Genomic DNA, 144,179 nt, shown 5'->3' on the forward strand with positions numbered 1-144,179 from the left:
GTTAGTTAATAGTGTTATCCTATGTGTCCATACTACATTAAGCTATTAGCATAGCGTTTTTTGAGCTTCAGCGTCCAGGAGCAGAAAAAAAAAATGTTTACGTAAAGTTTTTTGAAGCGTTTTTCCAGCAGAAAATAACGCTGAATGCTCCTAAACGCATTCCATTGACACCCGAGTGTATTCGTTTACTGGCATTTTGCAGGTGTTTTTTTTAAAGCTTTTTACAAGCTTTTTTAAAACATTTTAGAAGCGTATTACAAGCATTTTACAGCTTCAGGCGTATTTGTTTAGCCAATAGAAAGCACTAGGGGGAGGAGATGGAGAGGAAATTAGGGGTGGAAAGCTGCTTTTTGAGCAGAAAACGCTTGTAAAACGCTCAGGTCAGGCATTTCAAATGTTTGGCGCTGAGACTTGCTGTTCTGGTTCTATTACAGATATCGCTTGCCTGACACCTGCTCCATGTAGAAAAAATCTCCCATTATTTTTAGTGAACACAAGGCATTCTATAAATGGAAGAAATGTGGATAAGTGGAAGGCTGACTGCAGGTCAACCTGTGTTTGTAGGAAGAGTAAGGCTGCATAAAGCCTGCCCTCCGTTCCTCCTCCCCCGTCGATGTTGCTCTCGTGGACGATCGATAGGCGTCATTTCCAGGCGACTTTCTGATGCCACTTCCAGGTTTCGGATCAACAGGGAGGTGCGGAGGCTTCGCTACTCCCCGCTCTCTCGTTCGTGGGTTACGGCATCCTCGTTGCCTTGCGACGGTATCACGGGAGGTCTCGTGCGTTACGAGCGCAGGTAAGGGGGAGACGCTTCTTCCCACTGACCCTCGAGGTGCACTTTGCTCAGGACAGGTATTTCGGGGGTAAGCTTGGGGGTTCAGTGTTGGGGCTTGTGTTCAGGGTCTGAAGGAGGTTGGGGGGGGTTGTTTGAATTGCTCCACGGTGGAGTTTTGTTTGTGGGGGGAGTGTGTTATGTGGGGACTGTGGGGGGGGGGGTGTCGGCAGCATGTGACGTGATTTCATCACGTCACAACATTTCACTACTCACATCATTGGCTGGACACGGTTCAGGCACCATAGGCCTGAGTTCACATCTTGGGTCATTTTCCGTTATCATCACATACATGATTGAGGATCACATCTTTATGATTTGGGTCATGGCATCACAACACTGCAGTGTTACCTATCACGTTTATGGGTACTAATGGGTTGAGATGGTCGTTTCTAATTGGCTTGTGCAGTGGCAAGTCTCCTCATCCGTTTCTTATACGGCTTACTTCACCATCTTCTTACGTTATGACATTTCACTACATCAGTGGCTTTACACGTCTTCAGGTTTTATATGCCTGAGTTTACGTTTTTAATTTGCCTGATACGCCTCAGGTAACTCGGCCTTGTAAATTCAAGAGACTGACACGTTATCATCGGGATGTGTTAGGGCGCTTTTAATACTCTCCTGATTCTGCCGTCACTCTGGCAGTTGCATGGGGTTAAGTGGAAGGTTTTTTTTTATTTTGCCACCAAACTTACCTTTGGCTCTAAAAGCAGCCCTTGGCTGTTTGATTCTTTCGCGCAGGCACTCGTCTGGATCCTCGACGCATAGAGAATATTGTCATACACTATTTAGACGATTTTCTTCTCTTTGAGAGTTCCAAACAGGCCCCCGCCAATCTACAGAAACTGACGTCAGTTTTCCTCAGCACTTAACATCCCACTGGCAGTTAAAAAGATGGAAGGCCCAGTTACTGCACTTACGTTCCAGGGAGTCACGCTTACCCAGTCCATGCAGGCCAGTCTACCTACAGACAAGTTAGTAAGGATCAGAAACCGTATACATGCGTTTACGATCTGCCAAGTCTGTACCAAGGTAGAACTACAGTCACTGCTGGGTATGCTGAATTTTGCTATGAGGATCATTCCCCAGGGGAAGTCTTTCATTTCTAGGTTGTTGGCTTTGTTACCCTCAGTTCCCGACTCTGATTCTCGTGTTAAACTAGATTCTTCAGCTCTATCTGATCTACACATGTGAGACAAGTTCCTCCAAAGGTATCACCATGTTTATCCTTGCAGTGTCTGTTTTTTCCCTCAAGTCTCAGCAGATGCAGCAGCCACAAAAGGCTATGCGGCAAAATTTGGCACTGGTGGGGCCTTGGCCAGACGAGGTTTTGGCTATTCCAGGGTTTACGGAGACATCAGCTTTGTTTGAGATCTACCCCAAAGTATCAGCAGCACAGGTGTGGGGTAATTTTTGGACAGGTAAAACCGTGGTCTTTTCCACTGACAATCAGGCCACATCAGAAATTGTCAACAAAGGCAGATCCAGGTCTTTACTTATGTCGTTTGTGCGTAGGCTTATTTGGCTGTCCCACCAATTTCATTTCCATATACACTGCAGGTTTATCAGTGGTGTAGAGAACATAGCAGCAAATGCTCTGTCCTGTTTCAACTACCCACTGTTTTTCCGGCAGGTCCCAGACGCAGACGCCTGTGCCACTCCATCCCCGCATTTCTTACGACTAATGATGGACTAGATACCCACTGGGCCGATGTGGCAGCTTTGATCAACAAATCATTGTCCGTTAACACCAGAAGGCTTATGTCACAGCCTGAAATACTTTCCAGGCTTTCCAGTCATGGTATCCTAGGGTTGATGGCTACAACATTCAGTATCTACTTGCTTTCGTTGCCTTTTGCCACTTTCAGCTTAAACTGGCCCACAACTATCAGAACATATTAGAACATATCTGGCGGGTATACAGCATTTTTTGTCCTTGCAGGACCCCAATAGCCAATCCATTTTTTCAGCACATCCTATCAAGGCCATTCTTAAAGGGATTCAGAAGAGTAGCCCTCCTACTGTGGTTAGCAGACTTACCATCATGGGACATATGTTTCGGGGCATGTCCGATATGCTCACCTGGTCTCCTTTTGGGTTGCTACATAGCTTGGTGCTCAAGGCAGCCATGTATCTAGCATTTTATGGTTTCCTTAGGCCAGGGGAGTTTACATGTACCGGGTCAAGATCCCGTAAACTCTTGGTCAATCAAGTACCCCGACCACTTCTGCACGGTTGCAAGACACAGCAGACGGGAGTTGGTACTGACATCAAATTTTTTGAGACCAGTAATGAATGGTGCCCAGTCCTGGTCTTAGACCAACTCATGATGGCAACAGCAGACAAACTCAGGGATAGTCCACTGTTGCCTTTCCCTAGTGTTCCCCTCTCCACAGTGCAGTTCATGAAACATTGCCGCACCCTTCTGTCAAACTTGGGTTTGGACCCCAAAGCATATTCGGGCCATTCTTTCAGAATAGGAGCGACTTCCGCTGCTTCTCGCCAAGGGGTCCCTGTTCATGTGATTAAAAAGTTAGGTAGGTGGAATTCATAATGCTTCTCCGGATATATGCCGGATCCACTTGTCGAGATGTCATGAGCTTTTGTGCATTTGACTGATTAAGTGTTGAATTCAGTTTTCAATAAAGCTTTTGATAGTTTCATCCTACTGTCTTTATTTTTGCCCCTTTTAGGCATACTGACCACGTGACTATGGCACACCCCAGGTCACTTTCCCCGTTTCTCCTTCCTTTTCTAAACAAACTGTAAGAAACTCCGAGTACAAGTGAAAGGCTGACCGCAGGTCAGCCTGTGTTTGTAGGAGGAGTCAGGCTGCATGAAGCCTACCCTCCGTTTCTCCTCCCCTGTCGACGTTGCTCCCGTGTCCCACCCACCCATTCCCTTTCTTTTCTTTTACTTTTCATTTAAATTCATACTTGGGTATGCCCCCTTATAACCACGTGACTACGGCACACCCCAGGTAGAAGTTTTAACAAACTCTGCAGCAGCCAGAGGTATGACACACAATTGATTCAAGTTGACTTATTTTTTACTGTATAAATGTACAAAAATTATTTTGGGCCAAAATTCAGCTTTAAACTTGATTATTTGTGGACTTGATGAACTTTGCCTAATATATTTTAAACCACTGAAATATTAATTTTCTTAAAGCGGTGGTAAACTCTGCTTTCACTTTTACCTATACAAAAGCTTACCTGTAGGTAAAATAAATATCTCCTTCCCCCCCCTCCCTCCCTGCAATCTTCTGGGACACATCACAGGTCCCAGAAGATTACCCAGCCATTCACAATGCGCAGCGCGGCTCGCACATGTACAGTGCATGCCTGGCTGTAAAGCCACAGCCGGTCACCCACACTTCCAATGCCAGCGCCGCAGAAAGGAGGGGGGGAGAAACTAGGCTTTGGGCAGCCACATTGCTGGACCGTGGGAGAGGTGAGTGTTTGTTTATTAAAAAAAAGCAGCTACACTTTTTGTAGTTGCTGACTTTTAAATGGGTGGAACTACGCTTTAAAGTGGTTGTAACCCTAAGAAAAAAAAAAAAAGATCCTGTTCCTTTAAACCACATTATACAGAATAGTGCTGTTCAGGGTCATTTGTCCCTCTCTATGCTGTAAAATACTTGGTTGATCCTGCCTGTTCCTGTGTCTCCCTGAGTATGCTGACCACGGTAATCATGGCTGCTGATCCATGATACGTGCCTCCGTCAGCCCTCTCCCCTTCTCCCCCTCCCTCCTCCCTGCCTGTCAGCTATTGAGTCAGTGCAGATCTGCTCCTCACCCCTCCCCTCCTGTCACTATTCTGTGTAAAGTTACTTCCGTTATATGAAGCTATGTTGCACAGTGTCTTTGTTTTATAAAAATTATGCAGCTCAATATCTTATTGCAGAGTGCAATGTACAGTCATTTGACCGCCAGGCGCTCTCCTCCTCTCCTTCTGGCTGACGTCAGAGGGGAATCTCAGCCCTTCCTGCTGTAGTCTTCAGATCGGGGAAGGAGAGTGGTGGGATTTCACCTGACCCCACAGCGACGCTCTAAAATAAGGTATTGTGCTGCATAATTTTTATAAAACAAAGACACTGCAACATACCTTCCTATAAGAGAGGGGATTATAGTAATTAGGCACAGTGACTTTACAACCACTTAACTACCACTTTAAAATGGTTCGATGCCATTGACATTACCGACTGGCTGTTTGGATGTGCATGTACTTATTATACCTGCAAGTTTATAATCTTGCTTCTTATGCAATATAATATTATATTCAATGTACGCCATTTTTTCCTATTTTCTCTCTTCCAACTTTTTGCAATGTAAGTGATATTAAACCTTCGCTTTTTAAAAAATTTTTTGTTATTAAAATAACAAGCATGTTATACTTACCTGCTCTGTGCAATGGTTTTGCACAGAGCAGCCCTGATCCTCCTCTTTTCTGGTGGGTGCTCCTGGCACCTCCTCTTTGGAGTGCCACCATAAGGGGGGAGGTGTGTATAAGGGGGGAATCCTCTGGCACAGAAGGTTTTTTACTTTAATGGAGGAAATTCATCAAGGTAAAAAACCATCAGTCTTTACAACCACTTTAACCACTTGCCGCCTGCCCAACGTCAAATGAAGGCGGGACGGTGCGGCTCTCATTCTGGGTGGACGTCGTATGACGGCGCACCCTAACTGCCACTTCTGTGTGCCTGAGGGGGTGTGCAGCGCGGCGATTGCGCCGTGTTCCTAGGAGACGGCGTGACCCTGATCTTTGTAAAGGGCTCTTTACTCATGTGATCGGCTGTGTCCAATGACAGCCGGTCACATGTAAACAAGGAAGTGCCGGTAATCGGCTCTCCTTGTCTCACACTGACAGAGTGTGTGGCGAGGAGAGCCGATCAGCGCCATTTCCTCGTAGGGGACAGTGAGAGATGTAATCAGGGCACTGATGATCAGTGCCCTGATTACATTAGAGCGCCACCAGTGCCAGCAACCCATGCTAACCAGTGCCAACCAGTGCCAGTAATCAATGCCCACCAGTTCCAACAATCAGTGCCCACCACAGCCAGAAATCAGTGCCCATTAGTGATGCCAGTCAGTGCTGGCTTTTAGTGCCGCCTATCAGTGATACCCATTAATGCCCATCAGTGCCACTTATACATGCCGCCTATCAGGGCCCGTCAGTGCCACCTATCAGTGCCCACCAGTGCCACCTATCAATGCCCACCAGTGCCACTCATCAGTGCCGCCTATCAGTGTTCATCTGTGCCATCTATCAGTGCCCATAAGTGCAGAATATTAGTGCCTCCTCATTAGTGCCACCTCATCAGTGCCCATAAATGCCACCTCATCAGTGCCCATCAGTGCAGCCTATTAGTGCCCATCAGTGCAGCCTCATCAGCGCACATCAGTGAAGGAGAAAAATTACTAATTTACAAAATTTACTGACAGAAACTAAGAAAAACTTCAAGAAAAAAATAAAAATCCCAGCAATGATTAAATCCCTCCAAAAGAAAGCTCTATTTGTGTGAAAAAAAATTATAAAACTTTCACAAGGTTACAGTGTTGTATGACCACGCAATTGTCATTCAAAATGTGACAGCGCTGAAAGCTGAAAAATGGCTTGGGCATAAGTGGTTAATGTGGTACAGATAAAAGCAGAATTAGCCTAAAATAGGTCTGAATTGGTGAAAAATGTCTTACATGTTTCTTCGTATGTTAATGGTGGTTATATATTTCATCACATATAGATCTATAAAAATTTAGCTTATACTAACTGATAAAAAATTGCAGCCAATTCAATTAAACCAGTATGGGTTACAGGGGTTAGAAAAATATCACGTTGGGTTAGAGTAGTTTCCATCTGTGTATTTATGCTGCAAACTGCATTTGCCTCTATGCAATTGTGCTGCTGGCTGTGTAGTACAAGTGACAGCCAACCATCATATGCTGTAGTGGTCATTAGGGCTGAGAGAGGCTCTTCACCTTACACAGACATCTCACCAGCTTTTATACAAGCAAAGCACTATGTAACACTTGGCATGGCATCTGAGGATTGGACAGAATGCAGCGCTGGGGCCAAAAGCAGAATACAGAACGCAGGAGACACACAACCGCTGTGCATAAATCAGTGAGATCGGAAAACAGAGCAACACGTGGATTGTGGAAGGGTAAAGCAAGAGATAAAGTAAGTTGAAAATAAACTTTGAATATTTACTTATTCCACAGACAATTCTAGAAGGAGCATTTAGCTTTAATTAAAAGGTATTTTCCAAGCATAAAAATAGAGTCGTTGGGGGGAGGAGGGTGTTTTACAGGAGACAGTAACTACTACCTTATGTTTTGGAGTTGGCATTTCCAAAACATAATATTAAAAGCTTTCTATTGCTGCTGCCATGTAAAGTACAGCAGCAAGACCCCTCAGCTACCTATCTCCAAGAATGTTAAATGGGACTCCCTGGGGCCCAGTTAGCCACTGTTATTACTTCCACTTACACATGTGTAGCCATGCCCCCGTGGGGGTTGCTGAATGTTGTAGTTCACCTGTCACCCTGCCCAGCCAGACATCCATCTCTCATTCGCTCAGAGACATAGAACAGTCAATAAGCTTTGTTTTTGTTTTATTCATTGAGGGATTAAACTCTGATGGGAAATGGGAAATTATGGAATGCTCAGGAAATTCAATGCAACTTGCTTGGGACTTCTATATACACTTCCAGTCTTCTCTACAGCACAAAACTTGCTTAAGACCACTTATACTACCCTCCTCCAGCACGTCACTTGCGGCAGACTGTTATGCCGCGTACACACGGTCGGACTTTTCGACCGGACTTGTCCGACGGACGCAGACGGACCAAATCCGGCGGACAATCCGATCGTGTGTGGGCTTCACCGGACATTCAGCGGACTTTTCCAGTCGCAAATCTGACGGACTTTAGATTTGGAACAGGCTTCAAATCTTTACATCGTAACTCTACCGGACCCAGAAATCCGCTCGTCTGTATGCTAGTCCGACGGACAAAAACCCATGCTAGGGCAGCTATTGGCTACTGGCTATCAACTTCCTTATTTTAGTCCGGTGTATGTCATCACGTACGAATGCGTCGGACTTTGGTGTGATCGTGTGTAGGCAAGTCTGTTGAAAGTCCGCCAAAAGTCCGTTGAAAGTCTGTCGAAAGTCTGTCGGACGGGCTGTCGGACTTTTGTAGCTGAAAAGTCCCACCGTGTGTACGCGGCATTACCTCCAGACTAGCTAGCATTGCATGGTTAGGCCTGACACTAATTCAGCCAGGCCTGAATGAACTGCCTTTTGCAGGCAGGGGCCCCAGGCCCCTGTGGTGTAGAAATAGTTCAGGTGCTAGCTGTCCTCTATTCAGCTATCACTCCCCGATAGCTCTCTTCAGGCCCTGCCAACCAGCCTGACAGCAGAGACCTCTTTCCATTGCCTTTCCCACAGTCCTCTCTCTTGGTTCTGCACCCATCTAAAACTACAATCTCCCACTTCTCTCAGGCGTGCTTCCCCAGTCCTCCCGACTGTGCTCACTCACTACCCCTCTTGGCTGTGACCAGTTGTCCTCCCTGCAGATTCTTAGAAATGTTCTCTCCTGCTGTCCTCTCTCCTGCTCTCTCATGTGCCTCCCCTTCCAGGATCCCTTCACTCCTCCTGGATCCACCTGAGCCCCAGGCCCAGGGTCACCCCCCCCAGACTGGGGAGCTCCCCGTGGGCCCCCGACAGCCTCCACACTCTCTCACTCCAGCTCTTCCATCCTGCTCCCCAGCTGGGCTGACCCCAGGTATTTAAGGAGACCTGCCCATTGGTCAAGGCTCCTCAAGATACCCCAGACAGCTCCACCTCTCCTCCTATCCTCTCCTTCCAGCACTTTCTAGAAAGAAGAGTGAGGTGACAGTAATGCTACCTGTAAGTCACCCAGCCCTGCCCTGAGCCACTCCCAGCCCAGAATGAAAACAAACAGGCCTAACTACCAGCTAGACCTGCCTAAATTTTCCTACTCTCCAGAAAAATCCTCACTCTAGCACCTACCTAACTAGAGGGTGCTACACATTTTTTATTGTGGCTCTATGTGAGTCAAAAGCCCCAAGACCCAGTTCACGTCATCTATGCAGCTCTGTGTGCCATGTTTGAGCGGGCATGGCAGCTTATTTATTTCAATGGGCTGCTGTGCCTGTCTTTTCTGCAGGGAAAAAGTCACTGCACCTTTTTGAAACACTTCCAGTCAGGGCCAATTCTGACATTTCTCTCATCCATGTAAAACGCTGCACTTTGTTGCTAGAAAATTCCTTAGAATCCCCAAACATTATATATATAATTTTTTTAAGCAGAGGCCCTGCAGAATAAAACGGTTGTATTTGCAATTGTTTATGTTACATGATATTTGTGCAGTGGTTTATCAAAGGCAAGTTTACAGGAAAAAATACAGTGCCTTGCAAAAGTATTCACCCCCCTTGGCTTTTTACCTATGTTGTTACATTACAGCCTTTAATTAAATTTTTTTTTAATCTGAATTATATGTGATGGATCAGAACACAATAGTCTAAGTTGGTGAAGTAAAATTAGAAAAATATATACATAAAACTATTTTTCAGAAATAAAAAACTGATAATTGGCATGCGCGTATGTATTTCACCCCCTTTGTTATGAAAAAAACTCTGGTGCAACCAATTACCTTCAGAAGTCACATAATTAGTGAAATTATGTCCACCTGTGTACAATCTAAGTGTCACATGATCTGTCATTACATATACACACCTTTTTGAAAGGCCCCAGAGGCTGCAACACCTAAGCAAGAGGCACCACTAACCAAACACTGCCATAAAGACCAAGGAACTCTCCAAACAAGTAAGGGACAATGTTGTTGAGAAGTACAAGTCAGGGTTAGGTTATAAAAAAATATCCAAATCTTTGATGATCCCAAGGAGCACCATCAAACCTATCATAACCAAATGGAAAGAACATGGCACAACACCAAACCTGCCAAGAGATGGCCGCACTCCAAAACTCGCGGACCAGTAAAGGAGGGCATTAATCAGAGAGGCAGCAAAGAGACCTAAGGTAACCCTGGAGGAGCTGCAGAGTTCCACAGCAGAGACTGGAGTATCTGTACATAGGACGACAATAAGCCGTACGCTCCATAGAGTTGGGCTTATGGCAGAGTGGCCAGAAGAAAGCCATTACTTTCAGCAAAAAACAAAATGGCACGTTTTGAGTTTGCGAAAAGGCATGTGGGAGACTCCCAAAATGTATGGAGGAAAGTGCTTTGGTCTGATGAGACTAAAACTGAAATTTTTGTCCATCAAAAAAAAACGCTATGTCTGTCGCAAACCCAACACATCACATCACCTAAAGAACACCATCCCCACAGTGAAATATGGTGGTGGTAGCATCATGCTGTTGGGATGTTTTTCAGCAGTCGGAACTGGGAAACTGAGTTGAGGGGAAGATCGATGGTGCTAAATACAGGGATATTCTTGAGCAAAACCTGTACCACTCTGTGTGTGATTTGAGGCTAGGACGGAGGTTCACCTTCCAGCAGGACAATGACCCTCAAACACACTGCTAAAGCAACACTTGAGTGATTTAAGAGGAAACATCTAAATGTGTTGGAATGGCCTAGTCAAAGCCCAGACCTCAATCCAAAAGAAAATCTGTGGTCAGACTTAAAAAATGCTGTTAACAAGTGCAAACCATCCAACTTGAAGGAGCTGGAGCAGTTTTGCAAGGAGGAATGGGCAAAAATCCCAGTGGAAAGATGTGGCAAGCTCATAGAGATTTATCCAAAGTGACTTGGAGCTGTGATAGCCGCAAAAGGTGGCTCTACAAAGTATTGACTTTAGGGGGGTGAATAGTTATGCACATTGACTTTTTCTGTTATTTTGTCCTATTTGTTGTTTGCTTCACAATAAAAAAATAAAAAAACATTTTTAAAGTTGTGGGCATATTCTGTAAATTAAATGATACAAATCCTCAAACAATCCATATTAATTCCAGGTTGTGAGGCAACAAAACACAAAAAAATGCCAAGGGGTTGAATACTTTTGCAAGGCATTGTATATTAAAGCCTCAAAAAACATACCCTGCCTACCACCGTGCTCCAGCCATAGGTCCATATTTTGTCATATAATAGTATCTTGGAACATATACTCATGGATAAGTGCAATACAATTAATTTAACCTTTTCTTGTGCAATGCCCACATGTCTTATTAGTAACAAGGTCTACAGAGCACTGCAATAAACCACATTTGGTCTATCGAGGCTTCCAACATTTCCACGTCTCTGGTTTATAGAGTAGGGAAGACATGGTTATCCATAGTCATAACCAATCACAAAGCTATATTTTGGGTATATGCAGTGTTACTATACACTAAATTATATCAGTACACCACAAAAACTACTCATAGTGGATATACAGATGATATCAACAGCTACTTGGACTAAATCAATCCTTCACATAGTTTACTAATTCCCACAGAGCACCAACACAATTTCCAACCCAATCCGTATAACAATTAGGATGTGGGTACCACATCTACTTATCAGAACATTTGGTCAATTCAATAACATAATATATGAGGTTAAGTGGTTCTTCCATTGCTCCCCCCCCCCCCCCCTTATAGTATCTTAAGAACAAAGTGCTATGATATTGCTTATCTTATTGGTCTGGGTTCCCCTTAAGCATGAAATATTATGTAGTGCTTACCCACGAAGGAGCCACTTAATATATCGGGTCCTCTGTCCCAAGTCTGTGAACAGTACTCTCTGACACACCTGGTTGGGCTGAGGATATTGCTGTAGATACATGTGCCTATATATATATATATATATATATATATATATATATATATATATATATATATATATATAGCTATAGCCTCAAACACAGTAATGCAAAGGCACCAGAAAATGACACCAAATCGTTTAACTATAAGCAAAGTATATTGTCACAGGTGAATGAGCAAGAAAATTATGCAATGGTGAATCAACCAGAAGGAAGTATTATGCTCTATTAGCTCACAGCTGCAAGATGTACCACATTATAAACACATAAACAATAGCAGCAGCCATCACAAAGTATTAGATGGTGATAGTACAACAGCTGAGCAATTTGATTATCAGGCAGAAAATAGTAAATGCCCAAGGGTGTATCTTTTCTTGGGACGTACTAAACTGCATATTGGGATGATGGGATGATCGGATTATTGAATAATCCAATCATCCCATCATCCCAATATGCAGTTTAGTACGTCCTTCTTTTCTTTCACCTGCTAGGGGTAACCCCAACTAGTGAAAGTAGCTATAGAAGAATTTCACAGCAATCGTCAGTAATAAAGAAATGCTTGTTCTGCACCTTCTGCTGGCCAGCTAGATGTGGCCCAGAACTTTGTCTAGCCACTTAAGGACCAGCCTCATTTTGGAATGTAGGTGTTTACGTGTTTAAAACAGTTTTTTTTGCTAGAAAATTACTTAGAACCCCCAAACATTATATATTGTTTTTTTTTTCTAACACCCTAGAGAATAAAATGGCGGTCATTGCAATACTTTTTTTAACACCGTATTTGCGCAGCGGTCTTACAAGCGCGCTTTTTTTTGGAAAAAATTCACTTTTTTGAATAAAAAAATCAGACAACAATAAAGTTAGCCCAATTTTTTTTTATATTGTGAAAGATAATGTTATGCTGAGTAAATTGATACCCAACATGTCACGCTTCAAAATTGCGCCTGCTCGTGGAATGGCGTCAAACTTTACCCTCAAAAATCTCCATAGGCGACGGTTAAAAAATTCTACAGGTTGCATGTTTTGCATTACAGAGGAGGTCTAGGGCTAGAATTATTGCTCTCGCTCTAAAGATCGCGGCGATACCTCACATGAGTTCTTCCTCTTCCGACTCAGGAAAATCACTTTCAGACCCGCAAGATTTTACCCCCTTCCTGACCAGAGCACTTTTTACAATATGGAACTGCGTCGCTTTAACTGACGATTGTGCGGTCGTTCGACACTGTACCCAAATGAAATTTGCGTCCTTTTTTTCCCACAAATGAACTTTCTTTTGGTGGTATTTGATCACCTCTGCAGTTTTTATTTTTTGCGCTATAAACAAAAAAAGCAACAATTTTGAAAAAAAAAAAAAAAAAACAATATTTTTTACTTTTTTCTATAATAAATATCCCCAAAAGTTTAAAAAAAACAAAACAAATTTCTTCATCCGTTGAGGCCAATATATATTCTTCTACATATATCTGGTAAAAAAACCCCCAAAAAAATGCAATAAGCGCATACTGACTGGTTTGCACAAAAGTTATAGCGTCTGCAAACTATGGGAAAGATTTATGGCATTTTTATTATTATTATTTTTTTTTTTTACTAGTAATGGCGGTGATATGCAATTTTTAGCGGTACTGCATCATTGCGACGGACAGATTGGAGATTTTTGACACTTTTTTGGGACCATTGGAATGGTATATATCATAGCCTGGAGGTACACATTACTGGTTACATTATTATTATTATTATTTAGGATTTATATAGTGCCAACAGTTTACGCAACGCTTTACAATATAAAAGGGAGACAATACAGTTATAATACAATAAAATACAAGAGGATTAAGAGGGCCCTGCTCAGAAGAGCTTACAATCTAATAGGGTGGGGCAGGTGGTACAAAAGGTTGTAACTGTGGGGAATGAGCTGGTGGAAGTGGTAGGAGATTAGTTGGAGACGTGATAGGCTTTCCTGAAGAGATGAGTTTTCAGGTATGGCCTAAAGGTAGCAAAAGTAGGGGATAGCTGGATAGATGGAGGTAGCTAGTTCCAGAGGATGGGAGAGGCTCTGGAGAAATCCTGGAGACGAGCATGGGAGGAGGAGATGAGTGAGTTTGAAAGCAGGAGGTCTTGAGAAGAGCGGAGAGGTCGATTTGGGTGATATTTGGAGACAAGATTAGTGATGTAGCTCGGGGCAGAGTTGTGAATGGCTTTGTATGTTGTGGTTAGTATTTTGAATTTAATTTGCTGGGTGATTGGGAGCCAGTGTAGGGATTGGAGGAGAGGGTTGGCAGACACTGAGCGGTTGGTAAGGTGCATAAGTCTGGCAGCAGCATTCATGATAGACTGAAGAGGGGATAGCCTATGGAGAGGTAAGCCAATGAGAAGGGAGTTGCAATAGTCAAGGCGAGAGATAACAAGGGAATGAATGAGGAGCTTGGTGGTTTCATTTGTTAAAAAGGGGCAAATTTTAGAGATGTTACGGAGGTGAATTCTACAAACTTTTGAGAACGATTGGATTTGAGGCTGAAATGACAAGTCAGAGTCTAGGATTACACCTAGTACCCTGGCGTGAGGGGAGGGACTGATGGTTGCATTGTTGATTTTGATGGAAAAGTCATGGAGGGGGGCACGGGCGGGGGGGGAATATTAATAGCTCAGTTTTAAAGAGATTTAGTTTAAGGAAGTGGTGCGATATCCATGCTGATATGTCAGATAGTAAGTTAGTAATGCTCGAGGAGACTGAAGGAGTGAGGTGAGGAGTAGACAGATAGATTTGGGTGTCATCAGTGTATAAGTGGTATTGGAAGCCTCGGGCAGTTATTAAGTGACCACAGGAGGAGGTGTAGATAGAGAAGAGAAGGGGTCCAAGAACCGAGCCTTGGGGGACCACCACAGAAAGGGGCAATGGAGAGGAGGAGATAGAGTTGTAGGTGACACTGAAGGAGCATTGTGATAAATAGGCAGAGAACCAGGATAGAGCAGAATCTCGGAGGCCAGGGGAATGTAGTTTATTGAGAAGGAGCGGGAGGTCAACAGTATCAAAGGCCGCAGAAAGGTCAAGTAGTAGGAGTATGGAGTACTGGCTGTTGGTTTTAGCAGTTAGTAAATCGTTAGTCAGTTTTAGTAAGGCAGTTTCCGTGGAGTGCTGCGAGCGAAAGCCAGACTGTAATACCTGTAGCCCAGTCCACCCGATAAGCACGGGGTGACATAGTAGGTTGCTCCACTATAAACAAATATTCTCCGCACTGCAAACACTTGTGGCAAAGCATGCCCAGCCCTTCAATATCTCCAACTGTGTAGGGAACATACCTCGCCTGTGGTTTCAGACGAATGCCGGTATCTGTCAGCAAGGTTCTGGTCAGCATAGCACCCGTAGCGGTACTCGTAGGGAACATCTTAGGTCCCATAGTTGACGGTATCAATGGAAAAGAAGACATGGCCGCACTCTGATCTTCTCAGCACGATCACGAGGCCTCTCTTCTCCTCTGGCGCCAAACACACACACACGCATCCCACGCGGCAACAAGTAGGTTAGGCTCCTCCTACTTGTTCTTCTGATCACGTAGCTCCCAGGCTTTTACTTCTCACCCACAGCCTACGCAGTCAGAAATAAAGTCCTGCTCTTTAACCCCTTCTTCTCTCCAAAATTTGACAAAGTCCAGAAATTTATTCCAACGTAAACTCCTGGTGAAATACTTCTCAGGCCTGCGGGAGGTTGATGGCTAACAAATCCCGGACGAGCCCCCACATGTAGTAATAACTCACGGTGGAGCTGCTGGTTTATAGTGGGCTGTTACTGTCACCTTCGTTACCTCTATTTCACCAGAACCGGGTCTAGGGTCCCGTAGAGTTTAACACCAGACAATGTAGGCACCGAACACTTGAATATCTTTTCCAATGCTTTAATAAACGTAAATTGAAGGAAGTAGCAGGAAAGAGGTAGAAAGAGAGTTGCAGGGAAGTTCAAATACCTTTTGTTAGTGTAGTATTAGGAATTGAAAACTTGTAGATGAATATACTCTCTCTGTAGAGTTGAATCTTTGCCCGCCTGGATAGGTTTCTCTCACTAACCTAGCAGCCAGTACGCAGCACGAGCAAAAGTCTCTGCCACAGACTTGATTGGAACAAAACCCGTACGATCCTCTGCCACAGGATGCAATGGTTTACGATGAACAGCAAACACAGCACTACAACCTTTAAGCCAACACGGCAGTACTATGCGGTAGGATTACTTTAGGATGCCTCCTCCAACTGAGTCACCAGGCCCCTCTCCAGACCAGCACTCTGCATGATCCTTCCATGACGGGTCCTCCCCTGGGATCTTCTCAGTTGTCCAGCTTCTTCCCGTAGGACAGACAGCCCAGGACCATTCCTCTGCCGCTGTGATAGGCCCCAAACAGGCTTCTGGGCCCACCCACACGCTGCAGCGACGTGGGCCTCCCGATTGGAGGACCATGAGGTAGTACTCTTAGCACATACCTGTCGGGCAGGAGGGCCAGCAGGTGGAACGAAAACGAACCCTAAAACATGGCGTCTGTCCCATAAATACCCTCTCCCAGAATGCAACTCGGAGGACCACCTCCACCGAGTTATCTCCGGGACAGAGGAGCACTCATACGCTTCAACGTGTTGCCTTTCCAACACCGACCCGTGGTGACAACGACACCCACAGGCACAGTGTGAAACTACATGCACTACATACTCAGCTAAGCTGGAACAGAGGCAAATCTGACTATGTATAAACAGATAACCCACTAAATTTACCTATAAGCAGTAGATTGAAAATCTACCAGCGCTAAATATCTATCTATCTATCTATATATATATATATATATATATATATATATATATATATATATATATATATAAATTTCTATAAATTCCCATGATGTATTCATAAAATGTGTTCTATAGCAGCACTCACCACTCACTGAGAAATGAAAGGGTCAACAGTCTGAAACAATGAGGGTTCTATTATTTCCCCAGTACTGAACATGTTGACAGGAGTAGAATACAAAGTGATGACCTCATTAGTGTCACTGTTCTGGCAGGGTTTAAAATACAAATACAGAGTTACATTATTTGTGTATTCTACTGTATATCTGCCTGGAGATGAGCTTTAATAACTGCTGGCTAGCTTGCTGACACTCGTATTACCACTCCAGCTAGGGAGTTACCCGTTAGCATTGTCTAATGGCTCTTTATGTGGATTTTATTTCTGTAAACTGAAATGTGGACTGTAACTTGTGAAATTTGGGCTTTTCCTTGCAGATTTACACATCGGAGTCCTTTGTTAGCAGTTGTTTTGGAACTCTCGCCTAGCAACCGTAATGCTCTTGGCTGCAACTTCAATTATATTAATTTGACACTAAATCTTGAAATTACCATCTCTTCTCAAATGTTTTGACAAACTTCTCTGGATGAAAACCACAGTGTTGTTTTGACTGGCTGAAACCCTTGATGATTTGGTTTTCTTCAGCAGTCACCACTATTATAATTGTGAAAGCAGCACCGCTATAGATCATCCATCAATTTAACGTCACAATGGGTATTATGGTCAGGCAATAAACCCATTTATCTCCCCATTCCTGCTGAGAGCAAGAAACATTCATGCTATTAATTGTTGACACCAGCAGGGCCTGCTGATAAGGCAGTACAGCTGGCCCTCCTGTACCAGCTCCCATCAGTTCAAAAGGGGGTCCAGGCACCTGTCGGCAGAAGGACCAGCTGTACTGCTTTGTGACTATTGTGGATCCCCCCTGCAGCACTGCTGGATTTTTTCCTTTCTTCTTCCTTTCTTCCTCTAGGATCAGCCCCTTCCACCCACTGTCCAGGGCCCCCCTGTGTGCCCCCCTCCCCTACAGCTCTGCCGGCTTCCCTCCCCTGTCGCTGGCTCCTGTTTTGGGCTTATAGGGATCATTTCCGGATGAAGAGCAGGGGAAGGGGTCAGTAAATATGTAATTTACTGGCCCCTTCCTTTTCCGAATGAACACAGTGAGTGATCAGTACCAATTGCTCCTGTGTCCATTCATAACTGAAGCATAGTAAACTTTGTTGCAGGATGGAAATTTTTTCTCAAAAGTACAAATTTCTAATAGTGTATGTGGTTTTTGTTTGGTAAAGTCCATTCATTCCAAAATCGAATGTTCTTGAACTACTTTCGAATGACATTCAAATGTTCTGAGAATTTTCATACAAATTTTCCTAAGAATTTTCATTTGAACTTCTACTAGTGTATGCAAAGCTTAAAGCTGACATTTTACTTTAAAGCTGAACTTTGGGCAGATATAACGGACATATTAAAACATAAGTCCATCTTTCATGATACACCCATATTTGGCATATTTGGAGTCCATGCACAGAATCTGAGGGTTCTTCTCCCACTTCTACTTTTTTTCACTGCAGTATGTTTCAATGCAGTGCACCCTCATTATAAAGATCTGCTGTGAAAAAAATGAATGTCACTGTGTGGCATTTCAAAAAAGTTGTAAAAAACAGTAAATAGTGTGATGCATTGTAATCTGTGTATCAATAATGTTTACTATGAGTGCACACCAGATGCTGCTACAGAAGCAATGGAGTGTGAGAGGAAGTAGTAGCACAAGACACCAATCAGGTTATGTGCTGGAAAAAAAGCATGCTGATAGATGGAGAAAGCAGAGTGACAGAAACATGAGATCATTATTGTGCTGCTTCTCCTTTCACTGTCCAGTCACAGGCAGGAGGGTCCAGGATGACCTGGGCTCCCAGGAAGAGGGTTTGGTGATGCTGGTCATCAGATTAAGGGCATCTAGTGGCAGAAAAAGATTGAAGCTGAATATTGCAGCAAAAGCTGCTTTTGTTGTTGTCTTTGTTTTTTTAGGCCAGTATGATACAACAGCAGTAAATATATAAGTGCACTTATACCGGTCAGTCATACATTTATGACCACTGACAGGTTAAGTGAATAACTTTGAGTATTTTGTTACAATGGCATTTGAATATCAGTGGGATAAGTTGATCATGTTGTTCATGAAGCTGATGTGGTGAAAGTAGAAAAAATGGACATCATAGTTTGTTGTGTATAGGGTAAGCTACAGACCAGTCAGCGTTCCCATGCTGACCCATGTCCACAGCCAAAAGTGCCTACAATGGGCACATGAGCATCAGAACTGGACCACAGAGAAATGGAAAAGGTGGCCTGGTCCGATGAATCACATTTTCTTTTTCATAGCTGGATAGCTGGGTGCATGTACATCACTTACCTGGGAAAGAGATGGCACCAGGATGCAGTATGGCAAGAAGGCAAGCCGGTGGTGGTAGTATAATGCTTTGGGCAATGTTCTGCTGGTAAACCTTGGTCCTGCCGTTAATGTGAATGTTACTTGACACGTACCACCTACCTAAACATTGGTACTGACCAGGTATACCCGTTCATGAAAACAGTATTCTCTGATGACGGTGGCCTCTTTCAATGGGATATTATACGCTGCCACACTGCGGAATTGGTTCAGGAACAGTTTGAGGAACACAGCAATCAATTTGAGCTAATGACTTGGTTTCTAAATTCTCCAGATCTCAATTCAATGAACATCTGTAGGATTTGCTGAAAAAACAAGTCTGATCCATGGAGGTCCCACTTTGCAACTTATAGGACTTAAAAGATCTGCTACTGACAAATTGATGCCAGATACCACAGCATACCTTCAGAGGTCTAGTGGAGTCCATGCCTTGATGGGTCAGGGTTGTTTTAGTGGCAAAAGGGGAACCTACTCAATATTAGACACATGGTCATAAAGCTATGGCTGATCGTTACATATGCAACATTGTCACTGGTTTTTAAACATAGAGTGTAGAGGCTGTTGAATCAAAGGGAAACATTACAAATCTATTACTGTATACATTTTGGTTTGTACTGGACAACTATCTGATTGCCTTTGCAGCTGCCTTAGGAACTTTATGTATATAAACAATGGACACCCAACAAGCCTTTTTGTTAAAATATGAGAATTTCAAAGTTTGGCTTGAAAGGCATCTGGCTTTTTTTTTCTGCCTCTAAATGCCCCTCCATGTTAGCCTATGTGTCCATGCACACATACATGCACACACAATTGCCCCCCCCCCTCCACCAGAAATTAGTTGTGGGTGAGTGAGCTGGCGGCTTGGCAGGCGGGCAGCTCGGCGGACGGGTGAGTGTGTGAGCGGCTCGGTGGGTGAGCTGGCAGCTGGCCAATCAGCAGGGCGGTGAGCAGGGGAGCAGAGAGATGACATCATCTCTCACCGCCTGGCGCCCGCCCTGCATCTCTGCAATTCCGCCCTCACTGTGCAGGCAGCCACAGGCAGCAGAGAGATTACATCATCTCTCTGCTGCCTGACTTCACTCTGGGACACAGAAAGTGACAATTCCCATCTTAGCAGTAAAGTGACACAGCAAGTGACAATTGTAGCAGGCAAGTGACAATCTGCAACGTGTGGCAGGTGACGTGGCAAGTGACAATCCGCAACGTGTGGCAGGTGACGTGGCAAGTGACAATCTGCATCTGGTGACAGGTGACATGGCAAGGGACAATCCGCAACCTGTGGCAGGTGATGTGGCAAGGGACAATCCGCAATGTGTGGCAGGTGACGTGGCAAGTGACAATCTGCAACGTGTGGCAGGTGATGTGGCAAGTGACAATTCACAACGCGTGGCAGGTGACGTGGCAAGTGACAATCTGCAATGTGTGGCAAGTGACAATCCGCATCTGGTGACAGGTGACGTGGCAAGTAACAATCCACATCTGGTGGCAGGCGACGGTGGCAAGTGACACGCCCAGGGCTCCCACTGATTCTGGATCATGGTGAGTTGAACTATTTCATTTTCTATTACAACGTAATAATAGAAATAATGCGCTTCAATCATTGTGACACCATAACAACCATGGTGCTAGGATGATTGAAGCGCCAACACCAGCCATTTCCCCAACAAATTGCCCGCAAAAAAACATATTTTCTGGCAGTGCCCCTCCCAAGACTAGGCTCTAGATCCACCCTGCTTGAGCGTTAATTAATTTCAGTTGTCAGAATAAATTGGTATTCTGGCCAAATAACTAACACCCAAGCACTTGACGCGCCTAAACACAGCTAAACGCGTTTACAAGCGTTTACGTCTGCCAAAATGCTGCTGCCAGGAGGAAAGACATCTAGGAGAGATGGCACAATGGCTGCTGTGCATGAGGCCTAAGGATAAAACTAGTAATCCCTGGTAACAATAGACTGAAATGCACAGAAACACATTGGGTAACCATGTCATAAACATCTCTAAAAATGGCAAAAAAACTACAGTAGGGTATCCCCTTTGTAATACTGGAATATCCTCTTAACTTCAGACAAAGAACAGCTGTGCTCTGTCTTTTGTACACTCCTACTAATATATACCGCTGAGCCAGTTTGGTTCCATCCTGGATTATTAAAGTGATTTTCACTATTGCAATTTTGGGAAGCTAGTCATCACATAGAGCTGCACAGATGAGACAGGATCAGAAATGAAACAGTGAAATAAATGTATGCCTGTCTCTAAGCAACACATAAAGAAAACAATACAACCATAATTACACTTATCCACTATGAAATCTAGCTTAGGCTCCCATTGCAGCCCTGCTCTGTTTGAGCATATATTGGTGTCCAGACGTCACATCTGATGACAATCTTCCAGTTCATGCAGCAATGACACAGAAGCTCTGTCTTCAAGTGACGTTACTCCATTAACTACTAAAAGACTATTGGGATAAATATTAGATGTGGCCCTTTTTGCTCTCAGCAACCAGAAAGATTTTCCATTTAACATGCATACTGCTTTGGTAACATTACAAAATCTGGTTGTCTGATATGGGCAGCAAGAACTGTGCTTTAGACTCTTTTAATTATAAAGCTTAAAGTGGTAATAAACCCAAAAACAAAATTGTAATATTGCAGCTTACCAATTCTTAGATTTGGTGTTTGCATATTTATTTTTTAGCAATAGTAATTTATAGTCTTGTGGATTTATTACAGATTCATAAGACTAGAGATTTCCAGTTAGACAATTGGCTCTGTGAATTTAGGGTGGATTGCATTACTAGTAATAACGTTAATAATAATAATAATAATAATAATAATAATAATAATAATGTATATATAACCACTGCGCTGTAAAACAAAAAATCCAGTATGATAAACAACAAAAGAAATATATGAAGGGAGCAACCAGTACCTAAATACAGGATATACTATATGGTACAATATTTATACACAAGTGCAGTGCTCTAAATAGTGATAATAAGTGATAAAGCAACAAAAAGTCCCACAGAATAGTGAAAGCTTCATATGGTGTAAATCCAAAGAGTATCTTTATTAACCACTTCAGCCCTGGAAGGATTTGGTGTCATCCTTATACGGAAAGGGGTACCACTTGTACGTGGACAATTATTACACAAGCGTACCACTTTTTTGTCACCTTTTTGATTGTGGAATTGGCACATGTGGCACCATGCTATCTAATCGCCGGGGCTTCCCCCAACGGCTTGTAGAATCTTGACTTAGACAGGGGGAGAGAGCCTGCTTGAAATGTAATAATTTGTTAGCAGTGAAGTGGAGGGATACACGGAATGTTTTCGTTTGGTCCTCCCTTCACATAGATATGACGTTGACTGGTGTTGTGGAGAAACCCCTCTCTGTCCACGAATACAACCTTAACATGGGAGGGGTGGACCTCAACGACCAGTTGTTGGTGCCGTACCTAATTGCCTGTAAGGCCAAACGCTGGTACAAAAAAGTGTGTGTATATTTATTCTAATTGGATCTGCTGAATGCTTATGATCTATACAAAGCTTCAGGATGAACTGGATCCTTCCTCAAATTCCAGGAAGAGATCATCACAGCCCTTCTGTTTCCAGACGGTGCTCTTGCCCAACTTCCCAACGCAAATGCAGTGAGCCGGCTGCAGGAGAGGCATTTTCACTGTCCTCCCTGGTACTCCTACCCAAATAAATCCCCAAAGAAGATGTTGTGTCTGCAGAAAACGCAGATTTAGGCGTGACACCCACTTTTATTGTCCCTCCTGTCCTGACCAACCTGGTCTCTGCATCGGTGACTGTTCCAAACTCTACCACACGCTAGTGGAGTATTAGCGTAGGGTACAGCATTGCACAGTCCTAGGGCACACTTACACAGGGTCTCGAAAGATGAGATGGCCATCACATTTTGAGAGACCCTAATCTGGAACGTTTACAAAAAAAAACACACAAAAAAAGCCAAAAATAGTTTTATATGGTTTTATTTTTCTTCTCTCTATTGTTCTCTCATTTATGTTCGCTCTGTATTGTCCGCTCTATTGCTCGATCTTTATTGTTCTATATCTTTTGTTCTCTCTCTATAACGGTAATGTTTTATTTTTACTATGTTTTATTGTATTTGCTTTGCAGGTATGGTAAGACTTACTGTTATACTGCAATGCTACTTTGTTTTATTGTTAACCATCATTTGCTTAGCAGGTATGCCATTCAGCTGTAGCATGGGTTTATTTATTCTGACAGCAACAGCGTTTGCTCCCACGATACGTAAAGCCGTGACTCCAGTGCTGTAGGAGGTGATTTCACCACCACAGTTAAAAAAAGAGCATATATGCCGAAGCATGGGGGCAGGGGTGGAGGAGCAATTTGCTCCTAACATAAGGGGCGGATTGCCCCCATGCTTGGGCATATATTTTTTAAGCACAGATTGCGTTAAAAAATTAAGTTGTTTTATTGAGTTAATGTTTTATCGTTACCATTTTTTGCTTTTCAGGTACGCCATTCAGCTGCAGCACTGATTTATTTATCTTGACAGCAACAGTGTTTGCTCTCACAATATGTAAATCAGCAACTCCAGTGGTGTAGGAGGTGATTTCCCTACCACAGTTAAAATAAAATGGTGCATGTATGCCCATCATTAGAAGTGGGTGGATGAAGGGCGGTATGCTAATGGTGGGCATACCCACCGATCAATCTCTGTTTTTTCATTCAGCCCACATTACAATATATGCCCAACAAGGACCAGCAACGTACTGGTATGTTGCTGGAATTTCAGTGGTTATACCAGAATGATGCCTGCAGGTTTAGGTATCATCTTGGTATCATTCTTTTCAGCCAGAGGTCGGCTTTCATGTAAAAGCAATCCTAGCGACTAATTAGCCTCTAGACTGCTGTTACAAGCAGTGAGAGGGAACGCCCCCCCCCCCATCGTCTTACATGGTTTACTCGGGCTCTCCTGTCCCAACAGGGAACCTGAAAATGCAGCCAGTGGTGTCACCAGCTGATTATAGAGCTGATCAGAGACCAGCATGGCTCCAATCATCTCTAAGAAACCGGAAGCTATGAGCATTTCATGACTTAGGTTTCGCTGGATATAAACAGCATCATTGGGAAATTGGGAAAGCATTTTATCACACCGATCTTGGTGTGGTCAGATGCTTTGAGGGCAGAGGAGAGATCTAGGGTCTAAGAGACCCCATTTTTTTCAAAAAAGAGTACCTGTCACTACCCATTGCTACCATAGGGGATATTTACATTCCCTGAGATAACAATAAAAATGATTAAAAAAAAAATGAAAGGAACAGTTTAAAAAAAAAAAGCAAAATAAATAATTTAAAAATAAATAAATAAATAAAGCACCCCTGTCTCCCCATGCTCACGCGCAAAGGCAAACTCAAGCGTCGGTCTGGTGTCATATGAAAACAGCAATTGCACCATGCATGTGAGGTATCACCGCGAATGTCAGATCGAGGGCAGTAATTTTAGCAGTAGACCTCCTCTGTGAATCTAAAGTGGTAACCTGTAAAGAATTGTCTAAACTTTTAAAAAAATGTATGTAGTTTGTCACCGCTGCACATTTGTGCGCAATTTTAAAGCATGTTGTGTTTGGTATCCATGTACTCGGCATAAAATCATCTTTTTTATTTCATCAAACATTTGGGCAATATAGTGTGTTTTAGTGCATTCAAATTAAAAAAAGTTTTTTTTTTTTTTTTTAAATTGCGTTTGAAAATCACTGCACAAATACTGTGTGAAAAAAAAATTGCAACACCCACCATTTTAATCTGTAGGGCCTTTGCTTTAAAAAATATATAATGTTTGGGGATTCAAAGTAATTTTCTAATATTAGTAATATTTTTTCATGTAAACAAAAAGTGTCAGAAAGTGGTTAGAAGAGTGGGTGATGTGTGACATAAGCTTCTAATGTTGTGCATAAAATGCCAGCACAGTTCAAAACCCCCAAAATGACCCCTTTTTGGAAAGTAGACACCCAAGTTATTTGCTGATAGGCATGTTGAGTCCATGGAATATTTTATACTTTGCCACAAGTTTCGGGAAAATTACAAACTTTTTTTTTTTTTTTGCACAAAGCTGTCACTAAATGATATGTTGCTCAAACATGCCATGGGCATATGTGGAATTTGTGGAATTTCACCCTAAATTACATTCTGCTGCTTCTCCTGAGTACGGGGATACCACATGTGTGAGACTTTTTGGGAGGCTAGCTGTGTACTGGGCCCCGAAAACCAAGCACCGCCTTCAGGCTCTCTTATGCCGCGTACACACGACTGGTTTTTCTGTCGGAATGAACTCTGACTTTTTTTTCAACGGAGTTCCGCTGAAACGGACTTGCCTACACAGGATCACAACAAAGTCCGATCGTTTAGAATGCGATGACGTACGACGGGACTAGAAAAAGGAAGTTCAAAGAGCAGACATGCATTGTTAGAGCTCCACACCGCTGAGGAGAGAAGAGAAGGACAAAGCGGAGCCTGCAGGCTCAAAAGGTATCCATTTGAACCTTTTTGCCCCAGGGAACAAACTGTGAAAGTTTGGGCAGGAAATATGGTACTGGGAGGAAACCGTGGCAGAAATAAAAATCACCTCACAAAGAGCTCACAGGCACTCACTGCAGCTGAAGCAGCTCCAGTCACCTCACAATATACAGCATCAGGGCGCTCTCACAGACAGAAAATGTCACAGCAAGACTCTCCATTTGAGTCAGATACAGAACAAATCCTCTCACAAACTTCTCCACAAGCCTCCTCAGCATCCCCAGTAATATTATTACAATTTGAAAAGATGCTTCATAAGGCTTTAAAACAAACCTCAGACCAAATAACAAAAAGCCTAACCAAAGAAATAAGAGAGCTGGGAAACCGCACCGCAGCCTTAGAAATAAAAATGGATGAAATTGAAATTACAACCCAAGAAAATATAACAGAATTGGAACAATTAAAAAAAGAGAATTTAATACTTCAAACTAAGCTCGAAGATTACGAAAATAGAGCCAGACGTTCAAACTTGCGCATAAGGGGAATACCTGAAACTGTGACAGACCTGCAATCTACTATTACTGCTCTATTACAAGAACTAAAGCCAGATATCCCTATTGAACGTTTAGAACTGGACAGAGTACACAGAGCCCTCACAGCCAAAAAGAAAGATGGACCCCCACGTGATATAATCACAAAATTTCATTATTACAGAACGAAAGAACAAATACTAATTGCTGCAAGAGAAAAAAAGGAACTTAATTTTCAAGGACGCAATTATCAAATTTTTGCTGACCTATCCCAACTTACTATTACTAAAAGACGATCCATGAAACCCCAACTAATGGAACTGCAAAGCCACAACATTATGTATCAATGGGGCTTCCCCTTTTCAGTCAGATTTAACTACCAAGGTACAATTTACAGAAGCAGATCAGCAGATGAACTACAACAAACCCTTTTAAAATTAAATCTGACAGAACCCACAAGCAGCAACACTCCCACACGCAGAAGAATGGCATCATCTTCACCTTCAGGCAGCACCCAGAAAATTTCAGAACAAAATGGGAATCATCATTCTCACAAAAGAGGCCGTTATGCCACATCATCCATTTTTGTTTATTCTAATCTGAAGCAATACAACCTCAATTTTATGAGTTAACATTTCTAAACAGTTGCATATGAATAAAATATGTAATTGTTTACTCTAAAAGGGTTAAAATCCCAAAATAATTCAAACTATCTTCATCAATACCAATGTTATTAACAGTACCTTTCTAACTGAATTATTTAGCCTAGGGCAAAACTAACCATATACAACCACCCTGGAATAAATAATTTCAACAAAAACTATATTCTGCACTCCAATTAATGAAACATCATTTTGATGTCTTTTGACATAGCACTTCTCTCCTGTAAGCGGAAGATCCGTGTACCCCCATTAGCCCTCCTCATTCTCCCAACCATATTATGTGGGAGTGTGACAAAGGCACTTATTCCCCTGAGAGAGATATTTATTCTCTTTCACGGGTAAATTGTGATTACTTGCAAAAAATAATTTATACAATGTATCATCTAATCTCATATGTTTTTTGTTTACTCTTTACTCCAGAATTCACTGGTTTCTTTTCTATCTTTTCATCTCTTCAGTCCACACAGGTTGATCTGCGCAGTCAGCTCTGCATAACAAAAAGTAAGTCAAAACTATTTGATCTGTTGCCATGGCACCACTGAATATACTCTCCCTGAATGTTCAGGGAATAAATGCCCCTCAAAAAAGGACCAAAGCCTTCCGTACTTTCCATAACAAGAAGGCTCACATAGTATGCCTCCAAGAAACACACTTCACCAAAGATTCTACTCCAAAATATATTTCTCCTTTTTATCAACAAATTTACACGGCTTCTGCCTGTACCAAGCAAAGGGGAACTCTAATTGCATTTCACCAATCCACACCATTCAGAAATTAAAGACCCAGAAGGTAGATACCTGATACTCATGGGTTATATAATGGATACAGCAATCACGGTGATTTCCTACTACGCTCCTAACAAACAACCTACACCATTCCTCTCACATATATTACAAGTGATTAATACACACAAAATAGGAACAGTGATAATGTGTGGGGATTCGAACCAGGTCCTCCTCCCATTTCTAGATAAATCACCTTTTACACCATCCAAAATAACCTCTAGATTACCTTTTTCTCAACTTCTTTACAAATAAAATCTGGTATATTCATGGAGAGAAAGTAACCCAATGAAAAAGAAATTCACTTATTTCTCGCACCCTCATCAAACCTTCACCAGAATAGATCATATTTTTCTAACCATAGGAATGATACCAGAAATTATTGCATCAGATATAATTCCGATTCCGTGGTCTGACCATAATGCAGTATACACTACTATAGCCTCAGCCATACCAAAAGCGCATGACCCAACGTGGTACTTACCGGACATAATGCTCAAACACCCACTACATCAGATGGCCATTGAACAAGCTTTAAAGGAATACATATCAATTAATAATACAACAGACATCTCCCCAATAACACTGTGGGAAGCTCATAAGCCTGTCTTGCGTGGTACAATACAAAGACAAATGGCACTATTTAAACGGGAACGCAAAAATCTAGCAAAAAAACTAGAACTCAATTTTAATGCAGCCTACATATCTTTCCAAGAAAATCCATCTCAGAGTACAAAATCTCATCTGGAAAAATCTAGATTGGAATACGATCTATTTCTCACTGAGTCAGTTGATAAATCCCTCAAACGCTCCAAACACAATTTCTACAATGATACAAACAAACCAGGTACATATTTGGCTCGGGCATTAAATTCAACTAACAAATCTTTCAAACCAATACGTTTGAAATTATCAAAAAATGTTTATACTTGTAATCCAGTTAAAATAGTCCATAAATTTCACTCACATCTCGCAACTTTATACAAGACAAACAATGAATTGAATCCTACAGAGGCTGAATCCTTCTTCTCAAAAATAACCTTACCTGAGTTATCTCAGAATCAAAAAAGCAGTTTGGATGAGCCTATAACTATAGATGAAGTTGCTAAGGCCATAAAAGACCTAAAACTTAACAAAAGACCAGGCCCAGACGGCTACTCGGCTTTATACTATAAAATATTCTCAGAAATACTCTCTCCCATTCTCACTGAAACTTTTAACAAACTTCTAGATGGACATTCTTTTCGGCAAGAAACACTAATGGCAATTGTTTGTATGATCCCAAAACCCCTTTCTGATGATACTTCCTGTGTGAATTATCGGCCTATCTCTCTGTTAAACCTTGATATTAAATTATTAGCAAAAATAATAGCAAAACGCCTCAATAGCATTATAGGAAAATTAATACATAGAGATCAAGTAGGCTTCATGCCAAATAGACAGGCAGGCGATAATATACACAGGGCAGTGTTATTGGCACATATTGCTAAAAAACGGAAAATCCCTTTATGTTTTCTATCTCTCGATGTTAAGAGGGCATTTGACACAGTATCCTGGCAATATATGCAATATTCATTACAAAAATGGGGTTTTGGACCCCACTTTTTAACATGGATCAAAGCATTATATAATAAACCCAAAGCCTATATAAAATATGCTGGATACAAATCTGATGCCTTTAATATCGAAAGAGGTACCCGACAGGGTTGCCCATTATCTCCCTTATTATTTGCCCTTATACTCGAACCCATGGCCCAATACATCAGAACAAACCAAACTATAACTGGCATTGAAGTAGGAGGTATCACACACAAATTATGTATATTTGCAGACGATATATTACTTTTTCTATCATCACCACAGGTCTCTGGTCCTAACTTAATACCAGCTCTTGATGGATTTGCAGCCCTATCCGGCCTTATGATTAATCCTAAGAAATGCCTAGTGCTTAATATTTCACTCACAAACATGGAATTGATCCCGGCTAGGGCTGCACTCCCATTCACATGGGCAGAAAAATCAATCCCATATCTTGGAATTCATTTAACAGCATCTCATTCTGACTTATTCTCAACCAATTATCCTCCTGTATTAAGACAGATCACAAATCTAATAAAACAATTGTCGCAACTTCCTTTATCCTGGATAGGGAAGATTAATGCAATCAAAATGACTATTCTACCCAAATTGCTTTATCTATTCAGAGTCCTCCCTATTCCAATTCCTTCCTATTTTTTGAGAATAGTACAAAAAAGAGCAACTTCGTTTATATGGGGCTCTTCTAAACCACGTATACCTATACACACACTACATCTTCCCAAAAATAAAGGAGGCCTGGGATACCCTAATTTTACTAACTACTACAGAGCAGCACATTTGGCCAGTCTGTCCAAATACCATGCAAAACAGGAAATCCCATTATGGGTATTTATAGAGGCTTCAGAAAATTACCCTCTATTAATATCAAACTTATTATGGCTTGATCCTAAAGACCGCTTTAAAATTCATAATCCCATAACTAAACACTTCTTATCTCTCTGGGATAAACTAAAAACCAAATATCAGTTACAATCTCCACACAATCCTCTCCTTTCTTTTATCAGAAATCCGGCCTTTTATCCGGCATGGATCTACCCAAATTCTTTTAAAGCTTGGACAACATCAGGCATTCAGACACTAAATGACTTCATAGCATCTAAATCATTCCTTTCATTCCCATCGCTTAGAGAAAAATATGATCTACCAAACTCTGAGATATTTAGATATCTCCAAATCAAAAATTTCTATACACCATTCCTAAAGGGGGATACACCATTATCCCAATTATCCATTTTTGAATCAATCTGTACAAAAGATCCATTTGCTAAAGGTACAATTTCATCACTTTATAATCAATTATATGGAGTACCAAATCTTAATAGACCCTCTTACGTTCAGAGGTGGGAGGAGGACCTGGGACGAACTTTAGAAGACACGGACTGGTCTAACATATGGCTCACATCTAAGTCATCTTCACCCAACATCTTAGCACTGGAGACAAATTATAAAGTCCTAACTCGCTGGCACCTTGTGCCCGCTAGAGTGGCAAAATATTCACCTAATACCTCAGCTCTTTGTTTTCGAGGATGCCCAGAAATAGGCACACATTTACACATATGGTGGACGTGCCCAGTAATCCAAACCTTCTGGAAGGAAGTCTTCGTGATTGCATCTAAAATATTTAAAAAAATAATACAACCAGATCCTTATATAACTTTACTTAATCTAAAACCGGAATGGTTAACACTCTCTCAATTCAAACTTATGATCCAACTAACAACGGCTGCAAAACAAACAGTGGCCAAGGCATGGAAATCTCCTACATTGGTACTAGCAGAAACAATTCACAGAATGAATAATACAGTGTCCCATGCTAAGATGGTAGCCATCGATCAAAATCAAATTCCAAAATTTGAAAAACTTTGGCATCCTTGGATAAAACAACAGTTCCTGTCAAACTTCAATGACTCTGTCCTGTTGCCATGGTAGCAGATTAAATGACTTACAGAGACACCCATTCTAAGGCTTCAAAGAGAACTAAAAAGAATAATAAACTGACGAGCGGGACAACCTTGTGGACCATACCTCTGCCTTTCTACCCTTTTTCTTCTTTCTCTTTCCTTTTCTCCACCTTACGATTAAAGCTCATTATCAGAATTTATTTGACCTATATACACTCTACCTGTAAACAATATGTATAGTAGGTATAAATCATTTAAATACCTACAAAAGTAACTAAGGAAATGATATATATCTTTAATTTAGGTTTACGTGAACCCAATGTTTATTATTTGAAATTTCATGATATTTACCTATATAAACCCTACTGTAAAACAATGAGCTTACTTTATAGATCCTTGTAAACTTACTTTATGTATCTTTATAATATTGTATACTCAATAAACTTCTTTTGACAAGGAAAAAGGAAGTTCAATAGCCAGTAGCCAATAGCTGCCCTTGCGTCGTTTTTGGTCCGTTGGAATAGCATACAGACGAGCGGTTTTCTAGATAGGAATTGATTCCGTCGGAAAGATTTAAAACATGTTCTATTTTTAGGTCTGTCAGAATTTTCGAAGAAAAAATTCCAATGAAGCCCACACACGATCTGACTGTCCGATGGAATGATTCCGTCTGACCTTTTCTGCCAGGAAGTCCGGTCGTGTGTATGCAGCATAAGGGCGTAAAATTGTGATTACTCACTACCTATCACAGTTATGGAGGCCATGAAATGTCCAGATAGCACAGACCCTCCCCCCTCCAAATGACCCCATTTTGGAAAGTAGACACCCCAAGATATTTGCTAAGAGGCATGGTGAGTATTTTGCAGCTCTCATTTGTTTTTGAGAATGAAGAAAGAAAAGAAAAATATATATTTTTTTTCTATTTGCAATTTTCAAAACTTTGTGACAAAAGCGAGATCTGCAAAATACTCAAATTGGGTCATTGGGGGGGGGTTTGTGCTATCTGGGCATTTCATGGCATCCAAAACTATGATAGGCAATGAGGAGTGAAATCAAAAATGTACGCCCTTAGAAAGTCTGAAGGCGGTGATTGGATTTTGAGGTCCTGTACGCGGTTAGACTGTGAAAAAGTCCCACACATGTGGTATCTCCATACTCAGGAGAAGCAGCAGAATGTATTTTGAGGTGTAATTCCACATATAGCCATGCCATGTTTGAACAATATATAATTTAGTGACAACTTTGTGTAAAAAAAAAAAATTGATTTTCCCGAAACTTGTGGCAAAATATAAAATATTCCCTGGACTCAACATGCCTCTCAGCAAATAGCTTGAAGTGTCTTCTTTCCGAAATGGCCTAAATCCCTAAACCTCCGGGGGGGGGGGGGGGGTAAAGGCTCCTGACAGGGGCAAGGTACTCTGGTTTGCCTAGGCTGAAGCCAGGTACTTGGTGAAGGCAGTCCCAAAGTGGGACCCCTCGGTTGGGGAAAAGAAAAACACCCGAGAACCACACAACCTCTCTCTGACATCTGGGCAGGCCCCGAAAAACCTGCACCCTCTGTCTCTGTGATTAAAAAAAATAAATGACTTGTGCAGTGTAAGTGCCCATGATAAATAAATAAATTTAAAAAACGTGCCATATGCAATAGATAAAGCAGGCCTTCCAGCCTGTAAGGGGGGTTGTGATTGATCAGGTGTTGGCACCAAACTGTCCCTGTCCCACTTTTTGGATAGGGCAGCTACCCACCTGCTGTAGATGGAACCCTCTGCCATATAGTGTTACACACCTAGCCGTAGGCCTTAATATTTGATAATTTGTACACACAAATGCATTTTCCGATCTTTGCTGTAACTTTGTAAGATTTCCATGACATCTGATATCCCATTGACATGCTAACAGAATTCTTCAGGGTGGAACGCCATACACAGCCGCAAACATTTTGTAGTTGTCATTCAGGCGCAGAACACCAGCACATAATTTTGTAAGCCATCTACTCTTCTCTTCTTGGGAGCACCACAGAGTTGGGACCACTTCCCCAATGTATACTAAGTCCACAACATGGGATTGTACTCCCCATTACCACCCATCATACCATGAGAACATACCTAAAATATAAAATAAACACCCAACAAGGATTGTTAAAAAGTTTAGGCCGCAGTCCCTTTATTGGGTTTAAAACAATTTTAATTATGAAATGAACATTAACCTTTAATACCAAACAGAACCACTGTTAACCAATAACAGACCAACATGCTTAGTCACTAAGCCTCAAGCAGCAATATCTTATACCAACCAAATAACAATTTACCAACCACTGTCCACCCACAAAGTGGGCTACATTACCCAAAAAGATGGACCTTCAATATCAAACAGAACTGTTGTTAACCAATAACAGACCAACATGCTTAGTCACTAAGACTCAAGCAGCAATATCTTATACCAACCAAGTAACAGCGCACCAACAACTGTCCATCCACAAAGTTCACCCACATTACCCACATAAAGCTGGCAAAACAGAGCATCTGCTAAAAAAATGTTTTGCTACCCTGAAAATTGCTTACTTTAATCTAAATATTAAATGAAGACCAGGAAGAACCATATATCGTAGACAGTTAATTGCATAAAAACGCTATTCTAATATTCATCAATAAGAGGCTCTGGAGTGCCGCAGCCACAACAACAATATTCCCTAGGGATACCATGTAAATACAATAGTCTGGTCAAAACTCTGAACACTATTTGCCAGACTGGAAATTACCACATTCAATAGATTGTGTTGCATCTGTAGACAACTGGAAAATGCTCTTCTAAAACAAATTCCACCTGCCACATAGAGCTAACATTTTAAGTTGAAATACACTTGGGCCAAATCCAGTAGATACTCTTTTACCTTCTAACAAAACCAACATGTCAAAAGGGAATTTAAAGTGGGTTTCCGGCCCCCCCATAAAAAACGAAAAGTCAGCAGCTACAAATACTGTTTATACTGTTTAAATATTAGCACACTTACCTGTCCAGGGTTTTGTAGATCGGCTGTCGGGTGCTACCACTACCATTCCTGTTAAGGGAAACCGTCAGTGGAGCCTTTCGGCTTCACAGCCAGTTCATTACTGCGAAGCACACTGCATTTTCTAATTGGCACGGCGGCAGAGGAAGGAGGAGGGCCGAACTTTTGAGGGATGGTGCCGCAGCGCCGACTATGGGAGTGGGGAAGGGGGACCTGTCAAAAACAGGTACTCGTTCCTCCCTCCCCCTGAAAGGTGCCAAATGTGGCACCGGAGGGGGGGAGGAGACAGACAAGCGGAAGTTCCACATTTGAGAGGAACTCCGCTTTAAGGCCTGAGATGAGAAGCACCCAGCCCACCAGTAAAATTTTGCTCATAGGTATAATGCCTGATCAGGGGCGGACTGACAACTCATGGGGCCCCCAGGCGATAGGAGATTATGGGGCCCCCAGGCTTACAGATGGCCGCCAGGCGGCAGCCATCTTTTTGACGCAACATGAATGTGGGCATACCCATGGGGAGGGGAGGGTCACCAAGCTCAGGCGGCATGCAGAGTGGCAGGAGACTTTGAGCTGGTGACCCAGTAAATTCACTAGAAGCCTCTCATAGGCAGTGCCAACGTAACAGCATCATGGGGCCCTGTACCAAATACAATGGGACCCCTATCAGGGAGATGATGACCTGTGGCATGCATAGTGCACCATGGGCATGGCCAGTGGGAGAAACTTAAAGGAGGACTGAACAGAATCTGCATCTTCTGTAAACAATGCAAACATACCACAGACCTTGTACCCATGAAATTCGAATTACTGTGTCGCAACTGATAATCTCACAGACACAAAAAAATCTCAGTCAAACGATCATTTGTTTTTAAAATAAATGTTTCCATTATATATGTTTTTTATGTACAAAATAAGGATATTTTTGGCTTACTGAGGCAACCTTACAGAAGAACTTAATTAAAACCAGCAACTGTTGAGACAATGAACACCTTGGCCAGGTACAGTATAACATGCCTCCCAACTTTTTGAGATGGGAATGAGGGACACTTATGAGCAAAAGTATGCAGGCATAGGACACACCCCTTGCCACACCCCCTTAAAGGAGAATTGTACAAAAAAACAAGATTGTTTGGACTCACAAGTGCTTTTTTTACCACTACTATTCCTTTTATATTAGCTTTTGGAATTTACAAATGCAGCAATTTAGAAAGGAGATGAAAGGTTTAGCACTGGAAAACACTTTTTGATAGATAAAAAGTGCATTTTATATACAACTATATAGATCAGACCAAAATGAGGAGGAATGAGGGACAGAGAGACATTGCTCCAAATCAGGCATCTCCTGCTCTGAAGTTAAAGAAACCGCGCTGCAGAAGGGGGAGTGTACACTGTGCTCCCATTGGCTGAGGAGGCAGTGGAGAGGCAGGACAGCTATAATCTCAAGATTTCTACAGCAAAAGGATGTCAGTAGTGGCCCTTTCAGGGACAGATGTAAAAATGCACAGATTTTTACAAACTGTCCCTGCTTTTACTGAGGCTAGCAACCCTGATGGGATCCCCTAGTGGCTCCAGGCCCTCGGGCAGTGCCCGAATGGTCAGTCCGCTCCTGTGCCTGATACAAACACCAAAGCCCAAGAACGACTGAATCAAATAAACAGTATACTAGTTTCTGATAAGGTGGTTCTGAAAAGATACCGCATCTTTTGTAGGAGTCTAAGCCCAGGTTCACACTACAGCGAGCTCAGACATCGCATGTGATTTGCACCTGCGCCGCAGATGCCGATCACATCATGCAATGTCTGTACAATGCGAATTCAGCCATATGCCACGTACACACGATTGGAATTTCCGACAACAAATGTTCGATGTGAGCTTGTTGTCGGAAGTTCCGACTGTGTGTAGGCTCCATCCGACATTTTCAGTCGGAATTTCTGACAACAGATATTTGAAAGCTGGATCTCAAATTTTCCAACAACAAAATCTGTTGTCGTAAAATCCGAGCGTGTGTAGACAATTCTGACGCATGCTCTGAATCAAGTACGAGATGAAAGCGCTCGGTCTGGTAAAACTAGCGTTCGTAATGGAGCTAGCACATTCATTACGCTGCACATTTTTAAATTTTTTAATGCAGCGCATTCTCTTCTTCTTTAGAATGCTAGAATAATGAAGTTGCTTTGCTGCTGATATTCACACAGAGTTCTGACAAACTGATTTCTTTATTATTTCTCGTGATCTCATGAATAATCTTTATTTTTTTATTCACTAGATCTCCAGAATAATGTTTCTTTTTTTTTATAGTGATCTCCTTTTTTTTCATCAAGATTTCCTGATTTTTTTTTTTTATAGTGATCTCTATAATTTTTTTTTTCGTTTTGTGTGTCAAGTTACCACAACACCATTATTATCTTATATTTTTTAACCTCAAGGAGATTGGTTGGTGTTGGTGTCCCTTGTTAATTTGACATTGTCTTTTTGAAATGTACCTGCCTACTCACAAACAAACTGTCCTATTTGAACTAAAACACATAGCCAAGTATTTGTGAAAAAAAAATAGACATTTATTAGGGGTCATAACAAAATAAAGAGGAAGGCACTTCTGGATAAACTGTTGAAATTGGCGAAGCCTTTGTACCCCAGGGCAAACATCAATTATATAACAGGCAAAATTGGTAGCCTGAGGAGTCCATTTAATAGGGAGCACAATACGGTCCAGGACTCCAAGAGATCGGGAGCAGCAGCAGATGACATGTATGTCCTGAGGCTGTGGTCTTACAACAGCCTGCGTCTTTTGCCAGACCAGACCGAACACAAGCTATTCTTGTCTTCCTTCCACGCTTCCTTCCAGGCTGTGGCTGTGGTGATGGCGTTGTGGCAGGAGGTGGAGGACGAGTATGGTCCAACTCACCCCCTTATTTATGGCCTGATACATGACTTCCTCACAAATGAGGCGTTGGCCCACCTCCATTTCCTGCAATTTGCTGGCTGCCATGCAGGCATAGGCCTCTTAAAGATTGGGGGTGGTTCTGAGGGCCGCAGTAGCCTGTTGAATCAAAGAAAGCGCTGACTCCTCCACGTTACTCCCCTTCCTGGGCCTTTTTGTTGGAAGGTGAAGGGGAGGAACCTGCGATTCAGTCAGGCTACTGGGCACGGCCACCTCCTGGCTGCCACTTTCCACAGCCATCTCCTGGCTGCCACTTTCCACGGCCACATCCTGGGTGCCACTTTCCACGGCCTCCTCCTGGCTGAGACTTTTCACGCCCGCCTCCTGGCTGAGACTTCCCTGTGTATGAAAATGGGACATAGTCTTAGGTTTTTGGTTATCAATCACACACAATTTCGAGCTCATGACTGTTGCAAATTGAATGTTAACAAATAGAAAAGACTATACTTCTGATCCCAGCATTTGTCATTCTTGTCCCAATAATTTTTGGCTACTACTGTCTATTGATATGTAAACCACTTTGTTAATTCTGAAATTAGTGATCAATAATAACATCTAGTTAACATTATTCATTTTTGGCAAGAAATATGTTGAACAATGTTATACCAGGCTCAAGCTAGGCTCCTCCACATCTTCCTGGGTGGAAGGCCCAGGTTGGACTTCTGAAGCCTCATCTGAGATGGAAGGAAGAGTGGAAGGAAGGGTTGAGAGTGATGGCCTGATTTCAGTCTGGTCTGACAAAAAACGCAGTCTGTCGTAGTACCATAGCCTGGGGACATAAACATCATCTGCTCCTGCCTCAGAACTCATGGAATCCTGGACCTTCTTGCACTCCCTATTATATGTGCTCCTCAGGCCACCAATTTCGCACTTCAAATAGGGGATGGTTGCCGTGGGAATCAACGGCTTCACCAATTCCAGCAATTGATCCAGTGCTGCCTTCCACTTTATTTTATTATTATAAAAAGTGTGTTTCACCTGCCACAGACAGGGCAGCTTCCTGTATTTATCAATAAATTGGGGGGGGGAAGTCATGATCATTGAATCTATCCATTTTATCTGCAAGACACAACACAAGACAAACCCTAATGTCAGGCTAAACTCTCCTAATCTTGTTCCAGTATAGGCCTCAATCTATAAGCAGTATAGGCCACTGATGCCCCAAGTTAAAATTGTACCTTCATTAGCATGATCGGCGCTTATGCTACTCCGTCCTCCGCTCACAGATTGTACGTATGACGCAGGCGTGTTACGCTTTATATACACTGCGCATGCGTCTCCAGATCTCAACCCCATAGAAAACCTTTGGAGGGAGTTAAAATCCGTGTTGCCCAGCGACAGCCCCAAAACATCACTGCTCTAGAGGAGATTTGCATGGAGGAATGGGCCAACATACCAGCAACAGTGTGTGACAACCTTGTGAAAACTTACAGAAAATGTTTGACCTCTGTCATTACCAACAAAGGATATATAACAAAGTATTGAGATGAACTTTTCATATTGACCAAATACTTATTTTCCACCATAATTTGCAAATAAATTCTTTCAAAAATCAGACAATGTGATTGTCTGGATTTGTTTCCACATTTTGTCTCTCATAGTTGAGGTATAGCTATAATGACAATTACAGGCCTCTCTCATCTTTTTAAGTGGGAGAACTTGCACAATTGGTGGCTGACTAAATACGTTTTTGCCCCACTGTATACCTTTTTTTTATTCACATAGGGGAGAAAAGACGCAGGACATCAGAGGACACCAGGGACCCCCAACCTCTTAAAAAGGGGGAAGTCACCACACCACAACTTGAAGATGTGAAGGGAGGAGAGGTTGATGACGTGGTTGAAATAGTGACCACAACAGCATGGAAAAGGACCTGGGAGTCCTAGTAGATGATAGGCTCAGCAATGGCATGCAATGCCAAGATGCTGCTAACAGAGCAAACAGAATATTGGCATGCATTAAAAAGGGATCAACTCCAGCGATAAAATGATAATTCTCCCACTCTACAAGACTCTGGTCCGGCCGCACCTGGAGTATGCTGTCCAGTTCTGTGCACCAGTCCTCAGGAAGGATGTACTGGAAATGGAGCGAGTACAAAGAAGGGCAACAAAGCTAATAAAGGGTCTGGAGGATATTAGTTATGAGGAAAGGTTATGAGCACTGAACTTATTCTCTCTGGAGAAGAGACGCTTGAGAGGGGATATGATTTCAATCTATAAATACCGTACTGGTGACTCCACAATAGGGATAAAACTTTTTTGTGGAAGGGGGTTTAACAAGACACGTGGCCACTCATTAAAATTAGAAGGTTAGGTTTAACCTTACACTACGTAGAGGGTTCTTTACTGTAAGAGCGGCAATGATGTGGAATTCCCTTCCACAGGCAGTGGTCTCAGCGTGGGGAGCATCGATAGTTTCAAAAAACTATTAGCTAAGCACCTGAACGACCACAACATACAAGGATATACAATGTAATACTGACTTATAATCAATCACACACACACAGGTTGGACTTGATGGACTTGTGTCTTTTTTCAACCTCACCTACTATGTCACTATGTAACTATGTAACTATGTAACTGCTCTAGACCTCCCATGATCCAAATATCAGTAAACAGGTATAATTCACCAAATTTCTTTGGTTAACTGCAAAAGTTTATTATTTTATTTTTCTTGTTTTAGTTAATATATGGGTGACATGACTGTATTGCCGCAAGATATGTTGTCACACATGGTAACAAAACCAAAATTCTGTAACTATTAACTGATAACCTTGAAATGTGACTCTGAAAATGTATTAACTTAAAAATGTCAAAAATGCAGTTAAAAAAAAGAAAACATCAATTAGCAAACTGTGTATAGCAAGGATTGGTTAATAATTTCACCCTTGCTGATGGGCGCAGTGTTTACCAGTAGGAATATGCTGATGGAAATGATAGGTGATTATAAATTTGTGCTCTAGCAGCCACATGCCCTGATCATTTCCAGTAATATACAGTGGTAAAAATACCATTCATAGATCATATCCAGGTTTTCTTGTCACTATGGTTTATACAGGCTCTCAGTATAATTGTTCTCTGTGATCCCTGGATAACACAACAGCAGTGTATTTCAACCAAGCCTATAAACACAAATTCATCTGAAATACCAGAAGGTAATAATTAAAATAGGATATATAAATAATATGTATTATGCAGCTGAAACATAAAATAATCTCATGTTAGAGCAAACATTATGTGGTACTCACGCTCTCACAAACCTATAAGAAATCAATCTACAGCAGTTTAGAATTAGTAGACTAAAGATAAATACTGGCTGCTGAGATTTATTGCACTCTTCATATTATTTTTTTGACCTTTGAGGTTTTAAAATACAAACTTACATTGTTAATGGGATATAAAAAAAAAAAAATCCCATTAACAATGAAACTTTGGATTTGGATATAGCAAGGGATGTGGTTGCCATGATTATCCACCAGACAGTTAATTAACTAATTTAGCTCTTTAAGATATAAACCTATATTTCTTAATGAAAGTATAATTCAAATCACTGCAAAGAAAGGAAGTTGACAATTGATCTGCTAGGCAGGCAGCCCAAGGTAGCCTATTCTACCTTAATCGTATCCTCATGATTTCCCATTGCAGCACTATAGCCTTCTAGAAATTATGAAATCCCAGCTATGGGGCACAGAATCCCATACCCCAAATTCCTAAAAAGTGGTACTTGGTTCCTGAGCATCAATCCTATGTAAATCCTGACTTTTCATCATTTGCATAGGAACTGGGGTGCTCAAGTGGTGGCGTGGGCAGACAGGCATTATTCACATAGAATGTAAGGAAGATAGGGGGCGCTAGATACCATATTATTCAAGTGCTCTAAATAAATAAATCTCCTGCATTACCAAAAAAATGGAAATGTAAGAAAGCTAGGGGGCGCTAGATACCATACTATTCAAGTGCTTTAAATAAATAAATATCCTGCATTACCAAAAAAATGAAAAACATAATAATGACAAATCATAATTAGATTACACATTGGAGTGCCCACAATAGTGAAAAAAATATATAGTGATTGATTGTCCACATAAAAAAGTGTTTTGAAGTGGTTGACGCTTCCCTGAAGACGTTCACTACGAAACGTACGTCGGAGCGGTACGTGGTCACATGTCCTATCACCCAACAACATCCGGATCCTTTGGCTGCCCCCCTGTGTAAGCTGGAACGCACGCCAGCGTGGAGGAGACATGAAAGGCTTTTTCTGACTGTGAAGTCACCCTGACATGCAAGCAGCCCCAGTGCCGGGTAGGCACCCACCAATGTAAGCGGCCATTTGGCTTTTTAATTTGTTTACTTTTTTAATAAATGGTTTTACGCTATGGAGACTGTTTTTGTTTCCTATGTATCCTTATCCTATCTTGAATGAGCTTGACGGGAACGATCCATGCCTATAATACCAACCACAGTCCGGCCATCCATGTGAGCAGGCACAACCCTGCACAAGCGCTAGTGACTCTCTTTTAAACTAAAGGAGTCATTGGTATCTGGTAAGCAGATATCTACTACTTCGAGGTGTTTTCCTTTTTCTTATTTTCCTTTGGTGATGGAAAACCTTTCGTTTACAGCAACAAGATTGGGATATTATTGAAAGATATCATTTCAACCACTTCAAAACACTTTTTTATGTGGACAATCAATCACTATATATTTTTTTCACTATTGTGGGCACTCCAATGTGTAATCTAATTATGATTTGTCATTATTATGTTTTTCATTTTTTTGGTAATGCAGGATATTTATTTATTTAAAGCACTTGAATAGTATGGTATCTAGCGCCCCCTAGCTTTCTTACATTTCCATTTTTTTGGTAATGCAGGAGATTTATTTATTTAGAGCACTTGAATAATATGGTATCTAGCGCCCCCTATCTTCCTTACATTCCTTTTTTTGATTATCTATTTTTTTGATTATTCAAAAATTGGGGAGCAGCTTACACTGATTGTTTATATATTTCCACAAATTTTCTTTATTATTGGGAATGTTTTCTTACTAGATGTATCACCAGTATATGTAATTCATATATATTATCTGCTATCGACACCACTGGCGCGAAGGTTTTTACTATTTTCTATTATTCACATAGAACTGGCTATCCACTACACAATGCAAGTGTTAATTGTATTTCTTTGAACTACCGTATTTATCGGCGTATAACATGCACCGGCGTATAACACGCACCCCAATTTAGGAGGGAATTTTAAGGAAAAAAAAACTTTTAGGAGGGAAGTTGAAGGGAAAAAAACTTACATTTAAATGCCCATCATTGCAGCCTTCCCCAGTGCAGCCTTCCCCAGTGCAGCCATGTCACTGCAGCCATGTCAGTGCAGCCTTCTCAGTGCAGCCATGTCAGTGCAGCCATGTCAGTGCAGCCATGTCAGTGCAGCCTTCTCAGTGCAGCCTTCCCCAGTGCAGCCTTCCCCAGTGCAGCCTTGTCAGTGCAGCCATGCACCAGTGCAGCCTTGCCCCAGTGCAGCCTTGCCCCAGTGCAGCCTTCGATCCCCTGTCCCTGCTTGCTGGGCTTCAAAATTGATGACCGCGATTTGAAAATGGCGCCGCCGGCGCCGAAATACACAGAGCCGGTCCTCGGCTCTTTCCGGCGGGTCTCGTTCACTTTCGGCTCCACTCATAGTCCCGAGTGGAGCTATCCGAGTAGGTTCGGATAGCTCCGCTCAGGACTACGAGTGAAACCGAAAGTAAACGAGAGCCGCCGGAAAGAGCCGAGGACCGGCTCTGTGTATTTCGGCGCCGGCGGCGCCATTTTCAAATCGCGGTCGGCGATTTTGATATTTTGACAGCTCGGGATCGCAGGGGATCGGCGTATAACACGCACCTGCGTCTTTCCCCTGATTTTAAGGGGAAAAAAGTGCGTGTTATACGACGATAAATACGGTAATTACATGTTTACTTTAACATTGAACTGGCAATATTGACTCACAAACAATTTAATTAATTTGAATATTATTATTTTTGTGACCAAAAGAATTTCGTTTTAGGAATAGCACATCTGTGGACGCAGTGGCTCATTTTATGGGGTCTTCTCTTGCCCAACCCACTCTTACTGGTGAGTCCCATGCTTTCAGCTGGTTTAATTTCAGAAGCAGTATACACAGTATACTCTTTATAAGATGGTTCCTTTTTAAAATGGCCATTGTTTCTGCCTTATATGTTCATTACCATATTGCATGCAGATATCATGTTGGACAGATTTGGATGAAGTTAAAGAGATAGATATGCAATTAGATAAACGTTGTACTGCCAACTTTACTTTTCATAGACTTACCTCCACTTTTCTATTACAGTAAGGTAGGTACACATGGGAAGATCTTTTTTGTTCAACCCAGCAGTCTGAACGAAAAAAAACCTGAGAGGTAACTGTACTAACTAAGCGATATTAGTGTTCTGATCTCCCCTGCTGAGCTATTGTGCCCCCTGCCAGAAAACGCTGATCAGCGCTGGCAGCCAATGGCTGATCAGATGTTAGTTTTCCAGCATGCCTGTTCGACAGAAACCGGTCTTTAGACTGGCTTCTGACAGACAGGCTACTGTACTCACTTGCCAATATTCGGCCCATGTGTACCAGCCTTTAGTCTAACTGTGACAGTGCAGACCAATAAGCACCAACGATAAACCTAGTGCACTCTGTAATCAGCAATCAGTTATTATTGCCCATCAGTGCCACCCATCAGTGCCCATCACAAAAAAAACAGTGGTGATCAAATACCACCACAAGAAAGCTCTATTTGTGGTAAAAAAAATGATACAAATTTAGATTGGGTGCAGTGTTGTATGACCGCGCAATTGTCATTCAAAATGCGACAACGCTGAAAGCTGAAAATTGGCCTGGGCAGGAAGGGGGTATAAGTGCCCTGTATTGAAGTGGTTAAAATTGTCCCTCTCTACCTATAAGTAAAATGGCGTTATAATATTATACATAAGTGATGCTTTGACAATTCTGGTCTATCATGGAAATATAGGGAGGCATGCCTCCATTCTGTGCTGAGTTACAGCACTCCCAAATTGTTCCTTTACTGTATTACATAAATGTAAAAAAGAAGGGTTCAGACCATCCATTCTCAACCAAGTTCTGTGGAACCCTAGGGTTCCTCCAGAGGTTGCTAGGGGTTCTCTTAGCTGTGGCTATTTGACCTCCCATCTAATGGTTTCTTCATATTTCCAGGTCCATCACCACTTGGCAGAGCCAGTAGCATGACGTCATTTATCTTTTTGGCTTACTGTAAGTCCCCTTTCACACATGCGGACCGTTCAGGTCCGCTTGTCAGTTTTTTAGGCGGATCTGAACGGATGCTCCATACAGTTCTATGGAGCAATGGATGTCAGCGGTGACATATACGCTGACATTGGATCCACTCTGCTAAATTCAGATTGATGGAAATCCTATTTTCCATCTGTCTGGCGGATCGGATAGGATGAAAACGGACAGGCGGATCTGTTTTCATCCGATCCCCATAGCGGAGAACAGAGATCTGACAGGTCCGTCTCTGCACAGTGAGCAGAGATGGACCTGTCATCCGCCAGCTTAGTGGGGATTAACGGAGCGATCCCCGCTTAGCAAGCAGAGTCCGTCAAAAACTGACATTATGTGTGAAAGGGGCCTAAGGGGGGCATTTTTCCCAATAACCACCAATATAAGGGGCTTTTTCCTAATGATCCCCAATGGACTATTCTTGGCAAGGGGTTCCCTGAGACCTGAAAATTATTACAAGTGTTCCTCCAGGGTAAAAAGGTTGAGAAAGGGTGATTTAGAATACATAATACAGAGCACTTGTGTAAACTGTATGTGTAGCAACAGTCACTTGTTAGAATGTACCACTTGTTAGAAGATATTATTCACCAGTGGCGGCCCTTCCATTAGGGGTGCACGGGCGCGCAGCACGCCTATCCATGTGTCCAGCCCCCTGATCTAAATGCGGGGTGCCAGACGCATGGATTCCAATGGGGTTTTTTTTTTTTTAAGCACGTGATTAGAGCCAGAGGCTATTAAAAGGGTGGGCTCAGGGGACAGAGCACTGCACCTTGAGCCCACCCAGTTGTGTGACAATAGCGAATGAATATTCACTATTTTCACACTAATTCTCCTCCCAGCCAATCAGGAAGTGGGTCATGAGACCTGTTTCCCAATTGGCCGAAAGGAGAAGTGATCTTATTGGCCGAGGAGGAGGGAGGAGACGCATGGCTGGAGGAGAAACCCGGGAACCCAGATGGACCGACCCAACAGCCACCACTATAACTCCAGGGATGGCTCACCCGCAGCGGCCCAGCCATCCAGCATCCAGCCCTCCCTGGCTTGGACAGGGGAGGGAGGAGGAGGGGAGATTGGAGATAAGGTAAGGAGGCCGTCCATCTCCCGTGGGGGGGTGTTGCTGGTGTTCCCCGCATTCATGTCCGTCTCCGGGGGGAACGGCCTCGTCTCCCACCGAGGGAGTGGGGAGGCGTTGGTCCCCCCCCGAGTTATTGAGCACCAGCCTCCACTGTTATTCACTACATCAAGAAAGCCTAGGCTTCTGAGTTACATGACAACCGGTTAAATGTCATTTCCATTATTATCACCATCACTACATTATGTTTAGACAATATGGAGCCGCTGCTTAGTGCTAGGTGTAGAAATAGCTTTGGTGTAAATCATAATTGACTTTATGAATGATAGAAGGTTACCAGACTAATGCATGGAAACTACTATCACACTCTGTAAATCTACTTCTTCACATGCCATGTTTCTGAATATTACGTTGGTAAGCTATTCATTTCATAATGTTGCTGTAACCAATAATTCTAAATTGATAGAACAAACTCACATTTTGTTATTAAAAGCAAAACTGTAGACATCCAGAAAATACCATGTAACCCAGCTGGACTAATAGTCGTGCTCATGTAAATTCTTTACATTTTACTTGTTAGCTGTCTGGCTACAGAGTGATAAGAAAGACACTGATCCAGGGAAGAGGGTCAGAAAACAAGCTCCGCTCACTCCAGTACACCTATTATAACACCTTCCACATGCTCTGTAAATGTAATGGTGGTCTGGATAAGAGATAGGGCATTGCTTAATTTCCCTTCACTTCCTGTCACAGAGCCAAAACAGGAAGTGAAAGGAAATCCCTGCAAATTAAGGGAATTCCCTGGGGATGCCAAGGTCACCAGAACTAGTGTGCCCATTGGAAGATTTCCCCTCCTATTACTTTTCTGGGGACAACCCAAAATTTGGGATTTTCTCTTACTTTCACTTTCAGGCTGGGTTCACACCATTGCGATGTGGGTTTCCCCGCATACAATTCTCACGACAGGAGATTGTGACCGCCACTCTATGGAGCTGGTTCAAATTTCTCCGGGGCAGCTTCAGAGCGGCTTGCACAGGAGTCCTGTAGGTCTTTGACTCCAATTCAGGGCTGAATTCAAGCAAAGATTTGGCTCTGATTCATCAGAAATGGAGAACAGGGACGCACCGGCCCCCTTGCTGCGATCTGTCTGCAGTGTGAACCCAGCCTCAATGATAATGGTAAACATGCCATAGAATCTCCCTAACGGGGGCACAGACAGTAATGAAAACCTGACAAGTGCTCTAATCCATCTCTACTCTGTCCAAAACCCCCAAAAAAGTTTTGCCTTTAGTTATACTTTACAATCAACTTCTGTTATCTGTTCTCTTTTTGTCACTTAGGCTTCATTCATACAGGTGCTGAGGCCTGTACAGTGTGAATGCAGATGAAACTGCCTAGAGCTGTGTGCAGCCAGCCTATGTTGCTAAACGGGGACATGACAGCTTTAGTGCTGGTTCACACTAGAGCGACTTGGGATCCGACTTGTAAGTGCTCAAGTTGGCCCAAGTTGCTGGACATAAGAAATGCCATTGAAGTAAATGAGAGCCGTCTTAATGTACACTACTGAAGTTGCTCCGACTTCAGAAAAGGTTCCAGTACTACTTCAAGGAGACTCCTAGGTGAAATGTACTCATAGATTTCAATGGAAGTTGCCTCAAAGTCGGATCTCCATCTACATTGAAGTGACTTTACAGGAAAAAGAGAATAATTTACCCAGGTACTTCCCACGTTTACCCAGGCAACCCCCTCCCTCCCACAGAGCTGATTATTCTGTGATAAGTCACCTGTCCTGGAGGCAACTTTAAGTCTCGTTGTAAGTTGCGCAAAGTTGTGATAAAGTCGTGCTAAGGTCACCTCCAAATCGCCTTGCAAAGTCACGCTGTAAGTTGGGTTCCCCCTGTGTGAACCGGCACTAACGGACACAACTGCACAACCTCATTTGACAGGCACGCAAGGACATGTTGTTGGCATATCCAGATCTAAAAGCATGCTTCTTTCACTTTCACATAAAGGGCTATTAATTCTCTTTGCAACATCATTTTGTTCTGGATTGTATGGTACAGTATTCTGGAACACAGTTCCACTCCTCCTCAGAATAGATTGTTTTTCGACTTTGCATCATTATCTCCGCAGAGTGTTTTGGTCATTTTTCCAATTTGTAGCTTACTTAAATTTTTCAAGTTTTCACGTTTATTTAGAATGTTTAATTTGCTGCTTAACATGTAGAGCACTATTATGTGCATTCATAAAGAGTGTCTAAGAGTGTCACTAGTTGTTAGGAGGCTGTTGGTGGTGAGGTCAACAGTGTCTTGAGCAACAAGTGAGAGGAAGGGGTAGTAGTGGCAAATATGCCGCTCTGCTACACTGAGTACAGGGACAAGCTCTCTGCTAGTCTCTGTACGCTAACTTAGAGCAGGTCCTAACTACCTCCAGTTTCGTTATCTATGACCTGAAAGTAATTATTTTTTAATTTGGTGCCATAATAGCACCCTCATTGTAAGGGTGGTGCTATTAAGAGCTAATTGAATTTGATGCACGTGATGGTAAAGTTACAGAACTGGGTGATAGGGATTTTTGATTTTGGCACAGGCCATTTTAAAGGGCCATAGTGCCAGAAAACTGTTGGTAGTGATTTATTGAATTCCTCTGACTATACTATATCTCGAATAGTTGTAGGCCTATTTCTCACAGTCTCTGCAGGCAATTGATCTGGGCTCTAGTATACAATTTTATATGTCACATACTTGGTAGGGTTGAATAAAGACAATAGTCCATCCAGTTCAACCTATATTGGTGTGTGTTATTTTTCACTGGGCACTTTGCCCCCTTCTTAACCAGCCCAATTTTCAGCTTTTAGCGCTCTCACATTTTGAATGACAATTACTCAGTCATATAACACTGTACCCATTGAAAATGTTGTCCTTTTTTTCACACAAATAGAGCATGCTTTTGGTAGTATTTAATCACCACTGGGTTTTTAATTTTTTGTGCTATAAATGAAAAAAGACCGAAAAGTTTGTAAAAAAAAAATAGATTTTTCTTCGTTTCGGTTATAAAATTTTGCAAATCATTAATTTTTCTTTTTACATTTTGGCCAAAAGTTATACTGCTACATATGTTTGGTAAAATATAACCCAAATAAGTATATATTATTTGGTCTTTGTAAAAGTTATAGAGTCTACAAGCTGTGGTGGTAATCATTGAAAATTCATCACACCTGATGTACTGATGGCCTATCTTTTTCTTGAGATACTAACAAGCCAGGAAAGTACAAATACCCCCCAATTGACCCCTTTTTTAAAAGTAGATATTCCAAGAGGCATGGTGAGTTTTTTGAAGTTGTAAATTTTTCCCACAAGTCTTTGCAAAATTACGATTTTTTTTTCACAAAATTGTCATATTAACAGGTTATTTCTCACACACAGCACGTGATTAGAGCCAGAGGCTCTAATAGGTGTCAAAAAAAGGGTGGGCTCGGGACAAAGAGCACTGCACCCGAAGCCCACCCAGTTGTGTGACAATAGAGAATGAATATTCTCTATTGTAACACTGATTCTCCTCCCGGCCAATCAGGAAGCAGTTAATGAGACCCATCACCGGATTGGCCAAAAGAAGATCTGATCGGATTGGTCGGCAGGAGGAGGAAGGAGGAGACGCAAGGAGGAGAGGAGGGAGAAGACACAGGGGAATCGAGCAAACAAGCGGCCCACAGCCTGGAGAGAAGCCGCCGCTGCCCGCGAGGTAAGGTAACTGCATGGCCCCGACTGACTGACCGACCGGGGGAGGGGGTGCCGCCGGTGACCCCCGTGAGCCGGCCAGCCAACGAACTGCCCTCCCCTTAAAAAAAACACCAGCCGCCACTGCACACACCATATGCATACTTGCAACTATACCCAAAACACATTCTGCTACCCCTCCTGAGTATGGTGATACCACATGTGTGAGACTTTTACACAGCCTGGGGACAAACAGAGGCCCAACATACAAGTAGCACCTCCGGGCATTCTAGGAGCATAAATTACACATATAATTTCCTGATAACCTATCGCACTTTTAAAGGCCCTGGAGCACCAAGATAATGAAAACGCCCACAAAGCACCCCAACGTATAATCTTTGAGGCATTATGAATCTTTTGAACATGTCATTTTTTTTCCACAAATTTTGGGAAAATGTGGAAAGAAAATAAAAACGCATTTTTTAAAGTTGTCCATTTCTAAGATTTTTCTAACACATAGCATGTACATAGCAAAAATTACACCCCAAAATACATTCTTCTACTCCTCCTGGGTATGGCGATACCACATATGTGAGAATTTTACACAGCCTAGCCACTTACAGAGGCCCAAAATTCAGGGGGCACTGTCAGGTGCTCTAGGGACATAAAATTACAAATAAAATTTCTACTACCTATTACACTTTTTTTGAGGCACTGTAGGGCACTGATAAGCACTGATGTGGCATGGATGAGCACTGATGTGGCACGGATGAGGCATGGATGTGGCATGAATGACCACGGATGAGGCCAGATGAGGCATGGATGAGACACGGATGAGCACTTAAGTGGCACGGAAAAGGCATTGATGTGGAACGGATGTGGCATGGATGTGGCACGGATGAGGCATGGATGAGGCACAGATGGGCATGAATGAGGCACAGATGGGCATGGATAAGGCACAGATGGGCATGAATGAGGCAAGGGTGAGGCATGAATGAGGCATTTATGAGGCACGTATGAGGAACAGATGGGTAAGAATGAGGCACATATGGGCATGAATGAGGCACAAATGGGCATAAATGAGGCACATATGGGCATGAATGGGGCACCGATCGGTGTGTACAGCGTGCGAGGAGAGGAGAGAGAGCGAACCAGACATGTGGGGGGTTTGTTGTCAAGTGATCTGGGAGGACGTCATTGTTTGCCCTTTCCAGAATAACCCGACCGCACTGTAGCTGTCATTCAGCTATGGCCCAGTCGGCAAGTGGTTAAAAGGATAGTTCACTGTAATGAAGCTTGGAATAGTGGCTGATTCATAATGGTGGGACAAATACTGTTAGGAGACGCTGATGTCAATTCCAGCCACCTGTCTGTCTGTTGCCTGCTAGAATGTGTATTGTAAATAAGTCTACTATGGGATTTAAGAGTCATTAGATCCCCATTGTTATATATAAAAAAACCCAGAAGGGTAAAAGCTGCGCTCAAAAACCAAAAAACAAAAAATGACAAAAGGAAATCAAAAGCTGCCAGCACTCTAAAAGTCCAGTATCTGACTCCAAAGCATATAATAAACAGAAAAGTGCAGCACTAAATGCATATACAGCATATAGGATCCTGACAAGAGTATCCTACCATGTGACTTAACATGAATAAGTGAGCAAAGTGACAAATATGAAAAATTCCAATGGTAAAACGATCAGCATATATTACAAGTGCATGTGAAAAACAGGAAAAGATCTGAAAAAAAGTCCAAACAGGGATATTCTATCCGTAGGTAGATATAAAGCACCATTTTATACTGAGCTTGAGCCATTGATAGAATACATCCCCACTGGAGAGGGATTAACATGACTGACTGTTAAAGCTGCTGGTCCTGTATTGCACCCTCGGTTTTGGGAGACCCTAATCCCTATGCTGGGCGAGACTGCCGTAATAGCAGTCATCGCCGTCCGGTAAGCAGAATATATATACTCACTTCACGGTGGATCATCTACTGGCGTTTTTTTCTTCACGTTTCTTTTGGATGGGTGCTTTATATCTACCTACGGATAGAATATCCCTGTTTGGACTTTTTTTCAGATCTTTTCCTGTTTTTCACATGCACTTGTAATATATGCTGATCGTTTTACCATTGGAATTTTTCATATTTGTCACTTTGCTCACTTATTCATGTTAAGTCACATGGTAGGATCTTACTCTTGTCAGGATCCTATATGCTGTATATACATTTAGCGCTGCACTTTTCTGTTTATTAGATCCCCATTGTTGTTTGTGTTAATTAACTCTGTTATTGTGTGAAGAAGAGTCTGTGTTGATTTGTGATAATGTTGATTGTGTTTTCTGAGCTACAAGACGGCCAGTCTGGCCTAAAGGTCATGTCTGAGTCATCTAGGCTGTCTAAAGGGATTAGTTAATTAGCCCATGTTAATTACCTTTCTGGTCACAGATGTTCAGAGTAATATAAGCCGGAGGTATGCACCTCCACTTTTAGGGTATAAAAGAGCCTGTATTTTGCAATAAAAGAGATCCCTGTTTGAACTTACATACAGCCTGCCTGGTGTTTGTTCTGAGCTATCACAACTGGATTCGAATGGCACATAGCTGTAGTTCAAATCCCGGAGTATCGGATGACTGAACCATCAGACTTGCGATCTGCAATCTGATTCAATAGCCACAGAGGAGTGTCGGGAGAGTGGAACAGAGCGAGCAGGGGCTTGTTACATTGGTGGCAGCAGTGGGATTTGCTCTCCAGTTACTGGGACACTCCAAACCACCACAGTGAATGGCCAGCTATGCAACCTGCAGGAGAGCCACGTTGAAAGACTTACTTGAGAGCCGTTGAGGGACCGGTGGGACAAAGAACAAGGCCACCCTGATCAGTGAGCTAGCCAAGATGGATCAGAGGGATGGTGATGCAGGACCCCGGTCAGTTGAAGACTTGTTTCAGCAACGAGTTCGAGAGCGGTTGGCATTATATGGTGCTAACCCATCAGAGACCGCCATACAGAATGCCATTAGAGACATCCAGCTGCAGGATGAGCGACAAGAGAGAGAACTAGAGCGGCAACATGAGCGGAGAATGGCGGAAATACGGCAAGCGAAGACAACACCTAAAGATACAGCGCCTTTCCGTAAGTTGCCCTTTCGGGCGTTCAAACTATTTAAGGAAGGAGAGGAGGAAATTGAAGCGTTCCTGCAGGACTTTGAGAGACTATGCCAGCTACATAATGTACTGTCCCAAGATTGGGTTGCCTTACTGGCGAGTAATTTGACTGGCAGAGCAGCCGATGCGTATCGGGCCCTGGAGGACGAGGACGCTAAAGATTATGACCGGGTAAAAGAAGCTCTGCTAGCCCGATTTGCCATTACACCCGAAGCCAGTCAGATTAAGTTTAGAGAATCCCGGAAACAAGCCAACATAACATACGTGGAGTGGGCACATCGTCTGCAGCGGAACCTTAAGGGCTGGTTCCAGGGAAGCCACGCTCATACCATAGAGGACATCACCTAGCTAGTACTCTTAGAACAGTTCTTTAACCACACCCCTCCGGTAGTACGGGATTGGGTGCGAGATAAGTGACCACAAACTGTACAGCAAGCGGCTACTTTGGCTGATGAATATCTGGACTCTCGAAGGTCAGGCGAAAGCGAGTGCTATCCACTATCTCGGCCCAGTTTACCAGCCTCTAACCCAACTTCAGTACCTCAGTGGTCTGCCTCTAGACCCCCAACCCGACCCAACCCTCCTAACGGACCTAAGTGCTATACCTGTAACCAAACCGGTCATCTGCAGCGATATTGTCCTACCCGATCCACGAGGTACCAAGAGACTGCTCATCCATCCAGACCAGTGGCTCATTGCTTCCAGGATGAGCCCAACCATTGAGATGTTCAGGAAGAGTTTGGCAAACTTTTTGAGACTGATCCCGTCCAAGCTGCTGCCGGAGATAATCGGCAGCACCATCGTCAGACAGTTTGGGTTAATGGGCAGCCGGCCCAGGGACTCCGCGATTCTGGGGCTACGATTACCCTCATCCAGCCTCACATGATTCCCCAGTCGGCCTGGACCGCCCAGACTGTTGCAGTCAGGGTAGCAGGGGGCAAGGTGCTACGTTTATCCACCGCCCAAGTCCTCTTGGATTGGGGCTCAGGGGAGCGACAAGTGAGAGTGGGATTACTACGTGAGATACCCGCGCAAGTACTTTTGGGGAACGATTTGGGGCATTTGACTTCCTCATATGCCTCAGAGGCCGCCATGGCCGTGACCACCCGACATCAGAGCCAACTTCAAGGCAACTCCACTCCTATGGGGACCCAGGTAAGACCAAATCCTCCTACATTACCCCAACTTGACAACCCTGTGTCTTGGGATTCTCCCTCCGACATTAGGCAAGAGACTCAGAATGACCCAACATTAGCTGGTTATCGGGACAGGACGGACAAGGATCCAGGGGGGTTGGGGGAAGACAGAATAGAGTGGGAGGGGGGTTTCTATATTGTTACACCGAGGGAATGGCTACCAGTAAGCGACAGGGTCCCCACAAACAGCTAGCTGTACCCCAGAAATACGCTATTGCGGCTGGCTAACGACACCCCCTTGGCCGGACATTTAGGGATAGCTAAGACCTGGAGTGCGAGACAGCATTTCATCACTTAAAAACTGCCCTAACGCAAGCTCCCATACTGGCGGCACCCGATCCTAACAAACGCTTTGTCATTCATACAGATGCCTCCATGTTCGGACTGGGAGCCGTACTAAGTCAAGTTGGCGATGACGGGAAAGAGCACCCGGTGGCGTATCTCAGCCGCAAATTGTTACCCCGTGAAGTTGGATATGCTGCTGTGGAAAAAGAGTGTTTGGCCTTAGTCTGGGCTTTAAAGAAATTTCAGCCCTATGTGTATGGACGCTCTTTTACCGTCATGACGGACCACAATCCTTTGATATGGCTTAACCGGGTGGCGGGAGAGAACGGCCGATTACTAAGGTGGAGCCTGGCTTTGCAACCGTACAATTTCACCATACAATATCGGCCAGGGCCTCAAAACGGGAATGCGGATAGGTTATCCCGGCAGACGGACCTGGAACCTTAAGACTACTTTTCCAACATCCTCGAGTTGACCCGTTCGGGGTCCCACTGTGGCTGTTGGACTGTTTCCCAGGGGGGAGTATTGTCATGAAGCTTGGAATAGTGGCTGATTCATAATGCTGGGACAAATACTGTTAGCAGACGCTGATGTCAATTCCAGCCACCTGTCTGTCTGTTGCCTGCTAGAATGTGTATTGTAAATAAGTCTACCATGGGATCTAAGAGTCATTAGATCCCCATTGTTGTTTGTGTTCATTAACTCTGCTATTGTGTGAAGAAGAGTCTGTGTTGATTTGTGATAATGTTGATTGTGTTTTCTGAGCTACAAGACGGCCAGTCTGGCCTAAAGGTCATGTCTGAGTCATCTAGGCTGTCTAAAGGGATTAGTTAATTAGCCCATGTTAATTAGGTTTCTGGTCACAGGTGTATGTTCAGAGTAATATGAGCCGGAGGTATGCACCTCCACTTTTAGTGTATAAAAGAGCCTGTATTTTGCAATAAAAGAGATCCCTGTTTGAACTTACATACAGCCTGCCTGGTGCTTGTTCTGAGCTATCACAACTGGATTCAAACGGCACATAGCTGTAGTTCAAATCCCGGAGCCGGATGACCGAACCATCAGACGTTGCGATCTGCACACTGATTCAATAGCCGCAGAGGAGTGTCGGGGGAGTGTAACCGAGCGAGCAGGGGCTCGTTACATTCACCTTTACAAAAAACCTGCCTACAATGGTAAGGGATGTTTGTAGATAAAAACAAACAGTGTAGCTATGACTAAAGATGAATAATACCCTTGCTATAGGTGTAGGCCATTTACATACCTTATGAAGCCTGAATGGAATACTCACAGGATGTTGCTAAGTACTCCCATGACGTTGCTAAATGAGGCCTAGTTATCACTGCTCACCTCCACCATCACAGGAGTATGCTCTCAACTTTAGTCAGAGCTGCACAGTTTGTTTTTACCTGCAGAAGCCCCTTATTTGCATAGGCAGTTTTGTGGTAAAGGTGAACTATCCCTTTAAATTTCAAGGTCTGGTTTGATGAAATATTGTTGATAGCCATCATATATGCTTTCTGAGTGTTTTCAGAGACTCTTTTATTGCAATACTTTTCTGTATCTGTAACAATACTTAATACTTCGGCTGTACATGGGATACAGTAACCGCCAAGACAGAAAGTTGGAAGTTCTAACCCTTACTTATGTAGCGCTGGTAGATTTTCATCTACCGCTGATAGGTAAATTTAGTGGGTCGCTTATTATAGGAGGTTAGACTTGCCTCTGTTCCAGCTTGGTTGACGATGCATGCGGTTCCACATTGTGCCGGTGGGTATCGTTGTCACCATCGGCAGGTGTTGGAAAAGCAACGTGTTGAAGCGAATGAGTGCTCCGCTGTCCCGGAGATAACTTGGTGGAGGTGGTCCTCCAAGTTGCATTCTGGGAGAGGGTATTTATGGGACAGACGCCATGTTTTAGGGTTCGTTTTCAGCCACCTGCTGACCCTCCTGGCCGACAGGTATGCACTAGGAATACCACCTCGTGGTCCTCCGTTCCAGAGGCCCACGTCGCTGCGGCGTGTGGGTGGGCCCAGGAGCCTGCCTGGGGCCTACCACAGCAGCGGAGGAATGGTCCTGAGCTGTCTATCCTGAGTGAAGAAGCTGGACAACCGAGAAGATCCCAGGGGAGGACCCGTCATGGAAAGATCATGCAGAGTGCTGGTCTGGAGAGGGGCCTGGTGACTCGGTTGGAGGACGCATTCCGAAGTAATCTTACAGTATAGTACTGCCGGGTTGGCTTAAAGGTTTAAGTACTGTATCTGACTTTCATCATAAACCAATACATCCTGTGGCAGAGGATCGTACGGGTTCTATTCCAGATAAGTCTGTGGCAGAGACTTTTGTTCGTGCTACGTGCTGGCTGCTAGGCAAGTGAGAGATGTCTATCCGGGCGGGCAAAGATTAAATCCTACGAAAGGGGGACTATTCATTTGCAAGTGTTCAATTACAAAGAATGTTCTGAAGAAAATACAACAGAAAAGGTATTTGAGCTTCCCTGCAGCTTTCCTACTACCTCTTTCCTGCTACTTCCCTTGTTCGTTTTATTAAAGCATTGGAAAACCTACTCAAGTGTTTGGTGCTTATATCGTCCAGAGGTAAACTCAACGGAATCCTAGACCCGGTTCCGGTGAAACAGAGGTGTCGAGAGTGAAGGTAACAAGCCCGCTTAAACCAGCAGTTCCACCGAGAGTTATTGCTACACTTACTAAAAATGTGCATTTGTTTTTGACAATGTCCCCTTTGGGGAGATTTTTTGTCACCTCCAGTTCTGAAAGGGAGTGGAAGAAATTATTTACAATAGGGACACCAACAACAATAAACCTCTAACAGAGATTCTAATCCTTCTCAGTTGGGCTTTAAAGTGGTTGTTAACCCTCACATATACCCAGTGAAATCACTGGCCTCAGGGGATACACAGAGATGAAACAAATCCTCCTGCATAAGTTGTACCTGTTTATCTGCAGTCTTCTCTTCTCTACATCCATTCAAAGTCCAGAATATATATAGCTTGTCTGAGCTGTCAGAAAAATGAGGGCAGAGAGCTGAAATGACACTCTACAGAGCTGAGCGAGTGAGGAGAGCGCTAAGAGCTGATTGGAGGGAAGGGACACACCCCCTTCACACAGCACACAGGAACAGAGTTTAGGCTATCAATCAGCTGGAAGTTCCTCCCCGTCACCATTTTTCTCTTGGTGTCAGGAAAACTTGTCAGAAGTGACTCATGCTGATAGCAGAGGAATGAAGCAGCAGACTCAAATTACAGTTATGCCGCGTACACACGAGCGGTTTTGCCGTCGTAATAAACTCTGAAGGTTTCTCCGACGGAATTCCGCTCAAGCTGTCTTGCATACACACGGTCACACCAAAATCCGACCGTCAAGAACGTGGTGACATACAACACGTACGACGGGACAACACGTACGACGTCTCATACTTGCTTCAGAGCATGCATCATTTTTGGTACGTCGGAACAGCATACAGATGAGCGGTTTTCCCGATAGGAATTTGTTCTATCGGAAAAATATAGAACATGTTCTCTATCTAAGTCCGTCTGAATTTTCGACGAAAAAAATCCGATGGGGCATACACACGGTCGGAATATACGATGAAAAGCTCCCATCGGACTTTTTCTGACGGACATTCCGCTCATGTGTACGCGGCATTAGCGTTCTTTATTGAGACAAGTACACTCTATAGAGGGATATGCTTTGTTCATATAAGGCAAAGTCCAGGTTTTTGTATTCAGGAACAGAGAAAGCTTCTGGAGCATTTTATAAAGTGAATTATGTTGGGGGACCTGTTTGTAAGAGGAGGAATGCAGGCTCCCTTTTGCATCTGGTATAGTCAAGTTATGATCACTGTGGCCTGTTATACTCCTATAGTGCCATACTTTTTTTTTTTTTTTTTTTTAATGATGCTTCAAAATTAGACATATAGCCAAAAATAAACAAAAGTCCAGATTTACTGTACACTGTGAACTGACATTTTTTTCCCTACGAAAAAATGTTCCCTTCCATTAGCTTTTCCTGCCAAGAGACACGCATATCTCTGGCTTTGGGTCATATGACTTAATTGTCAGTGACCCTTCAATGGAAAATGTGAGTCTGGAGCAGCTGAGGCAGATCTCTCCTGAATCCAGTTTGGCTCATTGATTCCAGAGTCCATATCAGCTCGCTATATTGGCTTCATGAAGACGTAATACAGACTGGGGAATTTTATTAAGTCCACGACTTCTTCCATCATATTTTCCACCCGATGTTTGTTTCTTTTTGTGTGTGATGTTGCAAGTAAACACATGTCCAGACCTCAGGGTCACCATGACATTTCCCATGTATGCCGCAGGGAACTGTAACTGCTGTCATGAGGCATAAAATGGCTATTATTAATAAACCTAAATTTTCCAAATTGCCGCAGTTGTCATGTGAGATTAAATGTGACTGTGCTAAGACTATGCCATTTGTGTACAAATAAACACTGAGAACTATGGGGGTTATTTACTAAAGGAAAATCCACTTTGCACTGCAAGTGCACTTGAAAGTAAAGTCGCTGTAGATCCGAGGGGGACATGCAAGGAAAATAAAAAACAGTTTAGCTTGCACGTGATTGGATTATAAAATCAGCAGAGCTTCCACTCATTTCAGATCTACCCCTTAGATTTAGAGCAACTGCACTTCCAAGTTCTCTTGCAGTGCAGAGTGGATTTGCCCTTCGTAAATAACCCCCATTATGTACATTAAATATTTTATTAAAACCTCACAAGTGCAGTGAGATAGATAGTGCACTAACAATCTCTATTTATATAGTCTTACCCAGCCAGTTAAAGCAATAGTAAACCTCTGGGTGTTTTTTTTTTTCTAAAACATGTCATAATGAGCTAGTACGCACTGCATACTAGCACATTATGTGAAACTTACCAAAAAACAAATCCCTCCAGCGGCGTGCTATCACCGCTGAATGTTCTTCCATCTTCAGCCGGGTTTTCTCCCGGGTTCACGGACTCCGGCTGTGTGAGTGGCCAGAGCCACAATGATGTCACTCCCACGCATGTGCGCGGGAGCCACCGTTTATGGCACAGAACTCTGAAGGAACGACGCGGCACTCTGAACGGAACAGCCAGGGCCGTATTAAGACCATCATGGGCCTGGTGCTGAGGATTATGGTGGGGCTTTTTATAAAAAAAAATTAAATAAAAAATAATTTAAAATGCAAACTATTTTTTGTTATAGCAAATTAAATAAATAGAGAGAGGGATGATAAGAGAGAGAGAGAGAGAAAGGGGATGAGAGAGGGGTGAGGGGTAAGGGAGGGAGGATGAGAGAGAAAGGGGGGTTGAGAGAGAGAGAGGATGCGCATGCGTAGAAGTGACAACAACACAGCCCGGCCAAGGCAAGTGACCGAAGGCACAGAACCCAGAAGGAACTACCTACAGCTTTAATATCATGGGGCCGCCTACTGACCCTTGAGCAGTTCCCAAGTACTTAGTTGCCAAAATTTAAAAAATATTTTCAGGGACACTTTTTTTTACAAGTGGTATATTTAGAGTAGCTGACATCCCCTATGTTCCTCTATTCATCACAGTAGTAATCACAAAATTAAATGAGTACTAACAATGGGCAGAACAAATATGAGGACTGAGAAGATTTCCTTTAGTTATACTAACAAAAGTGTGCCCATTCTAGAGCTGGTAACATTGAGGATATTCAATATAATTTTAAAGAACTGTTTTTGTGGGTAAGAGGCATAGGGGAGGAGTATGGATGGTATAAAAGTGGGAAGTATGTGCAGGTGAGGGAGAGGAATGTGGAGGGTATAACAGTGGGCACTGTGTACAGGAGAGGAGTGTGGAGGGTATGACAGTGGGCACTATGTACAGAAGAGGAGTGTGGTGGTATGACAGTAGGCAGTATGCACAGGAGAAGAGTGTGGAGGGTATCACAGTGGGCAGTATGTACAGGAGAGGAGTGTGGAGGGTATGACAGTGGGCAGTATGTACAGGAGAGGAGTGTGGATTGTATGACAGTGGGCACTATGTACAAGGGAGGAGTGTGGAGGGTATGACAGTGAGCAGTATGTACAGGAGAGGAGTGTGGAGGGTATGACAGTGAGCAGTATGTACAGGTGAGAAGTGTGGAGAGTATGACAGTGGGCACTATGTATAGGAGAGGAATGTGGAGGGTATGACAGTGAGCAGTATGTACAGGAGAGGAGTGTGGAGGGTATGACAGTAAGCAGTATGTACAGGAGAGGAGTGTGGCGGGTATGACAGTGGGCACTATGTACAGGTGAGAAGGATGAACCAATCTGGGAAGGAAAAATGTAAAGGTTTGCGGAAGGATGTTTAGGGACTGTGTAGTGATTAAGCGGGCCATACATGAATTGAAATTAAGCCAATTAAGCAGAGACCAGCCATAGTCGATCTATGTATGGGCTAGCTGGTTGTACACAAGTCAATCTATTAATCGACTTGAGTACAACCAGCCTGTCAGATTTTTCCCAAAACAATCGGTGCCGCCAGCTATAGTTAGCAACAATGATCATTGTATTCTGTGGGTTGGGAAGGCTCCCCACTGGCAGAACACAATAACACTGCGGGAGTGGTTTCCCCATACACAGGTCAGCAGGTGAGAGGGTGTTTGGGGACAGGCTGGAGACAGAGGTCTGTCAGCAGGGGGGATGTGAGGTGGTCATGGAGGGATATCAATCAGCGAGTGGGTGGGGGGGAGTAATTGGGAGTGATATCTTTTGGAGTAGGGTCTGTCATCTGCAGGTTGGGAAATGGTCACCTGTGATATAAGTTGAAGGGAGGTAGCTAACATGGGAAGTGACTGGGGAGTGACCTGGTTGGTGGGGAGTGTGAAATGGTGTTTCACGTTTCTTTCACATTTGCGGTAATGCTTACTTCCCTCTTAAAAGTGATCTGTGGTGTATTGCTTTTCAACGAGTGGTATAGCAGCAGCTGACAGGCATTCATGAGGTGCTACTGCCACCTCCTTTTTTTTTTTTACATTGCTGAATGGTAGTTTTACATTGTTGGACTATGCTGCTACTGCAAGTGAGTTTGGCTTGCAGTTGTAGAGTGGCCCCTTTGAAATCAATAGGCGAGTGCTGCCTGTCAAACTCTGTAGGCTCCAAGCTGTCCATTGAGCTCAGTGCCTCTGACAAGAAGTGAGGAGAGGCACTGTGAGCTCATCCTCTCAGTCTGCTGCAAACAGAGTGTGCCAGCTTGTATTTAAACTAGCCGCTCTGTATGTAGCTTTTGACAGGCTGCACAAGGAGCCCCTTATCTCCGGAACCATAGATGATAGGAGCCCCAAATTTTGACCAGTGGTTTAGTGGGTCTTCAGCTACCTAACCCCCAATAGGGGCTCTATGTGACCCCTGGTCGCCGAGCCACAACCCTCAAAGTCGATCGTTTTTTTTTTTGTTTTGTTTTTTTGTGTTTTTTTTTTTTTTAAATGGGCCTATTTTAAGGTAAGGGGTCTGCAGCTCCAATAGCCCCTATGTTAATCCGGCCCTGGGAACAGCTCCTTCAGAGTGCATGTGCCAGTGACGCCACCGGCTGCATGTACAATAAGTCCTCATGCACACAGGGCGTTAGAAAAAATGACCTGCAAAGCCACTACCAATGCCAGGAAAAAGCGGCTGTAAAAACGCACTTTTAGTAGCTTTTTGCATTGGCGTTAATGGTAGTTTAGTTGCGCTAGCTCTTAGCAGCGTTTCTCTGCCCCTTTTCAAAATCAATGGTTCCCTGAGAGCTGTCTTAACTGATCTGACTTTCAGCCCATTGATTTGAATAGAAGTCGCAATCAAGTCGGATGATGATGATGATCCGACTTGTGGTGCGACTTGTGTTCTAAGGATCTTGAAGGGGAACCCTACGCCAAAATGAAAAAAAATGGCGTGGGTTTCCCCCGCCAAAAAAATCCATGCCAGGCCCTTTGAGGCTGGTATGGATCTTGAAAGAAAACCCCACTGCAAAATGAAAAAAAAAAAATGGCATAGGGTCCCCTCCCAAGACCATGCCAGACCGAAGGGCCTGGAATGGATCCTGAGGGTGGGACCCCACACCATTTTTTTTCATTTTGGCATGGGGTTCATTTTTAAGATCCATACCAGACTCAAAGGGCCTGGTATGGATCTTGGGGGGGACCCCACACCATTTTTTTTTCATTTTGGCATAGGGTTTGCCTTCAGAACACAAGTCGCACCACAAGTCGGATCATCATGATCCGACTTGGATGCGACTTCTATTCAAATCAATAGGCTGAAAGTCGGATCAGTTAAGATGGCTCTCATAGGGAAATAAAAATAAAATAGTAAAAAAAGAAAGAAATTATAAAAAATTGAAAAAAATTTTTCTTTCTTTTTTTGTACATACCGTCACCAGTCAGTGTCCCTACTAACTGCCACACCGGTCATATGATGACACTATGATGACACTGTACTGCTCCAGTTCTCCATGAGTTCTCCATAAACTCTTCCATCCTCTGGAACTCCTTATCCAGTAAGTCCCTACCCTGTTCTCCTTTAGGTTATACTTAAAAACAAATTTATTCATGAAAGCTTACCCCACCTTCACCTAAAAACTGTACTTGGCCCACCGCTATCAGATCATCCCACACAGCCATTACCTTTTATACTACCTTCCCCTCCCTTTAGATTGTAAGCTCCATGAGCAGGGCCCTCCTATTCCTTCTGTATTGAAGTGTATTATAATTTTACTGTCTCCCTTTATATTGTAAAGCACTGCTCAAACTGTTGGTGCTATATAAACCCTGTATAACAATAATAATAATAATTGTTTTATTTCTTCATTTTCCAATAAATTGTGACAAAAAATTACAACTTCAAAAACTCACCATGCTTCTAACTAAATACCATGGACTGTCTACTTTCCAAAAAGGGGTCATTCGGGGAGTATTTGTACTGTCCTGGCATTTAAGGGCCTCAAGAAATGAAATAGGCAATCAGTACATCAGGATTGATCAATTTTCAAATATATATGCCATAGTTTGCAGACTCTATAACTTTCACACAGATAAAATATTATACACTGAAGAATACACTGAATTTGGGTACAATGTTGCATGGCCACATGCTGCAGTGACAACAGTGAAAGATGAAAATTGTCCAGTATTGAAGTGGTTAAAGATGGATGCTGCACTTCTGCATTACTGAATATTCAGTTTAACCCTGTCCACTCTGCAGAAGGATAATACAGCAGCAACAAACAAAGAAGATCCACAGCAGCTATCAGCTATAGTCCAGGTTACATGCTATATATGCTAGTTTTTTTTTATTTGCCTTTTTTTAATGTTTACTTTTTTTTTTTACGAAAGTGGAGTTACTCTTTAAGAAGTTGGCACCCTTCTACAACCAAAAATGGGCTGCAGAGGCACTAGGTATATTTCAGTTAAATGAGAACTGCTTTTTACTTGTGATGTTCTTATTTCTTCCCTTCCATGAGATTCTCTTTAAGAGTCTAACGTTCATACATTTTTCAGACAAGCAGCAAACTGATTATCTGTCTGTAAGTCCACTGGATTCTGTTGATCCAAGAAATTCTCTGATCTCACTTGCCAAATCAGCACTATATAAACATGGGAATTATTACACATTCTCTTTAACTATTTCAGAGAGAAAAATTCTTCCATTAGAACAAGTGAACAGCATGTTACATTTGTGCAATAAAAGTATATAGGTGGCTTCTTTCATGTGTAACTGCTTTGTTTTTCTTTTATATATGTTCCTTATTGGAACTGCATCTATAATATGCTCTAGACAACATGTATCAAACACAAAGCCCGCAGGCCAAATCCAGTACCCCAAACAAATTGTCCCCAACTGAGCATTACTCACCCAGCCAACCTCTGCCTCTCTTGTAGAATATACCCACTGCTGGGGAGAAGTGCAGACTAACCCTTCTCCCTGGAGTCCTTTCAGCCGATGAAGAGAAGACAGGGTGGGCTCACTCTATCATGCTGTTGGGGATCTGGGCTAACTGCCCAGCATCCCTGTGGTATACAGGGGGAGACCTTAGTCCCTTCCACTACTGCTAGATGAAAATCCCTCAGTGCTTGCAGAGCACGCCTGATATCCTCCTGTCCCAGTGCCAGATGGTTTTCTTGGGGGTTGTCAGTGGAGACCGAAGTCCCGTCCATTTTCACAGGAAATCCATCTTTTGTTCGTTGCAGGCAGAGGCCAGCGGTGCTCTGCCCTGTTAGCGCTTCAGCTGGGGACCTCACATCATCCGCTCCTGGTAACTGTTGGGGAGAAACACCGGCTTCCTCCACTCCCAGACTGTGGATCTGTTGTTGAGGAGGGAGGATGGCGACCTCCTCTCCCTTCTCCCCCTGGATCCTGATCTGCTGCTGGGGAGCGACCGTCACCTTCTTACTCTGGGCCTCCAGAACTGTCACAGGTGTGGGGCAGAGGTTTTGCACCCTCTGTCCGGTAGTCAGTGCTTCAGATGGAGAAGTTTCTTGTAACTCCACAGATGCTGCTGGCAGAAAATCCCATGTCCCTGTCAGTGGTGTGGGAGAAAAGTCGTCTGCCTCTTCTCTCAGGAAGGCTGAAGCTGTTGTTGGTGCTGGGCAGAGCTCAGTGATGTTCTGCCCTGATGCCAGCTCTTCTGCTGGAGTCTCACTGTGTTGTTCCTCCTCAGCAGAAAAGTCTAATAAATCCCCAGTCTCTGGAATTGCTGAAAATCCAGGACACGGGCTGGGGGCACTTGGGCCCAGTGTCAGCACTTTGGCAGGTGACTTATAATCCATTACATCCTCCGACAAAAAGTCAATTGAATCCATGCTTTCTGTGATCTGTGGCTGGGGAATGAGGACGGCTTCCTCTTCTCCCGAGCCCTTGAACTGCAGCTGGGAAGATGAGCTGGCTGCTCCATCTCCCATACACTTATCCAGCTGCTGGACAGACGCATTCCTCTATCCAACTTGTCCTGTGCAGAAACAGGTTCATCAAGGTCAGTCAAAACTTGCTGCATTTGCCACAAGAGCTCTGCTTCCATAGCTGCGGGTGCATGTGGGCAAAGAACACTGTTACTCTGCCCCATTGCTGACACTTCAGCCAGAATTTCAGAGCTGTCAGCTGGTACTTCCTGATAGTCCCAGGCAAAGGGAGCCTAGCGACAGAGTCTAGCAGACGTCTGTAGCCGATCTCCAGCTCCCATTCCTGAATGGCTAGAAACTCCAAATGTTGAGTGTTGAGCAGTCATTGCTGTTAATGTGGCATCTAGGCCCTTAACATGGATCCCGGGCCTAGCTTCCCAGAGTCTGTGTGTTTTGGGGACACGTACTTGAATCCAATGTAACATTACTCCAAGGGTCCCCCAGGCATACACCTCACAAAGAGTAGTGTTCCCTTAAAAGCTAGGGCCAATAGTCAATAGGCAAGAAGCTAGCCTGCAGTCCCCTCCAAAAGCCTCTGTCCTGGGTGTGTCTGTCACAACGTATAAGAACACAATTATAGATACCTTTAACCTGGCTGTGGGTTACTACCAGTAAGTAGACACAAGACCGTTTAGTGGTAGATAAACACGATATATTGATACAGGTCAGAATAACTGGCGAGTTTAACATAAATGAGCACACATGGGTCTGCTAGACAGTGTAATAGCTTCGGATCACAGGATCTGTATGGATTACAGGATCATATTAAAAATGTTAAACTTTCATTTACATTTGCTTTTCTGCACGGGGAGGTCTGAAGAGGTGGTAAGGGGTTGTTCTCTGTGCCATTGCACAGAGCAGGTAAGTATAACATTTTGTTTATTTTAATAATCACTTTACGATCACTTTAACTGTACTAGAAAAAAGTCAGGGCACCAGGCTGGCTGCATTGTTGTGCAAGCCTGTTTAAATCTCAGTACTTGAAAGACAGAAGTACAAATCCTTAGCCAGGCAAAAAAAATCAATATATTTAGTTCAACTCTATTTCACTGTTTCCCGTTTTCTAGGTTTAAAGAACTATTGTTAACTTTTTTTTTATACTTTATTTACCTCCCCAGGAGACCATGTGATCATAACACTTGCTCCTGTTCTGATTGGTGGCCATGTTATTCCCAAAAACTCACCTATATATACTGAATGTAGCTCCTCTCCCAACTGAAGCCCAAATTATGGGAGTTCCTGTGGAGTTTTCCCTTGAAAAAAAATTGACGAAACATGTAGGGGAGGAGCCAACAATGTCTTAACATATACTGGAAAGTGAATGAATAGCTGAATACTGGAGGCTGCCACAAACATTTTTTTTTTAAGTCAGCAGCTACAAACACTGTAGTGGCTGACTTTTAATAAGGACACTTACCTGTCCAGGGAGCCCGCAATGTCGCCCCCCCAGGCCGATCTGTCCATCGGATAGGGTGCAGGCGCTGCCATTCTAACTAAGGGGAACCGGGAGTGGGGCCTTACGGCTTCACTCTGGGTTTCCTACAAGGGGAATGGCCAGCTTGTCTTCTGGGACACACACAGGTCCCAGAAGACAGCGGGGGGGCATGCAGCACAAGAGGACATGACGTCCTGTGCTGCGGCCCGGCTGGAACGGAAGTACACTTAGTACTTCAGAAAAGATAAGTTTGAATTAAAAAAAATTAAAATAGTTAGCCAAAAACAAGTGGTGGAGGGGTCGTCTTTCCTTTAAGATAAAGTTCTAAAAGTTGGTGGAACTCCGCTTTAAGGTCGTTTATGCTGTAGTGCACCGGTTTGAAGTGCATTATAATATGTGAATGCAATTTTATCATGCTATCATGTCCTAGCATTTTAGGGCCTCAGGAAATTAGGTAGTCAGTACATCACAATTGATCAATTTTCAAATTAATTTGCCATCATTTATATACTCTATAACATTCACACAGAGTAAATAATATAAACTGATTTGGGTTATTTTTACCAAAGAAATGTAACAGACTACAGTTTGATTCAAATTCATGAAGAAAGATTATTAGTTTGTAATATTTTACAACAGAAACTAAGAAAAACTTTTCAGTATTTTTTCATTTATATAGCACAAAAAACCCAGTGGGGATCAAATACCATCAAAAGAAAGATATTTGTGTAAAAAAAAAATATTTTGAATTTTATTTGTGTATAGTGTTACATGCAAAATAGAAAACAGCTGCACACCAACACTGGTCCAAAAATATTTATTCCATGAAGTGCAAAAGAACTGACACCAGGACACAATCAAATGATGCAGGTTGATGCGTTTGACACAAACATTGTGCTTCCTCAAAACCGTGTTGCATGACCAAGCAATTGACAGTTATAGTAAAACAGTGCTGAAGGGGGTAAAACTTTCCGTGGTCGAGTGGTTAGTTCTCTAGTGCTGCTGCAGTGCATGGCTGCAGATAATATATGCTGCACTTCCTCTAGCTGTAGCCCCCGATGACAGAGAAAAACAAAGAAAAAACAAAGAAAGTAGCCGTGAGCGGCTCTGAAACACGTTAGCCACGCCCAGCAATCCCACCCCAAGTGCTGACGTCACACCCAGCCATGACCTGGCAGTCTGTGCCCAATGGTAAGTGGATGTCCAGGCCCTGAGTGTCCACACACGCTGGATGCATCCGCCCCACACACAATCACCAGCTTGGTCACTCCTGTTTCCACACGCTAGTTTGGTGTCACAGCTCTCCTGACCCCTGGCTGGTCTGACATGCGCTTTGATGTTTATCTCCATGTAAGTTGCCAATTATCAAATAAACAAACCTTTTTTATGCATACTGTACTTAGAGTGGCGCTCACTTGTCTTTGTTTTTCTCTGATGCTGTATATAGATTCCTTCATCTCCTGGGAGCTGCCTTCTACCCATGACTGCCAGCCCTGCTGTATCCAGTCCATGTGTCCTTCAGCATTATCACCACTTAGGCTGTCACTTTTGGATCCTATGTCTCACCCACCTATGCGCCATCTACTTTTTGTTTTAACCCCGATGACATCAGCATGACAAAACGCGTAGGGCATGGTCTGTGTGTGGTTACACAGAGCTTGGTGAGAGAGAGAGAGAGATGTGGCAGCTGCTGGAGGGAGATTGTCATATGTTATCTGCAGCCATGCACCTCAGCAACACTAAAGACTGAATTTTAAGGTGATAAATGCAGTTTATCTATGTTTAAATGTTATTTTATTTGGATTTCATCAATCAGCACTATACGTGTCTTTATTGTCTTTTGAGTATTTATCTGCACTGATCTGCACTGATCCTCCTACCTGAGCTGTTCCCAATTCCAAAGGTGATTTTGGTGGAGGTTTCAATTTTGATATTTCTTCTGCACTTGCTTGAAATTAAAGCGCTTTGTTGCTGACTTACATGTTACAAACAGGTGTGCAAGCTAGATCCTTCAGCAGGGACCAGTGCTCAAGGACACATTGCAGGCTGGCCCCATTACTTCCTCCCACTGGGGTCTGGGTAAAACCTCTGTGACAGCTGCAAATTAAGCCATCGCAGTAACTCTAGAACTTGTTAGTGGAAAAGGAATTCTGATAAAAGGAAAGGAAAGAGTTTTGCTTCACTCATACAGAGGCATGATGGGCGTGGGAAGGGTATTTGTTAGGTTATCTCCTGAAGACAGCAACATAACCATTGTACCTGAATTACCTTTTCTTGTCTCCCTTAATGTAAGATTAAGAAATAATAAATGAGAAATAATATATAAAGCTGCTGTCTCAATAGTTCAGGCTGCTGGTAATAGTGTAGTGCTGGTGTTACCATCCAAAATCCCTAGGGGCTTTTCTTGGCAGCTTGTTGAATCCATGCTGTTTTGGAGGCATAAGGGGGCCCTACTTGGCACCACATAACCACTTGCCGACTGGCCCATAGTAAAAATACGTCATTACCTTGATGTTATATACCGGTGTTATGGCAGCAGCTATCTGCCATAACCCCGGTGTTTTTGTTTTTTTTTTGCTATGGCCGATTCTTTTTCAGATAAAAGTGGTCCCACGGGTGAATGCGATAACAAATCAGGAACGATTTGATGCGGCCCTTATCTGTGCATGGAGAAATGTGAGGCCACTCCTCTCTATGCCCTTGGAGGACTGGAGCGATGTCTGACGTCACTTCCGGTTCTCGGGCCATAGTAAATATTTATTTGTTTATTTCTTTCTTTTTTAAAGAGAAAGTACTTTTTTTTTCTTTTTACTTTTAAAAGTAAATGAGAGATTTTGAGTCTTTTTGACCTGTCATCCTTATTTCTATTTAAAGGGATGTTTACATTCCTTGTAATAGGAATAAAAGTGATTGAAAAAAATAAATAAAGGGACAGTATAAAAGTAAAATAAATAAGAAAAAAAACCCCATCCCTCTGTGCTCGCGTGCAGAAAGTGACCACATACGTAAGTCACGCAAGAATATGTAAACAGTGTTCAAAACACACATGTGAGATATCGCCGCAAACATCAAAGTAAGAGCAATGATTCTAGTACAAGACATCCTCTGTAACTTTAAACAGGTAACCTGTAAACATTTTTACACTGTTGCCTATGGAGATTTTTAAGTACCGTCGTTTTTTGCCATTTCACGAGCATGCACAATTTTAAAGCATGACATGTTAGGTATCTAGTTACTTGGCATAACATCATCTTTCGCACCATACAAAAAAAAATGGGGTAAATATTGTGTTAATTTTCCCCAAAAATTGCATTGAAAGACCGCTGCGCAAATACCGTGTGACATAACATATTGCAACAATCGCCATTTTATTCTTTAGGGTCTCTGCTAAAAAATATATATAATGTTTGGGGGTTCTAAGTAATTTTCCAGCAAAAAATATTGATTAAACTTTTTTAAAAAGTTCCAGAAAAGGTCTGGTCTTCAAGTGGGTAATAACAGTACCTAATAAAGTATTTCCACTTTTCTGTAAAGTGCATAGCAGTGGCATCACTAACGTGGGGCCAGAGTGGGCCCTGACCCCCCAACATTATGCTGTGCCCCCTCATGTGCCCCCCCAATTAAAATGCCTTTTGTTGCAACTGGTGCCCCGCGCCCTGCATCTTGCTCGGGCCGCCATCAGAATAACACAGGCTCTCCTGAGAAGGAGAGCATCCTGGCACTTCTGCGGGAGATCCCCCCTCCCTTCACTCCCTCCCGCCAGGGCCGTCTTTAGCGCAGGGCAAACGGGGCACTTGCCCCGGGCCCAATCTTTGTTGGGGGGCCCGCGCTAGCCATGAATTGGGGCCCCGATCACAGCTTTGCAGAGCGCACAGAGGACATGGGAGGATGTATTCAGCGCTAGCCAGCTGAGAGGGGGCGGGGCCGGGAGCTCCACTGACGCTCTGACCCCGCCCACGTGCAGCCTGTGTACTCGGAAAAGAGCTTCTGTAGTGAGAGCCAGTGATCGGAGTGCGAGTGTCAGTGGAGCTTCCGGCCCCGCCCCCTCTATACTGGCTGGTGAATACAGAGGTCCGGGGGCGGGGCCGGGAGCTCCAATGACACTCCCACTCCGATCACTGGCTCTCACTACAAGCACTCTATTCCCAGTACACAGGCTGCACGTGGGCGGTGTCAGAGCGTCAGTGGAGCTCCCGGCCCCGCCCCTCTCAGCTGGCTAGCGCGGAATACATCCTCCCATGTCCTCTGTGCGCTCTGCAAAGCTGTCATCGGGGCGACAATTCACGGGTGATGTGGGCCCAGGGCCCACCCAACAAAGCATCAGTGGAGCTCCCAGCTGCTTTAGGGAGAGCAGAGAGTGGAAGCTCTGCCCACAGTCCTGAATGTATGTAGTAAGTTTGGCTGGCCAGGTATGTCCTTACAACCATAAAATGCCTGACTGTTTAAACCCTGAGCTGTGTTATTTAACTGTAAAGCTGTGCATTGCTGAAAGTTCTCTGACCATCCCCTGTATAATGTCTGCAGTCTCTGTCTCCTGCAGTATGTCCGCAGTCTCTGATTGTCTCCTGCAGTATTTCCGCAGTCTCTGATTGTCTCCTGTAGTATGTCCGCAGTCTCTGATTGTCTCCTGCAGTATTTCCGCAGTCTCTGATTGTCTCCTGTAGTATGTCCGCAGTCTCTGATTGTCTCCTGCAGTATGTCCGCGGTCTCTGGTAATCTCCTGCAGTATGTCCGCAGTCTCTGATTGTCTCCTGCAGTATGTCCGCAGTCTCTGATTGTCTCCTGCAGTATGTCCGCGGTCTCTGGTAATCTCCTGCAGTATGTCCGCAGTCTCTGATTGTCTCCTGCAGTATGTCCGCAGTCTCTGATTGTCTCCTGCAGTATGTCCGCAGTCTCTGATTGTCTCCTGCAGTATGTCCGCAGTCTCTGGTAATCTCCTGCAGTATGTCCGCAGTCTCAGATTGTCTCCTGCAGTATGTCCGCAGTCTCTGAGTGTCTCCTGCAGTATGTCCGCAGTCTCAGATTGTCTCCTGCAGTATGTCCGCAGTCTCTGATTGTCTTCTGCAGTATGTCCGCAGTCTCTGATTGTCTTCTGCAGTATGTCCGCAGTCTCTGAAACTCTCCTGTAGTATGTGTATTAATGTGCCCCTTTACTTGCTCAATTATTTGGGATTGCTCCACTGCTCAGTGAGAGGTAATGATGTGCATGAACCTCTAGCAACAGTAGTGATCTGCTTTAATCTCTAGCAACCAATCAGTAAGTGCTAATGATGTGCTGTAACCCCTAGCAACCAATTAGTGAGCGCTATTAATGTACATTAACCTCTAGCAACCAATCGGCAAGCAGAAATGATGTGTTGTAACCTCTAGAAACCAGCCATTGAGCAGTAAGGATAGGCTGTAACCTCTGGCAAACAATTGCAATCGCTGCGTGATCTGCTGCAGTAAACTGATTTTGAGTCTACCTGCTATTTTTTGTATGTCTCAGAATGGAGGGGGGGGGCCCCAAGAAAATGTTTGCCCAGGGCCCAATCAAAATTAAAGACGGCCCTGCCTCCCTCTCCTCCCTCTGCCTCCCTCTCCATCAATGCTGACACTCTGCAATCTGCATGATGCGAGCTGTGCTCACACAGCCACGGCTGCCAGACTATAGAGCAGCCCTCAAAAAATCCACTCGCCTGCTCGCATTTTGTGAGTGGATTTTGAGGGCTAGCGAGGAAGGGATGCCTGGGTGCGGGGGGCGAGCCGGCAGCCTGTGTGGAATGGGAGTCTTTCTCCCAGTGATCACGGAGGGGTAGAGAGAAAGAGAGAGCTGCCCAGGTGTTCAGAGTGCAGCGCGGGGAACACAGCGATAACAGCTTTCGTGTCAATTGCCGTGTTCCCCACTGCTCGCTGTCATATACAGCCCCTCCTCCTGGTCCCAGTACTTTGATAGACAGATCACCCGTCCAATCCCAGTGACGGGTGATCTGTCAATCAAAGTTCCCCAGCCAGGGGACAGGGCTGTATATGACGTTGCGCTTCAGGAACACGGCAATTGAAATGAAAGCTGTTATCGCTGTGTTCCCTGTGCTGCGCTCTGAACAACTGGGCGGCTCTCCTGTTCCTCTCCTCCCCTGCACAGGTAGGCTGCATAGTGGACACAGGCTGCATGGTGGACACAAGACTGCATTGGTGGGCACAAGGCTGCATGGTGGACACAAGACTGCATTGGTGGACACAAGTCTGCATGGTGGGCACAAGGCTGCATGGTGGGAACTGGGCACAAGGCTGCATATGGTGGACACAAAGTTGCATTGGTGGGCACAAGGCTGCATTAGTGGGCACAAGGCTGTATTGGTGGGCACAAGGCTGCATGGTGCAGACAAGGCTGCATTGGTGGGCACAAGGCTGCATTGGTGGGCAAAAGGCTGCATGGTGGAAACAAGGCTGCATTGGTGGGCACAAGGCTGTATTGGTGGGCACTGGGCACAAGGCTGCATTGGTGGACACTAGGCACAAGGCTGCATTGGAGGGCACAAGGTTGCATTGGTGGACACATGGCTGCATTGGTGGGCACTGGGCACAAGGCTGCATGGTGGACACAAAGCCGCAGAGGAAGACGGACAGGACGAGAGGGGCAGGTGAGCTTACACTTTAAAGGCCACTGGAGCAATACTAAAAAAACATCCATTTATTTAAATAGGCAGAGGGATTTGGGATAGTGCACAGGCAACTTTCTCCTTTGTTTTTTATTGTATGTATTGGGCATTGTTGCAGGAGTGCAGGGCTTAATATTGTATATTTGTATGCATTTTATACCCATTGTCAGGATATACAAAGTGATATATATATATATATATATATATATATATATATAATTGCGTTTTATAGTTGGCCCCCCTACTTTTGTCCCTGTCCCCCCATGTGCCCCCCTAAATATGAAAGCTGGAGACGCCACTGGTGCATAGTAAACCTTGCAAAGCATTATATCAAAGTAAAACCAAAAAAATAAATTGTATAGTTATACAAGTTTCTAGAAATAAGGTTTCCTGTTCTTTTCAAGGAACCACTATGAGTGCTTTATGTAGCAATGCTTGATACTTCTGGGTATGATTGGCTGATCATTAATGGAACCTCTTCATTTTCAGATCACACTTCAAGCATTTTAGTCTTTTAATGACAAGGATGAACCGCAGCGGAAAACTAAGAACCCAGCATGAAGTGTATCATCAATAAATTATCCTGGGATTCTGAGAAGTGTTTTCTTCGAAATCACTGAACGCGTGCCATGAGCTATTTAGCATTAAATCTGCCAGATGCTTGGAAAATATACAGCCTATTTGTAATTATATTACATTCTCATTAATTTTAAAATATGAAAACAACAGTTTTCCTATTTAAACCAGCTAACATCCATAAATATTTCCAGGCTTATAAAAATGTTTGCACTTTCTATGTGGGCAATTTTTTTTCTAAACATGCTGTTAGCACTCTTTCAAGTTGTAGCAGAAGGGTGGTAACAGTCGTAAAACATTGACAGATCATAAAGTTCGATTTACTTTGTTTATTGTAAGAAGCTTTAACAGAAGGTAGCCATGGGAGATGTGTAATAAGCCCAGCTTAAAGTTGCAGGACTGACATATGAGGGAGAACTAGTTGTAGTTTTGGTGAACCTGTATAAGGAAAAAAACTTGCAATGAAAGAGCGAAGCAATACAGCAGCCACTATACAAAATTTGCTCTTATCTTTACTGACTTCCCACTATGAGATCCAGTGATGGCTGGTGCTTCATTTTTTTGTGAGGGGCGGAAAACAAACCACCCACGACCCCCCTCCTCCCAGTTTGGCCCGTACCAGTCCGTCAGTCAAATCCCCTATCGCTCGGTTGGTCGGCAAAATACCCACCCCCCCGTCACTCGCTCGCCTGCTCACCAGCCCTGCACTTACCTCATCTAGGTCACGCGTAGACATGTGCAGAGCGAAAAAATTTATTTTGTTTAGTTTCGATTCGTTATTTACATAAATTAGTTTAGTTAAATTTGTTGCATTCGTTGAATTAATTTTCGGAATTCATTTTGTTTATTTGTTTTCAGATCTATTAGAATAGTTTTTGAATCAAATTTGAATCGTTTTCGAATTCGAATCATTTTCCAATTTCCAAAGAGAATAAAAATAGAATAGAAAATAAAGGAATAGAATAGAATAAATAAAAATAAAATAAAATAGAAAGATTATAACCATCTTCTGCAATTCAAATAGAATACAAAAGAATAGAATTAAAAAAATATAATAGAATATAAATAATATAACCATTTTCCAAAATTCAAATAGAATCAATTTGAATTTGAATAGAATAGAAAAGAATTGAATAGCGTAGAATAGAATAGAAAATAACACAATAGCATAGAAAAAAACAACAGAATAGAAATGAATATAAACATCTTCCTATTCTAATCTATTCTTTTCTATTTTATTCAAATTCAAATTGATTCTATTTGAATTTTGGGAAATGGTTATATTCTTTCTATTCTAATATATTATATTCTATTGTTGGTTAATTATTGCTATTATTTTATTTTATATTCTATTCTTTTTTTTCTCTTCAAACTCAAGTCTATTCTATTTGAAATTAGAATTTCGGAAGAAGGTTATATTCTTTCTATTTTATTCTGTCGTTTTTTTCTATATTATTCTGTTATTTTATATTCTATTCGAATCTATTCTTTTCTATTGTATTCAAATTGATTCTATTTCAATTTTGGGAAATGGTTATTTTCTTTCTATTCTATTCTATTCTATTCTATTCTATTCTATTGTTTTTTAATTAGATTCTTTTCTATTCTATAATAGTCTATTATATTCTATTTTTTCTATTCTATTCTATTCTTTTCTTATGTATTCAAATTCAAATTGATTCTATTTGAAATTTGAATTTCAGAAGATGGTTATATTCTTTCTGTGAAAAAAAGAAAATAATTGCGCTTCAAAAACATACAAAATAAAGTGACATAAAGCTGCGATGTCCTAGAATGTGACACAAACACACAATATAAGTAGGAAAAAATTGGTGACTCGCGCTAAGCGCGAGTCACCTATATTCTTTCTGTGTTATTCTATTCTATTTGTTTCTATTATATTCTAGTCTATTCTGTTCTGTTTTACTCTATTCTAGTCTATTCTTTTATTTTCTGTTATATCCTTTTCTAGTCTATTATTTTTTTTCTGTTCTATTCCTTTATTTTCTATTTTTTCTATTTGAAAATTCGAAAACTATTCGAATTCGAAAACTTTTCGAATTCAAGTTTGAAAACTATTCGAATTCGTATAAACTTTTCGAATTTGAAAACTCTTAGAATTTGAAAAGTATTTGAAATGGATTAGAAAATTATTTGAATTCGAATTTCGTCCGAATTTTTTTTTTCATTATTTCGGATTCGTTTAAATTCGGTGCTATTGTAAATCGGAAATTCGGATACATCTGAATTTCCGAAAAATGAAAATTTGTCCGAATTTTAATTTGGAATGAACGATTTCCCTTCACTTCCCATAATGTACTTTTGGGCAGCTAGGCAGCTAATTGTCCATTTTGAACAATGTCACATGGTTGCTTATCCCAAAAAAAGCACCAACTTTAAGAAAGTAATTTTGTATAGAATTTTCAGGAAGCTCCACCAACAGATCAGGTAGGAGGTGGGATGTACAGTTTAGGTAGAAACAGGCACTTTATCTAAACCAGTAAACTAGTAACCAATAATAATTTGCTTTAAAATGTATTACTGTACTTTGCTCTTTACCTTTCTCAATATATACATTTAATGCGAGTACACCAATGTTTATGCCAAATGTTCCAATATTGTTTAAATCATTAAAGTGTATTATTAGCCAAGACAGTGGCCAAAACAGCCAAAGAGTAGGGAAGGATTACAATCCCTGTTTGGTTTTATTGCTAGCCCAGACCCCATTAAAAAGGTTTTCTATCACTTACTGTCACAGTCACAATGGTTTTCTTGAGTTTTTGCAAAAAGTTTACATTGCTGTGTAAGGCATCATGTGTTTCCTGGCAAGGGCCATTCCATTCTGTTTGTGAGAAAGAACAGTAGAATTCTGTCACATCCGGTTGCTATACAGTGAAATTGCTACCTTAAAAGAGGAGTGTGGTATTAAAAAAAAAAAAAAAAATTCATACTCACCTAGGTGGATGTAGCACTGATCTGATGCTGCATCTGTCCCCTGCCGCCTCTACACCGAGAACTGAGCGATCAAAGACTGCCGATTGCTCACTTCTCGTTCTTCAATGAGCAGAGAGCTGGTGTCACTGGCTGTCTATTCTGCCCCTCCAGCGCTCACTGGAGGGGGATGGGAGCGGCTGGCTCAGTCTCCCAGCATCACACTGAGAGGCTGAGCCAGCTGCTGGTCAGGTATTCGGGGGGATCCTGAAATTAAAGTTGGGAACTCTTCAGAGCCTGGACTGAGATAGCTACGTCACCACTCTTCTCCTTTGCACATAGACTGGGCCAGCAAAATAGTTGTTTTGGATTCATGTATACATGTCACCAGCTCCACTTGGACTTTTTGAAACCCATTCCAAAAAGCTGCACCCCTCCATCAGTAATAGCTAGTAGCACTTTATTGCTATTTGCTTTCTGTTAGCCATTTTATTTCAGTGCGGTTGAGACTAAGGCTGGCCATACATGGAGCAAATTTCTTTCCTGCAACCATGGTTTGCAGGGGAAAAAATTGCTTGATTCCCCCATCAACACAGACAGTGTTGATGAGGGAATCCCTCTTGTTGAGCCATTGTCTGCTCCCCTGGGGGCAGTCATCCCCGCTGGGAGAAGACAGCAGCCACTAGCGATAATCACAGGTAAAACCTGGCATGCTAGTTTTACCCAAGTTGATCAATCAACTTGGTACATTCAGCCTGCCCATATACGGTTTGTATCTTGGCTGGTTACTGCTGAACCAGCCAAGATTCGAACCATGTATGGCCTGCCCAAGGCCACATTCACATGAACGCTTACACCCCATAGTCCGTAAATGAGCTGTGTCCTTACGTATCTAAATTCACCAGGTGTGGGTAAGCGTCCCCGAGCAGACAATGTGCTCTCAGGGCCACTCACCTGAGGCTGCAAGGCTGCCAAATTTGGATGAGAGGCTGTGTCTGTGCAACCTCTTTGCGGCTCCAGCCACGTAAAGACATACTATGGCATTTAACACCAACGTTAACTACAAAACTGATCCTCGAAAATTCCGAAATGCATTCACAGCCAGCAACACAATTAGAGAAAGCTGTAGGTTTGTTAAGAAATAGGTAATTAAAATGGAATAGGTCACCATAGGTGTTAGAGCCCTACATCAGATCAGGTATGTTTAAGCCGGATACACAGGTATTACATTTGTTTAAGGGAACAGAGATTGGAAACTGAGAATGACATTTTGGGGTGTCCTTCCCCGGGCTGGACTGGGACAAAAATTTGGCCCTGGACTTCATCCAGACCGACCCACTTTATTTTGCAAACACGCACACAAACAGTATCCTGTGACCTTGCGCGAGGGTGACATCATCATGGCACGGCTATCCATACAGCAGGAGCACGCAAACCCAGAAGGAAGACTGGATGAAGGGGGAAGCCCCTGGCAGCAGTGACAGTACGCTGATGGAGGGCTTCGCATTCTCTGGGTAGTGTGATCCCACTTGCTTCCACCTTTCACAAGTGGGATCACACTACCCAGAGTTTTTTTTCTTGCACTGGGACACTTTACTCTTACTGCTTTACATAGTATAGTAGGTGAGGTTGAAAAAAGACACAAGTCCATCAAGTCCAACCTATGTGTGTGATTTTATGCGGCCGGACCAGAGTCTTGTAGAGTGGGAGAATTATCACTTTATTCCTGGAGTTACTCCCTTTTTTAATGCATGCCAATATTCTGTTTGCTTTGTTAGCAGCAGCTTGGCATTGCATGCCATTGCTGAGCCTATCATCTACTAGGACCCCCAGGTCCTTTTCCATCCTAGATTCCCCCAGAGCTTCTCGCTCTAGTGTATAGATTGCATTCATATTTTTGCCACTCATGCATTATTTTAAATTTTCCTACATTAAACCCCATTAATGTGTTCAGATCTTCAAAGGTTTCCACATCCTGCAGAGAAGTTATTGTCCTGCTTAGCTTAGTATCGTCCACAAATACAGAGATTGAATTGTTTACCCCATCCTCCAGGTCGTTTATGAACAATTTAAATAGGATTGGTTTCAGCACAGAACCCTGGGGGACCCCACTACCCATTCCTGACCATTCAGAGTATTCCGCATTTATCACCACCCTCTGAACTCGCCCTTGTAGCCAGTTTTCAATCCATGTACTCACCCTATGGTACCCTTATTTTGTACAGAAATTGTTTATGGGGAGCTGTGTCAAATGCTTTTGCAAAATCCAGATACACCATGTCTACATGCCTTCCTTTATCTAGATGGCAACTCACCTCCTCATAGAAGGTTAATAGATTTGTTTGGCAAGAACAATTCTTCATGAATTCATGCTGATTACTGCTAATGATACCGTTTTCATTACTAAAATCTTGTATATAGTCCCTTATCATCCCCTCCAAGAGCTTGCATACTATTGATGTTAGGCTAACTGGTCTGTAATTCCCAGGGATAAATTTTGGGCCCTTTTTAAATATTGGTGCTACATTGGCTTTTCTCCAACACGTTGGTACCATTCCAGTCAGTAGACTGTCAGTAAAAATTAGGAACAATGGTCCGGCAATTACTTGATTGAGTTCCCTAAGTACCCTCGGGTGCAAGCCATCCGGTCCCAGTGATTTATTAATGTTACGTTTCCCAAGTCTAATTCTAATTGTCCTCTGTTAGCCATGAGGGTGCTTCTTGTGATGTGTCATGAGGATAAACACTGCAGTTTTGGTTATTGAAGCCCCCCCGATTCCCTTGTGAAAACTGAGGAGAAGAATACATTCAATAACTTCACCATCTCCCCATCCTTTGTAACCAGATGTCCTTTCTCATTCTTTATGGGGCCAATATGGTCTCTCCTCCCTTTTTTACTGTTTTCATACATAAAGAATTTCTTGGGATTTTTTTTGCTCTCCTCCGCTATGTGTCTTTCGTGTTCTATCTTAGCCGCCCTAATTGTACCCTTACATTTCTTGTTGCATTTTTTATAAATTTTGAATGCTGATGATGATCCCTCAACCCTGTATTTTTTGAAGGCCTTCTCTTTTGCTTTTATATACATTTTTACATTGGCGTTAAGCCATCCAGGACTTTTGTTCGCTCTTTTAAATTTATTACCCAATGGGATGCACTGGCTAATGCCCTTATTTAATATGCTCTTAAAGCAAACCCATCTCTCCTCCGTGTTCTTTGTTCCTAAAATTTTATCCCAATTTATACCTTCTAGCAGGGTTCGTAGTTTAGGGAAGTTGGCTCTTTTGAAATTCAGTGTCTTTGTATTTCCTTTATTGCTTTGATTGCATATTTTGCACATTTTTTTTTCTCTGCACATTTAAAGAGACTAATTTGCACATTTTTTTGCACTCTTTTTTGCACTTTAATACCATGGACATAGTTTGGCTGTAATAGTTTTAATTATAAGCATGGTTTATATATGAATTTTTTTGCTGAAAATATTTTTATGCACTTATTTTTTTGCACATTTCAATTTTTTATTAAAAATGAATTGACACTTTTCATGAACTTTTAGCTACGTTGGATTATGCATATTGTTTGAATCATTATTTGCACCGAATGGATTTTTGATGTTATTTTAGTTAGGACCACATCCTTTGCTATATATTCAATGGCTCTGCATTATGCGTCTGTGTTACCGGCCGGTTACCTGGATGGGTTCCTGCAGCACCGTCATCCTCCGGCCTCCCTCGTCCGCTCTGGGGACCTCTCTGCCTGTCGGCTGCCCTCAGGACGTCACACAGGTGACTCCGGCTCATTTAAACTCACAGCGACAGTTACTACAGAGGCCGCCGGAGAGATCTGAGTTTTGCCAGAAGAAGCAGAAGAGCTGTCGGAGAGGAGGGGGCGGGGGAAATTGAGCGGTGATGGAAAAAGGACAAGCGCGGGCCGGAGGTGGCCGAAGATGTGTACAGTGTCCTGAAAAAGCTGAGCGGGGGCGGAAAGAGCTGAAGAGTCTGGCAGCACAGCGGTGTTCAAATTAATGGCTGGGCGAGTCGCCCAGCCATTAATTTGACAGGCTGTCTGTCACTGAAACCGGTCCACCGGGAAACTCCTGGTAGTCCCGATGGCCAGTACATGCCTGGTCCTTCCTGACTTGTTTTTAAAAGTGCAAGCTCTACAACCAACTTTCTCATGCTTGCATTGTTGCTTGTTGATTCACTGATCTAAAATAAGTATGTAGGTCAGTATTTCTGACCGCCAGACCAACTAAACTTTGTATCTTTAGGAATAAGTAAGTAATGTAATATTTATATCATGACAGTATCCATCTAAACCAAACAAGCTATGATCTCCAATTCATTTATTTTAAAAGTTTCTGTTTTTTAGTTTAAGCCCACAGGTCTCCAGTACAGGGTTGCAGGTCCTCCCAGCAGGTTTCTACATAAATGACACAGGTGTAATATAATCATCAACTCGGGATCACAAATCTATTTCTGTGTTGAGGTATAGAAATTGTAAGGAGGAAATCCAAGTCACTGCAGTCAACCACTATAATATATTAAGTATACATTCATAGTCATGTTTCATTATACATCTAAGCATAACTTTGTTTTCTCATGCATTCCAGCTACGAGAACAATAATAAAAAGAACATGTGCAGTTCTATTTGCAACACTGCTCAGCAACATCCTGGCAATTATAGCAATACACAATGGGAAAATAACAGAAGCCACATGGAGTATACTCCATGACTCCAAGCAGATATATTACCTACTAAGTCACAGTACGAAATACAGAGGATCTTTTCATATTGCCTTAAGTGGATAAGATACACTATATCCAGCTGAGAAGAAATGTTAAAACATCATGTTCTCGTAACAAAACTAAACAGAACATTGAAAAAGTTTCACCAGTTCCTTGTTTTATGAAGTTCTGTCACTATTGTCCCAGGAATTCATGTGTTATGCCCCATACACACGGTCGGACTTTGTTCGGACATTACGACAACAAAATCCTAGGATTTTTTCCGACGGATGTTGGCTCAAACTTGTCTTGCATACACACGGTCACACAAAGTTGTTGGAAAATCCGATCGTTCTAAACGTGGTGATGTAAAACACGTACGTCGGGACTATAAATGGGGCAGTGGCCAATAGCTTTCATCTCTTTATTTATTCTGAGCATGCGTGGCACTTTGTCCGTCGGATTTGTGTACACACGATCGGAATTTCCGACAACGGATTTTGTTGTCGGAAAATTTTATATCCTGCTCTCAAACTTTGTGTGCCGATGGAAAATGTGTGATGGAGCCTACACACGGTCGGAATTTCCGACAACAAGGCCCTATCACACATTTTCCGTCGGAAAATCCGACCGTGTGTACGGGGCATAAGGCTTCCAGATAAAACTGAATTCTTTCAAAGAACATCCAAGAAACAAAAAAATGGCAATTAAATAATGGATCCCACGTGTCACCTCGATAGCAGCCAATGAGCTTGTCTCTTTCTTTTTGTTCTTATTCTTCTTATCCCAGAAACTTGAAAAGGTAAATTTGAGTCTAAATTAATAACAGCGCTGTGATCTGTTTAGGCCCATCCACCCTCCCCTAACCAACTATAATAATAAATAGCTGTGTCAAAGGCAGTGATTGGAAATCACCTGACATATTCTGGCTATGCATGCTTATGTCAGGTGAAGGGAAGAAAGTTCATATTTCCAAATGATCAACATTTGATCCCATGTTTCCAAACCCTCAGACTCTCCCACATATGGTGCTAAAACATTGTTATATTTATATGATCCAGCAAAAAAAAAGTAATCAACTGACCCATTGTGGTGATGCTTTCATTTCCTTTGAGTCCTTTATGTATGTCCTATTTCGGGCGTCATTTGCTTTGACCTACAAGGTTTGATTTATAATTTATTGGCTTCATTATAAAGGGAAAGATTGGCAACACTATCTTTCTACATAGTTCCACACATTTTTTTCTTGCCCCCAAATAAATGATAGGTCAAAACAGACTCTCTCAGCATCAGTAATCCTTTTTCACATGCAACATTGTGTTAGTCAAGGCTATTTGGCCAAAATAGCCAAAGTGTGATACTATGTGTGAAATGACTGTTGGGCAGGCTTTTCCTGCAATAGACACCTGAGTAAGAAAACAATTGAAGGAAGCTTTGAATGTCTCGAATTTCTGGATGGAGAAATCAAATTACATTTTTTTTTCAACCACAGAGCACCAGAACTGTTAACAGCAGTAAATCAGAGAGATTTGCAGGTAAGCCAAGTCCTTATTCGCTTGTAAACACATCCTCAGTTGTATTGCCAGCCATAGATTCCAGTAACATTTCAAACTACTTTGTGATAAATTTATCATTTTAGGTTAGGGTACAGATGGTAATCTAAGAGGATGAGGCTGTGTCGGTAGGGGGGGTATAGTATACACTGATGGGTGCTAACCATGCTAACAATTGCAACTGCTAATATGTGGCGTGAATTTGATGCATTATCTAGGTGAAACAATCCTTCTTTGATCAGCTTTCCTCAACATTTATCTTTTAAATTCCATCAGCATAAAATGCCCCACTGATGGTTTGGTCTCTTACATAGTTATCTAGTAATCACTTCTCTGTCTGCATCCCAAGAAACTACTGTCATCACCTTTCCAGAAGAAGCTAAATCTCTTTCTTTTGGGGAATGTGATCCAATAGCTCTCATCCTATTGACCCTAAGATATAATCATGTGCTTATGTTTCATCTATTCTAAAAAAATTGTAAGCATTTTTTCTAGGTTGTCTTCAAGCACTTCAGAACTGACCCATGACATGTGTCATTGAATCAACTTTTGCTTGGTTGTCCAGGTATTTGAAATCCCATGGGTAGCAACTTTTGGCATTGCCAAATGTTCTTTTGTAACATGATTAACTGTTATTTTTTACACTAGTTTAAATATTAAACACCCACTTTAAAGTATTATTTCATGCACCTTCTATATATTTTCTTTAGTGGCAACCCCAGATGCACTGCCTTAAAGAGAGTCAACTTTGGCACTTGTTCTCCCATGCTTGAATATTGCTGTCCACCATTTTACAGTATTATATATAGGAACATCATTTCCTAGTGTCGCGATTATATCTGCATGAATGTTCTTTTGCTGTAACCCCTCTTTATGTACATTATATATTTCATTACTCACTCAGTCACCTTCTGAAAGAGAAATACATAAACATGATCATAAGTAAAAAAAGACAGCTGGTTTACAGGCATTTAGGACATGCATTATTACATATAGACATACATAAGAAAAGACAGTCCTGCAACAATTCTCTCATGTTTATACTGAGAACCCATGGGATCCATATCATATATAGCACCTGTGAATGCCTCATGATACACTGTGCTTTACAGTTACACTGGGCACTCATTTGTCAGGCCACTTCTTGTTAACAATCTACAAACACTCGACTGGACAAAGAACAAGACCAAACATTCACATAAAATATAGACTACTTGTAAATGGTTAAGTTCTAAAATGTCTAGTGCATTCACATTCTGTTTTAGTATGCATGTAGCGGTACCCTTGTAAGGGCTACTGAGTGTTGTGGTCTGTCTGTCACCCTGCCCAGCCAGGCACACAGTTCTCATTCACCCTTAGGCAGAAAACCAGTCCTGGAACTTTGTATTTTTATTGACGGGAATAAACTTGGATGGGATATTCATGAGATGGCCATCTAATTGCACAAAAATATATTTGGGACTAACTATATACTCCTCCGGTATATACAACTCCAGTCTTCAACTCCAGCACATCACTTGCTTGCAGACTATCTCTCCTCAACACCTCTAGCACATCACTTGCTTGCACTTCCCGGACCAGCTAGCCCAGATTTGTAGGCCTGACACTGGCTCAGCCAGGCCTAAAGCAGATGCCCTTTGCAGACGGGCCCCTATGGTGTAGAAAAGATGTAGAAAGTCCAAGTGCTAGCTGTCCACGTGGCTACTTCTCCCAGCACCACCTTTTCAGGCACAGCCAGGCCTCCTGGCTGCAGCTGCCCCTCTCCACTGCCCGTGCCACCACAATCCTCCTGACTGGCTCTGCACCCATCCCAGACTGCTCATCCCAGTCCTCTCAGGCATGCCTCACCAGTCCTGCTGACTGTGTGTCACTCACCAGCCCTCTTGGCTGCCTCTGTGGAACTCCTGGAGACTTGCCCAGCAGTGTTCTCCTGCTGTCCTCTCTTGCTCCTCCCGTGCCTCCTCGTCAGGACACCTCTGTAGATTGTAAGAGGGTCCCATCCACACCCAAGCCCAGGCCCAAGGTTTCCCCCCTCCCCAGACTGCGGAGCACTCTCAAAGGCCCACACAGCCTAACACTCCATCTTCCACCCGATCACCAACTCCTTCCTAGTTGGGCTGACCCTGGGTATTTAAGGAGGCCTGCCCCCTGCCAATCTAAGTTGGGGATTGGTCAGGGCTCCTCAAAACACCCCAAGCAGCTCCACCTCCCCTCTCTTCCTTCCTTTCCCGAATATTCTAGAAGGCTCTGTAAAAAAGTGGGAGGTCTGGGTGATGCTGCCAGTCACCAGCTCTACTCTGAGTCGCTCCCAACCCAGATCAAAACACGCCAAGTCTTGACTGCCAGCAAGCCTGGAAATGTACCTACTATCACAAAACTCTAGCCATTGTACTTCTAGCACACTAGAGAGTGCCACACTCTCTACCCTCCTAATATCCAGCTGGTCCCTTAGCTGGGAATTTACCAAAATAGGCTCCAGGGCCCAGGAGCAAGGGCATATTATTAAAAATACAGTTTTGGAGGGGGAAAAGGCAACAACCAGAGATGGGGCTATGCACAAATAAATACATACAAAAATAGAAGATACTTTGTTGGTATTTACATCATATACATCACACTATCCACCTAAATACAGGTCCCTGTAGCTAAAAGCAACATAACATGACCTCACATTTTGAGCCAGAGCACCTCCCCCTCAAGAAAAATACTCTGCCCACAGGATTCTTGACTACAGACGGAGATTGATGGACAACTGTCCCATCCAAAGAGGTCCTGTGATTACAAAAACACAACAAAATCCTATCCTAAAAACTATTTATACACTTAACAGGATTTTCTGTCAGGAGGGGGTTAGCATCCTGCTGACAGAAACATTAAATGTCCAGACCAAATGCATCACTTCAACACATTCCTGAGTACTCCCCATTAATCACCACCCCCTGAACTCGCCCTTGTAGCCAGTTTTCAATCCATGTACTCACCCTATGGCCCATGCCAACTGACCTTATTTTGTACAGTAAACGTTTATGAGGAACTGTGTCAAATGCTTTTGCAAAATACAGATACACCACGTCTACGGGCCTTCCTTTATCTGGATGGCAACTCACCTCCTCATAGAACGTTAATAGATTGGTTTGGCAAGAACGATTTTTCATGAATCCATGCTGATTACTGCTAATGGTACCGTTCTCATTACTAAAATCTTGTATATAGTCCCTTATCATCCCCTCCAAGAGTTTACATACTATTGATGTTAGGCTAACTGGTCTGTATTTCCCAGGGATGTATTTTGGGCCCTTTTTAAATATTGGTGCTACATTGGCTTTTCTTCAATACGTTGGTACCATTCCAGTCAATAGACTGTCAGTAAAAATTAGGAATTTGCAATTACTGGACTGAGTTCCCTAAGTACCCTCGGGTGCAAGCCATCTGGTCCCGGTGATTTGTTAATGTTAAGTTTCCCAAGTCTAATTTTAATTCTGTCCTCAGTTAACCATGGAGGTGCTTTCTGTGATGCGTCATGAGGATAAACACTGCAGTTTTGGTTACTGAAGCTCCCCGATTCCCTCGTGAAGACTGTGGAGAAGAATAAATTCAATACCTTCATCATCTCCCCATCCTTTGTAACCAGATGTCCTTCCTCATTCTTTATGGGGCCAATATGGCCTGTCCTACCTTTTTCACTGTTTACATATTTAAAGAATTTCTTGGGATTTTTTTTGCTCTCCTCCGCTATGTGTCTTTCATGTTCTATCTTAGCCGGCCTTATTGCACCCTTACATTTCTTGTTGCATTCTTTATAAAGTTTGAATGCTGATGATGATCCCTCAAACTTATATTTTTTGAAGGCCTTCTCCTTTGCTTTTATATGCATTTTTACATTGGAGTTAAGCCATCCAGGACTTTTGTTCACTCTTTTAAATTTATTACCCAATGGGATGCATTGGCTAATGCCCTTATTTATTATGCTCTTAAAGCAAACCCATCTCTCCTCCGTGTTCTTTGTTCCTAAGATTTTATCCCAATTTATGCCTTCTAGCAAGGTTCATAGTTTAGGGAAGTTGGCTCTTTTGAAATTGAGTGTCTTTGTATTCCCCTTATGTTTCCTATTTGTGTGATTAATACTGAAGCCAAATGACCTGTGATCGCTGTTACCTAAATTGCCCCGTATTATCTCCACATCCGTCATCGAGCCTGTATTGTTGGTAATCAGTAGATTCAGTAACGCTTTGTTTCTAGTTAGTGCGTCTACCATCTGAGCCATAAAATTGTCCTGTAAGATATTTAGGAACTGGCGAGCCTTAGATGAATGCGTGGTTCCCTCCGCCCAGTCTATGTCTGGATAATTAAAATCCCCCATTATGATAACACTTCCCATCCTTGCTGCTAATCCAAATTGTGATAGGAGATCTTTTCCCCTTAGCTTCATCCCTTTGGAGCTCTACCCATAAGGATTCCACCTCCTCCTTTCTAGTTCCCCCTAGTGATGTCATCTCTCACATTCACTTGTACATTATTCTTGATATATAGGCATACCCCTCCCCCTTTTTTACCCTCTCTATCCCTGCGATAAAGGGTATACCCTTGAATGGTTGCCAGCCAATCATGAGAGCTGTTGAATCATGTTTTTGAAATTCCCACAAAATCCAAATCCTCGTCGTACAACAGTATCTCTAGTTCACCCATCTTGTCCGCCAGGCTCCTGGCAATGGTGAACATGCCACATAGTTTAGACCGGTCACATATTATCCTCTTATTGGGTGTTCCGAGATTGCAACTAGGACTTGCTATTATACTTACCTTGGGTTTATGTGCTTTGGTCACCCTACCACTAATGCCCCCAATACTACCCTCTGGAATATGTTCTGCACTGACTATCCCTACCTCTGGACTAGGGATGAGCTTCGAGTTCGAGTCGAACTCATGTTCAACTCGAACATCGGCTGTTCGCCAGTTCGCCGTACAGCGAACAATTTGGGGTGTTCGGGGCAAATTCGAAAGCCGCGGAACACCCTTTAAAAGTCTATGGGAGAAATCAAAAGTGCTAATTTTAAAGGCTTATATGCATGGTATTGTCATAAAAAGTGTTTGGGGACCTGGGTCCTGCCCCAGGGGACAAGGATCAATGCAAAAAAAAGTTTTAAAAACGTCTGTTTTTTCGGGAGCAGTGATTTTAATAATGCTTAAAGTTTTTTCACCTGTTACGTAACCCCGCCCCCTTCTGACGTCATGGGGAATGCCACAGGGAAGTCCCTGTGTGTCAGTGGGGGGAGGGGTCACCGGGTGGCCCCACCCCCCCATTATTTAAGAACCGTCAGAAGAGGAGAGGCGTCACACAGCGGGAGCCTCCCTCCATGCCATCATGGATGCGGAGCGGCCCAAGGAAAAGAAGGGAAGAAGACGCCGCGGAGGAAGATGCCGGATGAGAACACCGAAGGAAGAACCAGAAGAACCAGAAGATGAAGAAAATGGAGGAGGAAACCGAAGGAAGATAGAAGATAGCAGATAGAAGAAAGAAAATAGAAGAAAGAAGAAGCATTTAAATAAAGGAATTGTCAAAAACTATCTCTTGTCATTTTTAACATTTTTGACAGTTTTTTTGTGAAATGGTAGGGGTACTTTTGTACCCCCTTACCATTTCACACAGGGGGGAGGGCCGGGATCTGGGGGTCCCCTTGTTAAAGGGGGCTTCTAGATTCCGATAAGCCCCCCGCCCGCAGATCCCCACAACCCTTGCCCGGTGATTGTGGGGGTCTGCGGGCGGGGGGCTTATCGGAATCTAGAAGCCCCCTTTAACAAGGGGACCCCCAGATCCCGGCCCTCCCCCCTGTGTGAAATGGTAAGGGGGTACAAAAGTACCCCTACCATTTCACAAAAAAACTGTCAAAAATGGACCCCCACAATCACCGGGCAAGAGTTGTGGGGATGAGGCCCTTGTCCCCATCAACATGGGGACAAGGTGTTTTGGGGGGCTACCCCAAAGCACCCTCCCAATGTTGAGGGCATGTGGCCTGGTATGGTTCAGGAGGGGGGCCGCTCTCTAGTCCCCCCCTCTTTTCCTGCGGCCTGCCAGGTTGCGTGCTCGGATAAGGGTCTGGTATGGATTTTTGGGGGGACCTCACGCCATTTTTTTTTTAAATTTTGGCGCGGGGTTCCCCTTAAAATCCATACCAGACCTGAAGGGTCTGGTATAGATTTTGAGGGGGACCCCACGCAATTTTTTTTTTTTAATTTTGGCCGGGGTTCCCCTTAATATCCATACCAGACCTGAAGGGCCTGGTATGGAATTTAGGGGGACCCCCACGTCATTTTTTTTTTAAATTTTGGTTCGGGGTTGCCCTGTGGGGAATTCCCATGCCATTTTTATCAATGAACTTTTATGTGTATTGTCGGACCAGCAATTCATTAATAGCCGCGAGTAGTTTTAAATGACTTTTTTTTCTTTGAAATGTCATTTTGCTGTCAGACTGTTTTAAACATAGGAAACATGCGCCCCTTTACACCCCCCAGGTACGAAATTTAAATGAATATTACACTTTTATTATTTCACTTTGAACATTATTAAAATCACTGCTCCCGAAAAAACGGCCGTTTTTAAACCTTTTTTTTGCATTGATCCATGTCCCCTGGGGCAGGACCCAGGTCCCCAAACACTTTTTATGACAATAACTTGCATATATCCCTTTAAAATTAGCACTTTTGATTATTCATGTTTGTGTCCCATAGACTTTAACGGTGTTCGCGTGTTCGAACAAATTTTTTGCCTGTTCGCAAGTTCTGGTGCGAACCGAACAGGGGGGTGTTCGGCTCATCCCTACTCTGGACCCTCACCCCCATCGCCTAGTTTAAAAACACCTCTAACTTTTTGGCCATCTTCTTTTCCAGCTGATCTGCACCCTCCTCATTTAGGTGCAGTCCATCCCTTCTATAGTACTGGTTATCGACTGAGAAGTCGGCTCAGTCCTCCAGGAACTCAAACCCCTCCTTAATACACCAGCTCCTCAGCCACTTGTTTACTTCGCTAATCTCCCTCTGCCTTTCTGGTGTGGCTCGATGTACTGGTAGTATTCCTGAGAATACTACCTTGGAGGTCCTTTTCCTCAATTTAGCTCCCAAGTCCCTAAAATCATTCTTTAGGACACTCCATCTGCCTCTGACTTTGTCATTAGTGCCAATGAGCACCATGACAGTTGGGTCTTCCCCAGCCCCTCCCAGTAATCTGTCCACCAGATCTGAGATGTGCCGAACCCGAGCTCCCAGTAGACAACATACAGTTCGGAACTTCAGGTCTTTGTTACAGATTGCCCTCTCTGTCCTTCTAATAATTGAGTCCCCTACCACCAGAATCTGTCTTTCCTTTCCCTTCGCTCCCCCCCCAGTCTCACTGGAGGTGTGCTTCCCCCGGCAGCTAGTAGAGTCCCTCAGCTCCAGCAGTGTTGGTCCCTGACTGGTTTCACCAATGTCGCTCAATGGAGCGTACTTATTGGGATGCTCCAGCCCTGGATCAGCCTCTCTGGCACTTCCCTCTCTACCCTTCCTGACTGTCACCCATCTACTCTTTCCTAGTGCCTGCACCTCTTTGTATCGACCCGCCTCTGTGCTGGCCCTTGCTGGCACTTAGTCCAGTTCCACTTGGACAGAGTTACAGCAAGCTCAAAGATGGCTCAAAATGAGTTCTACAGAAATGTATATAGGCCTCAAGCACCTGTGACCAATTATCCACTCCCCTTAATTAGTAGGCTGAAGGAAAAAAAGAAAAAAAAATGCTGTTTAAAAAGTGCCAGAAAAAGGTGTTAAAAAGCTGCAAGGAAAAGCCCCAAAAAGAGCCTAAAATGCAACACAGCAATCACCAGCAGTCAAAAGCAAAACTTGTTCACACTCTCCATTCAAGGTCCCCACTGTCTAGCCTCCAACCAACAAGTCTGGACAGTTCTCTTTGGAGTTCCTGGTGGGAGGGGCCCCTCCCCGGATTGAAAGGCTCCTTAATCAATTCCTGCCGAGGCTATAGCAGAATGATGGCATCTTACCACGTGATCAGCTGTGACCAATCACAGCTGATCATTGTATGAACCAGGAAGTACCGGTAAACGGCTTTCCTCGGTCCGAGCTGGCAGGGAGAGCCAATCGGCGGCTCTCCCTGTCAGAGGGGGGTCTGCGTTGATAATCAGCACATTGATTATCAGCACAGCCCCCATAAGAGGTGCCCACCACAGCTGCAAATCCGTGCCCATCAGCTGCCAGTCAGTGCCCACCACAGTGCTAATCAGTGCCCACCACAGTGCCAATCAGTGCCCATCACAGTGCCAATCAGTGCCCAACAGTAACACCTGTCAGTACCTCATCATCAGTGCTGCCCATCAGTGCCATCTATTAATGTCCATCAGTGCCGCCTATCAGTGCCCATCAGTGCCGTCCATCAGTGCCCATTAGTGCTGCATATCAGTGCTGCCTATCCTTGCTAATCAATTCTACATATTAGTGCCTCCTCATCAGTGCCCATCAGTGCCACCTTATCAGTGCCGCCTCATCAGTGCCCGTCAGTTAAATAGAAAACAAAGAAAAACGTTTTTGTTTTCAAAAATGTCGGTCTTTTTTAGTTTCTTTTGCAAAAAATAAAAACCGCAGTGGTGATCAAATACCACCAAAAGAAAGATTTATTTGTGGGAAGAAAATGATAAAAATTTAGTTTGGGTACAGTGTTCCATGATCGCACAACTGTCATTCAAAGTGTGACAGCGCTGAAAGCTGAAAATTGTCTTGGGCAGGAAGGGGCGAAAAGTGCCTGGTATTGAAGTGGTTAAAGAGTTAAAGTATGAATCAGACCTCACCCAGTGTCCATCAACAGCAAAGTCCATCCATCGTGCACAGCACATGGTGGCAGGCCGGTCTGATCCTGCAAAAGAGTCAGGGAGAAAGAACACCTTCTGCAGCCTTCCAGCAATTTATGTGGCCATTTCCATGGTGGACTGTACATCCCAACAGTCCTCCTCACACATAGAAATGCGGGTCGGGGAGTCTCCTCCTGCTGCCCCCTTCCTCCCTGATGGAGACAGTGACTTTTCTCAGGCCATCCTGCCTTCACGACCATCACTCTGTCCCTGTAAATTGCTCTCCATAGCCTCCATTCCTTCCAAATGTCCTCAAAGCGGGCCCAGGTCTCCTCACATTCTGGCATCCGCAGAGGCTTAGGGATATGCAAATACTCCCAAACAAGGTCATCCTCCCACTCTCCCCGGGAGTTCTCACTGATGTCCATGGTCTTGGGAAGGACATAAGGGTAGTCCAGACCCCACTCCAGAGCAACTTTGCGCTGAACTTCCCTCTGGAACCTGGAAAACCTGGGCAGTTCTCTGGGCTTTTCTTTTCCTGGCAGGACACAAGCATTAGAGGACCTCCTGACCCACTGCCTGTATTCAGCTGCTCTGGTCCAGGTGGTGGAGGGTCTGTTATAAAAGAGTTGTCTGCTGCTGATTCAGTTCCCTCAGAAAAGTCTGGCGCATCTCCTCCACATCTCCTACCTCTAACTGAACCTCCTTTCTCCCATTCCTCCTTCGAGCTGCTGCTGTGAGATGACCACTCTGCTAACTTCTCCAAGGGCCTGAACTCGGCTAGCAATCTGGGGGAACCCCAATCTATGGCCCTGTCCTAGCATTTCCTTTCTGGCTCACCTGAGGGTTCTTCCCCCCTCCAACACTGGCTCCTCCCAGATGGGGCTAGCAAGGGACACAGGGGCAGCCGGCATTTCAGGGACAATTTCTGGTTCCTGCTGGGCAGTACTTACAGTCACCAGGTCCCTGACCAGACCATAGGCCATGACAGACTCCTCTTCCCTCATGTCACTGATGTTCACAGGGGAGTCACCAGGCTCAGATTCCACCCCGCCTTTCGGCAATGATTTTATGCTTGCTCCGGCCTTCCGGGACTTTAACGGCTGCACACGACACAGTCCTGACTGCAGGTCGACGATGTAGTACTTGCTCCTACTGGCTGGATGCAAGCCGGGTGAGCGGTTTGCCACAATGACCGCACCGGATCCATGCACTGACCACCACGGTCTGTATCCGGCATTCTGGACACAGCAGGCACAGTCTCTCCATCCCTTCAATCATCCCGACGGTGAATCCCTGGCGATGCTCCAACCGGACACCAGTGTCCACCAGTGTCCGCTCCTGCAGATCAGGCAACCAGGTCAGCGCTGGAAACACACAAGCACACTCTGCCATCTTGCTTCTCTGCCTCGTGATGTCTGCTAGCAGGGAATGCTGGGTCTCCCTTAGGACATGGCTCCACCCCCTCTCTTCTAGACAGGCTGGCGTCTGCGAAACTGAAATCAATCCCCTCCCCCGGCATGCTGCTGTAACTCCTTGCTAGACGAACTGAAGTTTGCAGGCACACTGGAACTAGCAGGACTTGTCTGGGCATGTTGCTCGGCACCGACTGTGCCCGAGCATTTGAGAGCAGATTACTGCTTTTCCGGTGGTTGCCGGTAGCAACAATAAAGTTTGTAACCTATGCCTCACTGAAGGGAACACTTTTAGCCCAGTCCCGCCAGCAGACACCCGCAGGCTGACCCCAATCACCATGGGCAACAGTAGACATCTCCAGGCACACTTTACTGTATAATGCAGGAGTTTGAAGCAAAAGTTCAGGATATTCAGCAATAGCAGAGCGCTGGACATATTTGTAATCCATGAGCACGATCGCCCGCTGTGGTTGCCACAGGTGACAGCACATGGCAGAAGGTTACTGAATTGCAGATTCAAAGCATAAGTGTCTGTCCCAGCCGTGGTTGGGCAACTGGGTAAGCAGGCAGCAATAATTTGACAGGCAGCTCCTTCTGGTTGCTATGGGAAGCGGCACCTGTTACTGTAGTATTGAATAGCAGGCAGAGCACAGAAATCCTTCCCTTGAGTTCAATCCCTCAATTGGTGGAACAAAGTACAGTTCCCCTGGCAGGTTATCCTTGAACAGACAGTCCCGGAACGAGCCCCCAAATGTAGTGGTACCCTCATAAGGGCTGCTGAGTGTTGTGGTCTATCTGTCACCCTACCCAGCCAGGCACACAGTTTTCATTCACCCTTAGGCAGAAAACCAGTCCTTGAACTGTTTGTATTTTTATTGAGGGGGATAAACTTGGATGGGATATTCATGAGATAAACAAAGGGTGGTGCTAAGTTGGTCTAGAGAGTAGGGTAAACCCACATCCCAAATGTGTCTAGGCAAATGGAAAATTGATCCTCTTATGGGACTTTAAAGGGAAAACCTACTCGGGAGTAATAAGGAGTAGGAGAAGTGTACGTATTTTTGAAATTAAGTTAGGTATTTATTGGGGTATAGATCTGGATAGGTCTACAGTACATGGGATAAATATACACGGGATACAGGATGCGTGATACAGACAATAAATTGCAATACAGTATGCAGAGATACCCAATTATAGAACTCCAGTACATATGAAACACACATACGGGGACTACATGACGCGTTTCGAGATATACTCTTCCTCAGGGATGTCAGATTGGAATCAGCAAACAGTATGGTATGTCTATAAATTAAAAAGACAATTATGAACCAATTGTAAAGCATTGCATAATCAACATCAGCATAGAAAAAGGTGTGGCTGTTGTGATACAAGTATGTAATATGCATATGAGATAAAAGCAAAAACAATAAAGTACTGACCATATGGTATTGCTTAGGGGAATGTGTCTAATACTGCATCCATTAAAACCTTCAGAGGGAAGGGGTTGGAAGGGACATAACACCACTGAACACCGAGGTATATGCTCGCTCCTAGTCCATGTCGGGCAGGCCGTGTGTACCCAATCCCAGCGGAGTCACCAGGGAGGTTTCCCCAACAGAGGGTGTCAAAGCCACCAATGAGTTGGATGGTCCTTGGATAGGCTCCAATCTGCAAGGGAACAAGGGGATATGTTCACGTGTGGCGGATGCAACTACTGCAGGTTCCTTAACACCTCCAAGAATGTCACTCTGCCCAATTGCGAACCCTTCAGACCCAGGCACTACGCTAACTGTAAAACATGTGGGGTAGTTTACCTGCTCACATGTGAGTGCACTTGCTTCTATATAGGGAAAACCATCCAGGAGTTTTGGCGCAGGGCTTACAGACACATTACAGCCATGCAAACCTGCAACCCCAACCTACCACTTGGCCGTCATGTCATGAATGTACATGAGGGCATCTGCCCCAAATTTTGCTTCATAATCCTCGATCGTGTACACACTGGTATGCGTGGAGGGGATGTGAACAAGACACTTTTACAGCTTGAGCAGAGGTGGATCTTCAGATTAAGAGCCACCCAACCCCCAGGTTTGAATACCTGTATATCCTTTAGACCTTTCTTGGAGGGTTTTTCCTCAGGGGGCTCTGAGTGGGAACCTGATGAGATCCCCCCTAGTCCCCCTCTGGCCTAACCTCCACAGGCCCCGGTCTCTTCTTCCCCCATGCGTCCATGGTTTCATGGCATCTCATGGACCCTTCTGACACAATTACCCACCACCCCTCCCCCCCGTGTTGTATATCCTGTATATTTATTGAATATGTACATATTTGTATATAATGCATATAATGTATGCACGTTCCTGGGTACGTGCCTGGATGTATTTTTCTCACAATATGCCATTTATTTATTGACCTTTATAGTTTTTCATTGACTCATTATCCAAAATCCTTTTCTTTTCAGTGTTCCAGATTAGCCCCCTTTTCTCTCTGTGCGCCCCCCTGTAATGTCTCCTGACGTCCGACCCACTGTCCCACTGAGCTCGCCCCTTCTCCATACCCTGGGTGGCCATCCCATCCTGGATGCAGCGCCAGGCTGTTCCCCACTCGGCGCAGGTGGGCCGCCTGATGAGACACCTGTTGCCATGGGCGGCGTCCCCACAAGCGGAAGATTAGGGTCGAATTCTCGACCCGGTTTTCTTTCGACTCCTGCGTCGTGGGCCTTCGGCGCGGGTCTCGGTTCCCGCCCCCGTGCACCACACGTCATCCCTCCAGGGGGTTGTGCATCACCGCGCCCGGAGGTAAACACATACTCCGGCCGTGGTCTCCAAGGGGACCGATGCGCACGCCCCAGGCTCGGGGGGCGCCTACCTTCCACCCATTGGCCGTTCCCGTGACCTATCGCGAGCGCGGCCACACTACTTGAATGCAGCGTCCACCACACACTCCTCAGGCGTCTCTCGTCTCTGCACGCCAGTCCCCACCACACCGCTTCGGAACCAGGACCCGACCCAGGTACATCCAGCCACATGCATGGCCCGGTGTTGCCCTCTTTGGGCAGACCTTGATCCACCTTATTCCACCTCTTGCTCTAATCCTTACCTCCACAATTTTTTTCAGGCTGGACCCCCCAAGCCTCCCCAGGTCTGGACCCCTGGCTTGACACTCATCCCCTAGTGCCCCTGGATAACCTCCTTGTCGGCACCAATTTTGCACCAGGGACTTTCCCGATACTGGGCGTCACCTGGCCGGGGTGCCAGGTCCTGCCACTTTGGACCACGGCTTGTGTTGCCTGTGCCGGCCCTTCCTGCATAACGGACAGGAATTTGCCGGCATAGCATTGACCGACTAATCCAATTACTTTCCCCACCTTATTCCTTTACATCATTACATAATCATGTACATACATGGTATGTACAACACCTGTGGTCCCAATACCCTCCCGAGGCTTTCACACAGCCCTGTTCTTAACAACCCCCCCTACATATCCCCTTGTTCCCTTGCAGATTGGAGCCTATCCAAGGACCATTCCACTCATTGGTGACTTTGACGCCCTCTGTTGGGGAATACCTCCCTGGTGACTCCGCTGGGACTGGGTACACACAGCCTGCCCGACATGGACTAGGAGCGAGCATATACCTCGTGTTCAGTGGTGTTATGTCCCTTCCAACCCCTTCCCTCTGAAGGTTTTAATGGATGCAGTATTAGACACATGCCCCTAAGCAATACTATATGGTCAGTACTTTATTGTTTTTGCTTTTATCTCATATGCATATTACATACTTGTATCACAACAGCCACACCTTTTTCTATGCTGATGTTGATTATGCAATGCTTTACAATTGGTTCATAATTGCATTTTTAATTTATAGACATACCATACTGTTTGCTGATTCCAATCAGACACCCCTGAGGAAGAGTATATCTCGAAACGCGTTGTGTAGTCCCCGTATGTCTGTTCCATATGTACTGGAGTTCTATGATTGTGTATCTCTGCATACTGCATTGCAATTTATTGTCTGTATCATGCATCCTGTATCCCATGTATATTTATCCCATGTACTGTAGACCTATCCAGATCTATACCCCAATAAATACCTAACTTCATTTCAAAAATACGTACACTTCTCATACTCCTTATTACTCCCAAGTAGGTCTTCCCTTTAACCGGTTCCCGACCGGCTCCTGTAGATATACGTCGGCAGAATGGCACGGCTGCGCAAAGTAACATACCCGTACGTTACTTTGAATTTGCCGCCGTGTGCGCGCGCGCCTGCCGCGATCTCCGTGAGTCGGGTCCCGGGACTCGATCGCTGCGGGCAAACCCACGATCGCCTCACGGAGAGGACGAACGGGGAGATGCCGTTGTAAACAGCATCTCCCCGTTCTGTTTAGTGACAAGTGTCACTCGATCTCTGCTCCCTGTCATTGGAGCAGAGATCAGTGACGTCACACCCCAGCCCATCCCACTGACAGTTAGAAATCACTCCCCTAGGACACACTTAACCCCTCCCTGCCCCTTAGTGGTTAACCCCTTCACTGCCAGTGTCATTTATACAGGAATCAATGCATTTTTATAGCACTGATTGCTGTATAAATGACAATGGTCGCAAAAATGTGTCAAAAATGTCCGACATGTCCGCCATAACGTGGCAGTCACAATAAAAATCGCTGATCGCCGCCATTACTAGTAAAAAAAAAAAAAAATTAATACAAATGCCATAAAACTATCCCCTATTTTGTAATCGCTATAACTTTTGCGCAAACAAATCAATAAACGCTTATTGCGATTTTTTTTTTTTTTACCAAAAATATGTAGAAGAATACGGATCGGCCTAAACTGAGGAAAAAAAATGTTTTTTTAATATATTTTTTGGGGATAATTGTTATAGCAAAATGTAAAAAATAATGCGTTTTTTTTCAAAATTGTCGCTCTTATTTTGTTTATGGCGCAAAACATAAAAATCGCAGAGATGATCAAATACCACCAAAAGAAAGCTCTATTTGTGGGAAAAAAAGGACATTCATTTTGTTTCGTAGCCACGTCGCACGACCGCGCAATTGTCAGTTAAAGTGCCGAATCGCAAAATGTGCTCTGGTCAGGAAGGGGGTAAATCCTTCCAGGGCTGAAGTGGTTAAAGTCTCGTAAGAGGATCAATTTTCCATTTCCCTAGGATATTCATGAGATGCCCATCTAATTACAGATAAATATATTTGGGACCAACTATATATTCCTCCGGTATATACAACTCCAGTCTTCAACTCCAGCACATCACTTGCTTGCAGACTATCTCTTCTCAACACCTCCAGCATATCACTTGCTTGCATTTCCCAGACCAGCTAGCACTGATTTGTAGGCCTGACACTGGCTCAGCCAGACCTAAAGCAGATGCTCTTTGCAGGCAGGGACCGTATGCCCCTATGGCGTAGCAAAAATTTAGAAAGTCCCAGTGCTAGCTGTCCATGTGACTACTGCTCCCAGCACCACCTCTTCCGGCACTGCCAGCCCTCCTTGCTGCAGCTGCCCCTCTCCACAACCCATGCCACCACAATCTTCCTGACTGACTCTGCACCCATCCCAATCTTCTCAGGCGTACCTCCCCAGTCCTCCTGACTGTGTGGCACTTACCGGCCCTCTTGGCTGCCTCTGTGGAACTCCCGGAGACTTGCCCAGCAGTGTTCTCCTGCTATCCTCTCTTGCTCCTCCTGAGTCTCCTGGTCAGGACAGCTCTGTAGATTATAAGCGGGTCCCATCCGCACCCAAGCCCAGGCCCAAGGTAACCTCCCCCAAACTGGGGATCTCCTTCAAAGGCCCCGACAGCCTAACACTCCATCTGCATCTTCCACTTGATCACCAACTCCTCCCCAGTTGGGCTGACCCTGGGTATTTAAAGAGGCCTGCCCCCTGCCAATCCAAGTTGGTCAGGGCCCCTCAAAACACCCCAAGCAGCTCCACCTCCCCTCTCCTCCTTCCTTTTCAGAATATTCTAGAAGGCTCTGGAAAGAAGTGGGAGGTCTGGGGGATGCTGCCTTTGAGTCACCACCTCTACTCTGAGTGACTCCCAACCCAGTTCAAAACACACCAAGGCTTGGCTGCCAGCCAAGCCTGGAAATGTACCTACTCTCATAAAACTCTAGCCATTCTACTTCTAGCACACTAGAGTGTGGGCGCTACATACAGTATGTTTACAGCCCTGATATAGTAGTTGTTTAGATGCACTGCTGTACAGGACATCATAGCCTGCATAGCCTTACTTGCATCTTGAAGTAAATCGTCCTTTTCTTTCCTGGATTCAAGTCACAGAAAGCAGACGTTTCAGTTTTGTGTGTAGCCAAAAGCATTTTTAAGGAGGGGTGAAGGAAATAGAGGGACTTGCAGGAAGAAGTGATATTAGGCTTTCCTATAATTTGAGTCTTTATTTCACTAACATGGTTAAAGCCAATCACACTCAAATTCCCAGTTCAAGTATCAATACCACCCTTGCCTGTTAGTTAATTTTTTTTCCATGATCCTACTTTCCAAAAGGGATTTACAGTAAGAGCTTGGTCATTTGCCAAAATTGTACTACCTTTCTCCTATAGTGGGCCTCTGTATGTTCAAATCTGACATTACCCTTAATTTATAAAGCTTTAACCCAAGGATAATGATCTTTAGTTTAGTCTGGTAACTGTAATTTTAAAATCTCATTAGACTCTCGTGAAAAGAATTGTTACTAAAAATAAGGACCCTTATTCAGGTATGATGATTTGATATCGGGCACTTCCACCCCTTTCCTGCTCGGACCAATTTTCAGATTTCAGTGCTATCACACTTTGAATGTGGTAATGCAACATTGTACCCAAATTATTTTTTTTTCCATTTTTTTGAGACAGATAGAGCTTTTTTGGTGATATTTAATCACCACTGGGATTTTTATTTTTTGCTAAACAAACGAAAAAAGACTGAATATTTAAAAAAAAAAGTTTTTCTTAGTTTATGTTTATTTTGAAAATAAGTCATTTTTCTTCTTCACTGATGTGCACGTATGAGGCTGCACTGATGGGCACTAATAGACACTGATGGGCACTAATGAGGATGCACTGATGAGGTGGCACTGATGAGACTGCACTGATGTGCACTGGCTGCACTGATGGGCACTGATGAAGGCCCTTCCCTCTCGCTCTCTCCTCATTGACTCACTGGCTGTGATTGACAGAAGCAGGAGACAGCTGTGTGAGCCAACGAGGAGAGAGACACCCGGGAGACCCACTGCTCTCATGCACATCGCTGGATCGAGATGGGGCTCAGGTAAATATGGGGGGGGGAGGGGGACTGGGGGAGTTGCATCCAGAAGGTTTTTTTACCTTAATGCAAAGAATGCATTAAGGTAAAAAAAATCTTCTGACTTTAGAAACTCTTTAACTTTCTGGATTGAGCCTATTATGTCGGTGAAGATCTCAGGTAATGGTATAGCTTAATAGTAGTTAGTCACATTTAAGTGGATTTGTTCTGTAATGTTGAAGATATTTTATAACTTATCTAAACCACTTTGCTTGGATAAGCTACAAAATGTCTTCAACATTACATAACAAGTCCAGTTGAATGTACTACACTAGTCTATTGTGCATTACTAAAGTGTTCATAACATGGGCAATCTATGAAGAAAAGAGTGCACAAAAACCAGACCACAGAAAAAAAGGAACACTTGCTAGCGGCTGTTATAAAAAAAGCTGGGCTCCCAATTGAAAATGAAGAATTTTTATTAAAAAAAACAAATGCTGAAATGAAAGGATAAATTCACCTTTTGTAACATGTTACATATTATACCCTTATTTAGGGTGTGAGATGTAACATGTTACTTTGAAGCAGTCCCCCGCATCCCCCCCGATACCCCCTTGTGACAGCCAGCAGGGGACCCACCTTTTTTTACGTTTTTAAAAACAGCGCGGGTATGCAGGGCTGCAGTCACACAGCCATGTCATTCATTCACAGAGCTGTCAGTATTCAATGGACTACAAGAGCGCTGATAAGCACACCAGTCTGTGGGCAGTCCCTCAGCGTCATCATGTACAGTGCAGTGGTATTATCCCTGCACTGTACATGATGGAGGCTAGCGTGCCACTACGGCAAGAGCACCTTAGAGAGGAGGCAGCACTCGGACCAGATGCACGGATCAAGCTTGCTGAAGCCAGGGCAAGGATAAATATCACATTTTATTCATGCACCCCTAGACCTAACAAGCAGTTTAACCTGCAATGCAAAGGCACGGAGGTTGGGGGGGGGGGGGGTACTGGGGTAGGGCATTGCAAGGGTAAATGTCTGATAATTACTGTAGTTCAGCTTTAAAGAATAAGTTCAGGGGTGTAACATGTGGGTGGGGCCACTCACCCTGCATATGGGGGTATCTTTCGCAGTGCACAAGCCCATCAATGCCCGGGACCAGATGTGGTCATGTGAGAATCGAACATTAAGGCAGTTCCCCCACTGAGATGAGCCGTGTCACTATGTGCAGTCATAAAAGTACAGCATTCCTCTGAAAAGTGCTGTCCCGTGTCACTGCACACTGTTGCCTGATGTATGTTGCATTTAGGAAGGACACCACTGTGCCCGTGCACTCTCCACCAGTCCAACATAGCTCTGCCACCTCACTCCCAGTGAAAGAATGGGGTGCACCTAGCGCAGATCTCATGTGTGCACTCGTTAACTCCTTCACTCTCCCGTGCCATGTAATCAGGTTATAGGTTCAGTCCAGGTTGCTTTGGGAAACCGACCACTGGGGAGGGAGCTAGTTCATCGACCCTCTTGCTACCGGACACCGACACCAGTTACCGAGCTTCATGACTGTCTGCAATGTACCTTGCACTAGTCCTTGGTTACCCATAGCAACTGCATTACTCCTCCTGTTTGCTTTGCCAAGTAGACAAGTTGTAGTGGCTTTTCTTTATACCCGACATGTGCTTTACAGACCCTGGTTCTTTCATACACTAGAACCATCATGCACCCCTTTAAATTACTTCAGGCCAGGCTTAGGACAGTTGATGCAACTTTTACTTAAGTATCATGGCATTACAGTCCAACATGAGCGAATACATTAGAGTGTCCCTTAACAAACTCCAGCAGGCGGCCCAGGCATACCTCCATAACGTAGTAGTCCATATTAGGAGTTCTCCAGTACTTGGTAAATCTACAGAATCCCGGTGCCTCCAATGGACTACAAGGCGCAGCAGTCCGCCTCTTCAGTGATCACAGTATTCTCTTGAGCGGAAACGGCATCCAACTCCCCAGGACCCAGCCTTTCCCCTTACTTATATCACAGGCAGGTAGGCTGGATTCAAAATGCCGGGGAATGGCAACACACATGTTAACTTTTTCCCTCCTAGCCTGGGCCAGTCACTGTCTAACTAATATTTCTGTAGGCAAACACATAACATGCTTACAAACATGTAACATTTTAACAAAGCAGCACCCCCCCCCCCCCCCCCGGAATACCACATTGTGACAGCAGGCGGGGAATCTTCTCCCTGCACCTGCTGTCACAATTTAAAAACAGTATGACTGTGCTGAGCCCCAACCACACAGCCCTGTCATCCATTCACAGAGTTCCCCGAATGAATGAACTACTACATGGCAGGTGCCTAGTAGTTCTCAATGAACTGCTAGGGTACTGGTGAGCACTCTCGTAGTTCATTTATTCTTCCTGCTCTTCAGTGACTGCCTGCACCTCCCGTACAGCTGTACTGAGAGGCTTCTGGAACCTGACATGGCTCTGCAGGCTCCTAAAAAAAAAAATATAAATAAATGCCTGTTTTACCTGCAAAAAATGTGCATTTATAATTTTTTTTTCCAAAAGTGAACTTATCCTTTAAGTGCAGAGCTGTTCTTACCATGACACAGAGAAATACACTTGTCTTAAGTGTGCCCTCTGTGGGTGTCATTAGGCCAGGATGTTATCTCAGAATGGTGGGTGGGCAGGAGAGAACAGACCAGAAGAGTCTGTTATAAATGAGGGGGGGGTATGCGTTCAGTATGGTAGCGAATAAAGTACTGAATTAGAATGTAAGCTTTTCTGGCACCCATTTGGGCTAAGCTACCCAGTCAGTCCACAGATGCCCCTGTACACCTGCTACTATAAACAGCTGCTGCAGCAGCCATATACCACTTGTGAATGTGTATACATAAATCTTAGGATTGCCAAACTGTATACAATAAGCTTTAGTGATAATATCATAATTTTTATGAAAAGAAAGCAAAACAGGAACCCCGTACCACTGAAATATTTCTTAAAGGAAATGGAAAATATTTCTCTAAAGTCCAGTTTAAACATCCCCAGGTTATCCAAAGGGCTGGATTATTTCCAGATTTGTTCAGCCTTTTTCCATCTCTGAGAGAGAAGCACAAAGATCCTCAGGGATAACACAATGTGATCACTGTACATTCTGCTGAAATTCATTGTTGAAAAATGGAAAAACTGGTTACAATGCAAAATACCCTGTGTGAAAAGGCTCTGATGGAAGCTGTAATCATGCTAGTTCCAGTTCACTAAAGCTGAAACTTTTTTCTACAAGGAGACAAAAGACGGCGACGACATATAATGTCCAATTGCAAGTTACAACTACTGTAACAGCAATCAAAAAGACTGTCACTTGTCCCCTGCTTTTTCCCCATCCTCCATCACTTCTTAACTTTTATGCAGGGTCCTCTTCAAAAATTATACACAACTGCAAAGCGGATTCAGCGTTGTCCTGTAGCGATCCACTGATCAGGTGTGACAAGTGTGTACCACACCACCATCTTGGTCCTCCTGAGCCAGATGTCTTTTCCCGGGTTCAGACAGCCAGACCCTTAATGATGCGCCTAGTTTGGAAAATGGGCTCCCGCACCCTCCTGGGATATGTAATGGGGATATCCCAGAGGGCTGTGGGAGCAGGACACAACATTGTAGCCTAGGCCAGAATGCATACCTCCCAACTGTCCCTGATTTCGAAGTCCCTCTGTCCCTCTTTCCTGCTCATTGTCCCTCATTTTGGTATGATCTATATAATTGTATATAAAATGCCCTACTTATGTATCAAAAAGTGTTTTGCAGTGTTAACCCTTCAAAATTCTAAATTGCTACATCTAGAAATTCCAAAAGCCAGTATGAAGCAATAATAGAGGTAAAAAAGCACTTGTGGGTTCAACCAATCATTTTTTTTTGTACAATTCTTCTTTAAGGGGGGCATTGCAGGGGTTGTGTCCTATACCTACATACTTTTGCTAATAGGTGTCCCTCATTCCCATTTCAGAAAGTTGGGAGGTTGATAGAATGGCAGCAGGGGAAGGGGACACTGGGAAAAAGCAAACAAAGAATTAAAATAGCCATCAAAAGAATAACAACACTGGCTAGTATTATCGTGGCAGGGGGAGAAGGCATGAACATAAAGTCAATCTGTGGAGTGAAGCTCTGCTTTAAAATAGATGTAGGTACAAACTAAATGATATTTATTTTACTTAAAGCTGAACATAACTGTATCTGAGCATCACAAACCAAAAACGCTATTTAACCACTTAAGGACCAAGCCTCTTTTTGAGATTTGTTGTTTACAAGTTAAAATAATTTTTTTTTTTTTTGCTAGAAAATTACTTAGAGTTAGAACCCCCAAACATTATATTTATTTTTTCAGACACCCTAGAGAATAAAATGGTGGTCATTGCAATACTTTATGTCACACCGTATTTGTGCAGCGGTCTTACAAGTGCAATTTTTTTGGAAAAGAAAAAACTTTTTTGAATTAAAAAATAAGACAACAGTAAAGTAATCCCACTTTTTTTTTTATATTGTAAAAGATAATGCTAAAAAATTGCGCCCGGTAGTGGAATGGTGACAAACTTTAACCCTTAAAAATCTCCATAGGTGATGTTTAAAAATGTCTACAGGTTACCAGTTTTGAGTTACAGAGAAGGTCTTTTGCTTTAATTATTGCTCTCGCTCTGATGCCCCGTACACACGGTCAGACATTGATCGGACATTCCGACACCAAAATCCTAGGATTTTTTTCGACGGATGTTGGCTCAAACTTGTCTTGCATACACACGGTCACACAAAGTTGTCCGATCATTCTGAACGCGGTGACGTAAAACACGTATGTCGGGACTATAAACGGGGCAGTAGCCAATAGCTTTCATCTCTTTATTTATTCTGAGCATGCGTGGCACTTTGTGCTTCGGATTTGTGTACACACGATCGGAATTTCCGACAACGGATTTTGTTGTCGGAAAATTTTATATCCTGCTCTCAAACTTTGTGTGTCGGAAAATCCGATGGAAAATGTGTGATGGAGCCCACACACGGTCGGAATTTCCGACAACAAGGTCCTATCACACATTTTCCGTCGGAAAATCCGACCGTGTGTACGGGGCATAACAATCACGGCAATACCTCATATGTGTGGTTTTAACACCGTTTTCATGTGCGGGCGTGACTTACGTATGTGTTCGCTTCTGAGAGCAAGCTTTAAATGTTTTTTTTTTCTTATTTATTTTACCTTTTATTTTACATTGTCCTTTTAAAAATAAATTTTTGGGTCACTTTTATTCCTATTACAAGAGATGTAAAGTTGTCCATCTTTGTCATTTCAGAAAATTGGAAGGTATGTTATTGCCCTCTCATATCTCGTTTTTCAGTTTGTATCATTGATGGAAATGACTTCACATTTAATGCTTCCAGTGGAGGAGGTCATAATGAAAAGCCAGCAAAAAGAAAAGACAGCTAAAAGCAATTTAAAATAGGTCAGTATTGTGTCATTCGTTTTTTATCTTCATATAGCCAAACACACACACTGACTGGAAACCACAGAGTATAATATGGAGTTCTTCTTGAAAATGGAAAGCCCCTTTAATTTCATTAAACAAACAGAGCTGAACAACACAAAGTAGTGAGAAAGTTCAGAGCAGCATGCTTCATATTTTCCATAGGCCTCATCACTCCAGCAGTTTGGCAGCCTGCATCTTGGCAAGCGTCCTCACAGCAATAATTTGTTCAGCAAAAGAAAACTATCCAGGGTGTTTGAAAAGTTACAGTCTCATTTGTAATAAATGATCTGTGGGACTGGTGGGAACATTTTCCACAACACAGAGATATGTTGATCTACTATACAGTGTAATACTGGAGGATGTTCCTATCATCAGTTGTGTTTTCTCAGTGATAGCCATCTTATCTGTCCATTGAATGTGTAGCGCTACTTCTGTAGGAGCTGCTGGAAAGGATGGGTTATCTGTTCTTTGTCTCGACCTCCTGAATGACTTCGGACCCTCTGACACATACTAGGTTAACCAGTTCAGCCCCCGAAGCATTTACTCCATTAAAGTGGAGTTCCACCCACTTTTGAGAGGTGGTCTTACCCCTCATTTTTGGATATTACATTTTATGGGATATTACGTCATATTCTTGCGGCGAGCCCCCCCCCCGCTGTCTTCTGTGTCCCAGAAGACAGCTGGCCATTCACAAAGCACCGTGCTACTCGCAAGGCTTCACTGCCCGTTTCCCTTAGTTAGAATGGTGGCGCCTGCACCCGATCCGATGGATGGATCGGCCTGGGGGGGGGGAGGCAACATCATGGGCTCCCTGGACAGGTAAGTGTACTTATTAAAAGTCAGCAGCTACAGTGTTTGTACCTGCTGACTTTAAAAGAAAAAAAAAATTGCGGGTGGGACACCGCTTTAATGACCAGAGCATATTTTACAATTTGGCACTGCGCTGCTTTAACTGGTAATTGCACGGTCATGCAATGCTGTACCCAAACAGAGTTTTCTTTTGGTGGTATTTGATCACCTCTGTGGTTTTTATGTTTTGCGAAATAAGCAAAAAAAGAACGAAAAGTTTGAAAAAAAAAAAAATATTTTCTACTTTTTGTTTTAAAAAAAATACAATAAACTCTATTTTAGTCATACAGTGGTGTAGTGGGTAGCACTTTCGCCTAGCAGTAAGAAGGGTCACTGGTTCGAATCCCAACCACGACACTACCTGCTTGGAGTTTGCATGTTCTCCCTGTGCCTGCGTGGGTTTCCTCCGGGTACTCCGGTTTCCTCCCACACTCCAAAGACATTGGATCCTGTCTAAATTGTCCCTAGTATGTATGAATGTGAGTTAGGGACCTTAGATTGTAAGCTCCTTGAGGGTAGGGATTGATGTGAATGTACAATGTATATGTAAAGTGCTGCGTAAATTGACAGCGCTATATAAGTACCTGAAATAAATAAATAAATATATTTAGGCCAAAATGCATTCAGCCACAAGTCTTGGGTAAAAAAAAATTCAATAAGCGTATATTTATTGGTTTGTGCAAAAGTTATAGCGTCTACAAACTAGGGTAACATTTTATGGAAATTACGCAGCTTTTAGTTTATGACTGCCTATGTCATTTCTTGAGGTGCTATAATGGAAGGGCAGTACAAAACTCCTCCAAATGATCCCATTTTGGAAAGTAGACACCCCAAGGAATTTGTTGAGAGGCATGTTGAGCACATTGAATATTTTATTTTTTTGTCACAAGTGACTGAAAAATTACGAAAAAATAAATAAATAAATTACACAAAGTTGTCACTGAAATTATATATTGCTCAAACATGCCATGGGTATATGTGGAATTATACCCCAAAATACATTCTGCTGCTTCTCCTGAATACAGGGATAACACATGTGTGAGACTTTTTGGCAGTCTAGCCGCGTACAGGACCCTGAAAACCAAGCACTGCCTTCAGGCTTTCAAAGGACGTGATTTCACTCCTCACTATCTATCACAGTTTTGGAGGCCATGAAATGCCCAGATAGCACAAACCCCCCCCCCCCCCTCAAATGACCCCATTTTGGAAAGTAAACACCCTAACCTATTTGCTGAGAGGCATGTTGAGTCCATGGAATATTTTATATTTTGCCACAAGTTTCAGGAAAATAAAAGGCTCCCAAAAAGTCCCACACATGTGGTATCCCGGTACTCAGGAGAAGCAGCAGAATGTTCTAGCAATATATCATTTAGTGACACCTGTGCAAAAAAAAAAAAAAAAGTTTGTCATTTTCATATTACATGGACTCAACATGCCTCTCAGCACATAGCTTGGGGTGTCTACTTTCCAAAATAGGGTCATTCGGGAGGGGTTTGTGCTATATTGGCATTTCCATGGGCACCGAAACTGTGATAGGTAGTGAGGAAGTGAAATCCCCATTTTACGCCCTTAGAAACCCTGAAGGTGGTGCTTGGTTTTCGGGGTCCTGTACGCGACTAGGCTCCCAAAATGTCTCACACATGTGGTATCTCCATACTCAGCAGAAGCAGCAGAATGTATTTTTGGGTGTAATTTCACATATACCCATGCCATGTGTGAGCAATATATCATTTAGTGACAACTTTGTGTAAATAAAAATTTTTTTTTTTTTAATTTTCCCGAAATTTTTGGCAAAATATGAAATATCCCATGGACTCAACATGCCTATCAGTAAATAGCTATGGGTGTCTACTTTCCAAAATGTGGTCATTTGGGGGGGGGGTTTCAACTGGCATTTTATGCCCAACATTATGCCGCGTACACACGGCCGGACTTTCCGGCAGAAAAGGTCCGACGGAACAAATCCGTCGGACATTCCGATGGTGTGTGGGCTTCATCGGACCTTTTCTGTCGAAAATTCTGATGGACCTTAGAAATAGAACATGTTTCAAATCTTTCTGACGGACTCGACGCCTATCGAAAAAAATGTTCATCTGTATGCTAGTCCGACGGACCGAAAATGACGCGAGGGCAGCTATTAGCTACTGGCTATTGAACTTCCTTTTCTAGTCCGGTCGTACGTCATCACGTTCATAACGATCTGACTTTGGTGGGATTGTGTGCAGGCAAGTCCGTTTCATCGGAACTCCGTCGAAAAGTCCTTCAGAGTTCAGACCGACGAGAAGTCCGCTCGTGTGTATGTGGCATTAGAAGCTTATGCCACACTTTAACAACTTGAAGACAAAGCCCTTTCTGACACTTTTTATTTACATGAAAAAAATAAATTTTTTTGCTAGAAAATTACTTCGAACCCGCAAACATTATATATTTTTTTAAAGCAAAGGCCCTACAGATCAAAATGGTTTGTGTTGCAATTTCTTTTCTTAAAGTATTTGCGCAGCGATTTTTCAAACACAATTTTTTGGGAAAAAAAACACTTTTGAATTTTAATGCACTAAAACACACTATATTGCCCAAATGTTTGGTAAAATATAAAAGATGATCTTATGCCAAGCACATAGATACCAAACACGACATGTTTCAAAATTGTACACAACCGTGCAGTGGCGACAAACTACATACATTTTTGAAAACCTTTAAAGGCCTTTACAGGTTACCACTTTGTTATAGAGGAGGTCTACTGCTAGAATTACTGCCCTCGATCTCACATGCGTGGTGAAATTGCTGTTTACATATGACATGAGACGCTTGCGTTCACCTTTGCACACGAGGGGGACAGTGCTTTATTTATTTATTTTAAAATTATTTATTTTGCTTTTTTATTTTATTTTTACACTGTTCCTTTTATTATTTTTTTAAAATCATTTTTACTGTTATCACAGGGAATGTAAGTATCCCCTATGATACTTACAGGTAGTGACAGATAGTGACAGGTACTCCTTTAAAAAAAAAATTGGGGTCTATTAGACTCTAGATCTCTCCTCTGCCCTCAAAGCATCTGACCACACCAAGATCGATGTAATAAGATACTTTCCCTATTTCCCAATGGCACTGTTTATATCCAGCGAAACTGAAGTCATGAAATGGTCATAGCTTCCAGTTTTTTAGGCCCTAGAGATGATTGGAGTCATTGTGGTCTCCGATCAGCTCTATGGTCAGCTGGCAGAATCACCGGCTGCATTCTCGGGTTCGGGACAGGAGAGCCCCGAGAAAACCATGCAAGACGGCGGGAGAAGGGGGGGATGTTCCCTCCCACTGCTTGTAAAAGCAGTCTAGCGGCTAATTAGCCACTAGGATTGCTTTTACATGAAAGCCGACCGCCGGCTGAAAAGAACAATACCAAGATGATACCTAAACCTGCAGGCATCATTCTGGTATAACCACTCAAATCGAGCAACATACCAGTACGTCGCTGGTCCTTGTTGGGCATATATTGTAATGTTCTTTTTTTTCATACAGCCTGTGGGCTGAATGAAAAAAGAGATTGATCGGTGGGTATGCCCACCATTAGAATACCGCCCTGCATCCACCAACTTCTAATGATGGGCATAACTGTGGTGGTGAAATCACCTCCTACAGTGCTGGAGTGGCTGATTTACATATCGTGAGAGCAAACCCTGTTGCTGTCAAAATAAATAAATCCGTGCTGCAGCTGAATGGCGTACCTGAAAAGCCATCAATGGTAACAATAAAACATTAACTCGATAAAACAACTTTTTTTTATTGCAATCTGTGCCTAAAAAATACTGTATGTGCCGAAGCATGGGGGCAGGGGTGGAGGGGCGATTTGCCCCCATGCTTCGGCACATACAGTATTTTTTAGGCATATATGCCCTTTTTTTAACTGTGATGGTGAAATCACCCCCTACATCGCTGGAGTCGCTGATTTACGTATCATGAGAGCAAACGCCATTGCTGTCAAGATAAATAAATCAGTGCTGCAGCTGAATGGCATACCTGAAAAGAAAATAATGGTTAACAATAAAACACAGTAAAGTATAAAAGAATTACATACCTGAAAAGCAAACATGATAAAACATATAAAACATTGCAGTTAAGCATAAACTACAGTAAAACAGAGCAGAACAATAGAGAGAGAACAATAGAGAGAAGAACAAGAAAATGACAACTATTTTTGGCTTTTTTTTTTTACTTTTTTATTTATTTATTTATTTTACACTTTCATTTGTAACTGTACAGGTTCCAGGTTCGGGTTTCTCAAAATGTGATGGCATCTTTGGAGACCCTGTGAAAGTGTGCCCTAGGACTGTGCAGTGCTGTAACCTATGCTGATACTCCACTAGTGTGTGGTAGTGACAGAAACAATCACCGATGCAAAGACCAGGTTGGTCAGGACAAGAGGGACAATAATAGCGGGTGTCACACCTATATCTGCGCTTGCTACAGACAGGACATCTTCTTTGGGGGGCTCGTTGGGTAGGGGTACCAGGGAGGACACAGGGAAAATGCCTCTCATGCAGCCGACTCACTGCATTTGCATTGGGAAGTTGGGGCACAGCACTGTCTGGAAACAGAAGGGCTGTGAAGATCTCTTCCTGGAATTTTAGGAAGGATCCAGTTCGTCCTGACGCTTTGTATAGCACATAAACGTTCAGCAGAGCCAATTGAAAAAGGGATACAGACACTTTTTTGTACCAGCGTCTGGCCTTACAGGCAATTAAGTACATTGCCATCAACTGGTCTTTGAAGTCCAGCCCTCCCATATTAAGGTTGTTTTCGTGGACACAGGGGGGCTTCTCAACAACACCAGTCGCCGTTAAAATTTGGACTGAAGGGAGGACAGAATGAAAATATTCTGATTATTATATAGGAGAACATCGAAATAGCCCCTGGATGGCACTTTAAATTGACAACAACACTCAAGATGTAGACACTGCCAGGGCAGTCGGCACGCTTTACGGACCCTTATAGGCAGCCAAAGGAACTTGAGATACTACCTAGTACACCTCCCTGTTTTCCTTTACAAAGAAGGACTGTGGAAAGGCCTGATCTGGCCCTTACTAGAAGACTTTTCTTTGAGTTTCCAAGCTCCTATTACTAGCTGAATATCTCTCATTTAGAGGGAGACTGATATGGCATCATCCGTGGGGCAAAATAGGCAAAAACAGAGGCAAAACCAGGCCTCCCACAAGGCCGTTCGCTGACAGTGTTGATTCTATCCTTGCCGGAATATTTGTGTGCTTGAGTGCTGCGCCATTCATTCTATGCTGAATACAAATTCTCCTATATAAATACCCCTGATGAAATGTCTTTGAACCTGAAGCGTGTCGAGTACCGAAGACTTTCTCGGACATTGGAGAGCAATTTTTTGATACATTCACCAATATTCTACTGCAAGTTTATATGCATTGTGTTCATTGTAACCTTGTCTATTGTCTATGTGTGTTTTCATCATATGTCATGTCCTGAGTTTTTGGGAACACTAAACTATTGGAGACGCCAGTATAGATCTGATCAGATCAAAGATATTGATCTGTTCAAACACTATACTAGTAAGGGAGGTGTATGGTGCATGCTTGGGTGTTACTGGCATTAATCTGACGTTGCCTGGGATTGATGCTAACCCTAACTGATGCTAAAATCTAACTGATCGGGGGGGTTAAACCTTTATTAGGTAATATACAGCGGGTACCCTGAAGCTATAAAAAACTAACTAGCATCACCCAGGACACTAATACGGTGATCAATGGTGACAAGGGGTGAAAGGGTTAACTAGGGGGCGATCAGGGGGTTAAAACCTTTATAAGGTAATATATAGGGGTACCCTGATGCTATAAAAGACTGACAGTAAAATTAACTAGCTAACTAGCGTCACCTGTGACACTAATACAAGATCAGAAAATAGATCTGTACACTATACTAGTGACACTGGTGACAGGGGGTGAAAGGGTTAACTGGGGGGCGATCAAGGGATTAAACCTTTTATGAGGGGGGTACCCTAAAGCTACCTGGGCCTACTACTAACTGCCACTAACTGCCCTAACATTATTTATTGTCACAAGTGACACCAGTACAGTGATCAGTGAAAAATCTGAAAACTGCACTTGGTGACACAGTGACAGGGAGTGAAGGGGTTAACTGGGGGCAATCAAGGATGAAATGTGTGCCTAGGTGTACTGTTGTCAGTGTAGTGTTGGTGCAACTCACTTTTAGATGTCCTCTCTCCGCACTCTGGAACCGAAAAGGATTCCACGAGGGGAGGTAACATCACTTCCTCTGCCTGTGTTTACATTTACAGGCAGAGGAAGCATTTTCATTTGTCAGAACCGATCAGCAGGTCCAGGCCAGAAATCATTGGCCTGGACCTGAAGATTGATCGGTTCTCTAATTAATCCGATCGCCGTGGGAATGTCGGAGGCACGCGTGCGCGCCCCCTGCCTGCGGGCGCGAGCGATGTACAGGTACGTCATTTCACGCAGGGCTGCCAACCTGCCACAGTATATCTATGTGAGCCGGTCAGGAAGTGTTTAAATGAACACAGCTTGCAATATCACAGAAATTACTGAAAGCAATACTGATGCACCATAATGATGCCCTGTTAGGAAACAGACAGCAAATTAGTAAAGGCTGGTTTCAATATATTGTCATACAAAATATTGGTAGCAATAAATGCATGAGAGGGGATTAGCAATAGTAGTAGTGCAACTCAACATACAGTGTGATCAGTAGTTAGCAGTAGGAATAGGAGAACAATATGCACCAAGATCAGCATAAACAGTAGTAAGATCACTGTGAGTGCAGCAATGGACAGTAATATGTTTGGACTAACTGGGTTCAGGAGACTATACCGCCAATGTGCATTAATGGTGACTAGGCCTAGGCTAACTAAACAGAGGTACCCTTTAAATGAATAATAAATAGGGGTTAGTAGAATGGCTTTGTAGGGGCAGTCCTTTATTCTTTTCTTCTGCTGGCTATAGTTGGGGCCCATCAGCAGCTTTGGTGTACTTATCAATAATCTTGGTGATTCAACATGCAGTGTAGGTGCGATCTAATAAGGAAAGTATCCTGTTCCAGAAGCTCAGTCCCTGCTATCAGTGTGTGAATGGTGGGCAGTGAGCTCTTTCACCAGTCCCTGCTGTGTGGCTGTACACCCCCGCTGTAGGATAGGGGCCCTTGCCTTTGCCCAGATCGCTCCAGTGATTAGTAAAGTGAAGGAGGGGAGAGTGAGGAGAGTGAGAAGACGCTCCAGCCTCACTGCAGCAAAGTTCCAATATATGGGATTGCCACCATCTGTGCAGTGCTGCCCCTGTGTCACAGCTCTCAGGCCTCAAGCTCCAGTCCCCATCGGTCTGGTCTCCCGCATAGCTGTCAGGAACTGTCAAAAAATTCCTAGAGCAGTCCGGTAAGAGCTATTCCACTACTTTCCCTCTACCTCAGTGTCCTTCTGGTAATGTAGTATAAGGGTCCATGAATCCCATTCTTTGGGTGCAGTCCTGGACTTCAATTTCCATGATCCTCAGTGTTCTGCATAGAAGTCTTTAGGCTTTTCTGGTTATAGCTCTCCCCCGCTGATTGGAGGGGGTAGTGCAACACAGCATAGCAGTAGAAAATAAAACTGACTGTAAAGAGGGCAATGTCTCCTTCTCCATGTTTCTGTAGTCCACTACTTTATAGCCCTGTAATTTATTTTATATTAAAATAGTTTTACTGTGTTTTTCTGCCTCCTTGTAACGTCCTCCATGAGTGCCTGAACTTCTCCTTTTCCCCCTCTTATTGTCTGTTAGGAACAAGTAGTGCATGTTAGTTTAGGTCATCTGCACTGCTCTATGCACATTACAAATTCCATTGTCCCTAGTCCATCTCGGGAGCAAGTAAGACAGAGTAGCTAAGCATAGCGATTTCCCGTCATTTCTATGTACTGTATTGTCCCTCTAGTGCCCAGCATCACTAACTGGCATCATATCTGTGAGCTGACCCAAAGGGATTGTGGGATTAGTAGTTTCTTAGAATGGCAATTACTCCGTATGATTATGCACCTGGACTACATATCCCAGGGATCTTTGCTATCATCAGAGAGAATGCTGGGAAGAGCATAAAAGAGACCAGAGACGCACGCTACGCTCTCTTCCTCCTGGGCCTGGTTTGTGACAGACCTCTCTGTTCAGAGAGGGTGAAGTCGCAGCCTACAATCACGGTGTACGACATTCCAACCTGGCCGAGAAGGGCCCATCACTGCTTGCTGATCATCAGACATCTATCCAGCATCACCCTGATAGTCCAACAACCCGCGCTTTGTGCTCTGGATCAAATGATCGTATCGAGTGGAACCACTACAAGGATGAGTCTTCAGGAATCGTTGTTCAGGAGGCATTGAATCGGCCTGGTCGTTGGTGAGAGGGCAATTATCCACCTTTGCAAACCTTTCTTTGTTCCTTCACTGGGACACTGTGCACAGACAGCTTTACCCAGGGGAAACACTTTACCGCATCTCTATTTGAACATTTTACATATACACCTGTCCCATCAACCTTTCCAAGAAATACCACTGCCTTGTTGCTGTACCTTATTGGATATAGTTAACGAGTTCTGGCTGCTAAGACCATCAAGCCTGCAACTGGGACATTACTGTCATTACTACTTAAAGGGCCCTCATACTGTTCTTGTTTAATTGATCTCTCATTGGGATTAAAAGTTGAATAGGCCAGCCTGGGTTCCCCCTTTAGAAGTCTTGCCAGAACTAATGCTTAACTCTTGCTTATCCTTTCAGGTCATGTTCAAGCGGTACTCCATTGTACATACATGTATATAATATACTGTTATCTCCAGATTGTCTTAACTTTTACTATTGTGGAGGATTTTTTCTTTTGAACTAGGACTGTTATCCAAAGTTCAGTTGATCTATTACCTCTTTTGTGCAACAAAATCTTCCTAGAGTCATTCAGTAAACGTTAATAGAATATAAATTTATTGAGTGGTTTGACTTATTACTTTAAGGTGGTGCAAAGATGTCTGAACCCAGAGTGTCAGGTGGGTTGGAATGTGCTCAGGGTCATGATGGTGCAGATGAGCAGGTAAATCCAAGCAGTCCCCAAGGGGGCAGTGCTACACATGGAGAACAAATGTAGTCACCCTTTAACAGAAAGTTGCTTCACAGCAGCAAAAAAAGGAATTCAGAGACTTGGGGGAGGCTGCAAGCAATAGAAGGTATTTTTCTGAGTTTAATGCCGCGTACACACGAGCGGACTTTACAGCAGACTTTGCCCGGCGGATGGGATTTCGTCGGACAATTCGATCGTGTGTGGGCTCCAGCGGACTTTGTTTTCTCAAAAGTTGGACGGACTTAGATTTGAAACATGTTTCAAGTCCGGTCGAAAAGTTCGCTCGTCTGTATACTAGTTCGACGGACAAAAAGCCACGCTAGGGCAGCTATTGGCTACTGGCTATGAACTTCCTTATTTTAGTCCGGTCGTACGTCATCACGTACGAATTCGTCGGACTTTGGTTGATCGTGTGTAGGCAAGTCCGTCGTAAAGTCCGTCGAAAAGTCCGCCGGGCAAAGTCTGCCGTAAAGTCCGCTCGTGTGTACGCGGCATCAGTGTTACTAAACCTAGGACCCTGCATTCACTATATCTGGTCTCCCACAGTACACAGAACATGGAAATGTAATTATTTTAGTAAATATTATTTAAGTAAATATAAACTGCGAAATATCTTTTTCAGTCTTGTGACATCTATCAGTGTCTGGTTAAAGCTTGTAGGAGGAGATTTCATTCTCCTATGACTGTCCTATAAAGATGCAGGACCCCTGACCTGTCTGGACAGTGCTGTTTGGCCCTGTGCTGATCACATGCACTCTCCCAAGAAAAAAAAAAAACACTCTAGCAATACACACCAAACTGAGCATGTGCAGAGTGACTCCAAAGGCTCTGTACTATCAGGAGATAGATTGGGGACAGTGGAAGAAGGGAGGATCACATTTTTGCACAATGGATTAACCCCTTGGGTTCCACAGTGAGTATAAAAAGCATGCTTTGCATATACAGACTGATTTTACTGTTGTGGGTTTAGTAACACTTTAAGCATACATATTTGAATAGAATTGTTTTTTAATCAGAGTTTAGTGTCACTTTAAGTACAAATTTTTACACTTGAGCTTGCCCTAAACATAAGTGGGTGATCGTGAAAACGTCCCTTACCACCAATCATCTGTAGGATGACATATTCTAATTGTGTGTCAAAAATATACTGTATATACAGAGCTGAATTTGGAAATCATGATTATTTATCCAGTTCAATGTGATCTACTCTCTGAGTCGGTAAACAATTTGGGTGACTACTATTGCAAAACCAAAAAAATAGAATGCACTACTGGAGCTATCATGCTTTTCAGTGTTACTGGACTGTACAATTATCAAGTTCTAATAACTGCTTTTTACCTGAGTTGCAAAGAGAATTCTGACTTCTATCATCATCTTCTTCTATAAAGGTTAACCAACCACACTTTTGTTGAGAAAAAAGCATTCCTTTTGCGGAGATCAATGTACATTGCAGGGGTTTTAACAAACTTTGTAGCATGAGTCCTACCTGTTTCTGTTCTTAGAAAAGAGCTGTTTGTTCAACTATGTCCTTGGAAGTCTGGTTCCTGAATGGGAGTGTCTGTGTTCAATCTAATTAGCTGATACACTTGTAGTGTGTTTATGAGGACAGGTGCAGGGTCTGCATCCCTTTAGGAGTAATTAACCCTTTGGCAGTGGTGGCTGGTGTTTCTTTTTTTTGGGAGGGGGTGGCAAACAATCCACTCGCCGACACCCCCCCACCGTCGGGTCATGGACAGGACAGAGGCCCCCCAGGGCGGCCGGCCAGGTTGAGGGGGTCACGGGCGGCACCCCCCCGTCAGTCAGTCAGTCAGCCAGTCAGGGCCTGCACTTACCCCATCTCGAGGGCAGCGAGGGCAGCGGGGGCAGCGACGGATTCTTTCCGGGCCACAGGCAGTTCCTCCCTCTGTCCCCCAACGTCTCCTCATTTCTCCTCCTGGCAGCCAATCCAATTTCATCTCCTTTCGGCCAATCAGGTGACGGGTCTCATGACCCGCTTCCTAATTGACTGAGAGGAGGATCAGTGTGAGAATAGCGAATATTCATTTGCTATTCTCACACAACTGGGTGGGATCGGGGCACAGTGCCTCCCAAGCCCACCCTCTTTTGAAGCCTATAAAGCTTCTAGCTCTAATCGCGTGCTTTAAAAAACACTCCCCCCCCCATTGGAATCCATGGTCCGGCGCCCTGTATGTAGATCAGGAGGCTGGATGCATGAATGGGGGGGGGGCACTGCCCCTTGGGAGGAGTATTTTACCAAAAATGAAATTTCTGTTGCAGACCATGCCTAAAATCTGACTTGTATCTTAGTGCAGGTGGTGGCCAGGGCTTAAAGAGAATCATGTGACTGCTCTGAACAGCTCCCACACTCCTCACCCACACTCTTTCGTAAGGACTGTACAGTAAATGCTTGCACATACTTTTTCTTTTTGCCTAAAAAAAAAATAATAAAAGTATAGGTTCAACTAAATAATATCAAAAACAATTAGGGTATTAGACATTTTATTTCCAAAACAAAGTTTTTTGTGGTCAGTACTGTACACAGACAATATAACAGTGCTCATGAACTTTTTATAAAGGTTTAATGCAAATTTTATATAAATGAATAAAAGTTGACCACTGTAAGCACCCCCGTCAATGTTCCATGGTTTGTTTCAACACTCTGCACACTTTTGCTAGACAGTTTCATCTGTTAATCTGAAGTTGAAAATAACAGACTTGCTAGCCAGATCAACAGATAATAAAACTAAGTTAAAGGGAGGAATCAGAAACAAAAAACATTATGTTAATGATACTGCCAGAATGTATCATATAGGTCTTTTTTTGTTTTGCCCATAGCTACACTATAAAGCAGAACCTAACTTCCACAAGGTGAGTTCGTTTTCTTTAAGCCCGCCCCCACCCCATTCCTTTTTTTGTGTGTGTTAATTTTTTACCTTTTTTTTTTTTATTGCTCCACCCTCTGCCACCATTTTGCCCCAGGCCAGATCAACATGTCTTTGGTCCTGTAGCCCCCTAGGATACCTAGAGTACGTCACATCCCTCAAGAGCCTGCATGATCGGGCATGCAAAGCAGCTGGAATGCAGGAAGAGAAGCCTGGCATGTCATTGGTAGCTGGCTGCCAGCTAAGGAGGGCCATGATGGCAGCACGGGGTCCCAGATATGAACAGCAAAGCTCAGTGGGACAATGCTAGATTAGTTGTGTGGGGGAGTATGTGTTTTCAAGAGAAGGCAACAGTACAGGTAGGAAAAAATAAAATAAAGAGAAGCTCCAGTCTCCTCCTAAAAATTCAAAGTCAGCAGCTACAAATACTGTAGCTGTTGACTTTTAATATAAGAACACTTACCTGTCCAGGGATCCAGCGATGTCCCCACCTGAGCCAATTCTTCAATCGGCTGCAGGTAAAGGCATCATTATCCCAAGTAAGGGAAATAGGTAGTGATTCCTTGCGGCCTCACAGCTGGTTACCTACTGTACATGCACGAGCCACGCTGCGCCTTGTCAATGGTCCCGTAGTCTTCTGGGACCTGTGATGTGTCCCAGAAGACTGCAAGAGAAAGAGGGGGGCCAAACTTCCGGCTCATCTGAGCCAGAAGTGGGAGTGGGTACCTGTCAAAACCAGGTACCGTTCCCCCCAAAAAGTGCCAAATGTGGCATTGGGGGGGGGGAGGGGTGCAAACAAGCAGAACTTCCCCTTTGGGTGAAGCTCTGCTTTAAGTACTGCTTTTACCTGCAGTCTGTAGATGTTGAACACAAATGTGAAGCCAGGTGGCCTTAGCAATACATTTTTAAAGCATATAGTTTTGGATCATTAACATCCTTGTAAAGCTCTAATATCAAATTTAAGTAAACTGGACCTTCCAGGCTTATTCAATCTCAGTTCTTTGAGCTGTGTTGATCTGCATTGATCACAGCAAGCTCAATGAATGAACCCTGTTCACAGAATACATGTGTGTTGGTGTTTGTTGCAATAAAATTCAGCTCGTCTGTATTTTTACACAGTGCAATGCACATCACCACAGTGCATAAAGTTGAATTAATTATTTATGAACTTGAAAAAAAGTTTAAAAAAAACAATGCCAATCTAAATACACTGCTGATATTCTCATATGTAAACCTGTCAAAATATATGCAATTCTGTTTAGCCCGTGTTGTGATTTAGAAACTCATCAAAGTGTGACATTACTGTCGTTATTATTGAAGCTTTGCAGCATCCTGTCACCTCCTCAGCTCCAGCCTGCTCACTGCACTGTGAAAGGGCATTCTGGGAAGCTTATATAAAGACCATATGCAGGTAGTTATACTGGCAGTATATAAAACTATAACATTTTTGATTTAGTACAGACCTGGACTAAAGGATGTTTTTTAACATTTTTCTGGACCTTTGATTTGACTGTTCTACAGATACCATTGTGTTCTTCACTATGCATCACCTCAGTTACCCAATGTGAGGAAACAGACTGTTATAATGAAAAAAATACTACATATTCAAAAAAAAGCTTTGTTTTCTTTACTTGAACATGTAATTATGTTATTCCAAGAAAAGGTCTGTAAAACTATTACCAGGAATACGTATGTGGGTAGTATTGCCTGGATTTCAGAACACAGGGGAAATCTGCAGGGTAGTCCAGCTATTAGGTCATTGGCGCTCGTTCTGCAGCAGTACCGTCCTGCCCAGCTTGTGTATTCTTCTTCTTCTTCATATTCATTGAGATGAAAACAGCAGAAATAACTATAGCTAAAGAAAAGAAAGGTCAATAAACAACTGGAAAACACATACCAATGCAAGAGAGAGGCTAGTTCAAAACAAGCATATAAAGTAAGTTGATCAGTGAAGGAAAGGTGATGTGAGAAATGCGTAACCATTGCTGACTTCCTAAAAATCCGGACATTACCAAGTTTGCCATTGTGATCCTCTGCCTTTGGAACATAGAGAGCCACTGAACAATAATATATTTGTTATAAAGTCTGCTGAGTGAGGGAGGGAGTTTCTGCCAATAGATGCAAGTATGAATGGCATATTGGCAGATTAGGGCACACTTACCAACAAGAGTGCTTTCCTTCAGGGATGGCAGGTCCAGGCTTGCTTTTGCTGCTGTCTGCCTCTGCTACAATCGTCTCTGCCACTTCTAGGTACCATTTCTCTTCACCCACTAGGTGGCCACTGAGGATGTAACGTCTGTGCATGCACGCAGAAGTTACATCTTCCCTGGCACTTGGCTCTATTTTCAGCATCTTGGCCTCATTTACACAGGTGGCCTGGGGGGGCAGAAAAAGCTAGGCAGCTGAGCAACAGTTTTACTGCACCTCACCCACCCACCTAAAGTGTAAAATAGAGTCAGATGATACTGTTCATATGCCATAACTGTGAAAATGAACGCGGCATGCCACAATGACAGATGGCACCTCCTGTCAAACTTGCCTCTTCAAGTCAATAGGGCCACACTGCAGCCGCAAGCCAACCGCTTGACTCACGTTTGGTGCGTTTGCCCCATTGTGAATTGCCATTTGCTAAGAAAAATGCCATTCAGAAGGTTGCAGATTCACTTACTGAACGCCTATTAGCGGCTGCTTACCCAGGATCTGGATGGTGATTGCTTTTCAGAGCATGAGCTAAGGTGAACCTAGCCTTACAGACACTGTGAGTGCATGGAGTATGTGCCATACATTGCACACAAAATAAAAAAATTCTAGGAGCAGGGGATGAAGTTTTTTCTCACCTATCTATCACTTAGCAGCTTCTATTTTAACACTTAAAGTGGAGTTCCACCCATTTTTTATACTTGTCACTTACATACCCATTGATCATGCTTTTACTAATGGAAATCGTTTTTCTTTTTCTGGCATTTAAATACTTTTAATCTAGAGTTTCACCCGCACTTCCGGCATTTCCCTGCCTAGGCGATTACGTCACTAGGCGATTCACAAGGGCTCCTGGGATAGCGGGGTCATGTATCCCAGGAGTCCTTGCGAATCGCCTACTAACGAAATCTCGCGTTATTTACAGACAGTAAATGACACAAACGTGTCTGATGGACAGGTTGCTATAGCAGTGGGGTGCAAACGTCTGCCGATGCCGACATCGCTATTGCAACCTGTCAGGAAGTTGGAGAGCCACGCAGCGGCATTACTGCGCATGCACGAAATCGCGAGGAAATTCTGGAAATAAAGACAGGAGGGCTTCAGATGTGCAGCTTAAATGGAACCTGCCTGCTTTCGAGACCAGTAGGTACAAAACTATTTTTGAAGAAAGTAAAATTGCAACACATATGACATGTTGCAATTGTTAATGTACATGTTTGAACAAATGCAGAGCAGTTTAAAAAAAAAAAAAAAAGTTTTTGGGGGACTGGAACTCCGCTTTAAGTTACACTTTAAGTCACACCTTGATACCTGTATTGTGGGGCAGTGAATCACTAAGTACTGAAGATACCGGATCACAGCATGACAGCCACGCAGCTATTATTATTACTACTAGCGGCCTACATCTTTGTCTGAATAAAGGATATATTTAGAAAACAGAGTGAAGAAAACCTATTCTCATTGGAGATGTATAGGCTACCATTGCTGCTTTCCTATGCTAGTTGATTGTCATTCTAATCCAATGGTTTTGATATTTTCAGACTTTCTGAACTGGAATAATTTGCAGAGTGTAAAGACATATTCCAGGCCAATGGCTCAAAAAGTATTGAAAGCTTGAGAATGTTTGTCAATTGATCAGGGCATGGCTGCAATTTTGTGCCGCCAGGCTGCTTTTATTGTGCTGCTCTTTATGATCTTTGTGGATAAAAAATAAATCCCAAAACCTTGCTGCATCAAAGCTGCCCAGTTTGTTCTTCTACTGAGCAGTCAGCCGGGTGGAGAGCCAAAGGAGCCCTTTTCCACTCTGTGTCTGTAAGATACGCCACTATAAAGAAAGGGGCTGCACTCCAATGGAATCACAAAAATCCCATACGTTTATTAATAGACAGCACACGCCGTGTCCTTCTATCCTAGGTCTGCCCCTCTAATGGGTTTCACCCATCCAGGCTTAATTGTAGAGATAAGAGTAGACAGGGGGATAGATGTATATATACACCGGATGATCATTAACAATTAAGCAATAAACTAAAAACAATTAAAGGGACAGGCACTTTAATGGCACATACACTCACCGCCCACTTTATTAGGTACACCTGTTCAATTGATTGGTAACAAAAAATGCTAATCAGCCAATCACATGGCAGCAACTCAATGCATTTAGGCATCTAAACGTGGTGAAGACGACTTACTGAAGTTCAAACCGAGCACCAGAATGGGGAAGAAGGGATTTAAGTGACTTTGAACGTGGCATGGTTGTTGGTCTGATCAGATGGGCTAGTCTGATTATTTCAAAAACTACTGATCTACTGGGATTTTTACGCACAACCATCTCTAGGGTTTACAGAGAATGAGCCGAAAAAGAGAAAATATCCAGTGAGCGGCAGTTGTGTGGAGGAAAATGCCTTGTTGATGTCCGAGGAGAATGGGCAGACTGGTTTGAGATGATAGAAAGGTAACAATAACTTAAATAACCACTCGTTACAATCAAGGTATACAGAATACCATCTCTGAATACACATCGAACCTTGAAGCAGATGAGCAACAGCAGCAGAAGACCACCCCAAGTGCCACTCTTGTCAGCTAAAAGAACAGGAATCTGAAGCTACAATTTGCACAAGCTCACCAAAATTGTACAATAGAAGATTGGAAAAACGTTGTCTGGTCTGATGAGTCTCGATTTCAGTTGTGACATTCAGATGGTCGGGTCAGAATTTGGTGTAAACAACATGAAAGCATGGATCCAACCTGCCTTGTATCAACGGTTCAGGCTGGTAGTGGTGATGTAATGGTGTGGGGGATATTTTCTTGGCACACTTTGTGCCCCTAAGTACCAATCAATTGAACATTGCTTAAATGCCACAGCCTACCTGAGTATTGTTGCTGACCATGTGCATCCTTTTATGGCTACAATGTACCCATCTTCTGATGGCTAATTCCAGCAGGATAATACACCATGTCACAAAGCTCAGATCATCTCAAACTGGTTTCTTGAACATGACAATCCACTGTAATCCAATGGCCTCCACAGTCACCAGATCTCCATCCAATAGAGCACCTCTGGGATGTGGTGCAACAGGAGATTTGCATCATGGATGTGCAGCCGACAAATCTGCAGCAACTGCGTGATGCTATCATGTCAATATGGACCAAAATCTCTGAGGAACGTTTGCAACACCTTGTTGAATCTTTGCCATGAAGAATTAAGGTAGTTCAGAAGGCAAAAGGGGTCCAATCCGGTAGCAAGGTGTACCTAATAAAGTGGCCGGTGAGTGTATATTCCAACAAGCCATATTAATATATATATATATATATATATATATATATATATATATATATATATATATATACATACACAGTATCTCACAAAAGTGAGTAGACCCCTCACATTGGTTGTAAATATTTTATTATATCTTTTGATGTGACAACACTGAAGAAATGACACTTTGCTACAATGTAAAGTAGTGAGTGTACAGCTTGTATAACAGTGTAAATTTGCTGTCTCCTCAAAATAACGCAACACACAGCCATTAATGTCTAAACTGCTGGCAACAAAAGTGAGTACACCCCTAAGTGAAAATGTCCAAATTGGGCCCAAAGTGTCAATATTTTGTGTGGCCACCATTATTTTCCAGCACTTCCTTAACCCTCTTGGGCATGGAGTTCACCAGAGCTTCACAGGTTGCCACCGGAGTCCTCTTCCACTCCTCCATGACAACATCACAGAGCTGGTGGATGTTAGAGACCTTGCGCTCCTCTTGAGGATGCCCCACGGATGCTCAATAGGGTTTAGGTCTGGAGACATGCTTGGCCAGTCCATTTACCACCTTTACCCTCAGCTTCTTTAGCAAGGCAGTGATTGTCTAGGAGGTGTGTTTGGGGTCGTTATCATATTGGAATATTGCCCTGCGGCCCAGTCTCTGAAGGGAGGGGATCATACTCTGCTTCAGTATGTCACAGTACATGTTGGCATTCATGGTTCCCTCAATGAACTGTAGCTCCCCAGTGCCGGCAGTACTCATGCAGCCCCAGACCATGACATTCCAACCACCATGCTTGACTGTAGACAATACACACTTGTCTTTGTACCCCTCACCTGGTTGCTGGTTGTACTCTTCACACACGCTTGACACCATCTGAACCAAATACGTTTATCTTGGTCTTATCAGACCACAGGACATGGTTCCAGTAATCCATGTCCTTAGTCAGCTTGTCTTCAGCAAACTGTTTGCGGGCTTTCTTTAGAAGAGGCTTCCTACTGGGATGACAGCCATGCAGACCAATTTGATGCAGTGTGCAGTGTATGGTCTGAGGACTGACAGGCTGACCCCTCACCCCTTCAACCTCTGCAGCAATGCTGGCAGCACTCATACATCTATTTCCCAAAGACAACCTCTGGATATGACGCTGAGCATGTGCACTCAACTTCTTTGGTGGACCATGGCGAGGCCTGTTCTGAGTGGAACCTGTCCTGTTAAACCGCTATATGGTCTTGGCCACCGTGCTGCAGCTCAGTTTCAGAGTCTTGGCAATCTTCTTATAGCCTAGGCCATGTTTATGTAGAGCAACAATTCTTTTTTTCAGATCCTCAGAGAGTTTTTTGCCACGAGGTGCCATGTTGAACTTCCAGTGACCAGTATGAGAGAGTGAGAGCGATAACACCAAATTTAACACACCTGCTCCCCATTCACACCTGAGACCTTGTAACACTAAAGAGTCACATGACACCGGGGAGGGAAAATGGCTAATTGGGCCCAATTTAGACATTTTCACTTAGGGGTGTACTCACTTTTGTGGCCAGCGGTTTAGACATTAATGGCTGTGTGTTGAGTTATTTTGAGGGGACAGAAAATTTACACTGTTATACAAGCTGTACACTCACTACTTTACATTGTAGAAAAATGTCATTTCTTCAGTGTTGTCACATGAAAAGCTAGAAGAAAAGATTTGAGGGGTGTACTTACTTTTGTGAGATACTGAATGAATATATATATATATATATATATATATATATATATATATATATATAGGCAAGCCTCTGGTGGTTCACAGCAAAACACCAGCTCTAAGGGGCTGAAGGGAAGGGAGAGGAGAAGAGAAAAAGAAAGGTAAAGATGAAGGGAGAAATGTGAAAAAATAAGTATATTAATTATAATAATGGGTTATGTCCCATTCAAAAGTTATCCCCTTTGTAATAAGAATATCTAATGTAAATATCCAAAACACCTCTCATTTAGTTAACAGAACCCGTTGGATGCTTTATTCCTTTCTAAATAAAGAATTTGCAAAAAAAAGAACCTGTCACCTCCCCGTAATGGGTTATCTACCCCTAATGTCCTTTCACAAGATGGTTAACTATATTTCTCTTCTTATGGGTGGAGAGGTGGTCATGTATGTCGTCACATAACCTCCTGGTTGTTCTGCATGAGTATTGTTTCCTAAACACTATGTAAGATATAACATATAGTATGTATGGAATTTGGCAGGTAACGAATTGTTCAGTCTGTAAAAAAATTGCATTGGCATATGACTGAATGTACATCACCAGGAGGGCACAGCTAGAAAAGCAGGTGGAGGCACACTTATACATACTGTACCCACTGTGCTTACTTGGTTAAGCACGGTGGGTATGTGTATAAGTGTGGCTCCACCCGTATGCCAATTGATTTTTTTTTACAATTAAACAATAGGTTAAGTGCCAAACAAGATACATAGTATACGTTATATCTTGCAGTGGGTTGACCACCACACCCCCCCACCCCCTCTTGCCTCACCAAGTCACAGCTAGATCTGTGCAATCAACAAAGCTCATGCTTCTTGTTAATTAACCACTTGCTGACTGCTGCATGCCGATATACGTCGGCACAATGGCAGCGGTGGGCAAATGGGCGTACCTGTACGTCCCCTTTAATTGGCGAGGCTAGCGGGCGCGCGCCCGCCGCGTACAGCGTGACCACGCCCGCGGGACCGGCGGACTCGATGTCCGCCGGTGTCCCGCGATTGTGTCACCGAGCTGCAGAACGGGGAGATACCCAAGTAAACAAGGCATTTCCCCGTTCTGCCTTGTGACATGACAGAGATCACTGCTCCCTGTCATCGGGAGCAGTGATCTCTGTCATGTGAGTTGAAGCCCATCCCCCCACAGTTAGAATCACTCCCTAGGCCACACTTAACCCCTTGATCGCCCCCTAGTGTTTAACGCCTTCCTTGCCAGTGTCATTTACACAGTAATCAGTGTTTTATAGCACTTATCGCTGTATACATGACAATGGTCCTACAACAGTGTCAACGGTATCCGATGTGTCCGCCATAATGTCGCAGTCACGATAAAAATCGCGATTACTAATAAAAAAAAATTAATAATAAAAATGCCATAAAACTATCCCCTATTTTGTAGACGCTATAACTTTTGCGCAAACCAATCAATATACTGTACGCTTATTGCAATTTTTTTTTTTACCAAAAATATCTAGAAGAATAAATATCGGCCTAAACTGAGGAAAAAATGTGTGTTTTTATATATTTTTGGGGGATATTTATTATAGCAAAAAGTAAAAAATATTGCTTTTTTTCAAAATTGTTGCTCTTTTTTTGTTTATAGCGCAAAAAAATAAAAACCGCAGAGGTGATCAAACACCACCAAAAGAAAGCTCTACTTGTGGGAAAAAAAGGACGTCAATTTTTTTTGGGTGTAACGTCGCACGACCACGCAATTGTCAGTTAAAGCGACGCAGTTGTGACTCCTCTGGGGTGTGTTTGACCACTGCAAAGAGAAATGCTGCTCACAGTTAGCAGTGGTGCTCTCTGTAGCATGCTGCCAGGGTCTGAAGCTTTTATCCAGCTGTTATAGGTGAAAATACTATCAAAGGACAGTAACAAATAAAATACTTATGGACACATTTTGGGCTTGTTTCAATGGTTTGACATCAGTCTGAGATGCTTCTAAAATCATTTAGAATTCACTGACAGGTATATTTGACCTGCAGTTGACCTCCTTATAACCTGCATCTGACCTGCTTCAAGCCAATTTTGCATTCCCATAGACTTGTATAGAATTGCACAACCATCATGGGCAGCACAGTGGCTAAGTGGTTAGCACTTCCACCTGGTAGCACTAGAATCATCAGTTCGAATCCCAACCTCCACGGGTACTCCAGTTTCCTCCCACACTCCAAATGCTGGTTAATCGGTTGCTGTCTAAATGGGCCCTAGTATGTGTGCATAGCTCCCAACTGTCTCTGATTTCAAGGGACTGTCCCTGATTTGGAACAAAGTCCCTCTTTCTTTCTCGTTTTGGTCTGATCTATATAGTTGTATATAAAATGCACTATTTTCTTTCAAAAAGAGTTTCCCAGTGCTAAACCTTTCATCCAAATTCTAAATGACTGCATTTGTAAATTTCAAAAGCCAATATAAATGAATATTAGTGTTTAAAAAAGCACTTGTGGGTTTAATTAGTAATGTTTATTATTTATTATTATTATTCATTTTTCTTTAAGGGGGCGTGGCAGGAGGTGTGTCCTATGCTACATACTTTTGCTAATTGATGTCTCTTGTTCCAATCTAAAAAAAATTGGGAGGTATGTGTATGTATGAATGCAAGTTGGGGACCTTAGATTGAAAGCTCCTTGACATCAGGGACTGATGTGAATGCACAATATAACTATAGAAATGTAAAGCGCTGTGTAAATTGTCAGCACTATATAAATATAGTAAAAGGTTAATAAACCATCAACAAGGTTGAATCATTGTGTTTTAAAGCAGAACTAAACTCTCCCATTCAACATTGACTATTTTTAATCCTTATGCTGCTAGCATTAGTACAGTGGAACCTCGGTTTGGGAGTAACATGGTTAACAAGCGTTTCGCAAAACGAGCACTGTATTTCTACAAATCGTAACTCGGTTTGCGAGTGTTGTCTCGCAATACGAGCAGGATTCAGGCCAAAAGCGGTGTGCAGTACCGCTTTTGGTCTGAAGTGGGGGGCGCCCGAGCTGAAAGTCGCCGATCGTCAGCGTTCCGAAATGCACGTAAAGGCCTGAGGACAGTTCAGCTGATCTCGGCAAACCTTGGAAAGGCTCGTGAACGGAGTCTTTCTGAGGTTTGCCGAGGTCCGCCGAAGTGTGCTCGTGCCGTTTTGGACGTGTCTGAGGCTCTCCGGCACCCCCCGCCTCTGACCGCATGCGGTATTGCATCCCATTGAAGTCAAAGCAGAACAAATTATTTTCCTTTCCATTGACTTCAATGGGAAAACTCGCTTTGATATGGGAGTACTTTGAATTACGAGCATTCTCCTGGAATGGACTATGCTCGTAATCCGAGGTTCCACTGTAGATAGGATACAATTTCTTCACTTGCTTCTTAGTTCCTGGTCTAGGCCAAAATGATGTCATATATCCCAGGATTCTTCACGGGCATTTTTTTTCTTTCATCTGGGGGATGGGTTTTCTCAGCTAAGCACACTCTCTTGCCTGCATGCCTGAGCTAAGGGCAGATGGATTCCAGGAAGTAAATACTACATAAATCAGCTGCCCTTATTCAATATGGCTGCAGCTATAAATCGTAGGGGGTATTTTTCAAAGTGATTTATCAACAAAATAAAATCACAAAAGACATGGTTGGCTGGGTGAGGTTGCTTTGCATATTGAAGGAGAAGTATGGCCAATGCTTTTTTTGCCCACACTTCTCCTGTGGATCACAGGAGTTCATTTTGTTCTGCACTCCTGTGATGCATTTACAGCTGAAGCCCACTGTCGGCTGATGTCACAGAGGCGGTCCAGTCTCTGAAAGGATCCCGACTATATGGTCAGGATCTGCCCAGAAGCCTGGATCGGCAGTTGGCTCAGCCTCCCAAAGATCTTCTGAGAGCTTGAGTCAGCCCCTCCTGCCGCATCCATAGCCCAGCGCTCCATTGAGCACTGGAGGGGAGAGCAGAGAGCCGGTGACTGACAGTCACAGCTCCCTGCTCAGAGCAGAGGGGGAGAACTGAGAGATTAGCAGTGTTTGATCGCTCAGTTCTTACTACACAGCCAGTGGGGGACAGATGAAGCACTGGACTGATGATGCATCCACCTAGGTAAGTATAAATGTTTATTTTTTTTTAAACCCCAAACTTCTCCTTTAAATATTAAACATAAGGATTTCAGTTTGTGTTGCTCACATACAGTTGAGTTACACTTTAAGCTCCAACTCAAACTTCCTAAGCAAACCCATGTCACAGTCAAACCACTCCTGTATCTGTAAACATTACCCCCTTTACCTGTACTGCAATAATAGGTGTGCGCAGGGGGTGCCTGGGCACACCCTAATCACTACATGCAGTGTCAATTCCCCCTATTGCCTGGGCTTACTCATGTGTTGCAGCCCCCCCCCCGCAGTGCTGCTGGCTTCCCTCCTCTCCCCCTGGTTGCTGCGGGGGATGTCTCTTGATCATAATCCAATCCTTTTCTAAATGAACACAGTGAGCACACTCACTGTGTTCATTCATAGCCGAAGCATAGTAAACCGTGTTTACTATGCTTCAGTTCGTGAATAAACAGGAAGCCGCTCAGCACAGAGCACTTCCCATTCATTCAATGTCCAGTGCAGCAAGAAAGGAATGTGTGTTTGAGCTTTGGGGTGCACACCCTAATGCAATAGGCTGCACACATCAAAGACTGCAATCGTGCATTTAATGCAAAGGATTAAAGTCTGAACTTACCTATAAAACCCAAGACTCCAAATAAGATACCAAGGGCCATTCCAATCGATGTTCCCCCCTGGTGTTCTACAGGTGTCTTTTCACACTCATTATTTGTGGTACAAGTGCATATCCGAACTGAAAAAAATACATTTTTGGTTAAAATCTCATTTTTTTTTTTTTTTAAGACCCTGTTCCCAGACAATTCAAATCAACAACAATCTCCACATGTGCGTTTGTCATATTTTATGCATATTTACCCATGGAGCCTCTCTTGTGTAGACATCCAAGAGTCCAAAGACTGCTGCTGGGTGTTGCCATCTTGGATGTAATGTCAGCAGCCTCACAAGACTTAGAGCCGTCTCTCAAGTGACACCCTATAGCAGACTTTCTCAACCTTTTTAACACAGAGGAACCCTTAAAAATAACTTTCTGGTCGGGAACTCCTGCTAAAAATAACTAGATCTACAACTCATGATACATTAGTCTGTGGGAAGAATGCTCCTTACGCCATTGGTCATTTGGAAGAATCTCCCCCTTATGATAGCTAAACAAAATGATTGGTGTGTCAGCAGGGCTGCTGTTAGAAATCATGGGACCCCCTTCCTGATGAACCCCACCTCCAAACCCCAACCCCCCCCTCCCCCGCAGTGCAGAAGAACAGGGGCACTGACTTTAACCTCCGGCACTGGAAAAAAAAGTCCATCCTCTGCTCCCACCTCCTAGGCTCCTCTGTTGACTTGACGGGGCCCAGGGAAATGTAATTTAAGTCCTGGCAAGTACATAGGAGTGTGGGTATGGCCAAGTAAAATCACTGTATTAATTTAGGTAGAAATGAACAATAAGCCCTCATGCACACAGGCTGTTAAAAAAACGTTATGAAAACGCCAGTATTTTAGCAGTGACTTTTTTCAGCTTTTTTCAGCTTTTTTCAGCGTTTTTGTAATAGCGTTTTTGAGTGTTTTTGAGCGTTTTTGAGCGTTTTTCCGCGTTAGCGTTTTTGAGCGTTTTTTTTTTTTTCAAATTTTTTTTTTTTTTTTTTTTTTTTTCAATGGATCAAAAACGCTAAAAAACGTTGGTGAATGACGTTTTTGAGCGTTTTTGAGCGTTTTTCAGCTTTAGAGCGTTTTTACAGCTGAAAAACGTCTCTCAGAACCCACTGGTCCTGGGTTTTTTTTACAGCTTAAAAACGCCTATGCCACTTGCAGCTCAAAAACGCCTAGGTGGGCATGAAGCCATAGACTAACATAGACAGGCCTTTTTAAGCTGCAAAAAAAGCTCAAAAAAGCAGCTGTAAAAACGTCCATGTGCATGAGGACTTAGCTAACCCGGGTCCCCCGTTTAGCCGATGAGGCCTGGGCCCAGTACAACAGGACCAGTTGTACTGCCTTATAAGCGGCCCTGGGTGTCAGTGGGAACTTATCCGAGATACAAAAACCCCTAGCAACCTTTGCTAGAAACCCCGCTCTAAAGTATTCCCCTGTAGGAAGGTGCGGAGAAGGGCAGGGGTGGTGGGCCAGCACAGATAGTAGTTAGACACTCCCAGAAGAAGAAAGGGCTATGATGTGTCAGGAGGGGGGACCGAGGGTGTGTTAGAAAATCGATACTTCCTGAAGTGTCAAGCCTCATACACACAAACGGACTTCAAACAAACTTTTCCGTGGATTTCTGTACAAAGGGCGTTGGCCATGAACTTGTTAAGCATACACATGGCAGGACTTTCTAGGCAACAAATACGAACTTAGTGACGTTAAAACGTACTGACAACACTTCAAAAGAGGACGTTTTGTCCACCCTTTGGCCAACTTCTGTATTGTTGTCTGATCTTTTGCATTGGTTCAGAGCATGCGTGTTGGTACTTTGTACTAAAGTCCGATGGTTTTGTGTACACACGATTGGACTTGCCGACGTCGGACTTTTGTTGCTGCCAAGTTCGCACAGCCAACATTTGGCTCATGAAAACCGGAAAAGTTTGTCCGATGGAACGTACACACGGTCGGATGTTGCCTTAAAACAGCTAATTTGCATGTTTGTTGTCAAAAAGTCTGATCGTGTGTACGGGCCTTTAGAGTCATTTATGGAAAAGAAAACTGTTGCAAGTAAGCATTTACAATCCTTTTTTTCCACAATTTTAGGTTAGTGACAGGGTCTCCTCAAAGACCCATTCACACCAGGGCAACTTATTTAATGCATTTGCGTTAAAAGAGAAGTATGGGCTTTGTTTTTTGTTTTTATTCATACTTACCTAGCTGGATGCAGCATCAGACCTATGCTGCATCTGTCCCCCCGCCATCTCTGCACCGAGAGGAGAGCTGCTGACTGTCAGTCAGCGTCTCTCCTCTCTGCTTCTCCATGCTCACAGTAAAACCTGGTGTCTTTTCGACGGGGCCTACTAGATCCAAAAATGTGGGACCTCTCCCCCCATCCCATGTAAAGATTGGCTAGGGAGGGGGAAAACTTGGCCCCCATAGAGGCCCCGCATTTCTGGAGATAGTAGTCCCCATCGAACATGAAAAAGTTATAAGTGAGGCAGAATTCCAAACTCATCAATATAAATTCTTGAAGGGCAAGGGAAAAATTTCTGCCACTATTACTTGCAATTCCTGACTGTCAAAAGGACAGCCTCAAATTCCTTTGTATTACACAGCAGGAACGACAACTCCTGTGTAAATTGACACTTACACAAAGTCTGCAAGAATTTATGTATGCATTGGGGTTAATTTACTAAAGCTGGAGAGTTCAAAATCTGATGCAGCTGCACATTGTAGCCGATCAGCTTCTAACTTTAGCTTGTTCAATTAAGCTTTGACTTATAACCTGGAAGCTGATTGGTTTACAAGCAGATCTGCACCAGATTTTGCTCTCTCCAGTTTTAGTAAATCAACCCTAGTGCAACAAAACATTATTTCATTGTATTTCCTATTTCATTTATATGTAGATCAAATGTGTGGTCTTTGATCTACATATGACATTACAAGAATGAATCCATACAAGTAAAAATGCGCTTTTTTTGGTAAAATGTATTCAAATTTGACCTCTTATTAACCCTTAGTTAAACCCAATCAGCCTTTAAAGAGCAACTCCACTTTTGCTGAAACTTTTGTTGAGAAAAAAACATTCCCCTCTGGGTGATCTACACTGCAGGGATTTTAACAAATTTTGTTGCAGATTCCTACCTTTTGTTATGCAGAAGAAATAGCTGTTTGTTTGTCTGTGTGCATGTATAGAGTGATTCTGTGTGGGAGTGGTTTTATAAATATCAGTCAGCTGCTGCACCTGCAGGGCTCTGCTGAGGAAATTGGCAAGGTTTGCATTTCCCTTTGGGAGCATCCCAACAAAAATAAAATTTTTATTGCAGGGCATACTCAAAATCTGACTTGTATCTTAGTGCGGACTTCCTGGAAAATTAGCAAGCCAATCACACAAGCAAGAAATTACATATCTGGGGGCATTCTGTACACTATATGTGTATAGAACGCCTCCAGGTAGCCATATTGCATTGCATTTTACAGAAAATTACAGAGCTGCAGATTAAAAAGGAAAGGTAATTTTTTAATAACATTCATTTACAAAATGACTCGTGTCACAATTGTATACTCTATATTAAAGTGTTACTAAACCCAGGACCCTGCATTCACTATATCTGGTCTACCACAGTACACAGAACATGGAAATGCAATTATTTTGGTAAATACAAACTGCTAAATAAAATACCTTTTCTCATCAGCAGAATCTAGCAGTCTTGTGAATTCTATCAGTGTCTGGTTAAAAGGTAGGAGGAGTTTTCATTCTACTCTGACTGTCCTATGAGGATGCAGGACCCCTGACCCTCTTGATCACATGCACCCTCCCAAGAAAAAAAAACTCTTTAGCAATACACATCAACCTGAATCCAAAGCCTCTGTCTTATCAGGAGATGGATTGGGGACAGTGAAAGAAAGGGAGGGTCAGAGACAACAGGATCAAACAGTCTTTTTATACAATGCAGAGGTTTAACCCCTTCGGTTCCACAGTGAGTATAACAAACATACTTTACTGCATATACAGACCAATTTTACTGTTGTGGGTTTAGTGACATTTATTTATTTATTTTTATTATTAGCTATCCTTTTTTCCCCAGAAAAGTGAAGTTACCCTTTAAGCTAGACAAAAAAAAAAATGAACTGATTTGATTCCCCCTCATCCTCCTATTCAAGGTGGATAAGGAAATCCTCCCCACTGTGCTATTGTATTCTAGCAGTGAGGAGACTCCCCCCGCTGTCATAATACACAAATCAGCGCTGAAGCCATTGGGTGTTGTCACTGATCGAACGGTTTTTATCTGACAGGGTGGTTGAACAGAAGTCAATTGCTGGATCTACTTCTGTTCAACTGGAGTGGCCATACATGGATTGAAATTCAGCCAGTCCCTGTTGAACGAATTCCAGTCCATCTATGGCCACCTTAACTCCGTCCTCCCCTTAGCTATTATTTTTCATCTTTTTTCTATTTTTTACTATTCATTTTTTATTTCTTTTTTGTTTAGTTTGTTAGTTTTTTCAGTGTCGCATAAAAAGAAAATGCACAAAAAAAAAAAAAATTTTTCATTTGCAAATATTTTTGTCATGCTTTATAACAAAAACATACCGTGTATACTCGAGTATAAGCCGACCCGAATATAAGCCGAGGCACCTAATTTTACCACAAAAAACTGGGAAAACTTATTGACTCGAGTATAAGGCTAGGGTGAGAAATGCGCAGCTACTGTAAGTGGAAAAGAGGGTCAACAATGCCCATTTGCAGCCTCACTGTGCCCATCTGCAGCCATAGGTCCCCCGAACTTCAAACTCGGTAGTTAAGGGTTCCTAGATGCCCCCTAGCTGCAGCCAAAATTTGGGGTCTCTGGACCCAAAGGGTCCCGAAATGACATTGCTGCAGATGGACACAGTTGACCGACTTTGGGGCCCTGTATCTCAGGGTCACTTGGTGTGCAAACCCAGTGAAACTAGCACTACAACATATCCAAAGCTGGGGTTCCTAGCACCAAGTGGCCCCGAGATACAAAATCGGTTCGGAAAATGTCAAGTACTTTTCTGCAGCCACTTAGTGCTAGGAAACCCAGCTTTGGATATGTTGTAGTGCTAGTTCCACTGGGTTTGCACACCAAATTTGGGGTCCTAGCACCAAGTGGCCCAGAGATACGGGGCCCCAAAGTCGGTCAACTGTGTCCATCTGCAGCAATGTCATTTCGGGACCCTTTGGGTCCAGAGACCCCAAATTTTGGCTGCAGCTAGGGGGCATCTAGGAACCCTTAACTACCGAGTTTGAAGTTCGGGGGACCTATGGCTGCAGATGGGCACAGTGAGGCAGCAAATGGGCACTGTTGGGCCACAAAGTCAGTTCGGAAAATGTCAAGTACTTTTCTGCAGCAGAGAATGACATTTTCCGAACCGAATTTGGGGCCCCATATCTTGGGGCCACTTGGTGCTAGGAACCCCAGCAAGTTTGACTGGGTTTGCACACCAAATTTGGGGTTCCTAGCACCAAGTGGCCCTGAGATACTGGGCCCCAAAGTCGGTTCAGAAAATGTCATTCTTTGCACCAGAAAAGTGCTTGACTCGAGTATAAGCTGACAGGGGCACTTTCAGCACAAAAAAATGTGCTGAAAAACTCGGCTTATTCTCGAGTATATACGGTAATTTTACTGGTTTACTGGTCCTGTACCTGTATATCCCTTAAAGACCACAGTATTTTTTATATTTAAACTATGGGTCCGTTTTGTCTGCGATAACGTCGAGATTGGGTAAGGTAACAAAGAAACGCATTAATTGTGTTTTGTGACCTAACTAGGCTTTCTTCTGGAAATATTGCCTTACAAAAATTGTTATTTTTTAGTGCTGAACATAGCAAATGAGGAACAAATACTGTATATTCAAAAATAGGACATATTCCCTGAAATAAGATACATACAATTTTTTGTTTGTGCATCATACCTGGGATCTGGACGGTTGCTTCCATCGGAGGTCTCCCATTATCTGTGAGTATTACCGGTACAGAGACACTTTCTTTTGGGAAATTTGCATGCTTCATAGTCAGGCGTGCAGTAGTGCCTGCGGATTTACACAAGTGAATGAAATGGTGTTGAAGCTGTTTCAGCATTACCCTATAAATCACACATGCACACACAACACACTTGCACATATACTGAATCTCTGCCCAGATACCTACTCTCCTATTCACTTCAACTGGAAGATGGAAACCTTCTCAAAATCTCCCCAAAAGGGCACAGCAACTATTTAATAGTTAAAGCATAGGACGGAAGGGTGAGAACCTTTCTCAGGTTTTTATTGCGGTCAATGATTGCCATTGGTGAGATTTCATTCCTTCTTGTTTGGTTAACAGGAAAGCTAACATCTCCACAACAGGGATACAGAAGGCAATAAATATTGGACAGAGGTTATAACCCGTTTATAAAGAAAATATACACTCACCGGCCACTTTATTAGGTACATCTGTTAAATTGCTTGGCAACACAAATTGCAAATCAGCCAATCACATGGCAGCAACTCAATGCATTTAGGCATCTAGACGTGGTGAAGACATAGGTACATAGTTGGTAAGGTTGAAAAAAGACACAAGTCCATCCAGTTCAACCTGTGGTGGTGGTGTGTGTATGTGTTTATGTCAATAGTACATTGTATATTCCTGTATGTTGTGATTGTTAAGGTGCCCATCTAATAGTTTTTTGAAACTATCGAAGCTCTCTGCTGATACCACTGCTTATGGAAGGGAATTCCACATCCTTACCGCTCTGATAGTAAAGACCCCTCTACGAAGTTTAAGGTTAAACCGCTTCTCTTCCAATTTCAGTGAAGGAACGCGCGGTCAGATAACTCTGGGAGGGCGTACAATGACATCCTCCAAGAATTGGGCCCCCTGGGGTGTGCACCTGGGACTGCCCATGACGTCGGGTCTTCCGGACCCGGCGTGTCACGGATCAGGGTAAAGGGCCAATGACAGTGGCCCTTTACCACGTGATCGCTCCATCAAATAACGGAGCAATCAGTTGTCAACAAACCGGAGCATGTCCAGTTCAGCTCCTTCCCTCACCGAGATCGGGTGCAGCAGCGCTGTGGGCTGGATCTGAAGTTACCACAGTGCTGATCTGTGCCCATCCATGGCTCATCCATCCATATTCATGCTCATTCTTTCCCATCCATGGCTCATCCATCCTCATTCATGCTCATCCATCCCCATTTATGGCTTATCCATTCCCATCCATGGCTCATCCATCCTTCCCCATTCATGGCTCATTCATCCCCATCCATGGCTCATTCATGCTCATCCATCCCCATCCGTGGCTCATCCATCCACATCCATGGCTCATTCAAGCTCATCCATGGCTCATCTGTGCCACATCAGTGCTCATCCATGACTTATCCATGCCACATCAGTGCTCATCTGCGCCACATCAGTGATCATCCGTGCCACATCAGTGCTCATCCATGCCACATCAGTTCTCATCCATGCCACAATTCATGCCACATCAGTACTCATCCGTGCCACATCCATACCACATCAGTGCTCATCAATGCCACATCAGTGCTCATCCGTGCCACATCAGTATTCATCCGGGCCACTTCCATGCCACATCAGTGCTCATCCGTGCCACATCAGTATTCATCCGGGCCACTTCCATGCCACATCAGTGCTCATCCGTGCAAATAACCACTCGTTACAACCAAGGTATGCAGAATACCATCTTGGAATGCACAACACATTGAACCTTGAAGACGATGGGCTACAGCAACAGAAGACCACATTGGGTGCCACTAGTGTCAGCTAAGAACAGGAAACTGAGGCTACAATTCAATCAGCCTCACCAAAATTGGACAATAGAAGACTGGAAAATTGTTGCCTTGTCTTATGAGTCTCGATTTCAGCTGCGACATTTAGATAGTAGGGTCAGAATTTTGTGTAAACAACATGAAAGCATGGATCCATCCTGCCTTGTATCAAAGGTTGAGGCTGGTGGTTGTGTAATGGTGTGAGGGATATTTACTTGGCACACTTTGGGCCCCTTAGTATCAATTGAGCATCATTTAAACACCACATGCTACCTGAGTATTGTTCCTGCCCCTGTCCATCCTTTTATGACTACAGTGTTCCCATCTTCTGATGGCTACTTCCAGCAGGATAATGCACCATGTCACAAAGCTCAAATCATCTCACCACTGGTTTCTTGAACATGATAATGAGGTCACCGTACTCCAATGTCCTCCACATTTACCAGATCTCATCCAATAGAGCACCTTTGGGATGTGGTGGAACGGGAGATTTTCATCATGGATTTGCAGCTGACAAATCTGCAGCAACTGTGTGATGTTATCATGTTAATATGGACCAAAATCTCTGAGGAATGTTTCCAACACCTTGTTGAATCTATGCCATGAAGAATGAAGGCAGTTCAGAAGGCAAAAGGGGGTCCAACCCAGTACTAGCAAGGTGTACTCAATAAAGTGGCTGGTAAATGTATATGTGGATTGGGTATTTACAGGCATCAAGACTATTAAATCATAAAAATAAGATTTTTAATGTCACATATTAAAACACATCAGTTAAAAATGACAAATGTTAAAATGATAAGTCATCATAGCTACAACTTTGGTATAGCAGTCTCATAAACTAATGCATTTCGAGACACTCTTCAAGGGAACAGAGAATGTACAGAAAGAATCCAAGGGATCACTTGGGATTCACGTACAGTGATAATGGTAAACAGGACAAATAGAGAAGGTGAATCTCCCCATGGGGGCATAGATAGCAATAAAAACCCAACATGGGTTCTAATCCCTCTCAACGCCATCCACAACTAAAAAAAAAAAATGTTTTCCTTTCGTTATAATTTAAATCTAATACAATGTAATAACAGGTAAGCTAGCTGTGATTCTAGAGTACTCTATGAGAACAGACATCAGTGACACTTACGGTTAATGCCATTAATTATCCAGTCCTTTGCAAAACTTTCATTATCAATTCGAAATTTAAGAATCAAGCCACCGGGAGGACGGTCATCATCGGTTCCCTGAAACTCAAATGACGCAGGTTTGGAAAATGGATAGCAGACAATGAAATCACCCCAATAGTCCTTGGCCAGGCGGGGAGGATTGTCATTGACATCATCAATGTAGAGGTAGAAGTACACCCAGGATCTCATCTGTGGGTTATCTGTAAAACAACATAAGGGCTCAATTCACAAAACTTACACTACTTGGTGCTTTTATCATCCATGTAGAAATAACACTTTGGGATTACCTTTGTGCTATTAATACAAATACAGTAAGGCTTACCTGTAGGTACCGTGAATATCTCCTAAACTTGCACAGTGCATGCGCCCTGAAGGTCCGGTAAACAGTGCTGGACCGTCAGAGCACATGCCGTAAATGGCGTTTCCGGCGCGCATATGCGGGAGTGACGTCATCACGCCCCCGGCCACTCATGTAGCCTCAGGACACAAACCCTGAAGGAAGCCTTCAAGCGGTGACATCGCGGCACTGCAGGGCTTCGTTCTAAGGTAGGTCTCTCATGCATACTAGCACATTATGACATTGCTTTGCAGGGGTTTTCTTTTTTTTTTCATCAACTGAGGTTTACTACCACTAAATTCATAAACATAATTGCATCAGGAAAAGTGACAGGTTCTCTCAATAACAATACCACCGTCTCAGATACACTCCTTTACCACACTCCTCCGTCACTCATCTGTCACTCATCTGTCTGAGCCCTTGGAAATATGCAGTACTTTTCCTCTTTTCCCAGGATGCAGAACCTGAACAGCCAATCACCTGGCCTAATCAGAGTAGAGGAATTGACTTGATAGTAGTCTGCTAAAACCCTGTCGGAGGAATCAAAGAAAATCCCTGCCAACATTTTTCTTTAAAATGGCCTTTGCCAGATTCAAAAATCCCTGCGGCCTGTTTTGGTAACGTCACTGACACATGTAGCAGATTCAGGTAGTTCTTAAAGCGGAACTAAACTTATTGATTTAAAGTAATTGTAAACCTCAGACATGGAATAGGAACAAAGCATATCCCTCTATAGTGTGTACTTGTCTCAATTAAGAGCACTAATGCCCCGTACACACGATTGGACATTGATCAGACATTCCGACAACAAAATCAAAGGATTTTTTCCAACGGATGTTGGCTCAAACTTATCTCGCATGCACAAGGTCACACAAAGTTGTCTGAAAATCCGATCGTTCTGAAAGCGGTGACGTAATACATGTACGTCAGGACTATAAACGGGGCAGTAGCCAATAGCTTTTGTCTCTTAATTTATTCTGAGCATGCGTGACATTTTGTGCTTCGGATTTGTGTACACACGATCGGAATTCCCGACAACGGATTTTGTTGTCGGAAAATTTTATATCCTGCTCTCAAACTTTGTGTGTCGGAAATTCTGATGGAAAATGTGTGATGGAGCCTACACACAATCGGAATTTCCGACAACAAGGTTCTATCACACATTTTCCGTCGGAAAATCCGACCGTGTGTACAGGGCATAAGGGTAATTTGCTGCTTTATTCCTCTGTTATCAGCATGAGTCACTTCTGCCAAGTTTTCTTGACACCAAGAGAAAAAAATGTGACAGATTGACAGCCTCAGCTCTGTTTCTGTGTGCTGTATGAAGGGGTGTGTTCATTCCCTTCAATCAGCTCTCAGAGCTCTCCTCATTGAGCTGTGCAAAGTGTAACTTCAGCTCTCCGCCTCCTTTTTTCCTGACAGCTCAGACAAGCTTTATAAATTCTGGACTTTGAATGGAAGTAGAGAAGAGATGACTGCAGATAAACAGATATGACATATGAAGGGGGATTTGTTTCATCTCTGTGTATCTTGCCCCCCCTCCCCCATGCAAATTTGCTCTCCACCCCAACATTCTAAAAATGAACAAACACACGCAAACTTATGTACTGAATTGTATTGTGACTGCAATTCCTGCACTCATGTTGTACAGCGCTGCACAAACTGTTGGCGCTATATAAATCCTGTATAATGATGATGGGGATGATTGGGGTGGGGAGAGATAGAGGAGGCCAGGATGATTGGTGGGGGGTAGGGGAGTCCAGGATGATTGGGGGGAGGAGATGGGGGAGTCCAGGATAATTGGGGGGGGAGAGATGGAGGAGTCCAGGATAATTGGGGGGGGGGGATAGGGGAGTGCAGGATGATTGAGGGGGAAGAAATAGGGAATCCAGGATGATTGGGGGGGGGGGGATGAGGGCAGGGGCGTAACTACCACCATAGCGACCCATGCGGGCGCTATGGGGCCCGCAGCCAAGTGGGGCCCAGTGAGGATGAGAGCACCGCCAGCACAGTCTCCCAGCCAGGGGAAGAGAGAGGAGAGGAAGAGGCAAGCTGTGACCTGTGCCCCATACAGCTTCACCTGTGCAGAGGAAGAGGCAAGCCACCCGGATCAGCAGAGAGCTGAATTGCCCAATGTAAGCGCTTTCATTAGAACTTCCAGTGTTCCCGGGGCTCACGTCACATAGCTCCACCTCTTGGCCCGGCGCCTTTGATAGACAGAACGCCAATCAAATGCGGGACGTGTGACTTAATCAAAGGCATCGGGCCAAGAGGTGGGGCTATGTGACGATGAGCCCCAGGAAGACGTGAAATTCAAATGAAAGCTATTACAGCGGGCAATCCCGCTCTCTGCTGATCCGGGTGGCTTGCCTCTTCCTCTGCACAGGTGAGGCTGTATGGGGCACAGGCAGACCAGGCTGTATTGGGCACAGGCAATGCTGTATTGAGCACAAGTCACACTGCATTGGGCACAGGTCACGCTGCATGGGGCACAGGTCACGCTGTATGGGGCACAGGTCAAGCTGCATTGGGCACAGGTCACGCTGCATTGGGCACAGGTCACGTTGTATGGGGCACAGGTCACGTTGTATGGGGCACAGGTCACGTTGTATGGGGCACAGGTCACGCTGTATGGGGCACAGGTCACGCTGCATTGGGCACAGGTCACGCTGCATTGGGTACAGGTCACGCTGTATGGGGCACAGGTCACGCTGTATGGGGCACAGGTCACGCTGTATGGGGCACAGGTCACGCTGTATGGGGCACAGGTCACGCTGCATTGGGCACAGGTCACGCTGCATTGGGCACAGGTCACGCTGTATGGGGCACGGGTCACGCTGTATGGGGCACGGGTCACGCTGTATGGGGCACGGGTCACATTGTATGGGGCACAGGTCACGCTGCATTGGGCACAGGTCACGCTCTGTGGGGCACAGGTCACGCTGCATTGGGCACAGGTCATGCTGTATGGGGCACAGGTCACGCTGCATTGTGCACAGGTCACGCTGCATTGGGCACAGGTCACGCTGCATTGTGCACAGGTCACGCTATATGTGGCACAGGTCACGCTGCATTGACACTAGGGCAGCTGTGGGGGGGGGGGGCTGTTTGCAGGGGGGCCCCATCCAACATTTTGCTATGGGGCCCTGCTATTTCTAGTTACGCCCCTGGATGGGGGAGTACAGGATGATTGGTATGGATGAGATAGAGGAGCCCAGGATGATGGAGGGGGGATAAAGGAGTCCATGATGATGGGGGGGGGGGAATAGAGGAGTCCATGATGAGGGGGGAGTCCAGGGTGACTGGGGGGGACAGAGGAGTCCAGGGCGACACACAGGGCTTGTTAGTGTGTACTGTGCAGTGCTGAGGCGTTTGTATCATACAGGGCACAGAAAAAAAAATCAGCACAAGGGGCAATACTTTAGATCACCCTCCCCTCCCCAAAGTAACCATCTATTGGTCACCTCTCCACACCTCTTTGCTTAACTCTACACCCCCCATCCACAGCTCCCCTTTGTACCCCTCATCCACAGCTCATCTCTGTATCCTCCCATCCACATCTCGCCTCTGTGCTCCCCATCCACAGCTCACCTCTGTACTCCTCATCCACAGCTCACCTCTGTACCCCCCATCCACAGTACACCTCTGTATTACCCCATCCATAGCTCACCTTTGTTTCCCCTTCCACGTTCACCTGTGTACCCACAATCCACAGCTCACCTCTGTATCCCCCTTCCCCCGTTGTACCCCCAATCCACAGCTCACCTCTGTTCCACCCCATCGACAGTTCACCTCTGTACCACCCCATTCACGGTTCACCTCTGTACCACCCCATCCACACTTCACCTCTGTACCACCCCATCCACAGCTCACCTCTGTATCCCCCGTCCACGTTCACCTCTGTACCCCCAATCCATAGCTCACCTCTGTACCCCCAATCCACAGCTCACCTCTGTACCACCCCATCCTCAGTTCACCTCTGTATCCTCCGTCCACATTCACCTCTGTACCCCCCACCCACAGTTCACCTCTGTATCCCCCGTTCACCTCTTTACCCCCCCATCCACATTCACCTCTATACCCCCCATCCATGTTCACCTCTGTACCCCCCATCCACCTCTGTACCCCCCATCCACGTTCACTTCTGTATCCCCTGTTCACCTCTGTATCCTCCGTCCACATTCAGCTCTGTACCCCCCACCCACAATTCACCTCTGTATCCCCCATTCTCCTCTTTACCCTCCCATCCACGTTCACCTCTGTACCCCCCATCCACCTCTGTACCCCCCCCATCCACGCTCACCTCTGTATCCCCTGTTCACCTCTGTACCCTCCTGTCCACATTCAGCTCTGTACCCCCCCATTCACAGCTCACCTCTTTATCAGCCTACACAACCTGCCCCCTAAAAAACCCTCACCTCTTTTCACACACTCACACCCCCCTCCCCGGCTTTACACCTCCAGCCTGATTACAGCTGATTCTCTGTTCATGCAAATCCCCCTCCCCACCGTTCTTTCTCCCCTGATGACAGAAGCTTCACAGTGGTAAACACCGTGCAGTCGCCTCCTATCAGACTTGTAGCACAGAGCCAGAACACTTCACTCGGCTGTGGGCTACACAAGTCTGTCAGGCGGGGCGGGAGGAACACGGAGCACCGATCTGCTTTATTCCCTGTCACTCCTGTCCTGCAGCTCCTGACAGTGGGAGAAGCGGAACGAGCGGGCTCTAGCACATGAAGCCCGCAGCTATGTCGCTCTCCTGTCATA

At 43.6% G+C, this 144,179-nt stretch overlaps 1 protein-coding gene and 1 long non-coding RNA gene across 2 annotated transcripts in view; one reads left to right on the forward strand and one right to left on the reverse strand.

The window, feature by feature from the left end:
• Positions 1 to 6,650: 6,650 nt before the first annotated feature.
• On the forward strand, positions 6,651 to 76,525 carry LOC141146142 (uncharacterized). The gene is made up of 4 exons (XR_012244726.1): positions 6,651 to 7,015; positions 42,859 to 42,926; positions 67,347 to 67,657; positions 73,030 to 76,525. It is a non-coding gene; the product is annotated as an uncharacterized lncRNA (long non-coding RNA).
• Positions 76,526 to 117,793: 41,268 nt separating this feature from the next.
• Positions 117,794 to 144,179, reverse strand: part of CDH17 (cadherin 17) — a 236,317-nt gene continuing 209,931 nt past the window's right edge. The window contains exons 15-18 of the mRNA XM_073631971.1: positions 139,036 to 139,275; positions 136,041 to 136,157; positions 130,090 to 130,206; positions 117,794 to 120,048 (exon numbers count right to left, since the gene is read on the reverse strand). Coding sequence (XP_073488072.1) covers positions 119,945 to 120,048; positions 130,090 to 130,206; positions 136,041 to 136,157; positions 139,036 to 139,275 — 578 coding nt within the window. The 3' untranslated portion in view covers positions 117,794 to 119,944. The remainder of the gene's footprint in view (positions 120,049 to 130,089; positions 130,207 to 136,040; positions 136,158 to 139,035; positions 139,276 to 144,179) is intronic.

Source organism: Aquarana catesbeiana, linkage group LG05 (genome assembly GCF_042186555.1).
Source record: "Aquarana catesbeiana isolate 2022-GZ linkage group LG05, ASM4218655v1, whole genome shotgun sequence".
Classification (NCBI taxonomy): domain Eukaryota; kingdom Metazoa; phylum Chordata; class Amphibia; order Anura; family Ranidae; genus Aquarana; species Aquarana catesbeiana.